The sequence below is a fragment of the Taudactylus pleione genome, unplaced genomic scaffold (genome assembly GCF_031769625.1).
Source record: "Taudactylus pleione unplaced genomic scaffold, aTauple2 ptg000095l, whole genome shotgun sequence".
Taxonomy (NCBI): Eukaryota; Metazoa; Chordata; class Amphibia; order Anura; family Myobatrachidae; genus Taudactylus; species Taudactylus pleione.
Genome location: NW_028284497.1, coordinates 5,892,078 through 6,036,256, shown reverse-complemented (window position 1 = coordinate 6,036,256; position 144,179 = coordinate 5,892,078). Strand labels below are relative to the sequence as shown.

Below are 144,179 nucleotides of genomic sequence, written 5' to 3'. Positions count from 1 at the left end.
CAGTGTCCATAATTCACAGACCTCCCTCTCTGCAGTATCTGCTCCACCTCTTCCAGCCATGTGACTCACCTCCTCTGACATTCCAGGAGCCCATAGCCATCAAAATAGTGCTGCAGTTCAGGAAATGTACCTCTTAGTCATGATGGTCATGTGGCTGGTCAGGCTGTACTAGGGATGATCATTGATGGTTAACCTCAATGGTATAAAACCATCAATGGAGAACGATAAATGGTTTTGTCCACCGATAGACATCCCTGCTCTATTACTCACTGGGCTGTGGGCCAATCAGAGTTAGGGGTGGGGCTCATGGGTGGTGCTAGGCAGCATGTCTCTGTGCCATCAATGGTGGAGCATTCGGTGGTTAAAAATTGATGGTTGCTAATTATCAGTGGTCGATACCCATCCCTAGGCTGCACTGAACAAAAGGCCTCATTCAGAGATGTATGCAAACCCAATGGTTTGCGTACTGCGCATGTGCAGACCTCCATCTGTGAGTTAGCTCCCAGTGTCTTAAAGCCATTAGGGGGTGGGGAGGGTTGGAGCCAGTCTGCTTTTGCAGAAATGGGCATGTGTCACCCCCATTATCTTGGTAAATAATGCGGGACGAGCGCTCTGAGCCTTAGTGTGTGTGATGCGGACTGAAAGAGGTAGGGGCAGCTAGATGTCGTGAGCGGTCCTCAAGCTCACGTGGAATAGATAATTACAGCAAAAATTCACATCTATTTCCAGCGTGCTGGAAATGTGTGCAGTGGACATCAGCGCGCCCTGCCTATTGTAATGTGGTAGTATCTCTCAAAAAGGGTATATTAACAGGTGTGTGTAATGATCTGATAAAGACAGAGAAGACTTTCTGTGGGGAAAATAATGTCTTTTATTAGTAAAAGAAACTTGCGGGTGTTGAATGAATGGATAATATATTCCAGATGGTGCAGATCCTGACAGACACTGCTGATATGCCAGTAGTCTTCCGGATAAATAAATGATCAGAATATCGAACTGTCTAAATATTGTTGTGCAGTCTACGTGATAGTGAAGCAAGGGGGGGGGGGGGGGGGAGGGGGTAAAAAGTTCTGTTGGTGCGGTGGGCCCAGCGACCTCAGAGGCTGGGCTGGGAGTGGATGTAGTCTAAAAATATGTCAATGCGTGCTTACGCGAGGTGTGTGAGTAGTGTTCTGGTGGGGCGGCGTCCCGGCTCCCCCAGGTGCACAGTACTCACCCTCAAGCGTCCTCTGTGACCACCTCCTGGTGGACTCCGGTAGAAGTGTCGACGGTCCTTAACTGCTGGTCCTGGAGCTCTCTGGCGCGGCGCACCATCCGAGTGCTGACGAGCCGAGGAGAGGGAGCTCCACGCTGCTGTGGCCCAAGACTTCCGGGTCCCGCGATCTCGCGAGATCTCGCGGTCTCCGGGCTGTGCCAAGCGGTGCAGCGGCTCAACTCAGAGGGGGGGGGGCTGAGGAGACTTAGGTACAAGGCTGGCAGGGGTGATGAAATGGTGTAGATCCAATGCGTTTCTGCCTTCTAGGAGGCCTTTCTCAAGGATAAATGGCCTAAAATGTCCTCGTGTTATAAAGCTATTGGTGGCCAATCAAACTGGAGGAATGGCATACGAGGGTGTGTGTATAATGATACATGTTGATTGGTCCTTATACAAAAGGTCTCGGTCTCCTAAGGTGTGCGTCCAACACACATTGCATGTTTAGCATGAAAAAGAATAAATATAAATATGATGCGAAAAGAGAGGGGAAGGGAAGGGGTGAAAAGACATACAGGTCTTTTACCAATAATGCTGGGTTGATATTCATAGCCTAAAAGAGGAGAGGAGGGAGGGAGTTAGTGGCATCAACACTCCATGTTTGATTCCCATATATTGTATTATAAGGGTCACTGATAGCCTCTGTCAGCTCATGCCCACATATTGTCATAGTGATTATAATGATGACCTTATTCTGCTGGATGTGTTCATATCAATGCTCCCAGGTTGAAATCAATGTTCAAACCTAATAGGTAAATGACAACACATACAACATTAAAGAAAATTACTTCAGTAACGTCCACCACAACCAATGACACTTACAAGATTAAACAAGATCTTTCCTGTGACTCCAAAGGAGTCATTTACCTATTAAGATGTGGTTGTGGGAAGGAGTACGTAGGTAGGACCACAAGGGCACTGAAGGTCAGAATCTACGAACACATACGCAACATCAAAATAGGCTTTGTTCAGCATAGCGTTTCCAACCACTTTAAAGAGTATCATAATTCTAACCCTGCCTCTCTGGAATTTGTAACTTTGGAACAACCTAAGCTCAACTGGAGAGGTGGTAACCACATTGATGTTATCAATAAAGCAGAAATGAAATGGATTTTTTTACTTAAAACGATGTCTCCCTTAGGTTTGAACATTGATTTCAACCTGGGAGCATTGATATGAACACATCCAGCAGAATAAGGTCATCATTATAATCACTATGACAATATGTGGGCATGAGCTGACAGAGGCTATCAGTGACCCTTATAATACAATATATGGGAATCAAACATGGAGTGTTGATGCCACTAACTCCCTCCCTCCTCTCCTCTTTTAGGCTATGAATATCAACCCAGCATTATTGGTAAAAGACCTGTATGTCTTTTCACCCCTTCCCTTCCCCTCTCTTTTCGCATCATATTTATATTTATTCTTTTTCATGCTAAACATGCAATGTGTGTTGGACGCACACCTTAGGAGACCGAGACCTTTTGTATAAGGACCAATCAACATGTATCATTATACACACACCCTCGTATGCCATTCCTCCAGTTTGATTGGCCACCAATAGCTTTATAACACGAGGACATTTTAGGCCATTTATCCTTGAGAAAGGCCTCCTAGAAGGCAGAAACGCGTTGGATGTACACCATTTCATCACCCCTGCCAGCCTTGTACTTAAGTCTCCTCAGCCCCCACCCCCCCTCTGAGTTGAGCCGCTGCACCGTTTGGCACAGCCCGGAGACCGCGAGATCTCGCGAGATCGCGGGACCCGGAAGTCTTGGGCCACAGCAGCGTGGAGCTCCCTCTCCTCGGCTCGTCAGCACTCGGACGGTGCGCCGCGCCAGAGAGCTCCAGGACCAGAAGTTAAGGACCGTCGACACTTCTACCGGAGTCCACCAGGAGGTGGTCACAGAGGTCGCTTGAGGGTGAGTACTGTGCACCTGGGGGAGCCGGGACGCCGCCCCACCAGAACACTACTCACACACCTCGCGTAAGCACGCATTGACATATTTTTAGACTACATCCACTCCCAGCCCAGCCTCTGAGGTCGCTGGGCCCACCGCACCCACCAGAACTTTTTACCCCCTCCCCCCCCCCCCCTCCCCTTGCTTCACTATCACGTAGACTGCACAACAATATTTAGACAGTTCGATATTCCGATCATTTATTTATCCGGAAGACTACTGGCATATCAGCAGTGTCTGTCAGGATCTGCACCATCTGGAATATATTAACCATTCATTCAACACCCGCAAGTTTCTTTTACTAATAAAAGACATTATTTTCCCCACAGAAAGTCTTCTCTGTCTTTATCAGATCATTACACACACCTGTTAATATACCCTTTTTGAGAGATACTACCACATTACAATAGGCAGGGCGCGCTGATGTCCACTGCACACATTTCCAGCACGCTGGAAATAGATGTGAATTTTTGCTGTAATTATCAACCCCCATTATCTGCAAGTGCCGAGGATAGGGTCTGCATATTTTCGAATCGCAGCAGCGTCCAAACATGCAACAGTGATGTGAACTGTGTCAAACCTCTGAGAATCAGGCCCACAGCCTGGGTCCTGCTGCTGTAGTATAGTGCTTCTTCTGGCTAACTGCTGCTACGGAAGGGAGAGCCTCTAAAGGTAAAAATCTTCTGTGGATGAATAATGTCAGAAAGAACCTGGGGGAATGTGGGACACACAGGGTGACATGAGGAATAATGTGCTGTGATGTGGGCATGTCAGAGAGAAGCTGGGGGCATGTGGGAAATACAGAATGCCATATGAGGAATACGGTACCATACAGGGGGCAGGTCAGGGAGATACTGGGTGATGGGAAGCATACAGGCATGTGAGGGGTAACTGGAATGTTAGGGAGACAGATGCTCATATTTGCAGTCTCCACCAGCTTCCTTGCCTCAGTTGCTGACTGTTCCAGAAACAGCCTTTAATCCAGATGGTCCCTTAAATTTGATTGCCAGGTATTACAATGTACTTGGGCAGTGCAGATTGTTGTGTATGATAATATACTTGAACCATATTGGCTACTATGTATATAATATACAGTACCAGGACTGTTTATTGCTGTGTATTATATTGATTAATGACTGAGTTATCATTTGAGGGGTCTCTGTTCTGGCATAAGAGCACATGATGAGGGGGATCTCTCTGATCTGATGGCATATAAATGGAAATAGAGAGCTCTGACATATATTTGGGCATAAAGGATATCTTATTGCGTATAAGAGGGCATTTGAAGCGATTATAAAGGGCATGTGTCTATTAGATTGGTAAGAAAGTCACCTGCAATCTGACAATTAAAATGGTCATAACCTTACTGAGGTTGTGGCCACACCCCCTACCTAGAAATCTAAAAATAGAAAAGTGTTAACCCTAGCAGGTGGGTGTTGTGCAGGGGCGCAGTTGGTGTGCAGAGTGGAAATATTGCTGTGCTGGGAGAGCATGTTGGTGTGCAGAGGGGGCATCTTCTGCTGGTATGCAGAGGGTTTCTTAGTGTGCTAGGGAGCAGGTTGTTGTGCAGGGGGCATGTAGGTGTGCAATCAGTGGAGGGCTTGGGGCATGTTGGGCTTGGGACATGATGTGCAGGGAAGACACATTGTTGTGCTTGGGACATGTATGTACTAGGTGAGCATGTTGGTGTGCAGAGAGCATGTTGATGTGCAATCAGTGGGGGCATGTTGGTGTGTAAAAATTGTTTGGCTGCGTTGATGTTTGCAATTGCGATCCAAGCTGAATCAGGCCCTAAACACAGAGAAATAAAAAACAAACAACTCTAACACAACTTCTCACAAACTCTACACACACACACAAATAATGACCATAAACATTGTGTTTCAGCAATGACCAGAACAACAAAAAGAAGATTGTTTTTTGGGGGCACACTTTTAGGTAATATGGAATTGCATGATTATTAAAAAAAAATATAACCTTTATTTAATTCCTCTTTTAAAATAAAGGGATATATCCACACTAGAATATATACAGAAAATTTATTCTAGTCACCCTAACATATTTTTTAATATAATAATCATGCAATTTCATATTACCTAAAAGTGTGCACCAAAAAAATAATCTTCTTTTTGTCTTTGTGGCCATTGCTGAAACACAATGTTTATGGATATTATATTATATTTATATGCTGGTTTAAAATCATTTTATCTGAAAGTAGTATTTTTCCTGTGTGGGATATCTCTTTCTGTTCTTGACACACAAATAATGACAAAACAAAATTTAAAATGACACAGGACAAAAATGAGTATGAGCAAGGGGAGAAGGGCAGAGTCATGGAATAGAGAGCTCGACGGAGAAGCTGGCGTTCTACAGTTTTAAAGGATTAAAAGCCGGAGATGATGGTATCATAGAAGTATGGTATGATAGAAGTCAATAGATCGACAGTCAATGGTCAACACCAAATGGTAGACATGCAATAGGTCAACAGGGACAGAAGGTTGACTGACAAATGGTCAACAGTGCAGAAGGTTAAAAGGTCAGCATGATCAAATGTTCGACACAAAAAATTTGGTCTAAATGTTTTTCCATGGCTTTTCAACATTTTTAAGGTAAGGGTTAGGGTTCAGGGTTACGTTTAGGCACCTGGGGGAGGGTTAGGATTACCCTGTCAGAGGTGACAGTGTTAGGCAATAGGGAGAGGGTTAGTCTAGGGTTAGGGTTAGGCACCAGGGGGAGGGTAAAGTTTAGGCACTAGGGGGAGGGTTAGAATTAGGGTTAAATTACAAAAAAAAATTGTCGACTTTTTGTGTGATGACCATTTGTACCTGTCGACCTCTGCACTGTCGACCATTTGTCAGTTGACCTTTTGACCATGTTGACTCATTTGATGTTGACCTATTGACTGTCGATCTATTGACTCAATTATACCACATCCGCATATGATTAAGTGCCATATTATTATATGAGTCTATAGCTAGCACACAAAAAAATCTTTACCAGCCTTACAAATTAAAGTACTTTGTGTTTCTGGTGTTTGAAGTGATAGAGGTTTACCCTTAAATATATCAATAAATAATTTAAATAAAAGAGGAAGCATGATGTATTTAAATGTGTTGTAAAAGATAGTTAGAAAGCCATCTGAGTCATGAGCCATACCCATCTTCTGTATTTATGTTGCATCACCTACTTCCTCTGAAAATGCTCATCGATGGAATGACGCTGCCAAGGTAAACAACTACTCAACAAGAATTAATTCATCACCTTGTTTAATGCTAACGTTTGCTTAGCATTATCTGACAAAATATATAATTTTTGGAGAAATATTTATATAATTTCCGAACAAGTATTTTATCTTCCAAATATATTTAAATTCAGCCCACAGAGATTTCTCTTTGTACAGGCGGATATAAGATAATGTGTCACATATTTTTTAGGTTTATTCTCCGATTACCAAAGTTAATTAGTCAGCTACAGTAAAGAAGTTTATTACCTCATTCACATTTAATACAGGAGGCTGTTTGTATAATCAGACCACGTATTACAGTCTTGTGGGTATACCAAAAATCATATTACTCATGCCGGGTTTATTCTATAATAAGTCTGACAAGTAATGGAAGGGGATAACATGCTAAACCATATTTATTAAAATGAACAATCAAAAAATGGATGCTGCACAAAAAACCATTGGGGTGGTCACACCACACCTAATATACATACAATAAGAAGAAAATAAAGGTATTTATGCGCCCCCTTCTAGGGAACCAGGTGAAGTTCAATAGAATAAACTTATCAACTTGTTCCTCAATAGTTCCAAAGAGACATTCAGTATATAAGAAAAGTACTTGTTTCTTTCCACTTTCAATGGTTCAAAGTCCCAAACTTCCTGGAATATGACTAGTTGTGCAATTTTGTAAAACCGGTGTTCCCTACATTTGGATCATATAGAGGAGAAAACAAAACAGGGAAATAGTATAATATTGCTTTTTAATGGTCCTATAACAGATTAAGAGCCTGATTCAGATCCACTCGTGAGCGCACAACGTTCGCAAGCAGGTTGATGTTTCCCCACTGTGCATGTGCCGCCTCCGGCGTGCGCATGCGCGAGCGATGGCAGCTCCGTCACTTCGGGGCTCACTACAAGACAGGGCGGCTGTCGATGTTGATTGACAGCTCACCCCGTTTTGTAGGCGGGGAGGGGGTGTGCTTGCACAACGCAGGTGTTCCCTTAGGAACACCTGCCATTTGTGGGCGGCCCTACTGACATCACTCATGATGTCAGTAGTGGACTTCCTGCTCTATTAGAGCAAGAAGTCCACTCAGGCTTGGGGGAGCCGAGACCCTCCCGCAGGGTCTTGACGCAAGCCCGATGGTCGTGATAATCGCGACCATCCCCAGGCCGCTCGCACTAGCTGTGGGTGGTCACCCACAGCTTTGCGAGCGGCCTGGAGGCCCAAAAAAAATGCCCTGCTTCAGAGCGAGCGCTCGCAAACAGGGAGCGCCTCTGAATCAGACCCTAAAACCATCACCAGCAAAATCAAACGGGGCCCTATTTCTCCATTAACAACCTAAGATCTCCCAAAACCTAGGTAGGAGTTTATCCAAATCCTATGTGTTTTTATATGTAGAATATGTTGTGTCGGAATTAAAGAGCTGTTTGAACTTTTCTCCTTATTGAGGTACTTCTTGATTGGTGGAGAGAACGAGTATGGGAACTTCACCACAATAAAAAGGAGATAAGGAGGCAGCTAAGGACAACAAAAGAACAAACCAATGTGCTTATTATACTCCAGTGTTTTGTAAATACTGTACGTGATTGTGGGGATGTTCCCCAAGACTAATCTATCATTGGTGAAGGTGGTTTGCACCAATAAAAGCGAGAATGTATATTGATGGGCTTCACTTTTAACACAAATTGTGAGTGCTATGATTGGGGGCTTCCCCAGGAAAGTATAATACTACAAGTAAATAAATATGTGGAGATTCCCCAGGTGCTGAAAATCTTTGAACATCTTTGGAAAAAATTAGCAGTAATACACTAGGATCTGTATGTTTTGTTTTTCTGATGATTTTAGCTGGTGTTATCAATTTTTAAAGATACCCAGTCCAAAACCAAAACACAGGGTCCGCGCATATCTCTAATTTTTAGCTGGAATTATATTTCATTTATCTCCATCTGGTGGCAGCTTTTATAAATGTCACACAGACTCCAAAATAGCAGTTCCGATGATCAGATGATCAAAATAATCCTAATAAGATATTCTGTATGTGATATCTATTAAATTGCTGTGAATAAAGAGCTAAACAATGTACAGTTACGAGTATCTGTTATTTATAACTGGGAAGTGAATGTGTGGGCAAAATGTTCTTTAACGTTTTTAAACTTTAAGCGTTTTTTATTTGGTTAACTTCTTTCTAGGTATCCTTAGCAAATCTGGGTAGATCAGTGACAGCTTTTTTGTATTCGATTACAAATAATTAATGGATAGGGCATGGTATAAAATATCCTGATTTAGCTGAGGGCTCATTATTTAATGATACAATTCTTGAGTCGCATATTGGTCAAATGCTCCAGCAGGTTAGACATGAAGAGCCAGTCAATTTTTTTTTGAGATTATGAAATATAATTTTTGGATATAATATAGCAGACAATTTTAATCACCTTAATTTTTATAAGACATCTCTATAGTTTTTTGATTTTAAATATTTCTCTATACCTTGATGGTTGTTGATATATTATGTTTTTGTATTTTTATTGATTCTAAAGCGCATCAAACAGTATAACAAACAGGTTACATTGTCATATAAAAAGTAACTGACAAAGACTATGGAAATAATAATGTGTGGATTTAGCTTTACAGAAGTTGATATTCCTTTAAAAATTAAGATACATTTTTTAATCATTATCTGAGGGTCTGATTCAGAAATGTATGCTAATCCGATGGTTAAACCAGTACTCTACCTTGAAGAGTCATACAGGCAGCTTCTAAACCTTTCTTTCCACTTGCCACATCAAACTCCTGGACTACTCCTTTGCTCAGGCAATGAAGGGGCATTCTACAATATCTTGGAAGAATGGCTGTGGCATGAACAAACACATAAGTTTTAGTGTCATCTATGTTAATAAAGATATTTCCCCGAGGAGGGTTACACCAGATGACTCGTCCTATGATTGGATTACGGTGCCTCGGCAGTCAGAGACTAACTGAAGTGACTGTCACTTGGGCTGCATTTTGTAACTATGGACTCACAAGCTCTGGTTCCTCAGAGTTTTAAGGCTTTGATTGATGGCATACAAGTTCAACATGAACACTATCATTTGCAATATTGACAGACAGGCCAAACTTATGGGTCAAACCAATCAGAGGGTCTTCTCCCCGAATATTATGGTGGATCTTGCCAATCTCCATATCAAGTCCTACATCATAAATACCATTACTCTGTTTGCCGCTATTGCACTTTCTGAAGGTGTTGTACTTCTTGATATACTTTCTCTAAACCCTGAGTCCAGTTCTGGAATTTGCCTCTGCAAGGTAATCTTTGACATGGTTACAATCATCTTGATGTTTTGAACAACCACTTCTTTGAGCATGCACAGTTTCATATTTTACCTTAGGCTGATCAAGGGCTGGTGTTTCTTACCCAGGCATTCTGGTAATGTCAGAGGAGCTAACCCATGCCTCTTAGGTGATCCTAGCCTTCAGATTACAGGCTCTTTGAACTTGAAAGGACTAGTGGGAGACTCTAGGGAAAGCATATGTAATTGAATCTTTACAGGCTATCCTTTAACTTCTTCAATAAACTTATTCCCCAGGGCATCATCTCCTTGTTGCATGTTTGGCCAAGGTCACAAGCCTGGAAAACCTGTAAAATCTCTTGGAGGCTGAAGGCAAATTCTTGCAGAGACATCTTTAGTTCAGATACTGTCCTGGTACCTAATTTGGCAGTTTTTCCAGTATATTATCTGTACTCTTCCTTTGCTCAGCAGGCCATGACTTGACTTTTGTCAAGGTTGTACTTTTAAAGTGCCCAATCAGGATTTCGATTTCTGCAGGGGCATAAGGGAAACCTGAATTCACCAAAAATTTTATTCGGCAAGAGTGTGCCCAGGGTTTGATCATCTCCCGTAAATGATGATTGGTGAAGCAGCAAAAATGGCCTGACCTTCTCTGTTTTATTACTCCCCTTGGGCTTGTCATATGCTGCCGCAAATTATTTCAGGATTTGCATCCCAATTACTGGAAGCTACAGTATAGGCAAAACAGAACCAAAGTACAAGTTCAAAAGCCATGGTTTTGGTCACAGAAAATCAAGCCCGGTTCAGAGCAATATCCAAATGGTTAAGGAGAGTCAGAGAACATAGCCAGGGGTAAATGACCTCGGCTTGCCTATGACTATGATTCAGGCAGTAAATCATGGAAATCCAATGGAGCAAACAGGAACAGGAGCAGCTAGATTATTGGTAGAATTTAATAATCAGGCAATGTTGAGCCTCACTTCCTGCCTTTTGTCCTCACAGCCTACAGAGGATGAGGCAACATCCGTTGTGGCTCATTTGGCAAAATATTAGTTTATAAGGCAACAGGTCCCATTTTCCAATCCCATAAGGAGCATCACTATTTTTTGTTACCTGTATGTGACAGGGCAGCCAGTACTAATACCGTTGGTTGTTCTGGTTGTGACATCTTGGCTGTGCTGGTATGGCAACTTGATTTGGACACTGTGGAATTCTATTTATTACTCCAATTTATGGTACCTCCAATAATTTAATGACTAGTAAAGGAAGGCAATGTCTATCACACAAGATAGGACCTTTGAGTGTATGAGAATGGATTTAGCTCATTAAATCGATGGATCTGTAGCAGGATGCAGTTCCGCCTTCTATTCTGGCAAATTAGGATGGCTATAAGAAATTAATTGGAACGCTTGAGACTCTTGACCCTGCTGTCCTGTCCTCCTCACTTGATACTCTTCCCCATCAACCATGGCCTGCCCCAACCAGACAGCCTCCTTTTACAACATCACCCTCGCTTCCACACTTCACTCCATTGCCCCATCTCCTCTACGCCATTCCAAACCCCAACCCTGCAATCCAATCTGACCTGTTTTCTCCAAAAATTCTCACACACCGCTGAGTTCCTCTGGAGGAAATTTTGCTCTCTGGCGGACTTCCTCCACTACAAGTTTGTCCTCTCTTCCTACAGCTCAGCCCTCTCCCGCGCCAAGCAAACCTTCTTCCAGTTACTCATCTCTTTAGTAATTTCAACAATCTCCTTCACCTCCCCCCCACTCTTCCAATCCCATCCTCACTCTCTGCAACTTTGCTTCCTTCTTCTCTTCCAAAATTGAGTTAATATGTCACAAAATCTCCTCCGATCTCCCCGCTGTAGCCCCACCTACCCCACCATTCATTCCTCCCAGCCACCCCACCTTGTGCTTTTTCCGTCGCACCACAGGTAATGAGGTCCACTCCCTCATCTTGTACTCTCCCCCCTCCACCTGCCCCCTTGACCCCCTCCCTTCTCTAAATCTCCACTCCCTCTCTGCCGCTACCTGCTCCCACCTTGCTTATCTCTCTCCACCGGCATCTTTCCCTCGCCATTCAAACATGCTCTTGTCACACCTATTTTAAAATAAAAACAACCTCGACACATCCTCACCCACTAACTAACCGCCCCATTTCTCTTCTTCCTTTTGCCTCCAAACTACTTGAGCAGCTTTTCTACAGACGCCTCACCAGCTACCTCTATGACAACTCCATCCTTGATCCTCTCCAATCTGGCTTTCGCCCACTTCACTCCACTGAAACTGCACTCCTCAAAGTCACCAATGACCTACTTGAAGTCAAATCCAGGGGCCTCTCAGCTCATTTTCCTAGACCTCTCTATGGCCTTCAACACCATGGATCTTCCTCTTCTCTTCTGCACCCTTCAGACTATTGGCCTCTCTAACACCATCCATATCACCTCTTACCTCATCAACCACTACTTTTCTGTGTCTGCCTCTGGCTCCACCTCCCCTCTTCCATCCTTCCTATTGGTGCCCAGAATGGTTCTGTCCTGGCCCCCCTGCTCACTGTACACCTCTTCAAACTCATCAGTTCCTTTGGCCTCCAATACCACCTCTATACTGGTAACATGCAACTGAACTCTCCCCTTCTGTCCTCTCTTGGCTATCCAACTGCCTCTCCGCCATCTCCTCCTGAATGTCAGAGCACTCTCTGAAGCTCAGAATGGACAAAACCATACTCATCATCTTCCCCGCTAACAGAGTCTCCACCCCCACCAATCTCTCTATCACTGTTGACAATACCATCATCTCCCCTGTTCCCCTACTTCGCTGCTTGGGTGTCACCTTTGTCTCTACCCTCTCTTTTTTCCCCCACATTCAGGACCTCATTCAGAGTCAGTCGTTGCGGCCGCACGGTCGTAAGGGAAAAGGGGCCAGATATGCAAATTATGCACTCGCAAGTTGCATCGTTAAGATGGGATCGTTAGCTGGACGACTAAGGGGAGGATGCGGCCGTAAGACTAGTGACCCCTCCTAGCGGGATATGGGTTTAGCTGCACCCAGCTGGCAGGTCACGGTCCTTTGGTCTGGTAAATGGTACTCACGGGAATAGAGAGCCTTGCTACCGTGGCCCTAGAGGATACTGCACACAAGGATTAAGCTACACCCTAGTGTAGCTACTAATAAATACACCGTAGGACCCAGGAAGTAACAAGGCACTGAGAATTGGTCCTGTAGTAACAGCGGCACTGAGGTTGGACGCTGTAGTGACAGCGGTACTATAACTGGATGCAGTAGTGACTGCAGAACCGAGGCTGGATGCTGTAGTGACAGCAGTATTATAACTGGATGCAGTAGTGACTGCAGAACCAAGGCTGGATGCTGTAGTGACAGCGGAAAAGTAATTGGATGCAGTAGTGACTGCAAAAATGTGGCTGGTAATTGCTGCAAGCACAGGAGAGATATTATGAACACACTGGAGCACAATTATTAGGTAATTGCTGCAAGCAGAGCTGTAACTAGACTTTTTGGTGCCCTGTGCCAGAAAGAGCATTGGCGCCCCCCTCATTTTTCAAAGGGACATAATGCACCCAAAAAAGGGCCATGGCTTCATGGGGAAGGGCAAGGGAAGAGATAGGAGAGGCCAGGAAATGCTGGGGATGAAATAAGAGGAAGCTACAAGCAAGAATGATAATAAACAGAAATTTGACAGGCCCAAACAGTGCCCCCTCAACTGTGGTGCCCTGTGCGATGGCACCGGCCGCACTACCCTAGCTATGGCCCTGGCTGCAAGCACTGGAAAGATATTCTGAACTCACTGTAGCACAATGCTTTGGTAATTGCTGCAACACAGGAGAGATATTCTGAACACAGTGGAGCACAATGATTAGGTAATTGCTGCAAGTACTGGAGAGATATTCTGAACTGACTGTAGCACAATGCTTTGGTAATTGCTGGAACACAGGAGAAATATTCTGAACACACTGGAGCACAATGATTAGAGTCGGCACTGGTAATCACAGGAGTAACACAAGGACAGACCTGGAACGAAGTAGCATCAGCAGACACTGGAAAATGACAACATTGCTCAGGCAACTTCCTGTGGTCCGCAGTCTGGCTTTATCCCCTGCAGTAGCAGATCATTGGTGGACAGCGTCAGCTGACCACCGTCATGCTACCATTGGGTATGGAGTCGTCAGGTGATGCAAATTTTCATGGCCGCATCCATGATGGCAACCGCAGAAACCAGGCACGGAGCAGTCCATGGCAATTCACATGGCACTAAGTATAATACTCAGCGCGTTACCCTCTGCCGCACCTGATGTCTGACCCCGCGGGAGATCAGGGGAAGTCGGCGCAAAGGGGAGCAACGGCTGATCCTAGGACGCAACCTTACACTCTGGTCGGTCAATGACGGTTGCCTCTCCTCCATCTTGGGTACTTCATCTCATGCTCGAATCCAATATTTTGCCTGTGCGGCCCCACTTCAATGGAATGAGCTCCTTCCCTCGATCAGGTTCTCCCTGATCTTGCATATAGTAGCTTCAAAGGTGCACTCAAAACCCACCTGTTCATCAAAGCATATCCGTCCACCACATAACCTTGTCACCAGGTCGCACACCCCACCCTCCTGCCTCAGTCATCTCTACCTCGCCTACTTCCTGCCCTCAGGTCCCCATCTACATGCTCGCACTTGAAAGACAGCCTTCACCTTCCCACCAGTATTGTGTACTGAGAATTGAGGTGCTAATTGTTACTTGTGCTCTGATTATGTTTTGGTTACTGTATTGTAATGTATTGTAATGTAAGGTTCTGTGTACCCTGTACTGTCCTACTGTTGCCATATGTACAGCGCTGCGGACCATATGTGGTGCCTTATAAGTAAAATTTAATAACAATAAAAAGATCCATTCAGTGACCCCTGCACAAGACAGAGAACTATTTTGTCATCCTGCACAATACATATGTTAATCAACCTTTGCTATAGATGTTTTTCTTGGTCTTATGCTGACTTTTTTATTTGTCTCTAAAAATTCACTTTTCGAATTTGAATTCACTTTGCTACATTCAAGTAAAAAGTCCTTTATTATCACCATGATAAAAAGTGATAATTTTTGGAAGAAATATTTTATAATAATACATCTGCCCCTAAAACAGAAAGGAGAGAGAAGTTGCCAGGCTACAATGTTGTTGTTCGTTACCTGACTCCTACCCCAGATCCATGTCGTCAAGACCCACAATGAGGACATAATTGCAGATACTACCCTGTGAGTAGTTATTGTCCAGAACGGCCTTATCTTGAGGAGTTTGGCAGAACAATAAGACCTCAATTCGTTTATTGTTGATAACCTCCTATTCACACCTTTTACTTAATTCATTTACAAGTTCCCCCCACAAGTCCCACCCCTATTTTTACCAACCCCTCCCCTTACTTCAATTGACTAAGGCCCAAGTCCCTCAAATACCTGGAAAAAAAGACACATACACCATAGCTTGGCTCTAAAAGGTCACAGATTTTATTTAATTAAACAATTCATTTAACATGAGCTAGATTCCTTATTTTGAGGAGTTTGGCGGAACAAAAGCGTGAGCCTTGCTCCAACAACCACGTGACTTACTGCCAGCAATCTCTGCTGGAAGCTGGAAACATAGAGTGGAGACATCTAGACTGATAAGACCCAGAAAAAAAATTGAGAAGGGATTGTATACTGGCTGGAGATTAATTCAAATACATCATTGCTTGTAGTGAAAACCCACACTGAAGCTTCTATAATAAATGCCATGTTGGTGCTGGCTCAGGGCTGCCATAACTAATTGCTGGAAGAGGGGTTAGAATACATTAACTGATAATAAACAGACAAAAATCTGCTTTTTATAAGCTTGTAAATTCTAAAAGCTGCATCTCCAATAGGGAGAATAGCAGGACTATCCTACTTACGCAATGAACAAATATTTTAGATGTTGGTAACTAAGCATACAAGTCAGAACTCAAGCAAACACTTGTTAACTCACCATTGAAAGTAGATTTGGGGATTTCTGCAACTGTCTATCAGAGCAAGAGTTAACTTTTCCTTTTAACCTGCAGTACTATAATAAACCACTGAAAGGCAGCAGCATTCCATTTTGGACAATCTTTTCACAATTAAAAGTTTTTTGTAACATTACATTCAATAATTGAGTATTAAGTGCTTCTTCTCCTAACTAACTGCTGTATTACATCCTTATGAGCTTTTCTTCAACCTGTGCAAATATGGAGAAATTTATTGACAAGCAGCAGTGATCTGTTCTTGGAGGAAGGACTACAAACTTCATAAGTACCATCTAGTCTGGAGGAGCAGCCTACATCTCCATCATTTACAGCAGGAGACAATTGTACAGATATATGGGCCTATTTATTATTTAATTATCAGCAGCTGGACAATCCCCGATAATTAACATTGTTATTATTATTATCATTTATTTATATGGCGCCACAAATGTTCCGCAGCGCCTTATAAAGTACATAAACAAGTTGTAGACAAGCGACTTACAAAACAATACACTACAGGACCAGGACATAGATAATATATATTGCTACATTAGCGACCATAACACCCAGATAAGCAACAGAGCATAAGCAACCAAGTGTTAGGAGCCCTGGTGGTGAGTAAGAAGTAGATGAAACTAAAGTAGGGAGAAGCACAAGAAGGTAAAGGGTCCTGCTCGTAAGAGCTTACATTCTAAAAGACATTCGAACTCGATTCGCTGTCCTCGCGAATCCTTTGCCTGAACCAGCAGTGCTACTGCGCATGTGTGAGCTTGGCTTTACGCATGCGCGACTTCCAGCAGTAGGAGCCGAGCAGTAGTGGAGATAACTCTTCATGACCGGGATGCCTGAACAAACGCCATGTGAAGATAGTGACTGTTCCCGCAGGAAAGCTATAAAAGTTTTGTAATTTTGGAGCTTCATGAATTTATGTCACCATTTCACTCCCGGCCAGATCGGTAGTGAAATGTAAGCAGGATGTATCTGTTATATCTCCTGTGTTACCTTTACAGTGAATAGCCCGGTACTTAATTTCTAAAAAAGTAGGTGAAAATTAAAATTTTCACCTGGAAAATTTAAGTACTGGTAAGTACCCTAACCCTCCCCTCTGCCCCCCTTACCTTCCCTTAGTGGTGCCTAACCCTAACCTTCCCCGGTGATACCTAACCCTAAGCCCTCCTTCCTGCACCCTAATCCTAACCCCCCAGGGGGTTGCCTAACCCTTACCTCCCCCCAGTGGTGCCTAACCCTAACCCCCCCTTCCCCTAGCCTAACCCTCCGCGAGGGGGGGGGGTTCCTAACCCTAAGTCCCCACAGGGATGCCTAAAACTAACCCTCCCCTCCCTGCGACTAACAGTTACCAGTCCCCGCTTCCCTTCGTTCGGAATGCCAGGTGTCAGATCATATATTCAGGCCCCATGCCTCCAGCTTCCCTCTCCTCCAGGGACCTCAGCTTCCATCCCCTCAGTAGGGGATTCCTTTAAGCCAAGCTGTGACAGTATCAGATGCACCGCTGGCACAGGAGAGTAACTAGAAATGACTCGAGAGTAGAATAGCAAGGGAACCTGGAACGAAGTGACGGCAAGCAAACACAAGTAGTAACGACGTTGCACAGGCAACTTTCTGTTGTCCAGAGCCCAGTAAAATACCCTAAGGTAGCAGTCCATTGGAGGGCAGCATCAGCTGACAATGACCAAGCTTCCATTGGACGGAGGGTCAGTCAGGTGATGAAGACTGTCATGGCTGCGCCCATGACGGCAACCTTGGTAATCAATCACGAGCAGCACATGGATGTCAAAGTGCACCTAAGGCATAATCTTCAGCGTGTCACTCGCCGCTGCACCTAACGTCTGACCGCACGGGAAGTCAGGGGAAGTCGGCGCTGTGGTGAGTAACGGCCGATGCTAGGCCGAACCCTGACATAGATAAAGCATTGGGAGGACAATAATTTCAACTACTTTATTAGGCTAATGCAGGCAAGATATATGAGGCAGTTCTGATATTCCAAAGTAGTATTTATTTAATTGAAGATAAACAATACAAGGGATGGTCATGGCAGATTTCTCAATGGTAATTAATATGCAAACATAAACAGCAGTTAAGGCAATATGGAAATACGGTAGAAACTGGAAAACAAACTATGCTGTTAGCTTTAGGCTCTATTCTGATTAACAGAGTATGGTAAAACGTATCTGGCACAGATAATGAATTCACATTATGGTTGGTATTTAGGTGAAGTAAATGGTAATAAAGTTCATAAATTTGAGGCCAAAATCCAACTGCCAAGGTATACGTTTAAGCAAAGGAAAGCAATGGACATAACTTATAGGGCCCATACACCTACGCAACCAGCATCCGATCCGATTCACATCGGATTACCCTGCAGTCCCGTTGTAACCATTCCTTTTTTTTCTTAGCACAGGATCTGTCGCAAGATTGATCCTGTGCCTCACCCGCTCATTAGGGAATAGGGACAAACAGTCATTTAAATTACTGTATTGTCACACGATGGATCGCATGAAAAAAAAAAAAGACCCGTTCTGAACACGATACGATGGAACATATGTGCTGCACATATTATCATAAGATACGATTGAAGGACCCACGGGAGCGCGCATCGGATGAAAAAATGCCCGATTTCAACAAGATAACGTACGTCGAGTCGAAAATCGTGTGATCGTCTACAAATCGCATAGGTGTATGGGGGCCTTAAGACAGACAACAGACCCCTCAGTGTGAATCATGAGGAATCCTGACACCACTGAACAGTTCAGTAAATAGATGCTGTAGGTAAGCCCTTCTGCTCCACGGGAGGTTTCTGTCCTCCCTGAGCTCGCCTTAGGACACCTGCGTTACGGTTTGACAGGTGTACCGCCCCAGTCAAACTCCCCACCTGCCACTGTCCCCGGAGCGGGTCGGAAGTGGAAGAGGAGTGGAAGTGTGAACACTAAAGGCTCTATTTATTATAATTATTTTTACTAAAATAAAGTGAAAAGTGTGTTTTCACATCCTTTTCACATTATTTTAGTATCACCTATAGTTATTACAGGGCAATTGGAGTAGAATTCATAAAATTCTACTCCAACCCCTAAGTATCACTTATTTTTAGTAATCAGATCGCATTTCCCATAACTGTAATGGGAAATGTGATCTGCCTGGTAGTTACTAAAAATAAATAGTGAAAAAAATACCTAGGGAGGCCCTGTGATAATAACGCCAGCTGGAGGTGGCGATATCCAGGGTCTCCCCCAGTTACCGGGCTCCTACTCTACTGTAACGGGCAGAGCAGAGCCTGGAGCCGGTTCCAGTGATCAGCTGTGTGGTCTAAACAGACCGCAAGCTGATTATTGTAAAAAAAAAAAAAACAATTTACTTACCTGACTCCAGGGACCGGTGATTGGGGCTCCGGTGATGTTCTCCCTCCGGTCAGCTGGTCTCCCATAGTGCACTGCGGCCAGTCATCAGGTGAACGTGTCCCAGTGCAGTATGGGATGTCAGCTGACCGGAGGCATGGAAGACATCACCGAAGCACCAATGACTGCAGGTAAGTGCTACTGAGGGAGGGAAAGTCGCGGGGAGGTCCGCGATCGCGGGGGCAAGGCTTAGTGCCGGGGGGTGGGGCTTAGCGCCGGGGGGTAGCAGCGACGGTCGGCGCATGCGTCGGCACTTTGTCACGGTATTTTTTGGTGAAAATACTGTGACTAGTGTGCGGAGGGGATTCGCAGGGACAGAGCTGTATCGCAAGCTCTGTCCCTGCAAGGGATTTGTAGTAAATCCCTGTGATATTGCCTGAATTCGCAATGCGAATTCAGTGAGTCGATAATATCACACTACAATCTGCATTACAAATGCGAAATGTAGTAAATAGAGCCCTAAGCCAGGCAATCAGAAGTCACCGAAATCCAGTAGTGAAGCAGAGCAGAGAATGGCACACACTCTTCTCAGTACCCATGAGAAGATTATTAAAGCTATTAAACACAAGGAGGATTTGGAACATACCAAGTACTTCCATACAACAAATGTCATTGAATCTCTAAATATCTACCTACAGAATTAGGCCTATACATTAGCAGTGGTCCAATCATAGGTGGCGATTCAATTCAGTGCGCTGTGTGGTCGGAGAATGCCGGTTATCGCGGTCATCGCGCCTTAACAAGAGTGTTAAGGCGCGGTAATCGACATTCTCTGACCAAAGTGCCGCGCGCGCGGCTGTTAGCGCCGCGCTATTCAGAAAGACAGCCGAGCACCCGGCACTTTGGTCGGATTTCTCCTCGCATCCCCAGGGGGTGTGAGAAGAAATCCTTAGCACGCCCAAACAACGCGGTGTATTGAATAGCTTCGGGAGTCCCTCCCATCGCTATTCAATAGCGCGTTGAATTGAATCACCCCCATAGAGGGCAAAGAATAGGCCCAGAGAAACAAGTCGGTCAACAGAGACCATCACTAGTTATAGGTTCAACTTTATATTGACAAATTAGCCCCAATATTCCTATCTATTATCACTACATATTACAAATACTGCTGCATATTACAACAATATGAAATTAAATTATAGGGACAATACATACATAACTAAGATGCAGGAACTCAGGGCCTGATTCACACCTGCTCGCGAGCGCCGAGCGCTCGCAAGCAGGTCGATGTTGGCCCAGTGCGCATGCGCACGACGGAGCCAGCTCCATCGTGCACATGCGCGAGACCCGGATAGCGACGGGCAAACTGTCACTCCGGGTCTCGTACCAAAGGGGGCGTGCTGTCGATGTTGAGTGACAGCACGCCCCCTTCGGTGGGCGTGCCGGGGGTGTGGCTGCCCAGACGGAGGCGTTCTCTTTGAGCTGAAAGCACTCTAGGGCTTGTGGCAATGAGACCCTACCACAAGGGTCTCGTCGCAAGCCCGATGGTCGTGATGGTCTTGACCATCGCGACCATCTTCCTGGCCGCTCGATGTAGCTGTGGGTGGCCACTCTAAAAATCAAGAAGGACGGCCCTGATTCAGAGCGAGCGCTCTGTCAGAGCGTCCGGCTCTGAATCAGGGCCTCAGTCTCTGTTTGAAGCTTGTCCCTGCAAAGTGTAAAAATGGAGTAATCTCTTACAAAATGGAAATGGGTAACTATGGAGACCACCCAATGCGATATGGAAACCAACAAAACTTATGTGTGGTTCATTAGATCAACAGTAAATAAGTAGACAATGGGTCTGAGTCAGAAAGAATCGCAACTGTTACATGCATAAAATAGCCATTGCGATGCCATATGCAGCTTGGGCTTTAACTGTGTGCGATGAGGTTAGCAAATTCTTAGTAAGGTCAGAGCTTGTGTAAGTGTGCGTGAGGCTGCAATGGTACTCGATATTATCGATGGTTTTACAGTCTTGCAAAGTATTACGGATGTGTGTAAAGTAAGGTGGGCGTCTTTATGTTGTGCTGCAACGGCATAGTGATCGCAGAGGATTAGCATGTCTTTGCAGAGAGACTGCGTGAATAATCGCTATTGCAATCTCAGTTGCGCTCTGTACTGAATCAGGCCCAATGTCTAGATAGACACCAAATGATAGACAGTCAGCAGGTTGGCAGGGACAAAAGGTTGACATACCAAAGGTTGACATGGATGTTGGTCAACAGGTACAAAAGGTCTACATGGTCAAAAGGTCAACAATGGAAGTGTTGACACTAGAGATGAGCGGGTCACAGAAAACCGGACCCACCTGAACATAGTGGATCTGAGTAGGATCCGAGTCAGGCTTGGGTTTTACCGCCTGACTCGGAATCCAAAACGAGACAAAAAGCCATCTTCCCGCCATCAGATTCTCACAGGATTTGGATTGCATTTGAGTCCCTCCCCGCGGTGATCAGCGCCATTTTGTTGCTGAGTCCCAGGCTGTCGTGCTGTGCTGTGCTCCGTCCACTCCGGTGGGGGGGGGCTGTGTGTCCAGGGGGCAGCTGTGTGTCCTGGAAGCTGTTGTCCAAACCAGGGACTGCTGTCACTGTGCTCTATCCCCATCCAGGGGTGTGCTGTTCGCTGTTCGCCATCCACTCCAGGGGGGCTGTGTGTCCAGGGGGCTGTTGTCCAATCCAGGAGTGTGCACTGCTGTCACTGTGCTCTGTCCCCATCCAGAGGTGTGCTGTGCTCCGTCCACTCCAGGGGGGACTGTGTCTCCAGGGGGCTGTTGTCCAATCCAGGGGTGTGCTGTCACTGTGCTCAGTCCAGTGGGCTGTTGTCCAAAACAGGGGTGTGCAGTGGTCTGTCCAGGGGCTGTGTTCCCCATCCTGGGTTGCACTGTGCTCCGTCCAGGGGGGAAGTGGGGGCTGTGTGGCCAATCCAGGGGTGTGTAGGTTAAAAAAAGTTTTAAATATTTTTTTTTGTAATGTACCCCAGTGTATCCATATAAGCACTGTGACATCCGTACTGCAGTGTAATATTTATAAAAGTATTGTTACGCTGCCATCCATACAACAGTGTAATATTCATAAAAGTATTGTGACGCTGCCATCCATACCACAGTGTAATATTCATACAAGTATTGTGACACTGTAGGTCATTCATACTGCAGTGTAGTATACAAGTATTGTGACACTGCCATCCATACCGCAGTGTAATATTCATAGAAGTATTGTGATGCTGCCATCCATACTGCAGTGCAATATTCATAAAAGTATTGTGTTGCTGCCATTTGTATCGCAGTGTAAAATTCAAAAAAGTATTGTGTAACGCTGCCATCCATACCGCAGTGTAATATTCATACAAGTATTGTGACACTGTAGGTCATTCATACTGCAGTGCAATATACAAGTATTGTGACACTGCCATCCATACCGCAGTGTAATATGCATAGAAATATTGTGATGTTGCCATCCATACCGCAGTGTAATATTCATAAAAGTATTGTGTTGCTGCCATTCATACCGCAGTGTAAAATTCATAAAAGTACTGTGATGTTGCCGTCTGTACCGCAGTGTAATATTCATACGTGTTGTGATGCTGTAGGTCATTCATACCACAATGCAATATTCATGCAAGTATTGTGATGCTGCAATCCATACCGCAGTGTAATATTCACAAAGTATTGTGACACTGCCATCCGTACCGCAATGTAAAATTAATCAAAGTATTGTGATGCTGCTGTCTGTACCACAGTGTATTCATACAAGTATTGTGATGCTGTAGGTCATTCATACCGCAGTGTAATTTTCATACAAGAATTGTGACACTGCCATCCATACTGCAGTGCAATAATCATAAAAGTATTGTGATGCTGTAGGTCATTTTACCACAGTGTAATATTCATACAAGTATTTTATGTTGTAGGCTTTTACCCCAGTGCATTCACCCCAGGAGAGCAAGAACTACATACTAGTGCTGGAGCTGCTGCCACCAGTCATGATGATACTAGTCAGTCAACGTCATCTACTAAAGCTGATGCCCAAGGGCATAAAGTGCTAAAGTCAGGGCATCTAAATCAAAGAACCAATCTTTTACAGTGATAAATAAAAAAACATCAAAGGGAAATTTAGCTGCAGAAAGACATAAAATTGGCAAAATGCCTTTCACCCCACAAAGTGGCAAGGAAAGTCTAAGCCCATGGCCTTTATTTATGACAGGTGGTTCTGCCTCTTATGATGATGTAAGCCCTTCTCCCTGTAGACATTTCAAAAAAATGACAATCGTTAAGGCACAAGAACCAACTGTGTGCTCAGAAATGTGCATTGTGTGAATTTGACCTTTCCAATACTATACTCTAAGAGGAGTCTCCTTCCACCATATGTGCACCCCCTGTAAATGTGAGGATGAGCAGCACAAGTAAACATGCTGACATAGAAATCGGGGATGCTGCTGTGGAAGTGCACCAGGATAAGGAAGATATTTGTGTAGCTGACACTAATAATAATTTTGATGATGTTCATAATGAGGATATTGTTGATGAGGATGTTGATTGTGGAAGAAACAGTTGTTGCCCATGAAAAGGAAAAGCCCATTGTCATGCCTGGCCATAAGACAAAACAATCCACTTCTTATGTGAGGAATTATTTCTACCCAAATCTGGACAATTGTCAAGCCATCTGTTTCCTTTGTAAAGCCAAAGTAAGTAGACGTAGGAACCTTAACCATCTAGGAACCTTCTTCCTGTTACGTCATCTGCAGCGTATGCATCCAAAGTTTTTGCCAAATTCAGAAACTTTGGCTACAAAAGTAACAAGCAGTCCAGCGTCAGCTAACTCCCTTCTCTCTGCTAGATCCAAGCAGTTGCCATCTTCACCACCAACACCTTCATGAACAATATCCTCAATCATGATCGGAAGTAGTCCTGCATACAAATTGATAAGGCTAATTGAGTCTTCCTCTATCCAGGAATCCTTAGAAGAATCCTTGAGCGCTATGCCTGCTGCTGCTGGGAATGGTTCTTCATCCCAGAAGGGGACCAGGAAGACTACTAGTAGTAGTTTAAAAAAACAAATGACTGTTAAACAATCCTTTGCAAGGGGGAGCAATTATGACAGCAGTCACCCAGTTGCACAGCAGATCACTGACGACATAACATCTATGCTGGTATTAGATGTGAATCCAATATCCGCCATTAATGCAGTGGGTTTTAGACAGTTAATTGAGGTCCTGTGTCCCCGTTACCAAATCCTATCTAGATTCTACTTCACTAGAAAAGCAATTCCCAGCCTGTACAGGGATGTTAAAAAAACTTAGGGGGTCATTCAGACCCACTCACGAGCGGCAGTGGGTCGATGTTCCCCACTGCGCATGCGCACGACGGAGGGAGCTCCGTCGTGCGCATGCGCGAGACCCGGGGATCGAAGGACTTTCCATCGCTCCAGGTCTCGCACCAAAGGGGGCGTGCTGTCGATTGACAGCACGCCCCCTTTGGTGGGCGTGCCGGGGGTGTGGCGGCCAGACGGAGGCGTTACCATGGGAACGCCTGCCGTCTGAAGCCGGCCCCACTGACATCACTAGTGATGTCAGTGGGAGTGATTTTTGCCCTGATAAAGCCAAAATCACTCCAGGGCTTGTGGTTGAGAAACCCGACCACAGGGTTTCACTCGCAAGTCCGATGGTCACGATGGTCAGGACCATCGCGACCATCTTGTTGGACGCTCGTATATGCTGTGGTTGGTGACCCACAGCTATATGAGCGTCCAGGAGGACGCTCCATTTTAATGGAGGAGGGCCCTGATTCAGAACGAGCGCTCTAGTCAGAGCATCCGGCTCTGAATCAGGGCCTTAGTGTACTCCAAACTGCCATTGTATGCACTGTCCACTTAACCACAGAAATGTTTTACAATCAGAACAGGGCAAACGCAAGATTACATGACTGTAACAGCCCACTGGGTAGGTGTATTGACTTCAGCGGCAGCAACAGCAGCAGCAGTAGCATCTAAGAAACAGCAGCTCATTCAGAGACAGGCTACTCTGTGTATCACCGGTTTCACTAAGAGACATAGGACCTCATTTAGACCCGGTTGCAAGCACTGAGCACTCGCAACCGGTCGATGTTTAGGCCCTGCGCACGTGCAGTGGCTGCACTGCGCGTGCGCAAGCCCCGGAGCGAGAGAAATTCTCTAGCTCCGGAGCTCACTACAAAATGGGCGGCTATCGATGTTAGTCGACACCTTGACCCGTTTTGTAGGCATGGTGGGGGGGTGGTTTCACAAACATAGGCATTCCTTAAGGAATGCCTGTCGTTTTGTGGGCGGCCGCACTGACATCAGCAGTGATGTCAGTGGGGAGCTTCCTGCTCGATCAGAGCAGGAAGCTCCCTGGGGCTTGCGATTGCAAAGACCCAACCTTAGGGTCTAGTCGCAACCCCTGATGGTCACGATGGTCTTGACCATCGCGACCATCAACCTGGTCAGTCACTAAAGTTGTGGGTGGTAACCCACAGCTTAGCTAGTGACCAGGAGGCCACACTTGAAAAGTCAAGCGGCTGCCCTCATTCAGAGCGAGTGCTCGCTTCTTGTGACTGCCTCTGAATGAGGGCCATAGTGCTTACAACCATTTAGAAAAACTCAGGGGAGTCATTGCAAAATAGCTTACCCCGCTTGGACTCACCTCCGAATTTTTGAGTTCTGACAATGCCACCAATATTGTGAGAGCATTACAGCTGGGTGAATTCCACCAAGTCCCATGTTTTGCTCACACAATCAACTTGGTAGTGCAAAATGACAGGGCCGTGTAGGTGATGCTCTCTGTGGCCCATAAACTTTCTGGACATTTTGGCCATTCAGCAGGTGCATGTAGATGATTGCAGCACCTGCAAGAAATGTTGAATTTGCCCTGCCACCAGCTGAAGCAAGAGGTAGTTACAAGGTGGAACTAAACCTTTTAAATGCTTCAGCGGATGGAGGAAGAGCTAAAAGCCATAGGAAGAGGAGGGGGAATGTACCTTACTCAAGCTCAGTGGAAAATACTTTCCATGTTGTGCAAAGTGCTAACACCCTTCAAACATGGGCGTAACTACCATAGATGCAAGGGGTGCAGTTGCTATGGGGCCCAGAGCTGAGGGGGGACCATCTTCCTTGTCAAAGTTACATGTGTTATACACATTTTTCATCATTGGATGGTACATAGGGGCCCTTACAAACATTTTCCACAGGGCTTTCACATACCTAGTTACTCTCCTGCCTTCGAAGCAGTCACCTTTGAAGTGAGTTTATCTTTAGACACTGCCCTCTTGAGTCAGGTAATTCCCATAATTATACTGTTGGCAAAGCAGCTTGAGAAACTAAAGGATGAGCTTAAACTAAGCAATTCCGCTAAGTATGTCGGACTTGTAGATCAAGTCATTTATTTACTTCGCCAGGATCCAAGGCTTGTCAGGATCTTTCAATCGGATTAATATGTTTTGGTGACCATGCTCGATTCTAGGTTTAAGTTATACATCGTGTCTTTTTTCCCAGCGGACACAGATCTGAAGAGATGCAAAGAGCTGTTGGTAAGCAAATTGTTAGCTCAAGCTGTATGTGTTGCAGCAATGGCTTCTCCTTCAATTTCCCCAGCAAAGGTGGCTTCCAGAAAAAACTAAACTTTCCCAAAAGACACACTGGTGATGCAGATGAGTCAACACAATCAAGTTTTGACATCTGGTCGGGTCCAAAAGAATTGCCTACAATTAATGAGACCTCTACCATGACTCCATCTGATACGGTCACCATTCAAAGAATAGTTGTGGACTATTTTAATGATAGAGTCCAAATAAACATGTCAGACAGTTTGTTTCACTACTGGCAGGAAAAAATGGCAATTTGGAGGGATTCAGTATGATTTACCGCCGGCCCGATCGTCAAAAGGTAAGTATTCAGTAACCTAATTCTACCCCTTAACCCTCCCTTAGGGGTGACTAACCCTAACCACCCCTCCAAGTGTCTAACCCTAATCCCCCCCTAAGTGCTTAAACCTAACCCCCCCTACACCGCAGCCTAAACCTAAGTCCCCCGGACGGTGCCTAACCCTAACCCCCCTTCCCCTAGCCTAAACCTAACCTCCCGGGGGGTTGCCTAACCCTAAGTCCCCCCCGGGATCCCCTAACCTAACCCTCCCCCGCGCGGCTGTCTGCACCCGGCTTACCTTCGATCGGTAAACCCGGGTGTCGGGCTCCCGGCGTAGGTCTAATGACAGGCGTCGGGATTTCAATGACTGTCATTAGTGGTTTGCCGGGATTAGACAGTCGAGAAGCTGGTGGTCAAGATTACGTCCGTCGGCTTCCCGACTGCTTCCCATTTTGAGGCCCTTCCACAAACTGGCTTTGCATTACTTGAGCTGGCCACCCTCCAGTGTGTATTCAGAAAGAGTTTTCAGCACAGCCGGAAACCTTGTCAGTGATCTGCATAGGAGGTACATTCCTCAAAATGTGGAGAAAATGATGTTTATCAAAATGAACTATAAATTCCATAAGGAAGACCTTTACTGCCACTTACATAAAAAAATTACAGAGGCACCTGTAATGGTGAATTCCAGCTGGGACAAATTAATATTGTGTGAAGATGATGATGTACACACTGATGAGGGTGAGGAATCGGATGATGATGGTGACAACATCTTGCCTCTGAAAAGCCAGTTTGTGCACATAGAGATCATTGCCAGCAATGTCATCTGCCCATTGGTAGCTTGTTTTGTGGGGGCCCAAACAAACCAATCGCTTCAGCCACAACTGGCAGTCCCTGTCACTGAAGCGATTGGTTTGTTAAACTGTGCATGTCCTGCTTAATATATACAGCATAAGGGTGGGTGGAAGGGCACAAGGACTATTCCATCTTGCACCTCTTTTCTTTGAATTATGTGCTGTTTGCGGCATTGCAACCTGATATTTTAAATTTTATAATTTATTAAACTGCCATCCTGCCTGCCTCTGTTATGTGGAAAATGTTTCATGCTGTAGATGTCCTGTTTTTTTTGCTTTTGTGCCACTGCTCTGATGCTTACTTTTTTTTGTTTTGTTTTGTTTCATACTGTATTTCAACTAAAATCACAAATAGGTATATTTGCAAAATACTGTTATGCCATTTTTCAAACTTGATCTGTAGATACCAACTTGGTGGGCTTGGCTTTCCTTGATCATAATAGCTATGTTTGGTCAGATGCAACTCAAGCACCAAATGGAGACGCTATTTTGTGATGGTATTTGGAAATGCTCTCCCTCCTCCCCTCCCAGCATTCCAATACATAATCCCAGAAGCACAATGAAATTAAATATTTATTACCAGACTTTAAATCCCTCTGCCCCTTGCTGTTCAGAGCTTCCATTTTGTGTGCTGCCACATTAATAGTTCAGCCTCTCCTCCTCCCTCCTTTCCCTGCCTTCAACTACATACATACTCCATCTCCCTCAGACCTCTTGATTAATGAAAACATTTGTTTCCTGATGTGTCATGCTGGAAGTCGCACTGCCACAGCCACTGAAATCTTCTACATGTGGTTGACGCATCCAAAAAAATTCCAGAAATTGTTATGGCCACAGACAGCATCTCCTGAATGCCCCTGTAATTTAAAAAACAATTCTGAACCATCAAGTTGATGGGGTGTGCAAAGCATGGTAGCTTTTCAAATTTTCCCAGTTTTTATAATTGCTCCCCCCCCCAAACCCCAACCGGTTGCCCCAGGACCCTGATGAATTGATAGGCTGTTATAAATGACGATTCAGCATGTGTAGGAGACTCTAAGCTGAATAATTGGACAATGTGGATGGTGGGTGTCATGCGAGAGACCAGAAATATGAGCAGCAGCAACTTCCTGCCAGGATGTGTGCAATAAATTGCAAATACATTTAATACAAAAATGAGTTGTGTATTTAGGTCACATACATACATATTTACATGTTACATACAGTGCATAAAGCAGACTGAGGTAACCTGAGGCACGCCACCCGTTGTTGAAAAACAACTATCAGTAGGCCCAGCAAACATCACGGATGCTGGGAGTTGTAGTTCAGCTGGAGCGCTACAGGCTGCTTTCCTCTGATGTAAACAGCAAGTTTTGGTCTCATTATCCCCAACAGCCTCAATAAGCACACAGTAAATATCTGTTTACAGTGTGTACTATTTAGCAGCACCTCCACAAGCAAGGCCAATGCATTACGATTAGATGTAAACAAATATACAGCGTATATGGGTTGAATCAATATTCAATCAGGATATGGCACAAATTGGCTGCCCTTACTGTGTGTTAGTGACAGGTGCTCTGCAGATGTCACTCAGGTGATCAGGTTTTAGGTGGTTGGTTTACATAGGTTTGGACACAAGTGAGCTTCAGTGAGCCTGCTCCTATATACGCCCCAAGAATCTTTGTGTGATGGTGCAGACACTGCATAATATCTTCTGACAAACTATCCACACGCGAATACCGAACCTCCTCCAGATCAAAGATGTCTTTCAGGAATTGAAGAACTTAATCCTACCTCATACTGTAAATTTTTGTGGCCAAGTTTGAGAGAATAGCTCTTGACTTGGTTGGACCTCCAATAAAGTCATAAAATAATTATTCTCCCTGATACCCGGAAGTGATACCAAAGCACAATACAGGTTGAGTCTCCCATATCCAAATATTCCAAAATACGGAATATTTCGAAATACGGAATATTTTTAGCATGACTGAGATAATGAAACCTTTGCTTTTTGATGGTTCAATGTACACAAACTTTGTTTAATGCACAAAATTATTACAAATATAGTATAAATGACCTATAGGCTGTGTGTATAAGGTGTATATGAAACATAAATGAATTTCATGTATGTTCACAAACTTTCTTTGAGCCACACAATTATTGAAAATATTGTATAAAATTACCTGCAGGCTGTGTGTATAAGGTGTATATGAATCATAAATGCATTCTGTGTTTAGATTTGGGCCCTATTCCTAAGATATCTCATTATAGTATGCAATTATTCCAAAACACTGAATATTCTGATATCCAAAATACCCCTGGTCCCAAGCATTTTGGATATGGGAGACTCAACCTGTATGTCAGCACAGAAAATTGCTAGGGAACTAGTACATGTCTTTAGCAGAGTGGGAAAACTCTTTTTGGGGGGCACACTTCAACCTAGAAACTAGCCTGACATTTATTTGTTGATGCATATGACAATGAATAAAGTAAAAACAGCTTTTTCTGCACCAGATGGTCTGTTCCAATACAAGATGTTTCCATTTGGGTTATATGGGACACTTTGCTCCTGTCAGAGGATGATGGTTAAAATTCTAAGGCCCCATAGACAGTATAATGCTGCTTATCTCGATAAGGTAGTCATCTACAGTCCTGATTAGCAGTCTCACTTAACCAGTGTTGGACTCCATCCTTGAGGAAGTATTGACAGACAACTCAAAGAGTTGTTGCTGAGGGATAGAAGAGGTGAAGTATATTGGATACACCATAGGCAGAGGTTTGATAAAGTCCCAGGCAATACAAAATTGACAACAATCTCTAAATAAGAAGCAGGTGGGAGCTTTCTTAGGAATCATGTGGTATTACAGAAAGATTATTCCCAATTTTACAACCATTGCTGTCCTTAGGGCCAAGTACACACTAGAACGATATCTTCACAGTTGTAATTTCCAGGCAAATTGTAACAACAAATCGTGAAGATCGTTCAGTGTGTATTGGCAATTGCACGCTTCTGCTGGTCATTTACAATATCTTCTAGATGGCCATGGTGCACGTTCAATCAGAAGATATTGTGTACAAAATACCCGGCCTTTGTCTAACCTTACCAAAAGTAAACAGTCCAATTTTGTAAATTGCGCAGTCGTACCACTGCATCGTGAAGTGTGTATGCATGGTGTGATATATGTCGGCCGGCGGAACGGCCGGGAACAGATCGTTCTTATGTGAAAGTCAGTTATGATTAAGTTGAATCCTAAAGTAGAACAGGCTTCTCAGGCATTAAAGATAGCGGTGTGCGCTCAACCAGTTTTGATGATATCTGATCTTAAAAAAGATAAAGTATATCAACGAAACACATTAGGGCATGGCCTACTGAAGCAGCTCCGACTCTTCCAGCGTCACCTCTGGTCCTGTGTCCCGTGAAGAGTTTCCCGGCAGTGCCTTGTGGACGGTTTGTGATTTGCTTGGACATTTATTTGCTAAAGCCGTGTGGTACCCAGCCCACAGTGCCTTATGGTACTAGCACACTTTATATGATTACCCACTGGATTTTCTCTATGTGTGTATTAAATTAAAAACGTTTTTATGCACTATGGAGTGCCCTCTCCTGTTCTTTTTATATATATATATATATATATATATATATCTATATATATAATTAATTTTTTCTATTTTTGTTCAGCAAGAACTCAGGGCCTGATTCAGACCCGGTCGCAAGCGCTGTGCACTCGCAACTGGGTCGTTGGTGGGCCAGTGCGCATGCACACGACGGAGCCGGCTCCGTTGTGCGCATGCGCGAGACCCGGATAGCGACGGGCACTCCGTCGCTCCGGGTCTCGCAACAAAGGGGGCAAGCTGTCGATGTTGAGTGACAGCTCACCCCCTTTGGTGCGCGGGCTGGGGGAGTGGCTGCCCAAACGGAGGTGTTCCCATGTGAATGCCTCCGTTTGGGGGCGGCCCCAGTGACATCATGAGACCCTACCACAAGGGTCTCATCGCAAGCCCGATGGTCACGATGGTCTTGACCATCGCGACCATCTTCTTGGCCGCTCTAAAAAAAAAATAGCCCGGCCCTGATTCAGACGAGCGCTCTGTCAGAGCATCCGGCTCTGAATCAGGGCCACAGTTCCTGAACCTCTCATGTATTTTTTCATAGGGTAAGTTTTATGTTAAAGGCCATTTTGAGTGCCTTCTTTTGTAAATACTATACTGTATATCTGTTTATATAATACCTATTTGTCCAGAAAAATAGCCCTGTATATATAAGGTGAGTTATGGTAAAACTTACCTTAGTTAACTCTCTTTCTTTGAAGTCCATAGGGCCCACAGGGAGACAATGGGATGTAGGTGATACTTGGAGGGCCGGATACCAACAGCAAAGCTTTTTTCTGTCCCAGGATGCTCAGGTCCTTCCCCCTATAGTCCGTCCACAGCCTGAAGGCAACTCAGTTTTGTTAACAAGCCCAAGGCAGGAGCAGGATAGGAGAGAAGGAAGACTGGTACACTGAAGAATCACACTTTTACACAGAGAAGGAAACAAGTGACCAAGAGAAGAAACCCACAGAAGCCAAGTGTGTCAGGGCGGGTGCCCTGTGGACCCTATGGACTTCGAATAAAGAGAGTTAACTAAGATAAGTATTACCATAACTCTCCTTTTCTTCTTCAGGGTCCATAGGGCTCCACAGGGAGACATTGGGAATGTCCCAAAGCAGTTGTTCAAGGGCGGGGATGCTCCTGAATTGAGAGGAGAACCTGGCGTCCAAAGCTAGCATCCTGAGAGGCAAATGTATCAAAGGCATAGAACATAAGAAAGGTGTGGACAAAAGACCATGTGGCCGCCTTGCATAGTTGTTCGGCAGACGCACCACGGCGAGCTGCCCACGAGGGACCCACAGAGTGAGTCGAATGAGCAGATAATGTAGCTGGCACAGGAAGTCCAGCCTGCGTATAAGCCTGTGACATAGTCATGCAAAGCCATCTGGCCAGAGTCTGTTTGTAAGCTGGCCATCCATTCTTGTGGAATCCATATAGGACAAAGAGGAAATCTGTTTTCCTGATGGAACCAGTACGGTCCACGTAGATCTTCAGAACACGGACAACATCCAAGGAGGCCTCGCCTGCTGAGAGGTCAGGTGAGTGAAAGGCCGAAATTACAATTTCCACATTAAGGTGGAAATGAGAGACCACCTTAGGAAAGAAACCAGGGCACATTCGAAGAACAGCCCTGTCCTGATGAAAGATCAGAAATGTGGAGCGACAGGAGAGCGCCCCTATATCCGATACCCTACGGGCAGACACTATAGCCAGAAGGAAAAGAGTTTTCGCAGTGAGCCATTTGATATCTACTGAGTTCAGGGGTTCAAATGGAGGTTCCTGAAGTGTGTGGAGAACCACTGACAAGTCCTACGGAGCAACAGGAGGGACAAAGGAAGGTGTGAACATCCGGCAGTGGAGCAATTCTGTGCTGGAACCAGATGGACAGAGCAGAGACGTGCACTTTCAGAGAGGCCAGGCAGAGTCCGAGATCCAAACCTGAGGGTCAAGTTTCTGGTAGCACACCACTGAAAATATGTATGCCACACACGGTGATAAATCCGGACAGAGTCCGGCTTACATGCTCTGAGCATGGTCTGGACCACAGAGATAGAAAACCCTTTAGACTATAGGAGGGATGTCTCAAGAGCCATGCTGTCAAAGACAGATGGGCTGGGTTTGGATGTAGACAGGGACCCTGAGACAACAGGTCCAGTCATTGAGGAAGTTGGAGAGGAGCGTCTATGGAGAGACTTTGAAGATCGGAGTACCAATGGCATCTGGGCCAAGCAGGAGCTACCAACAGGACCATTCCCCCTTCTGGCTTGAACTACTGAAGAACCCGAGGAAGAAGGGAGACAGGAGGGAAGATGTACACCAAATGAAAGCTTGTGGTTGTGTCATGAGGCCATGCGGTCCACGTCTGGTAGACCCCATTTGTCCACCAGGAGCTGAAAGACTTCTGGATGTAGAGACCACACCCCTATGTGCATGTTGTGATGGCTGAGGAAATCTGCTTCCTAATTGAGAATCCCCGAGAGGAATATTGCGGAGCTGGCTGGGAGATGGTGATTGGCTCATGTGAGAATGCGTGACACTTTTGCCATTCCTGACCGACTTTGAGTGATTGAGGTAGGCCACTGCCGTGGTGTTGTTGGACAGTACTTTTACTGGCCTGCTGTGAAGAATATCCTGAGCCAGAGTGAGGGCTCTGTAGATGGCTCGGAGTTCCAGGACATTTATTGGTAAGATCACCTCAGCTGGTGTTCAACAACCTTGGTAGGAGTGCTGGCCAGTCACTGTGCCCCACCCATCGAGGCTTTCATCCGTGATGAGGAGTATCCATTCCGGGATCCAAAAGCGGCGACCCTTGTTCAAGTGGGATGTCTGTTGCCACCAGGATAGGGATAGGCGAACCTTCGGAGAGAGGCCCATCATCTGAGATTTGAGCAGATGGGGCAGCCCATTCCATCTAGAGAGGATCAGGTGTTGTAGTGGAACTGAGCGAACTCCACCATATTGAAGGTGGACACCATGGATCCCAAGATCTGCACTGCAGAGTGAATTGACACACAGCGACTGTGGAGTAACCTGCACACTCTGTGCTGTAGTGTAGAGATTTTGTTTGCTGTCAGGAAAATTCTCTGAGCCTGAAAGTCCAGGAAGGCTCCCAGATGCATCATTCTGTGAGAAGGGGTCAGGGAAGACTTCTTCCAGTTGATCAGCCAGGTATGCATTTGTAGAAAGGCAATGTTTACCTGTAGATGGTGGTGAAGAATCTCTGGAGAGCTTGCTAAGAGCAAAAGATCATCCAAGTTTGGGAGCAGTCTGATCCCCTGGTGAAGAATATGGGCCGCCATAACTGCAATGATCTTGTAAAGACCAGTGGAGCTGTAGAAAGCCCAAAAGGCAGTGCTTGAAATTGGTAATTTTGCTGTAGGACAGCAAACCGGAGATATCACTGATGAGAGGGCACTATAGGTACATATAGGTAAGCATCCTGAATGTCCAGAAACACCATAAAGTCCCCAGGCAACATAGACAGGACAATAGAGTGTAGGGTGTCCATACGAAACCTGGGCACCCTGATAAACTTGTTCAGATTGCCAATGAGACCCGTTGGGCTTCTGAACCAAGAAAAGGGTAGAGTAATAACCCGTCCCTTGCTGTGATGAGGGGACCTGAATTATTACCCCTGAGTGCAGCAAGAACTGAATGGCCTTCTGGAGGAGCAGGGCTTTGCTTGGGTCCGTTGGATGGCCTGTGCAAAAGAACTGCTGGGGGGGGCCGCATCAGGAATGAGAAGGCATACCCGTGGGAGACCACTTCTTGTACCCAGGCATCAGTGGTGGTCTGACACCAGAACTGGGTGAACTGTAGAAGTCAGGCTGCAGGCTTGACCTCAGATTTGGTAGCTCTACATCTAGTAGCCCAGACCAGTTTGGTCCTAGGTTTGGAGGTCTTTGTGGATGCCGACTGCCGTGGAAAGGACTGACCTTTAGCCTTTCCCTGGGGACAAAACAACCAAAAGGATGACATCCGAGGCTTCGTAGTAGATGCAGAGGGCAAGAACGCTAACTTAGAAGCTGCCAAGTTAGCAAGAGAGTATATAGACTATATGGACTTTAGGCAAACTTCAATCTTTCTATCTGTAGTCTACTTTAAGGAGGTTGCTGTATGGATAGGTAAGGTAGAGTTGCTTACCAGACGTGTCACGTGGGAATCTACGGCAGGGGGAACTTCCCATTTAGTGCAATCAGTAGCTGGAATAAGGTAAAAAGATATCAAGCGTTAGGCAGCTGAAACTTTTTATTTGGTGTATTCCATACTTCACTCATTAGATCAGATAGCTGATCAGAGGGCCTGATTCAGAGCCGGACGCTCTGAACGAGCGCCCGCTCTGAATCAGGGCGTGTTTTTTTTTCCATCCGGCCTTTTGGACGCTCGCATAGCTGTGGGTTACCACCCACAGCTTATGCGAGCGTCCATGATGATGGTCGCGATGGTCAAGACCATCGCGACCATTGGGCTTGCGACGAGACCCTGCGGTAGGGTCTCGGTGACCGCAAGCCCTGGAGTGATTTTGGCTCTATCAGAGCCAAAATCATTCCCACTGACATCACTAGTGATGTCAGTGGGGCCGGACCCAGACGGTAGGCGTTCCCATAAGAACGCCTCCGTCTGGCAGCCACGCCCCCGACACGCCCACCAAAGGGGGCGTGCTGTCACTCACCATCGACAGCACGCCCCCTTTGGTGCGAGACCCATAACGACGGCTACCCCGTCGTTATTCGGGTCTCGCGCATGCGCATGACGGAGTTCCCTCCGTTGTGCGCATGCGCACTAGGGCACCATTGACCCGCTTGCGAGCGCTCAGCGCTCGCGAGCGGGTCTGAATCAGGCCCAGAGTGAGGTAACTCCGGCAAAACTTCCTTCTGTCATTTAAAGAGTGGCTCTTTTGCCTTAGTAGTGGGTTCTGTATCTTCTATTTGAAGAATTGATTTTACAGCTATTACAAGTGCAGGTATATTCAATTTATATGGGGGATCCTCCTCCCCAGGGGGGGAGTCAGAGTGAGAGAGGTCTGCATCTTCTGCCTTCCCAGATGATAATTCAGAATCTGATAGCTGGGTGGACTGGGAAGATAACACAGCATGCTTAGTAGTTTTACTAGGTAAGGGTCTTTCCTTTTGCAACATTTGTTGAAAGGCTGTAGAGGTAGCCACCAGACTCTGCACTGAGGTAGAAAGTATGTCTACCCATTGAGGAGACAAAGGAGGCACTGGATTTGCATCACTATGGGATGGCCACCTGTTGTGGCCATCCCAAAGGGGGAGCTACCACAGGGACCACTAGGTGGTCTGCAATTTTTGCCAACAGCTGTGAAAAAGAAGCCCAGGGGGGTTCCTGAGGAGAGGCTGCAGGGGCCAATGGGCCAGGTGCCGTATAACAAGATGCACATAGACCATCTTGAATGAGATCTTCTGAAGCTAAATCTGCTAAACAAGACTTACAAGAAACCAGAGTAAGAGTAGTAGCCTGCTTGTTACTCTTGCCTTGCTAGACATAGCTGCAAGGATAGTATAGCAAACAATCTGGCACAGTGCAGTGAGCAACACAGATATATGTACAATAAGGCACAGTGCAGTGTGCAACACAGATATACAGTATGTGACTGCCCTCCCAAATACAAGTAGATGTGAGGTACAGTGAACCCCCTATACCTCAGTATTCCACTCAGCAGCTCTAACACAAGTCACATACAATGCAGAGTATACAATATAACTGCAGTGGGCACTAACTTCAACTACACAGACCAGAGTGGTTTGTAGGAAGTAGCGCTGTATAACCTGGCTCCTAGAAGAGGTATACAGGGAGATCTCCAATATCCTGACATCAAGCACCGGGTCCCTGGCCTCAGCTATCCACTGCGCTAGTGAAAGTTATGCCCTGGTGGTTTAGTGGAGTCCCGGACGTACCTGTGTCTAAATCAGCGCCTCCGGTCTGTCTCCTGAGACTGGAGGTAAGACTGCGCATAGATGCAGGTTCCCACCAGAGGACTGTCTAGCAGTTCTTGCTCTGTTATAGTAAATAAAATAAATAAATCAATCATAAAATAAAGCTTGAGCTGCTTAAAAGCAGCCCACTGTATAACGGTGATCCTGCTCCTGCCGGAGCCCAACAAATCTGAGTTGCCTTCAGGCTGCAGGCGGGGTATAGGGGGAAGGACCGGAGCACCCTGGGACAGAAAAAAGCTTTGCTGTTGGTGTCCGGTCGTCCAAGTACCACCTACATCCATTGTCTTCCTGTGGAGCCAGGGCCGGCTCCAGTGTTCTGAGCACCCTGTGCCGGCTCTTGAGAGAGCGCCCTAACCTCGAAGCCGCATGACCGAATTTGGGGGCGTGGCCTAATTACCATAGGCCACGCCCCTTGTGACGTTATTTGGAGGCGTGCTCCCAGCCCTCTCCCATCAGAGAATGGTTGCCGCGCGCATGCGCGCGGCATCCATTCACTCTCTGGGGGTCCGGCACCGGCGCACAGCTGCGGCGGTGGGGGTCCCCAGCCTCCCAGTTTGAATGTGGAACCCTGAAGAAGAAATATAAATATATATATATATATATATATAGTCAAAGTATGTCCACACTCACGTTTTTGTAGTCCAAAAGTGTTTGGGTAGCTGCCCAAAAGGGACCTTCAGGTCCTATGTATAACCTTTAAAGAAAGGGGTGCACTCACCAGTCTTCTAAAAAAGTCCTTTATTCCAACATTTAAAAGCAAATACAGGATCAACGTTTCGGTCCCAACCATGGACCATTGTCAAGGACTTTTTTAGAAGACTGGTGAGTGCACCCCTTTTTTAAAGGTTTTATATATATATATATATATATATATATATATATATATATGACGATGCTCATGTAAATTACAATGGATTTGATGGAAAATTAAAAAAACTATTTTAAACACAAAATGGCAAAAAAAAAACATATAGCAATAAACAATATACTGTACCAATCAACAGCTCAATAGTGCAAAACAAATTAGTGCAAGTAAAAAACATATACATATAATACTGGCGTAAGGAAGTTTCACATGATATCACTTCAGTTGATATAAGTAAAGTAATCATTCTAAATTCAAGGAAAGCTACACAAGTAGATTAAAGTAAATATATTGTGCTGCTGCGGGGTGAAACAAGTAGACTGAGGTAACCCAGGCCGGGTCCCTTTGCTAGTAAAAAATAAATTAATATAATGGATAATGGGCCTGATTCAGAGATAGAGGTAATGTCGATATTTACGCAGTAGAATGATTATCTTTACAGATGCCGGTATAAAAATATTAAGCCAGTTGCGTAGTCTGGCGCAAATCCTAGAAACCTCCAGACCGCCAGCACCAGAGCACCTCCAGAACGGACACTGCTGCCCACCACCTGCCACTGTTTATACAGCACCTCCAGACCGGCACTGTTCATGGATTATAAAACCTAAGGAGGTACAAAATTAATATTTTTATACTGGTATCTGCAAAGAGGTAACAACCTCATCTGTCATACTGTATATCTCTGAGCGGTGGTGCTGTGTTATGAATGTCACATGGGGCCTCCCGCACTTCAGTGATTACTGAGGAGCAAGGGTCTCTGAAAAACTATACCTGTGTGATCACACGGTTAGTTTCCTCTTTAGTGGATAGTGTAAAGGAAATCCTTAGAAGTGAAATCCACCATTTTTCCTCTGCAACCGGACGCATTTGAGTTGTGATCAATTCAGGAACAAGAGCAACTGTTGTGCAACAAAACTGACATATTGCAACTAAATAATTTTTTTATTATTACATTGTCTGAATTATTGATACATTGTTTTATTCATTTATATGTATATTATTTCTGTTGTGTTGCAGGTCTTCAGATGAGCATGAATAATTATTAAACTAATAGTTTTTTTAGATTTATTCTTTCTATTTTTTATGGCACTAATTTAATTTCACTATCTATTAGATATATCCATAGTTTAGTTATATCCATCTCTTTTATCTGTATGTATATTGGCCAGCAACCATCTTTTAACTGCAGCAAGGTAGTATCGATTTGAGATTATTTTGCTTTAAACATTATTGATTATATTTAAATTGTGATCCTTTCCAAGTGCCTGGGGGCTAAATATTTTTTTTTTTTTTGCTATTGGAAATAGTAGCTCTTATAGGTGTAAATCAGATGAAGTTCTACAGGTTTATCCAGAAAGATACAATACAGTAACACATGCCAGAAAATAAAATGTGAATACAAAAAACTAAATCAGCCTAGCAAGCTTGAAAAAAAAACATAAAATAAAAATAAAACAATAACAAAAAGCATAAGAAAACAGTGTGTACAACAGTGTGGTATAGTAGATATGTGATTGTACCACTGCAGCTGTGCTGCCTACATGATTATTTAGGTGTTTGTGCCAATGGACATGATGTGTGCGCCTCCTGCCAACAACTGGTTCCTTTTTCCTCTTCTTTCCGTCCATGGAAAGTCCAATAACCCCAGATCATGTGCTGGTTACTGAAGGAAATGACAACGACCTCTAGGGAGGAAGAGAGGTGAGAGGCATGGCAGAGGGGTAACTGAACAGCTGTTTACTCTCCCCTGCTTCATAGACTTCAGTTTCCCCTTTCCAACACTTTATGTAATTACTATCAGCTAAAAATTCCCAACAATTAATTAATGTCTTCACATCCTGAGTTTGGGCTCTGAGTGCCCCACCACAGAATGATGGAAAATATGTACCGAGGGCCTGATTCAGCAAGGAACGCAGTTGCTAATACGCATGCAATCGGGCATTTGTTGCGTACTGCGCATGCATGTGCATCACAGATTGCGATTGGGATTGCGATTGGGATTGCGATCGCAGTGACTACACAGACCCATCGCAGAGTGATTGACAGGAAGTGCTGTTTGTGGGTAGTAATGGTTGGGGTTGGTCGGCCGAACGCACGCGTACAAGTGCGTTTGAATGCTGTTGCAGGGGCGTGCATAAATTATCCACTGCGATGCTATACGCAGCCTGAGGCCTGATAGCGTGCGATGAAGTTAGCAATTTCTGAGTAAGGTCGAGGCTTGTTCAAGTGTGCGTGAGGCTGTGATGGTACTAGATTGTACTGATGGTTTCACAGTCTTGCTAAACATTACGGATGTGTGTAAGGTAAAGTGTACGTCCTTACATAGTGCTGTGGCGGCATTGCGACTGCAATTAATTAGCATACTATTGCAGTTGAACTGCGTGCGTAATCGCTATTGCATTCACAGTTGCGTTCCGTTGTGAATCAGGCCCTGAAGCCTTTGATTAGCAGCCTGTCATCTGTAGGACAATATATAGCAAAACAAGCTAGGGGAGACACTGATTCATTTTATAGATAGTTTTGTACTGTATGCAGTGAAGGGGTTAATCCTTGTTGCATACCAATGTCTGAGATTTGTCTCTTTAGACTGTGCCAGTTCCCTAAAAGTACACTCCCTTCCATTAGAGGATTGTCACCTCATCACTCACTGAAGAATGTGCATGGGATTCCCACATCCTTTACTTCATTTCTGTGCCAGTAGGTAGCAGTGCTGTCCAGGCGGCAAACCTGCCAACACCACCACTCTCCTAGGTATAAATTGAAGAGGATAATGTAATAGCCCTGCCCTGTCATGTGTGTGTGTGGGCTGCCCACTGTGGATCAGGACAGGTTCTGTTCAGTGGTCAAATATTCTTATGACAAAACAAACAGATCTAGCAAAATTACTGTGGTTGTCTGTAGTATTTTATAGCACATGAATATCATTTTCTTTTTTTCCTTTTACATATCCTCACTTTTTATTCAACTGTTGTTCTTGGCCTTGTGCTAGGGTGAATGTATAGGACAAGGACAGCAGATGATGGCCTCTGTTTGGAGATTATTTTGGTCTCCAGCAATGGTTAATGACTTATGTGAAGGCCACTTTAGTCCAGACCTAGGGCAGCAAGACTGGAGGGATGCTGCACCTCTGATGTTATTTTTTATTATTATTATTTTTTTTTTTTTTTTTATTCGCTAGCAGTGGTTGCCCTGAAACTCAGATCAGATGTTGCAGTGGTCAATTAAAAGTTTCATGTGTTGTCACTGCTGTGTGCATAAACAAATGCAGCGATATTGGTGATAGCATATGGTTGATCCTTGTGACTGAAAGAGGCAGTGATATAGTTACTGTACCAGGTGGAAGGCAACGGTAATACTTGTTTAATAGGCTTCCCTGATCCTTATCATGCCCTTTGATAATTTTTCCTAAAGACTCTTCAGCAAACAATAATACCTTATGCTCCAAAGATGGCCATAAGGTAACCAAAGACTATAGTTTCAGTTCAATATTACTAACAAGCATCTTGACTTCAGAATACTAAAACATGCACTACAGACAAAAGTATGTGTACACCCCTTCTAATTAGTGTGTTTGGCCATTTCCAGATAATGGGTGCATACAATCAATCAATCATACAGTCATGCAAACTCTATAGGAGAATGGGTCTAGGGGTAAATTTACTAAGATTCGAGTTTGGTCGAGATTGCAATTATGAGTTTAGGCATTTTTTTCAACTCGCAATCTACTAAAGATAAACTTTGGTGAGTTTGGGAGAGATTTCTCTCTTTTCACTGTAAAACTTGGGTGAGATTGCAAACTCGAATAGACTCACCGTCGGCCAAACTCTGAAGTACTTTTCATGAAAAAGATACAACTCTGGAATCTACTAAGAAACGAGATTACAAACTAGGGTGAAACTGTAGCCAACTCGCTGATAAATTGAAGTTTCAAACACTCCACCTCCTGACAATAAATAACACAAAGCAAACCCTGAGCAAAAACCTTAATTGGGGATCACAGTCTTCGAATAGTATAATACCAATGTCCGCTGACACATGGACTAAAAAAGTTCTCAAATGTACTTCATAGGGAGAGAACTTCCCCGTTCCCAAGATACCGGGTATTTCTAAGGGTAGAAACGCATGAAATACAACTAGTGGAGCGCATGAACCCGTCCAAAATACTTCCGTAAACTGGAAGTATATGCGTTCCACAGGACTCGCCAGGTGGAACGCATACAATACCATGGAGATTCTCCGACCATGGGCAGACATGGGGACTGGGTAAATCCATCACCGTTAGGAATGATGACCTCAGTACGTAAAGATCTATGCCCAGCTTTAGAGCGTATAGCACTACAAGGAGGGTATATTATATTTACATCAGGCCCGCCGACAGGAACCGGAAGTTCATGCGTTCCATATGCATGATGCAGTGGAACGCAAACGACATATGTATACATAGTGCTTATGTTTGAACAAAGGAATTCTTATATGACAGTCAGAAAAACGTGATGTATGTTTATTTATTTATTTATCTGATTATTTTTATGAATTTAAGGTATGTTTTAGTATATTTATTGCCCTCCAGTAATGGACCAATGATTGAGAAGGGAGGGTGTATGTGTGTGACCACATACACTGCTAACCGGCTCCTAACTGATCAGTGTGAACTATCAGGAGCCGGCAGCCAATCAGTGGCCACTAACTGTAAAGCGGCCACTGATTGGCTCCGGCTCCTGACAGTTCTCACGTGGGCTGGTCAGTCAGTCAGGAGCCGGAGCCAATCAACGGCTGCTCTACAGTTAGCGGCCACTGATTGGCTGCCGGCTCCTGACAGTTCACACTGAGCTGTCAGGAGCTGATTAGCGGCGTATGTGGTCACACACATACACTGCTAATGTAAGTGTCTGGTAGACAGAGAAGGTGCAGGTGGACAGAGAAGGTGTGGGAGAAGGCACAGGTAAACAAAAAAGGTGCAGGTGTGAGAGAAGATGTAGGTGGGCAGAGAAGGTGCAGGGTGGGAAGATAAGATGCAGGTGGGCAGGAAAGGTGAAGGTGGGAGAGAAGGTGCAGGTGGGAAGAGAAGATGCAGGTGGGCAGGCAGGGGCTGGCTGGCAACTTTTAGCCTGGGGGGCAAATGCATGCAGGCAGCCCTGGCAAAGGAGTAGCATGTAGCCAGGGTGCCCAGAGCACATGCGTGCTACGGCGCTCTCCCCCTCCTCAAGTGTTCCAGGGAGGAGGCGGGTCCATATGGGATTAATGTAAAGTAAAAATATTAGGGGCAGCCCCCTGTAGTGGTGCCCATATGCAGTGCTCCCCTGTGCCCCAGGAGAGGACCCCCTTATGCAGGCCTCCAGTAGTGCCCCCAGTAGTGATCCCCCCTATGCAGTGCCCCTTATACAGTGCCCCAGTAGTGGTCCCCCCTGTGCAGTGCCCCTTGTGCCCCCAGTAGTAAGCCCCTTATACAGTGCCCCCAGTAGTGGGCCCCCCTGTGCAGTGCCCCTTGTGCCCCCAGTAGTAAACCCCTTATACAGTGCTCCCAGTAGTGGTACCCCCTATGCAGTTCCCTAGTAGTGGTACCCCCTACCCCTTATATAGTGCCCCCAATAGCAGTCCACCCCCCATGCAGTGCCCCCAATAGTGGTAACCCTTATGCAGTGCCCCTTAAATAGTGGCCCCAGTTGTAGTCTCCCCCCTATGCAGTACCCCCAGAATTGCCATTTATATAGAGCCCCCAGCAGTGGTCCCCTGATGCAGTGCCCCCAGTGGCAGTCCCCTCCCCCCTAAGCAGTGCCCCTAGTAGTAGTCCCCTCCCCCTATGCAGTGCCCCTAGTAGTAGTCCCCTCCCCTTGTAGTCCCCCTAGTAGTAGTCCCCTCCCCTTGTAGTGCCCCTAGTAGTAGTCCCCCCCTTGTAGTGCTCCTAGTAGTAGTCCCCCCCTTGTAGTGCCCCTAGTAGTAGTCCTCTCCCCCCTATGCAGTGCCCCTAGTAGTAGTCCCCTCCCCTTGTAGTGCCCCTAGTAGTAGTCCCCTCCCCTTGTAGTGCCCCTAGTAGTAGTCCCCCCCTTGTAGTGCCCCCAGTAGTAGTCCCCCCTTGTAGTGCCCCTAGTAGTAGTCCTCCCCTTGTAGTGCCCCTAGTAGTAGTCCCCCCTCCTTGTAGTGCCCCTAGTAGTAGTCCCCCCCTTTTAGTGCCCCCAGTAGTAGTCCACCCCTTGTAGTGCCCCCAGTAGTAGTCCCCTCCCCCCTATGCAGTGCCCCTAGTAGTAGTCCCCTCCCCTTGTAGTGCCCCTAGTAGTAGTCCCCTCCCCTTGTAGTGCCCCTAGTAGTAGTCCCCCCCTTGTAGTGCCCCCAGTAGTAGTCCCCCCTTGTAGTGCCCCTAGTAGTAGTCCTCCCCTTGTAGTGCCCCTAGTAGTAGTCCCCCCTCCTTGTAGTGCCCCTAGTAGTAGTCCCCCCCTTTTAGTGCCCCCAGTAGTAGTCCACCCCTTGTAGTGCCCCCAGTAGTAGTCCCCTCCCCCCTATGCAGTGCCCCTAGTAGTAGTCCCCTCCCCTTGTAGTGCCCCCAGTAGTAGTCCCCCCCTTGTAGTGCCCCAGTAGTAGTTTTCCCTTGTAGTACCACCAGTAGTAGTCCCCCCCTTGTAGTGCCCCCAGTAGTGATCTCCCCCTTGTAACACTTACCTGAATCCCCGCTCCCGACGCCGCCATCCGCTCCTCCATCTGTACTCCCGGGCCGGCCCGCTCTGCATTATGGGAGAGACGTCATGACGTCTCTCCCATTACCCACCGCAGGAGCCGGAAGATGGAGCGGCTCCTGCTGTGGGCACAGCAGCAGCTAATGAGAGTCTGTCAGACTCTCATTGGCTGCTACTTAAAACAAACACACAGCTGCCGGCACCTGTGTGTTTGTCACTATGTAGTGCTGACCGAACTCCGTCCGGTCAGCGCTACACACGCGGTCCAGCTGTGTCGCAGAGACACAGACAGCCCACGGCCCACATGGCGCTGCGGGCCGGGGGGCACATGGCACCCTGCCCCCCAGCCCAGCCTCTGTGGGCAGGGAAGGTGCAGGTGGAAGAGAAGGTGCAGGTGGGCAGATAATGTGCAGGTGGGCAGGGAAGGTGAAGGTGGGAGAGAAGGTGCAGGTGGGCAGGGAAGGTGCAAGTGGGAGAGAACGTGCAGATGTGAGAGAAGGTGCAGGTGAGCAGAAAAGTTGCAAATGGACAGAGAAAGTGTAGGTGGGCAGAGAAGATGCAGGTGAACAGAGAAGATCCAGGTATAAGAGAAGGTGCAGGTGGACAGAGAAGGTGCCGGTGGGCAGAGAAGGTCAGGTGGACAGAGAAGGTGCATGTATGAGGGAAGGTGCAAGTGGAGAGAGAAGGTGCAGGTGAGCAGAAAAGATGCAAATTGACAGAGTAAGCGTAGGTGGAACAGAGAAGGTCCAGGTATGAGAGAAGGTGCAGGTGGACAGAGAAGGTGCATATATGATGGAAGGTGCAGATGGACAGAGAAAGTGCAGGTGGGCAGAGAAGATGCAGGTGAACAGAGAAGGACCAGGTATGAGGGAAGGTGCAGGTGGACAGAGAAGGTGCATGTATGAGGGAAGGTGCAGGTGGACAGAGAAGGTGCAGGCGGACAGAGAAGGTGCATGTATGAGGGAAGGTGCAGGTGGAGAGAGAAGGTGCAGGTGAGCAGAAAAGGTGCAAATGGACAGAGTAAGTGTAGGTGGAACAGAGAAGGTCCAGGTATGACAGAAGGTGCAGGTGGACAGAGAAGGTGCATGTATGAGGGAAGGTGCAGATGGACAGATGGACAGAGAAAGTGCAGGTGGGCAGAGAAGATGCAGGTGAACAGAGAAGGTCCAGGTATGAGAGAAGGTGCAGGTGGACAGAGAAGGTGCAGATGGGCAGAGAAGGTGCATGTATGAGGGAAGGTGCAGGTGGACAGAGAAGGTGCATGTATGAGGGAAGGTGCAGGTGGACAGAGAAGGTGCAGGCGGACAGAGAAGGTGCATGTATGAGGGAAGGTGCAGGTGGAGAGAGAAGGTGCAAGTGAGCAGAAAAGGTGCAAATGGACAGAGTAAGTGTAGGTGGAACAGAGAAGGTCCAGGTATGACAGAAGGTGCAGGTGGACAGAGAAGGTGCATGTATGAGGGAAGGTGCAGATGGACAGATGGACAGAGAAAGTGCAGGTGGGCAGAGAAGGTCCAGGTATGAGAGAAGGTGCAGGTGGACAGAGAAGGTGCAGATGGGCAGAGAAGGTGCATGTATGAGGGAAGGTGCAGGTGGACAGAGAAGGTGCAGGTGGACAGAGAAGGTGCATGTATGAGGCAAGGTGCAGGTGGAGAGAGAAGGTGCAAGTGGGAGAGAAGGTGCAACTGGACAGAGAAAGTGCGGGTGGGCAGAGAAGATGCAGGTGAACAGAGAAGGTGCAGGTTTGAAAGAAGGTGCAGGTGGACAGAGAGGGTGCATGTATGAGGGAAGGTGCAGGTGGACAGAGAAGGTGCAGGTGGACAGGGAAGGTGTAAATGGACAGAGAAAGTGCAGGTGGGCAGAGAAGGTACAGGTATGAGAGAAGGTGCATGTGGACAGAGAAGGTGTAGGTGGGAAAGAAAGGGCAGTGAATTGAAAGTGTCAAAAATGCTTAGATCACATGGTGGTAGATTTACAGACAAGCAGAGGTATTGTCCATAGCAACCAATCTGTTTATGTCTAGCAATTTCTAGAATGCAACAGAGAAATGATAGCTACTGTAGAAGCTGATGGGTTGCTTTTGGGCAACACCACCAATTTACATATCCATGGTGCATATTAGAGAAAGTAAGTATATTTGCTTAGCAAGACAGAATTCATTTATAGAAGTGAGATCTCTGATGCAGGTAGCTGGTTAGTTTGGAAGCCATGGTTGATGGAGGATCTCTAATGTGGTGCTGGACCTGCATTGTCTAGGGCTGAAATTAGTGTGTGTTTGCATGAATAGGCAGTCTGATCAGAACAGTTATGGATAGTTGTAGGAGAATATAGTTGTTCTAGTGAATATGAGAAATGGATTGTGGGCCTGATTCAGAGCCGCTCGTAAGCAGCCGCTCGTTCGCTCCGAGCGATGTTTGCCCAACTGCGCATGCGTACGGATCGTAATACGCATGCGCGAACCAGTCAGTGCGGCCGAAAATCGTTTGTTCGCTAAATAGCGAATGCCTGCTATTTTGAGTGACAGAATGAGGCGTATGTGGGTGGTAACAGGGGAAGGTGCTTGAAAACGGGGAGTGGAGATCCGAACGCAGGCGTGCTTAAAGGTCAAAACGGGCGTTTTAAGGGTGTGCATAATTAATACAGCAGCGTCATTGACCACGTCACTGGGTTATTTTATAGCCAGAACTGCTCGCAAGATTGTGGTAGCAAAAACCAACCACAAGAATAGCGAGCAGTTCATACGCTGGTCGATGTACTCGATTAATCTAATAAATAGCGGACATGACGTTGGATGGGAGCGGCCAGGGGGCGTATTTTTTAAAAAAACGACCGCAAGTTTTGTTCGCTCGTTCAGACATAGAGGCGTGAACAGACCGCAAAGAGCGAACGGTTCATTTGAATAGCCACCCCTATTTTCTGGACGAACGACCGCAAATAGCGTCCGGCTCTGAATCAGGCCCTGTGTCAGGGATATTTAGGTGTTGTTGTATTATTGTAGATTTGGATGCAGGGTGGAAAATAAGATAAGGGCCTGATTCTGAGTTGGGAGTAAACCAAAATAGAGCAATTAACTTTGCACCTGGACAAACTATCCTGCAGTGCATGGGGAGCATACACATTTATTGTTTTGCATGCAGAGTAAATATTAGCTGTATTTGCATCTAGCCCACAAATACTGGTCAGTTTTACTTTTACACTGCAATTTAGCTTTGAGTTTGGACACACCCCTCCCAAATCTAAGGCCCTCATTCAGAGGCAGTCGGAGGATGCAAGCGGTCGCTCAGAAACTGGGCGGCCGCTTGCATCCTGACCGGCCGTCTCTGTTTCAGTCGTTAGGCTGTGGGTTTACACCCACAGCTCTAACGACCACTAGGGTACGACCATCGCGACCATCGTGGCTAACGACGAGACCCTAGGGTAGGGTCTAACTTGTCGTAAGCCCCGGAGAGCTTCTGGCTCTGTCAGAGCCGGAAGCTCTCCACTGACATCACTAGTGATGTCAGTGGGGCCTCCCCCAAACGGCAGGCGTTCCCATGGGAACGCCTCCATTTGGCCTGCCACCCCCCCCGGCCCGCCTTCCAAACGGGGCGAGCTGTCAATCAACATCGACAGCTCGCCCCCTTTGGAAAGAGACCCGCTACGACCGGCGCTGTCGGTCGTAGCGGGTCTCACGCATGCGCACGAAGGAGCCGGCTCCCTCGTGCGCATGCGCACTGGACAAACATCGAGGCAGCTGTGCGGTCGTAGACCGTACGGCCGCCTCTGAATGAAGCCCTAAATCTCTCTGCACATTTTAAATCTGTTCCACATGCAGTGTAACATGGTTTTACCAAGGTGCACAGGGCCTGATTCAGACCCGGACCGATGTGGCCGCTACTGCTATAGCAACCACCTCTGAATCATCCCTATGTTTTTTTTATTATTATTTTGTTTTACTCCCATCTCAGAATTATTAGCAGAGATGTCGGTGTATGGGGATCCAGAGCCTGTTAACTTGAGACTACTGGAACCATAACCTAATAGCAGGATTGTATAATAGTGCCATGCGCAGCAGTGATGCTGGAGGTAGTAGTTTCCCAGTCAATGTACCCACCTGGAGGGATTACACTTGGCCAAAGTATATATAGTATTGAGTGTGTTGTGCAGTTGTTGGTGCCAGTTAGTCAACACATTTTACAGCTTAACCAGGTCTTAGGTTTATTGAACCAGGTAGAGCAACAAGTAGCATAATGGAGCATAAACACGGTCAGATCTGTCAGATGAAAGATTTGAACGATTTGAACGATTTTTGACTGCATTAAAATGAATGGAATCGTCCAAGTCTGACTGCAAACACATCAGATGTCAGATATCGTTATCTGACCATCGGGAACGCGCATCGTTCAAATGTTCATCTGACAGATATGTCAGATTTTCCTTCAGATATGAACGATTGAACGATTTTTTAAATCGTTATCGTTCAGATCTGAAGAAAAATCTGACAGTGTGTATGCACCGTAAGACACAGGGATATAACAAGTATAGCTGTAGATTATAAAAGCAGCCTGGAGCTTTATGGTATCGCTGGGCATTGTAGTGTGCCGGGTGTTTGAGTGGTAATTGCACCGGTGGATATTAGGAAATGCTCCCACACTATAGGTGTGGTGATAGAGTATACTTGCAGAGTTTATATAGGCTCTGATGTCTAGTTGGCATGAATACCAACTAAAGCATCCTCTATCAGCTCCCTGATAAAGTGGTGTTTAGCAGTAATCTTGATAGTCCTCTCTGAACTAGAAATGTTAAAATTACACTTAGGGCTCTATTTAATATAGCAAGAAAAACAATTTAAATTTACAGCTTGTTTTCGCAGCATATCTCCAAACAATTTTCAAGCTATTTTAATAAAAGGTGATGCCGGGACAGACCTTGCGCTAAAGGTCCGTCCTAGCAAAGTTACTGGAAAACAGCATCGCTTTTCCGAAGTGAGGTTAATCTCCTGTGTGCATGCGCCGCCTGCTGTTCCTTGAATGGTTGTTTACATTTGTTATCTCACTTTCTGACACACTTTCAGCTGCAGGCAGATCTAGCAACACATGTCTCTGTGGCTATATTTATTATTACGTTTTATTTATAGGGCACCACACGCGGTCCGCAGCGCCGTACATACAGTACAGGGTGCACAGAAACTCACTTTAGAATAAAGTAACAAAAATATAAACAGAGCACAAGTAACAATTAGCAACACAATTCTCCATACATAATCAGCTGGAAAGGTGAAGGCTGTCATTGAAGTGCTTGAGTAGATGGCTGTGAGACAGTAGGGAGGAGGACCCTGCTCGTAGGAGCTTACAATCAAGGGGAGAGGGGAGACAGACAGATGACATGAGGCATGAGTGTGTAGATGGGGACATGAGTGCAGGAATAGGCAAGTTAGAGATGGCTGAGGCAGGAGGGAGAGGGACCTGGTGACAGGGTTATGTGGTGGAAGGGTGATGTATGATACTTTGGCGGACATTAGCTGAAGAAGTCTCATAAAATAACGTCCCATGATAGTATGAGCTTCAGGTTGTTAAATTCCATTAGACAGTAACCTTCACTCTGTTTACAGTATCCCAACATAATGCACTCGATGGATTTATGCTCAAGCTTGTGTCTTTTCTCTTTAAGTACCTGAGCATAAGCACAACTTCCAAAAAAACATAGTTGACTGATGTTAGGCCTTTTACCAGTCCACACCTACAATGGTGTCTTGTCTTTGACTGCCACTGTAGGTGACCAATTTTTGAGTTATTTGAGAGATTTTGGGCTCAAGCAGTACAGCTGTTTGTACTGCTTTTGTGGGCGGCCCTACTGACATCACTCGTGATGTCAGTAGGTGGACTTCCTGCTTTATTAGAGCAGGAAGTCCATTGGGGCTTGCGGCAATGAGACCCTACCACAAGGGTCTCGTCGCAAACCCGATGGTAGCGATGGTCTTGACCATCGCGACCATAACCTGGCCACTCGCATAAGCTGTGGGTGGAAACCCACAGCTATGCGAGCGACCAGGAGGCCGCAACTAAAGAAACAAGCGGCCGCTCTAATTTAGAATGAGCGACTCTGATTCTGGCCCTAATTCCAATGGGATTTGTGCTCTGGATGCAAACTTTGGAAAGGTGCAACGTGTTTGCTTGCCCTTCACACAGCTCTCAAATGAAGGTCTTACAGGGCTGTCCATTGACATCCCAGTCACCATACCACTTAGAAGCGTCTGTACATTGTCATAGTCTAGGTGTCCTAGCCACAGCTCCATAGATTGGTTGGATTCAGCAGCTACCATTGCATGACATTCCACTATGTCTAAAGTACAGTATGTAGTTGTTGGTACTTGGTTGCTACAGCAATTACAGTCCCTCTTTGGTTGTACACAATGTACCAACAGTTTGCAAATTGGACACTCTATCCTCACCTACAAGAACACTTATGGCAATTAGATTAGTTCCTAGGTTAGGCACAAATAATATGTCTTATACGTCTGTGATCTTTATTCTGACTGGCAATTAGGACCTTGCCTACTATACTTCCTGAGTCCATGTACCAGCAGTCCATACCGTGGTTATCTGCTACATCCAAGGCTGACTCATTCCAACTGTCCCATTTAAGTGATGAGGTGCCACTTGATACATTTGATCTGCATTCTGATGCCTTATGTCCAAACTTGTGACATTTGAAACATCTGTACTTAGGCTTTTTAACATAAAAACAGAATTTCCAGCATTTGTTTCTATAGGTATGCAATAATTTAGCACATACAGTCTCCTTGGTTAGCTTTGAAGTACCTGACTCCAAAGCTACTACCAAGAAGTAATACTCTTGCATAAGATTGTGCACCTTAGCCATTGCAACCTTCTTGTCATCTATTATGACGCCCACTGAAGTCAATTTCTGAGAGATAGATAACATTGTTCATGCTCTTACATGCATTAAGCTTTGTTGCATACACCTCAAGTTAATTTTTCTCATTAGTCCTTTACCTTCATAAGTCATTTGCAGAGGAACCCACATATAACGTGCTGTTGATATACCATGGATAACAGAATAAACGTGTGATTCCACTGCTAGACCAATTGTCTGCGTAGCTCTATAGTACATCTTCACAGTTTGGATTATCACCAGGACTGCTAGTAACCTTCCACAACTTCTCCAACTTTAACTGCATCTCCATGGCAAAATTCCATGTACACTGTAGTATAATTAAATGCACCTACCAGCTTCTCAAAACTCATGCAGAACCCTGCACTTTACATTCTTCTCATACAGGTGAATAAGGGTCTGTCCTTACTCACTCAGATCATTTTATGCTGTGTTGTTTGCAGTTTTGCTGATTTTGGTATCGGCTTGTTCCAGACCAAGGGTACCTTTTGGCAGCTGGTTTAATGCTCGGTGACAGCCTTGGTTCATATTCCACTTGCCTTAGTCTGGTGGTTAGAGAGTTGTTTAATACACTGTCTGAGCAACAGTGGCGTAATTAGGTTATTTGGAGCCCAGGGCAAGATGAAAAATGGAGCCCCCCCATGTGTACGCGCCAAAGGCGTGCATCGAAAAAGTGGGTGTGGCCACATGCCACAGGGGGCATGGCCACTGAAAAATGGGGGCATGTCAACATGACACACCCCCGCTTCTCATCACTCTGGAAACATTCCTTTCCATTACATATGCACCTTAATGCCCTCAGTAGTAGTACCCCTCTTGCAATGTCCACTGTAGTAGTGCCCTTTATGCAGTCCCACATGTAGTAGTGCCCCCAGTAGTGCCCCTTATACAGTGCCCCCAGTAGTGCTCCTTATACAGTGCCCCCAGTAGTGGTCCACTCTATGCAGTGCCCCCACTAGTGCCTCTTATTCAGTGTCCCTTATGCAGTGCTCCCAGTAGTGGTCCCCCCTATGCAGTGCCCCCAGTAGTGCCCCTAATACAATGCTCCCAGTAGTGGTACCCCTATGCAGTGCACCAGTAGTGTTCCTTATACAGTGCCCCCAGTAGTGCCCCTTATTCAGTGCCCCCAGTAGTGGCCCCCCTATGCAGTGCCCCCAGTAATGCCCTGTATACAGTACCCTAGTAGTGGTTCCCTCTATGTAGTGCCACTTATACAGTGCCCCCAGTAGTGCTCCCCCTTATGGAGTGCCCCCAGTGGTCCCCTTATACAGTTCCCCCAGTAGTGCCCCCAAGAGTGCCCCTTATAGAGTGCCCCAATATGCAGTACCCCCAGGAATGCCCCTTACATAGAGCCCCTTATACAGTGCCCCTAGTAGTGGTCCCCCATGCAGGGCCCCCAGTAGTGCCCCTTATACAGTGCCCCCTGTAGTGGTCCCCTCTATGCAGTGCCCCAAGTAGTGCCCCTTTATACAGTGCCTACAGTAGTACCCCCCTATGCAGTGCCCCCAGTAGTCATCACCTCTATATAGTGCCCCCAGTAGTGCCACTTATACAGTGCCCCCAGTAGTGCTCCCCCTTATGCAGTGCCCCCAGTGGGTCCCTTATACAGTTTCCCCAGTAGTGCCCCCCTATGCAGTGCCCCCAAGAGTGCCCCTTATAGAGTGCCCCAATATGCAGTACCCCCAGGAATGCCCCTTACATAGTGCCCCTTATACAGTGCTCCCAGTAGTGACCCTTATACAGTGCCCCTAGTAGTGGTCCCCTATGCAGGGCCCCCAGTAGTGCCCCTTATACAATGCCCCCTGTAGTGGTCCCCTCTATGCAGTGCCCCAAGTAGTGCCCCTTATACAGTGCCTCCAGTAGTGCCCCCAGTAGTCATCACCTCTATATAGTGCCCCCAGTAGTGACCCTTATAAAGTGCCTCCAGTAGTGGCCCCACTATGCAGTGCCCCCAGTAGTGCCCCTAATACAATGCCCCCAGTAGTGCCCCCCTCTGTGCAGTACACCAGTAGTGCCCCTTATAGAGTGCCCCCAGTAGTGGCCCCCCCTATGCAGTGCCCACAGTAGTGCCCCATATACAGTACCCCAGTAGTGGTTCACTCTATGCAGTGCCCCCAGTAGTGCCCCTTATACAGTGTCCCCAGTAGCACCCCTTATACCGTACCCCCAGTAGTGGCCCCCTATGCAGTGCCCCCAATAATGCCCTGTACACAGTACCCCAGTAGTGGTCCCCTCTATACAGTGCCCCCAGTAGTGCTCTCCCTTATGCAGTGGGATGGGCATGGGATGCAGGGACAGATAGATAGATAGATAGATAGATAGATAGATAGATAGATAGATAGATAGATAGATAGATAGATAGATAGATAGATAGATAGATATGCACCATGTTTATTTTCCGCTTTTTTTAGGGGGGGCACCAAATTAGAATTTGCGTCTGGGTGTCTGGGATGAGTTTACGCCACTGCTTTACACACTGCTGTCCTGTAAGCATAATACCAAAGGAGGCTCATAACAGTTCAGGATAGCACAATGTAAATATAACTGGTTAGCACTGCAGAACATCAGGATTGCAAAGTACCAATTAGCAGGATTGCACTACAGAATTTCAGGAATGCACAGTGTAGGTTAGCAGGATTGTCCAGCAGGATATCAGAATTGCACAATACAAGTTAGCACAATAGTCCAGCAGAAGATCAGGATTGCACAATTCAGATGCAGCAGAATAACCCAGCAGGATAATAGGATAGCATGGTATAGATTAGCAGGATTGCACCGTCGGATCCGATATCGGGGTCCTGGGGGCCAATGTGTGACAGACATGAACAAAAGGTCAACATGTCAAATGACACAGACCCTGATTCAAAGTTGTACACTGTTAGCATTTCTGCTTCATCTTTGGACACAGCAGTTATGCTAATATAAGCTAATGCCACAGGAGGCTTCTTGTGTAAATAGATGGCTACTGCCGGCTTCTGTGACACACTACTGCATTGGATCACCAACAGGCAGCCATAGGCCATCTGAGTAAGCCAAAGATGGCTGCCGGAACTCCTCTGCTGGGGTCAGGATATCTGCATCAGAAGGCGCAGACCCTGGCCTCAGCACGCCAGGAAAACAGGACTGACATGCCCCTGTTATCTGGGACACAGGTCAACTCCGCCCCGTACCCTCTCCCAAACGGCTGCATACTGTCAATCAGGCTGCGGCTTAGGGCTCACTGCGTGCATTGACTGAGGACTCATTCTGCACATGCGCAGAACAAATGATGCAAATACCCAGTCAACCCACCATCAAAAATATATGTAAACCATTCAATTTGCATACATTTTTAAATCAGGCCCAGAATGTTGACATTGCCAGAATGTCGACATTCGGCATGTCTACCATGCTATTTCCCATAGGGCGTTAACTAAACCTAACCGCAGCCTAATCCTAACACTAACTCCAGCCTAATCTTAACTCTAACCCTAACTACAGCCTAACCCTAAACACAGCCTAACCTTAATCCATGCCTACCCTTAACTCTAACCATAACTGCAGCCTAACTCTAACCACAGCGTAACTCTAACCCTAACTACAGGCTAGCCCTAACCACAGCCTAACCCATGCCTAACCTTAACTCTAACCCTAACTACAACCTAACCCTAACCACAGCCTAACCCTAACCCATGCCCAACCTTTACTCTCACCCTTTATTATTATTATTATTATCCTTTATTTATATGGCGCCACAAGGGTTCCGCAGCGCCTTACACAGTACATAAACTAATAAGCACACAAGAAAACAGATATTAACAGTACAAACAATGCAGGACAGACACATGATTTATACATTGATGCATAACACTTAGATAAGCAGCATGGTGTCTGTAACCAAGGGTTGGGTGCTGTTGGAAATTAGAGTATAATTAAGTGAAGGAGAAGCACATGAGGGAAGAGGGCCCTGCTTGTGAGAGCTTACATTCTAAAGGGGAGGAGGCAGACAAACATGGGTGACACAGTTTGGCTGGATACAAGGGTTACAGTAGTCTAACATCTATGGAAAGGTTAGTCTAAACATAGGGGAAAAAAAAATACGAGTACAGCAAAATTGCACCAAGCCTCATGATTAGGGGGCCACAGCCAAGGACCATTTGAGAGGTCATCTTGCTGCGTGGTTCGGTAAGGTATAGTTGGAGTGGATAAGCATTTTGCATGCGGAGATCACGAGGGATGCGGGCAGCATTGGAGATCCAGGTGCAGGCACAATCCATAGGCATGTTGGAAGTGTGGTGGTAGATAAAAACAGTCCTTAATAGCAGGATTTGCTGATCTGTTAAATTCTCCCTCTGTTCTCCTCCTGTTTAATTCCTGAATAACTCCAGCTTTAACTTAAATGTTCTATTGACACTTTAAACTATGCACTTCAAACCTAGGCACTGATGCTATGGCAGCCTAGTAGTGACAAATAAGTATGACTCAAGCCAGGTGTCCACAATGATTCCACCCCCACCCACCCACTAATACCCTCCTCACACAACATGTGCCATGGCACATGTGACATGGGAGGTTTTTACACTGACATGATCGTAGAGCTTAAGAGAGGGTATGGTCAACCTTAAGCTCTACGACCAGTTCCGATGGTTCTCGATGGTCTCGATTAATCCTTATATGCCCGGAGATGACGTGTAATGCGTACGAGAAGGGGGCGTATTTTTTGTCTTCCGGCCGCTTCCTCCCCTTGGTCGGCCAGCTACCGATCCGAACTTAGGGACGCAACTTGCGAGGGAATCATTTACATATCCGGCCCCTTTTCCCGTACGACCGTGCGGCCGCTTCGACCGACTCTGAATGAGGTCCTATATACCAACACAGATACAGAGTAATTTCCTGCCTTGATACAGATTTACAAAAAATGTGAAATACAGTCTAATCAATATGCTGGGTGCAGTAGTAGTGAATTACCTAGCAGATGTAAACAGCTGTGCAAATCAAAACCAAAGCAGCTATATGCTGGGTGCAGTAGTAGTGAATTACCTGTGGATGATAAGAGATGAAAAATTACATCACAGTTCCTTCCAGGTTCTAGTATAGTAAGTAATAATTCCTGAATAACTCCAGCTTTAACTTAAATTTTCTATTGACACTTTAAACTAGGCACTGATGTTATAGCAGCCCCGGCTATGGCAGCCTAGTAGTGACAAATAAGTAAGACTCAAGCCAGGTGTCCACAATGATTCCACCCCCACCCCCTAACACCCTCCTCACACAACAAAGGGTCAGCAGTAAAATAAACAAATGGTGAGAGGACTATGGGCCTGATTCAGAGCCGGATGCTATTAGTGGACGCTCGTTCTAAAAAAAGGGGCCGGATATTTAAATTGAGCGCTCGCTCTTTGCGGTGTGTTGACGCCTCTATGTCTGAGCGAGCGTACGAAACTGAACGAAAAAAGTGCTTGTTGTAGGATTTTCTTTTCCCTAACCCTAACTACAGCCTAACCCTAACCACAGCCTAACCCTAACCCATGCCAAACATTAACTCTAACCCTAACTACAGCCTAACCCTAACCGCAGCCTAACTCTAACCCTAACTACATCCTAAACCTAACATCTGGAAAACTCAAGTGTCACCATTCACAATGTCGACCATTATGTCATGTCAACACTGAACCAATGTCAACATATTCAATGTCTATATTCTGACATTATCAGTGTATTCCCTTTTAAACACATCACCTCTCAAGTCATAGAAGTAACATTTATTTTAGACAATGTATATGGTTTTAAAATCAGATGTGGTTTAGTATAATGTAATTAAACAGTTTTATTCCTTCCCAGACACCAATCATTGCTTTACCCCTAGCTTTGCAGAAATAGTGCAACTGAGCAGACGTTTTTTCCTCTTTTTTCTTGTTTACATACATGAGAACCAATCAGATGTGATAGGAACGAGGAGCCAAAGATTCATTACAGTAATGACATCCAGGCTTCTCTGCCTCCAGTGACTGGACACATCAGCATGCAGACTGCAGGCGAGAGACGGAGGCAGTAGCAAGACATGAGGAAAGGCTACACAAAGAACAAAACAGGGGGAACAAGCTATATAGATAAGGCTCCAACATTTGTTTAATAATTAGTGTTACATTATGGAGTTTGAAAATAAGTTAAATATAAACACAAAGGCTCTTATATAGTTGGAGAACTTGTAATTGCAGAATTCTAAAGTTAAACAGCACATATCTGATGTCAGCCCTCCCGACTGTAAAGTAGCTCACACCACTGTTCTTCTGTCTGCAGAACTAATATTCCTTTCATGTTCTTTCTAGAGTTTGGAAATAAGAGGCATGGCCTCTCTCCTCAGCACCCCTCAGCCAATTGACAGTTCATCTATCCAATCATATAGAGAGGTGGGAGTCTTCCTGGCCAACCAAGGAGCATCCTGTCAAAAGCCTGGATCTTTTAAAACAAACATCCCTTCCAGTGACATACTGTATTTTTAGAGAGAGCAGAAGCCAGGAGTAGAAAAAAGAAAAAATTGGAATGATGTCAGTACAAGCTGTAGCCAATTGAAAATGTCAAGGGGAGGCGCTGGAAAAGTTTCTTTCTTCTTTTTGGGTTTTCCCTGCTCTGGAACAAAAAAAATCTATAATACGTTTCCCATTAAAAAAAAAACAGAGGGAAATATCTGGGAGTGAAGGAATGCTACGGATAGAGCAGTGGGGAGGACAAGAGCAGGAGGGGAGCTGGGGATACTGGGATCTGCCGGAGGAATCCCCCCCTCCTCTGTCTGTCTGTATTTATATATACCTCCTGTCTATACAGTAACGTGCTTCATTTCTTTCCTTTTAGTAGCTGTATTGCTTTCACAAATCCCTTGCCTTTCACTGTGAGCTCCCGTGTACATCTCCTACTTTATCCCATACTGCTTTTCCCACTTTTCTCTCCATCTTTCCACTCTCCTATATTTATCACAACTATCATCTTCATTTTACCAGTATTTTGTCTCGATCACCTTTTCTGCAGCTTGTTCTGTCTGACTTATTCTTCCTGAATCTCGCTTTCCCTTCTAACCCTCAAATGGGGACAGCTATTTGTCAAGATGGGGAGCTAGATTTCCGCCTGATTTTTGGGGAGGAAGACTCAGACTCTCTGTCACCTAGGAGTACTTTGCACACGACTGGTGAGTAAGTGGTCAGAGGCTTAGCATACAAATATGTACACGTCATTTTCACTTAATACCTTTATTCACTGGTTTTATGTCAGTTTTACCTGTTCTTTTGATATGTGCTTAAATTATATGAAGTATATAACTCCATGTTTTTATTCACAATTATACTTTATTTGATTGTATTTGTGGTGGGGAGCCTTACGTACATCACTATCACATTTGTGCTGCTTCCATCCTATAAAACGTGCCAGACATGCTTGTTTGGGACAGTAGAACAATAGGGGCATAGAATTAAGCGTCTGCACTGGCTAGAGTGACTTCTGTACTGTACTGGCGGAAGCAAGATTTTCGCTAAGACAAAGTTTATTTATAATCTGAATTTATAATAATGAAATTGTAAAATACTTTTTTAGTGTAATAAACCAGATTTAAGGGTGTCCAGTGAAAGAAAGAAAATCTGTCCGGTGAGAAAGACAAACATGGAAGGATGCCATCAGCACAATGTAATCAAACTGCATTTTAAATCTAGCAGGGAGTCTATTTTTAGGCCTGTGATACAACAAACACAGCTGCTCAATGATGGTAGGTATTATATACTACAAACTAATGGACTTCATTTAACAACAACTGAATTAAGGTCAATTTCATAACAGATAAACCATTGTGAAACAGGACTGACTAAGCATAGGCCAGTTAGTTTTGGTGCCTACAAAATAATTTCCGGCATCTACCTTTAGCTCCTAGAGTAATACAAATAAACCCTGCAGGCTACAACAGAGAATAAAGAATTATGGTAGAAATTTTGGGCCTGGTTCAGAGCCGCTCGCTGCTGGCGAGCGCTCGCTCTGAATCAGGGCAGGGATTTTTGAAAAAATTTTTTACCAGGCCGCTCGCTAAGCTGTGGGTGACCACAGCTTTTGTGAGCGGCCTGGAGATGGTCGCGATTACCTGTGGTAGGGTCTCGGCTCCCGCAAGCCCGAGTGGACTTCCTGCTATAATAGAGCAGGAAGTTCACTACTGACATCACGAGTGATGTCAGTAGGGCCACCCACAAACGCCAGGCGTTCCTTTGGAAACACCTGCGTTTGCTCAACCACCCCCCCTACCCGCCTACAAAACGGGGCGAGCTGTCAATCAACATCGACAGCTGCCCTGTCTTGTAGCGAACCCCGGAGCGACTGAACTTCAGTCGCTCACTGGGGCTCGCACATGCGCACGCTGGGTGCGGCGCATGCGCAGGGGGCAAACATCGACCCGCTTGTGATCGCTGTGCGCTTGCAAGCGGGTCTGAATCAGGTCCTTTGGTCTTTTACCACAAATCCTATTCTCACCTACTTTGTATAATTAAAATTCTACACATCTATTATTCCACTTACAGTAAAAACAGCACATAAGTATACTGTGTACAGAGAAATTGTAAATAAATATGTACTAATCCTGTCTGGCACAAGGATGTAATGCTGGAAAAATAGAACTGGTCTTTTTTATGTGTTAAACAATTATTTCAGTATTTCTGGAGAAAGTGTTGTTCATGTACACCAGTGGTGTCAAACTCGGGCCCTTCAGTTGCAGTGGTACTACACATCCCACCATGCACTGTCAGAGTTTTGATATTAGGGCATACTAAAACTGTGGCAGGGCATGCTGGGATATGTAGTCCCACAGCAACTGTAGGGCCCGAGTTTGACACCACTGATGTACACTTATCCTGCTCATCCTGGACTCATTAGCGCCAAGATTTCTCTAATAACGTTTATATAGTTTTACCAAATCAGGTGAGTTTATACCATAAGCTAGAGACCAAAGGGTGACATGCATTGCAGGTTTGGAGAGTGTGCAGTGTCATTTTATGTGGGGTAAGGTTAGGGATAACAGCACAAACCTTCTTGCTGTTACACATACAATTAGGTAAGAAAACCATACTTACCTACTTTGAAAAAGCATTTCAGGGAGATCATGAAAGCAACACCTATGAGTGCGGCGTTACAGTGGACTGTACTGCTACATCTGAGAGAGTGTCATAAACTTGCCTTACATCCAAAAGTGAACCAGCCCAAAAGCAGTTAGTAAGATCTATTTGTTCATAAAAACACACTAATACTTTTCAGACAATTAATGTAGCCAATACAGGGAAATTATACTAATGATCCTATTTGAATGTATATATCTCTGTTTTTTTGTTTTAATATAGCTTCATAATGGGGGGAAGATGCAATCAGGGAGATTGTTTCCTGACAATGAGGGAGAGTTGGCAAGTATGAAGCAAACATGTCACTCTAATATGCAGCATATAATATGAGTGTTAGTTTTAGTTGTTTGTGGTTTGTCAGACTCTGTGAGGGGGTAACAATATAGGTCACAAGTCTAGGCAACTATCCCTAATTGTCACAGAGACTCTCTGAAATAGAAGCAATCTCCCTGACTCCATGAAGATGAATCTAGCAATCTCCCCCATTATATACCAGCTATATAATAGAAAAAACAAAGATATATACATTCAAATGGGATTATTAGTATCATTTCCCTGCATTGGTTATAAGGCATAATGATCCCTATGGCTACATGCATTTTCTGAAAGTATCAGTTTTCATCAACATGTAGATCTTACTAACTGCTTTGGGGCTCATTTACATTTGGATGTAAATCAGGTTTATGACATGCCTATCAGATGTAGCAGCACACGTCCACTTTACCGCTGCGCTCATAGCTGTTGCTTTCACAATCTCCCTGATAAGCTTTTCTAAAAGTAGGCATGTATAAGTCTAGGTCAAGTGTATTCCTGAGGAAGTTGTATATTCCAAAAATATACTGGTAGGTTAATTGGCCCCCAACAAAAATTAACCCTAGTGTGTATGTGTGTGAGCCTTTGGTAGGGAATATAGATTGTAAGCTCCACTGGGGCAGGGACTGATGTGAACGGCCAAATATTCTCTGTAAAGTGCTGCTGAATATGTGTGTGCTATATAAATTACTGGTAATAAAATAAAATAAAAAGAGCTAACACACAACTCAACTTTCTCCACTCACCAGCAAAGTAAAATCTATTATCTTTCCATTGGTTACTACAGACTGTAGTAAAAGTAATATGCATAAGTAAAATATACTTCTACACACTGACTGTGCATGAACATTAATTTCATAATCCTGTATCAGCCTATCAGAGTGCAGGGTTCATGGAACAGGTGTTTCCATGAGTAAGATAGTAACATAACATGATCTCTGACCCGAGACGGGTCCTGTTTCCTTCTGTTTGTGTAGTCTACTATTTGAGACACATAGCACACAAAAACCCAATGTAAAATATCAGAGAGCACTAACTAACAAATAAAACTACTTGTTGTAATACATATTTCATCAATCTTTGGTGTGAGCAATGAGGAACAGTCAGGTAGAATATTACAGTGAGAAATTATTTTCTGGAATTTTGTTCCATTAAGAACTGTATTCTAGATCTAGACACACATAAAACCTTGCACTTTTTTAGTATTAAAGCTGCCCTGCAGAATAGTGCACTTTCAATGCTGGTTAGACAGTGAGTGTGTAGATAATTAGATATCCATATAATCATCATGTTTTGGGGCCCAAGTGTCAGAGAGTGTTTACTAGGCTTTATTGATGCAAATTAATGCTTTCATCATTTTATTTTAACGCCCATATGTACTAAGTTTTAGTGACCTATTTCTGAAATAATATTAGCCAGATATTCCCGGAAAAAAGCCGTTTTGGAGAATACCAGCAATTATTAAGTATCCCTCGAATATACCATGGAAAGACAGCTTTGCAGCCCTCATAGAAACCTAATGGGGCTGCGGTCCCTACATTTCCAACAGTAGCCACAGCCCCCATAGGTTTCTATGGAGCTGCGAAGCATTCCGGAACTTGGCCTGATAGGAGAACACCATCTTCAGAAGGCGTTACCCTATATTAGCCTATGGCAGTGGTTCCCAAACTGGGTGCCGTGGCACAGTGGGATGCCCCAGAGCACTTGCAGGGGTGCCTCAAGTTGGTAGTCTAGTATCAAATAAAAATAATTTTAGTCAGTGTGATAGGCAAAATCATTGCTAATGGCCGCCAATCAAAAAATATGTGGACAAAAAGAAGCACAACCCTGTCAACCATCACATAATTGAACCTAAGGGTGACATATAAGCACAATTTACTTCAATTAATTCTTGCTGACTTTCTCAATAAAGTTTTGGAACAGGGATGGCCAACGGTCGTGTATGTGAATTAAGCGCCGGGGATCTGAACCAGGAAGCAGTGTGAAAGTGTAGAGCTATCACACTGCTTCCAGCGCTTCGCCAGGGTGGGCTCTTATCAAAACCCATCTCCTGGCAATAGACTAATAGTAAATTTTGGTGAAAATATTAATTTTCACTTTGCAAATTTATGCAAAAAATATTTATCACATCTGCAATAAAAAATGCAAATTGTGCTTAATAGGCCTATTTATCAAATAATATTTGTGGGATGTTTTTGGGGATACCCACAAATATTAATTACCCCCCAGATGTACCATAGAGGGACCGCTCCATTTCCAACAGGAGCCGCAGCCCCCGCAGCCCTCAGGGCTAATAATTTGCAGATTTTTATGGAGAGGGACTCGTCCCCTGGGACGCATCTTACGGCCGTGCATGCGCTGTGTGCGCCAGGGACTTGAATAAGGAAGCAGTGTGATAGCGTTACTCTACCACACTGATTCCAGCTCTTGGCCAGGGTGGGCTCTTCCCGGAGCCCATCTCCTGGCAAGAGAACATTGGTAAATTTGCACAAAAATATTAATTTTCACTTTGCAAATTTACGCCAAACATATTTATCACATCCACATTAAAAATGCAGGTTGTGATAAGTTCACAGAGCACTGTTCTGTAGATCCCTATAGAGAGCAGCATACTGTAGCAATAGGGACGCTTTCATGGGTAACTGGTGTATCTCACATCAGGAAGCATATTTACCAATTATTGGGACTTGGTCCAATAAGTATAATTTCTTATCGTTGCATATCGCAGTAATAAGAAGTTCAATTTTACTTCAGTTTGTAAAAAACACATGCATGGACGGGGGGTCCGAGAGGAGCTCATCCCTGCGATGTGCAAGAAGTAAAATGATTGTTAAATTAATGCGATCACTTTACTTTGGGGTTTGGACCCCAGCAGTGCTAATGCATGTGCTAGTCCCAGGGATCTGTAAATTTTGGCATAAAGTTGGCATTAGCTATCAGGGCCAAGTTCAAGTATGATTTATATTCTACAGCTTGGTAAATTTGACATTTTAGCAGCGACCATAAATGGGGGACTGCAGCAGATATTGGAGCACATTGTTTTTATAGATGTGTTCTCAGATGAGATATTGTCTTAGTGGACATTGAAGTATTTTAATTATGACTCTTTAATAAATATCAACTTCAAATACCATAAAATTAAAAGAAATGATAGGATTTTCAGAAATAAAAGAATTCTTTAGGCGGATTGGAGCGACATATCGAGCACATGTCTAATGTGGCGATATCATTAGCGGGGACCATCCTGTCGAATGCAGCATGGCCCCCGCTGTCCCTCCTGGCATCGGCAAGTGTGTACACACTTGCCGATGCTGGCACCCCGCTGGGTCCCTGTTGCTGACGAGGTCGGTACACACTAGACATCGTCTAGTGTGTACCGGCCTTAAGTTACCTTATCAACCGCCTTCGCTGGTCAGACAAGGTCAGCACTTCAGATATTGCAGGTACCAAAACAGACAAAGGGCTTGTCAAACTCCAGGCAAAGGTCAATATGCTAGACTGAATTGATACAGGACAATGCAGAGGATTGTATACACAGATTACTCACATTACATGTGAGCTCATACAGGTAAAATAATCAAACTAAAGTACACATAAAATATATTACTCCCTACCACTTTCCCTATTAGCATTCGCAGTACTTTGGGGGTCTATGTTACCTATGCAGTTTAAGAGAACTCACCAATGCTAATGGCGCATTGTTTACAGCCCTGGAGAATACAAACAGGGTTGGACTTGCCCACAGGAGTACAGGAAAAATCCCCAGGGGGCCCCACTGCTTAAGAGCCCACCGAACCACTCTAGGTGTCAGATTCAAGACCTCAAATCATAAATTGGTGCTCTATTAGATGGTCAGTTACCTGGTGGGGAAGTACCAGTGATCAACATAGGTGCTTGGTTCCTTTCTATAGAAACTACAAGATTTGCCTATTGGTTAGCCAAGCATCTGTGGTGCCTGGCCACACCCCCTCTGGTGGCTGCGCACACCCCTTAAGCATTGGCCCCTACCGCTGTATTTCCCTGGTGTGCCCTTCATGCCCTAGTCTGACACTGAATAAAAATTGGTATGTTCACAGCCCTGGGGAATACAAATCAGCATGTTAGCTTCTATCAAAGGGCCTGATTCATTACGGATCACATCTGCGATCTCAGCTACGATTATGCACGCAGTCTAACTGCGAAAATATGTTAATGATTACTATCGCAATGCCGTCGCAGCCTAAAATAAGGACTCCCACTTCACCTTACACACATACATAATATTGTCTGTGAAACCATCGCTAACATCGAGTACCATTGGTTCCTCACGCACACTTGCACAAGGTCTGACCTTACTCAGAAATTGCTAACCTCATCGCACGCAGTGGAAGCCATACTTACCGACTTGCAGATATCCTTTTCTGGGAGCAGCCTGGACAGCTGGGGGGGGCAGGGCCGGACTGGTGATTTAATTAAGCCCTGTCCCTTTCCTCGGAAAAGTCCGCAATTCGCGAGCCCGTGAGGAGGAGGCGGGGCTAAATTACGTAAACTGCACCGTTTAACCCCGCCCCCTTCTTGCGGTCCCGTAAATTTCCCATTAAATCTCCCTATCCTGCCTGCTTCACTAGGAAGTGGGCAGGATGCGGGAGATCTGCCTACACTTCTGGGGGTGCGGGGGGCTACCCGAAAAATCGGGAGCCTCCCGCAACTTCCGGGAGTGTAGACAAGTGTGGTGGAAGCCCAAGCTGCATACGGCATCACAGTGGCTAATTTATGCTCGCCCCTGCAATGGCGTTCAAATGCACTGACACACCTGCGTTTCACCAACCACCCCCTCGACACCACCCCAAAACCTGTCAAACACCCTGCAATGGGTCTGCATAGTCACTGCGATCGCAGTCAGATTACAGTGAGACCTTCGCCCACGCGCACTGCGATGCATGCGCAGAACGCAACAATTGGCCGTCTGTGTGCGTAATCGCAGATGTGGTCCGTAATTAATCAGGCCCAAAATTCATAGTTGCCTACGTCCCAGAATTTCCAGAAGACTCTCAAATTTGGTGGAGATCTCCTGGCTCCCAGAATAGTGTGCAAGTGTGCAACCCTTCCATACTGTCCCCACTTCTCTCGTGAAATGGTTGGAGGAGTGGAAGTATTTATGCGATCTCCCATGAAATGCATCATTGTGCAAACACGATTTGTAGCTCTGTGTCCCCACACCACCTCCTGGTCCTCACCTACCTGGATCTCCTGAAGGCTAGATAGGAATAGTGGCTAAATATGTTATGGGCAATAATGAATATAGAAAACATGTAAATGGGACTGATTTTTCTGGTGCCCAATTTATGGTACCTCTTCCTGGCACCTGAGAAGCTACCATAACCATATACTAGTGGAGGGCTTTGTGTCAGACCATCAGCTGGCACTTCCGTCTACATTATCTATAGCCGGTCCCTGGTCATTGGTGTCACTGCTCCTCAGCAGCTTCTCATGCCAGTGAGACATGTCCAACGCCCCCCCTCACCCACAACTCCCCTTCCCACTCCTCCCTGGCAGCAGCCCTGCTGCCGACCCGTGCAGCAGTCTCGGTGCCCACCCTCACCCACAACTCCCCGTCTCACTCTTCCCTGCAGCAGCCCTGTCCACAGACTTGTGCAGCAATCCCGGTGTCCCCCCCTCACCCTCAACTCCCCGTCCCACTCCTCCCTGGCGGAAGCTCTAGCCGCAGATCTGTGCAGCAGGCCCGAGCATAAGCGTGGGATACTGCCAGGATACTGAAGGTAAGTAGCAGGGTTGGGGGAGGGTTAGGGGCTAGGCACTAGGGAGAAGGTTAGGGTTAGGGACTAAGGGGGTTAGGTTTAGGGTGCCTTGAGGGGGAGTTTAGGTTCAGGCATTAGAGGGGGAGGTTAGGGTAAGGCACCAAAGAGGGAGGATTAGGAGTAGGGAGAGGGGGAGAGTTAGCATACCGAGCTACAAGTGTCGGGATGCCGGAGACGGGATTCTGAACACTGGGATCCCAACTGCCGGCATTGCGTACCCAACCCCTTTGCATGTGTTCCAGGCACATTAACTGAAGGGGATCTATACACAACCCTAATGCAAACCCTTCACTTCTCCTTCAGCACTACTGTGCATGAGAGCGTGCCAGGGAGGGATGCTATCATCTGTGATCTGTAGACCATAAGCAACAGTAGCTAACGCCACCTTGAGATAGTGTTAGCTACCGGGGCCAGTCTCCAGAATGCAGATACATTTGGGGGATTCTTTAAATCTGCAGATATCTCCCGAAAAAAGGGTGATCATTTACTTTAGTAAATAGGCCTAATACAAAAATATTCGAGGGGGGGGCACCAAATAATAACTTGGCTCCGGGTGATTGGGATGAACTTACGCTACTGTTAAAGGGATGTGTCTGTTGATCGTCTGGTTAATCCAATCCACACATGGGGAAGAAGGGGGGCATAACCATCAGTGTCCTTTCCCCTTCAGTTTTACACTTACAAGAAGTGCGCTTTAATAGACACGTCACAAAACATTCAGGTGAGGGTCATCGCTTCCTTCACATAAAATAGACGTACTCCCATATTCATAGGGATGCAAATGTTGCCCAAATGGACATTGAAATTATCATAGTGTAAAACCATTTAGTTTGAATCTGAACCTGGAACACTGCTAATTAAACATCCACATGAGAAAACAAATCACAAAAGAGATAAGATAAGATTGGTTTGGATCTGAGGTGAAACTCCCCAACAGCCATGTGCCTATCCGCAATTACATCTCTAACACAGGACATTTTCAAGGCTTTGATTGCTTACAAGCTCTGGAAGGAGGCCAATCTTATCTTGACATGCTACACAATTGTTGGTTTGATTTATTTCTGCATATGTACCTCTGGATGAATTATCTACAAAAGCGATACAACACGTGGCAGAAATGTCTCTACATTTCCATTTATAATTAATCCATAGAGGTCATCATTTTTTTTGTGGTATTTCACTGTGTCGCCAGGATAAATTAGTCTCATTTTCATATTTTATACATTTGTATGAAGTTTGGGGACACTTTGAGGCCTACGAGTTCTGGTTGTTTTGGGCGCAATTTCAAGGTAATACTGAATGGCTCATTGCTTCTCATACTTTGAAGAAGTGCTGCTGCTGCTGCTGCTGCTGCTGCTGCTGTACTAACTGTAAAAGGCAGAAATAGAGGTCAAATTTAATTAGTGAGAACAACAATTGAGTACAACAGTGCCAATGAGAGGGTTGTTTTAAAGACAATTCCAGGCAATTGAGTGTGCATCTGGTACTGATATATTTCTGATGTATGATGGCCATTTACATGTATTGATTTGATATATGTTTGTTTCTGCGTATGTTAATATGTTATTACTAGTAAGTGTTCCTATGTTAGCTAAGTTTTGGATGTACTATTTGGCAGGGCAATTACCCATTTATTTTGAGCAAAAGGAACGTGGGATGGTGCTACCTTAATAAAAAAAAAATTGGTTAATGGAACTGCTCATAAACAAGTAGGTGCATCCCTGGTAAGGTTAGCTAGTGAGAGAAATCATAGTAATAATATAAGTATATATTTGTTATGGACACAGAAAATGCAAATACTGCCCCCTCCGTTCTTAGAGCCTGATTAATTTCATTACAGATCGCAACTGCAACAGCATACACAGTTGGCCGATTGTTGCGTACCGTCCATGCATATGCATTGCAGTGCACGTGCATGAAGGCTAGACTGCGATCGCACTGCGATTACGCAGAGCACGGTAAAGCATTGTAGAGTGAGTGCCAGTGATACCCCTTTTACACCAGAGCTAAAACCCGGGTTATTGCAAGGTTAACCCGGGTAGCTTCTTGGTGTAAAAGGGACAGGGTTGGATTCCTAGGTCAAGTGACTCGGCAATCCAACCCAGGTAACTTGCAGGGTTTAACACGGGAAACCCTGCAGTGTAAACGGGTCAAGATGACCTGGAGCCGATTGGCCGGCTTCAGTGATGCTTGGAGATGACGTCATCTCCAAGTGTCCACTTCCACGCCAGAAGAGCCGGGTCACTGCAGACCCGGCTCCAGTGTGAATGGCACCAACTCGGTAATTTCCTGGGTCGGCGCCGGCTAAACTCTGGGTCTGATCCGGAATTTAGGTATAAAATCGGTAGTAGTCAGCGTTTGGAGGTGGTAACGGGGGAGTGGTCGGAGAAACACAGGTGTGCCTGTCCGTTTGAACGCCGTTGCTTGGGCTTGCATAAAAAGCCACTGCGATGGCATACACAGCTTGAGTACTTACTGCGTGGAATGAGGTTAGCAATTTCTAAGTAAGGTCAGGGCTGCTGTAATTGTGTGAGGGCCGATGGTACTCAATGTTTCCGATGAGTATGCAGGACTGCAAGGTATTACGAATGCTGTCAGTGCGACAGCATTGCGATAGCATTCATTAGCATATTTTCGCAGCAGACCTGCGCGCGATTATGGAGCTGAAATCGCAATAGCGATCCGTAATGAATCAGGCCCTTAAACTGCCCTGTTGGGGCATCAGTGCATTTTTTTCCTTTTATTATTATCGTGTTTGATTGTAAGGTACTTAAAACAAAAACAGGGACATACAAGGTAGACAAATTTAATGCAGACTTAAAAACAAAGAAAAGGGAGGGCCCTATACAGGAAAATTTACAACTTAGTGAAAAGGTCAGACCTGAGACAAGAATGTATATTGAAGTGGAGCTTAGGATGTAGTAGTAGTGGGAGGGTGCCAGTAAGTAGTATAGCTTGTAGTAGAACCGGATTTAGGTTGGTTAGGGATTTCAGACAGCATTTAAAGCATACAGTTCTTGCCAACTCTCCCTCATTGTTAGGGAGACTCCCTGAAATAGCAGTAATCTCCCTGTCTCCCTGAAGAGTCTGCCAATCTCCCTGATTGCACCTTAGAGCCATTCCGTATCAAATCAACACACTTTTTTTTAACATTTTACCTCACCAGCTCAGATTTTGTTAAAATTTGTTATATGGAGAGTATATATGTAGTCTAAGAAAAATACAACATTTTATTTAAATATCTGTTAAATTTGCCGTTTCTAAAATATGTAAAGTTTTCAAAAATCTGTCAAAAATGCACAACCAGCATATTTTCAAATCGTAGTCACGTCAAGTCACCTTCACGCTCCTAACATGACTGGCCATCTGCTGCGCTGATCGAGGCAGTACACTGGGAGGGACTGTAGCAGAACCATGCCAGGGTTGACAGCGCAGTAGGTGGGGGCAGCGGCTGGCAGGGGGGGCAGCGGCAGAGCCCTGGAATGCCCCTAGGGTTAGGCTTATAATGCCTATGCCTAGGGCTGTCTCTGGCCGGAAGGAGGCGTGGCTGTGCTAAGCCTGCTGGGACATCCTCAGACAACGGCCACGCCTCCTCCCAGCATCAGTGAGGAAAAGTGGAATGGTAGTGTCTAGATGCCTTTCATGGAGAGGATCCTGATGTCATCAGTTACAGTCCAAAGTAATTCCCTACCATCCATGTGGACATAGAGGGACAATATAATCCTGTGGCGTGCAAATTGAGCAACCGAGCCCGAAGCGTGGCGTGTGAAGCGAGCCCGCGTGAGGACAAATTTTTTCTTTAGGTGAACTATGGGCATGGAGCTGCACTTCTGCCCTCACCTCATGTCACTTCCAGATCCTTACAATGAAGGGGAAATAAGCTCTACCGAAGCGGAATCTCTCAGGACAGTAGATGTGCTGCAGTGCAAGCAGCATACTGGTAATAAATGAAAAGCCACCCACGTAGCTCAGAAGGGTGAGTACCCATCCCGCTCTGAGTAGTGAGTATGGGGGAAGGAGGAGTTGATAAGTTTTCTATAAGGCCTCAGTAGGTCTAACTAGTTATTGTAATATATTGAAAGTAGAGGCAACAGGTCTGTTAGAGAGACTGTATTTGACTAACTTTGAGGAGTAATGCAATTGGTGGAGGTAAGGGTGACATCAAATTAGCCAGTTTACACTAATTTGTGGCATTATTGATGGTGAAAGAGATTTGAGGGGATGTGATGTCTCTTGGAGGAGGAAAATGAATAGCGCCCCAGTCATTTCAAACCCATCTCCACATTAATACATGGGGGAGAAACAGTATCAGGACACATAATATAGGCTGTTACCACTAACCCCATAACGCCCCTTCATACATCTCCCTCTGAGTTCAGTGCAGTTCATGAAATTATCAAATGAACTTTGTTTTAGCGTACAGTCTATGACATTCTCCAGTGCTGCTGTGGTATTTACCCAGGGACATACAGGGTGTTTCACTCGCTATTGGCCCCAAAGTTTTTCTTATAACTTTTAAAGTAATTGATGGAATTTAGTGAAATGTGACACAGACATACCTTGGTCCATGAGAAACATGTGGACGTTATAGCAAGTGTTTACAGTGTTCACCATTAGCATCCAGGCCAGCTGTTCACGCATGCGCATAGTGAAGGCTAGCTGTTCACCACCCTAGTCAGCAGCGCAGTCCAAAATTCAAATAGGGGAGCCACACGCCAACTGCCAGTGAGGATGGCAGTTGGTGTGGTTCCCCTATTTGAATTTTGGACCGCGCTGCAGCCTTATGGAGCTTACACACGGTCAGATTTGTCAGATCTGTCAGATGAACGATTGAACGATTTTACCAAAGATTTGAACAATTTGAACAATTTCTGACTGCATTAAAATGAATGGAATCGTCCAAGTCTGACTGCAAACACATCAGATGTCAGATATCGTTATCTGACCATTGGGAACGCGCATCGTTCAAATCGTTCATCTGACAGATATGTCAGATTTTCCTTCAGATATGAACTATTGCACAATTTTTTAAATCGTTATCGTTCATATCTGAAGAAAAATCTGACTGTGTGTATGCTCCGTTACTCCTGTAGCCGCCACTGCTAGTCACTAGGTATTCCTGCTTCTGACAGTGGTGTTGTGTACTGGGGCCAAAAGCAAGTGAAACACCCTGTTTAACTATAGTGGGGTCAGGAGGCGCCATTTCTATGGAACTCGGAGACGGGTCGTCTCCCTGCACCCAGCTCAAGGCATCAGTGAAGAGCAGGTGATATTGCACTAAATTCAGAAAGAGGAAGTCTACAAGCTACTCTCTCCAATACAGGTGTATTCAATACAGTGTATTGAAGAGCGCAAGAGGAAGTAGATTAATAGCTGAGGATGCATAATATGAACTAGGGGCATTGGGACCTATTCATGAACACTAAACGGCCTGGTAACCATGTTGAAACGCTAGTTTCCGCATATTTTAGTTACCAGGCTATTCATCATCAGGGGTCCGGTAGGACCACCTGATAAACAGCAGACTCAGAAAACTCAAAGTTTTCAAAATTTGCTTGCGAGAACAAGCGCCATCTTCAGATGGCACTTGTACTCATATCCTTGCTCCTTCCTATGGGAAGGAGTTCCAGGAATGCGAAGAGGGGTCCGAGCAGATCCCTCTGCCACCATTGTGTGGTATAATCTGAACTGGGGGCACTACAATGTGACAAAGGGGCAGATGTATTAAGCTCTGGAAAGTGATAAAGTGGAGACTGATAAATGACCAACCAATCAGCTCCTAACTGTCATTTTTCAAACACAGCCTGTAACATGACAGTTAGGAGCTGAGGGTCTGATTCAGAGCCGGATGCTATTTGCACTCGCTCGTTCAGAAAAAGGGGGTGGCTATTTAAATGAACCGTTCGCTCTTTGCGGTCTGTTCATGCCTCTATGTCTGAACGAGCGAATGAAACATGCGGTCGTAATTTTGTAAAAGACGCCCCCCTGGCCGCTCGCATCATACGTCATGTCCGCTATTTAATAGATTAATCGAGTACATCGAACAGTGTATGAACTGCTCGCTCTTCTTGTGGTTGGTTTTTCCTACCGCAATCTTGCGAGCAGTTCTGACTTTAAAATAACCAAGTGACGTGGTCAATGAAGCTCCTGTATTAATTATGCACACCCATAAAACGCCCGTTTTGACCTTTAAGCACGCCTGTGTTCTTATTTCCAATCCCCGTTTTCAACCCTTTTACAACCCACATACGCCTCCTCCTGTCACTCAAAATAGCAGGCATTCACTATTTAGCGAACAAACGATTTTCGGCCGCACTGACTGGTTCGCGCATGCGTATTACAATCCGTACACATGCGCAGATGTGCGAACATCGGTCATTACGAACGAGCGGCCGCTTACGAGCGGCTCTGAATGAGGGCCCGAGTTACTGGTTGTTTATCACTCCCCATTTTATCACTTTCCAGGGCTCAGTACATCTGCCCCTTTATATGAACTGGAGGTACTGTGTGGCATAATGTGAACTGGCACTACAATGTGGCATAATATGAACTGGGGGCACTGTGTGGTATAATGTAAATTAGGGCACTACTATGGGGCATAGAATTTACTGGGGCACTACTATCTGGAATATAATTAATTATGGCACTACTATGGGGCATAAAATAAACAACTGCTGTGGAGCAAAGATTATCTCTAGAAGCATTGGAGGCTCCTTCAAAATGTTGCTATGGAGCCTACAAAGTTCTAGTTATACCCCTGGATTTACAGCCATTGTTCGCATATTATAAAAGCTTGACATTTACAAAAAAATCTATATTGTTTGGCATAGAGTATCTATCTTTAACGGCTGTCTGAATGCTACACTCCCTATCCCAGACTGCATACCCACATCACCAAAAACAATTGGACGAGTTTATTTTAGTCCATGTTTTAATCGATTACAGGGGTGGAAATTGATTTCTTTTTCTCAATATGAAAATGGCTTGAAGCCTATGTAAACGCTTTGTGTGTAACATTATAACAATTATTGTGCAATAACATCTTTGCTGCCAAGATCCTACAATCTTATGCATTGAGCCCAGGGTCTTGCCTTAGAGCTATACACACTACTCAGCAGTTATGATCCAGAGTAAGTGGTTGGGAAGGATTAGCCAGAGTAGCCAGCAGAGAGGTGTTGTAGCAATACCTCTCATAACTGAAAGCAGCATTTTGGTGCATAGTTGATCCTCACAGTTGGTGAGTGTCTGGTGGCCAAGTGTTGGCTGGTAGCAATAACCATATTATTTCTGGTATCCGCTCCATCCTGTCAGAGACATTCACCACTTGTTTTTAGTGGCAATATTCCCCCTTCATAAAGCGCTTTTTACAGTACTTGATATCCATGAGAGATCATGTGGCAGACTCAGCTGAGATGGTACATTTGTACTAATTACTGCTTTCTTTACTATACCTGTCATATATTCAAGTTCTTGCTATGGTACTGTAGTTCTGCTTTCAACTATTAGAAGCAAGACTTACAGTGCTATTGAGTTTTGCTATATAGTGTATACATCACATTGGGGCCCATTTATCATTAAATATTTGCGGCTTATTCCCCGAAAACACCAATATTTTGTGGGTAACCGCAAATATTTAGCATCAATCCCATGTTTGAAGGAGGGACCGCAGCTGATATCTCCGATACCTGTTGCCATCACTTCATTCCCACAGGCAACCGCATCCCCCATAGGTTTCTATGGGGATGCGATGCTGCCAGATTTACCAACATCTTGGCCCCTGCAGCTAATGCCATCTGAAGATGGTGTTAGCCCATTGTAGCCAATGGGCTACACATTCTAAGAGTTACCAGAAGTGGGAACCCTCCCCCGACAATGGCAGCCGCACATGTGCAGTTAGCTGGACTGCACATACGCAGTAGCCCCGATGGCACTCTGGGCACATCGTAGGGACGGACTCCTTTCAGAGCGCCTGTCCCTGCGGGTGCCCCATGATACTTTCCCATACTATGATCGCAACTTGCAATGCGATCATAGGCGGTAATACCATACCCAGATCGCATTGCAAATGTGATCATTAATAACTGGGCCCCATTGTGTACTCCACAGGTTCTCAAACTCAGTCCTCAGGACCCCAAACAGTGCATGTTTTCCATGTCTCCTCACAGAATCACAAGTGCAATATTCACTCCACCTCATACTTGCCTACTCTCCTGGGACTGTCGGAAGCCACCCGAAAATCGGGTGCCGCTCCCAACACCCCGCAAGACTAGGCAAGTCCCCCGGAATGGCTGCCGGCACCCTGCATACCCCCACACCGAGCAAAAGTGGGCGGTCCTGGGGTGCGATGGCGCGATTCGCGCTAAATTGTGTTATCGTAGCCCCACTCCCTGCTTTATAATGCCAGTAATATTACGCGATAGTGTCGGCACGACCCTGCTCCACCTACTTGAACCGCCCCCACCCTCCCTGCTGGACGGACCTGCCAGCCTCCTCCCGGATCCCCATGCAGAAATGTCGGCAAGTGTGCTCCACCTGTGGATCTTTTAAAATGTGTCAGTGAGTAATGAATACACCTGTGCACCTGCTGCGTGACCTGCAAAACGTGACCTGTGTGGGGTCCAGAGGACCGAGTTGAGAACCACTGGTGTACTCAATTACACACTGATACAAGTTACTATTCTAGCAATAAGTGTAATAGAACTTTTTTCTATACACCGCCCAACTGTCCCTCTTTTCCAGGATAGACAGACCCATATCCCTCTTTCCCCTTAATAGTTTGGCTCCTCTAAAATATAATTAGATCCACCTTGTTTTTATTGCAACTTTTAGTGCCTTGTGGTGCTTGTTTTATGCTAATTTGTTTCCGGATGTCTGCTGGGGTGTGTGCTCGTTTCTATGTAATTATTATTCAAGCAAAATTGGATATGTTTACAATGATCTAAAGCAGACTTAGGAACCTGTGACTCACCAGCTGCTGTAGAAGTCCAGGTAAGCCATGCTGTGACATGTAGTTCCACAACAGCTAATAAGCCACAGACTTCCTATCTGACAGTGATATAAAGTCAAAATGAAATGCTAGCACAAATGTCAGTACTATGACCATTGCTCAGCTCTCCTTCCTTGTGCAGTGAAACAGTTAATCCTGCCTCACGGTTCTTTTTTACTGTAAACAATTCACCATCTCTGTGACTTCTCAGCTACCCACCCCCCTCATCTTCTCTTTATTTTTCTCTCATGTCATATCTTTATTTTCCCCTGTGCCTTGTTTCTTTTCCAGACTTATTCATTTTATATACAGTATGCTCTTTTCTTACACATATTTATCTGTATCTCCAAATATCTCTATCTTCTAATGTCAGCTTCTTCCATCTATTCAGTGTAATTATCTATCTACTGTATGTAATTACTACGGTATATGATATATTATGGTCTCTCCTCCTTCTCCCTTTCTACTTCTCCCTGTTTCCATGGCTATCTCTCTTCCCGCCCTCCCTCTCTTACTTGTTTAGAATATCATTCTTATTTAGATATTCGAACATGTGGTACAAGTTAGTCCCTCAGAGGTTTGGCAGGCGAGCGTTGCCTTGGTGACGGTGATTTCGGCTGGCGTAGTTTGGGTTGGGGGGGGTGTAATTAGGTACACATGTCCCTGAACTTCTGGATAACTTTATGGGGCTATGGGGGAGGGATCCCATGAGCCTTCAGAGTGTCTATGCGGAAACATTTCTGCCTGCCATAAAGGTCAATGAACATTCAGCCCCCCTCAACAGTCCTTTTAACTGCTCACTCATTTATTGTATAGTGTACTACTTCAGAACAACATAATACTCTAATACTGATTCCTACCACTCCAGAGTTTTAATATATTGATGTTATGTGCTCCAATATTTTTTACTCACACACATACTTAAGCTATCAGACTGCGAGGCCTATTTATTAAGCTCCGAACTTTTGGCACATTACCTAACATCAGTTATTCACAGCGATGACTGATTAATAAGGGGGCTATTTATAAAACTAATTATATCCTTAAAACTTGGGGAAACTGCTACTTCCACATGTTTAAGGCAGAATTAAGTTTCACACCAATTTATTAAAGCTATAAAGCACTTGCAGAAGGCATTGGGGGCAGCACAGATGGTGTAATGGTTAGCATTACTGCCTCACAGCACTGAGAGCATGGGTTCGTTTCCCACCACGGCCCTACCTGTGTGGAGATTGTATATTCTCCCTGTGCTTGCGTGGGTTTCCTCCCACACTCCAAAAATATACTGGTAGGTTAATTGGCTCCAAAACAAAAATTAACCCTAGTGAGCATGTGGTAGGGAATATAGGGGGTCATTCAGACCCACTCGCGAGCGGCAGTACGCTCGCAAGTGGGTCAATGGTCCCCACTGCGCATGCGCACAACGGAGGGAGCTCCGTCGTGCGCATGCGCGAGACCCGGCGAGCGAAGGACTTTCCTTCGCTCCGGGTCTCGCACCAAAGGGGGCGTGCTGTCAATGTTGTTTAACAGCACGCCCCCTTTGGTGGGCGTGCCGGGGGCGTGGCTGCCAGACGGAGGCGTTCCCATGGGAACGCCTACCGTCTGAAGCCGGCCCCACTGACATCACTAGTGAATTTAATTCACTAGTGAAACTTAATTCACTAGTGATGTCAGTGGGAGTGATTTTGGCTCTGATAGAGCCAAAATCACTCCTGGCCTTGCGGCTGGGAAACCCGACCGCAGGGTTTCCCTCACAATTCCGATGGTCGCGATGGTCAAGACCATCGCGACAATCTTTTTGCACGCTCGTATATGATGTGGGTGGTGACCCACAGCTATACGAGCATCCAGGAGGACGCTCCATATTAATGGAGGAGGGCCCTGATTCAGAGCGAGCGCTCTGGTCAGAGAGTCCGGCTCTGAATCAGGCCCATAGAGTGTAAGCTCCACTGGGGCAGGGACTGATGTGATTGGCCACATAATCTTTGTAAAGCGCTGCGGAATATGTGTGCGCTATATAAATAACTGGTAATAAATAAATAAAAATATTTAGAAAACTTCAAAAAGCTGTGTTTTTCAGTGCTTGTCTCAGTGAGACAGCCCAGTCGGAGAGGTGGGCTGAAACTGGTAACAAACAATGCCCACTGTAATGTTTCTGGTGTGGAGTTGTACAGATGTGCTGCTGGATCAGACCCCGGAAGTATTCAGAATTAGCTACAGTATCACCTATTGCTACGATATATGAGATAAAGTGGACGGAGATAAAGTACCAACCAATCAGCTCCTAACTGTCATTTTTCAAACACTACCTGTGAAGTTACAGTTACAGTGGTGCTTGAAAGTTTGTGAACACTTCAGAATTTTCTATATTTCTGCTGAAATTTGGCCTAAAACTACCACAGAGTTTCACACAAGTCCTAAAAGTAGATAAAGAGAACCAAATCAAACAAATGCTCAATTTTTTGATTGAGGAAAATTATCCAATATCACATATCTGTGAGTGGCAAAAGTATGTGAACCTTTAGGCTTAGCAGATATTTTGAAGGTGAAATTAGAGTCAGGTATTTTCAATCTATGGGATGACAATCAGGTGTGAGTGGACAACCTGTCTCATTAAAAGAACAGGGATCTATCAAAGTCTGATGTTCACATGTTTGTGGAAGTGTATCATGCCACGAACAAAGGAGATTTCTGAGGACCTCAGAAGAAGAGATGTTGATGCTCATCAGGCTGGAAAAGGTTACAAAACCATCTCCAAGCCAATTACCGAAAACGTTTAGAAGCAGTTATTGGTGCACAAGGGGGTTATACGAGATACTGAGTAAAGGTTCACATACTTTTGCCACTCGCAGATATGTGATATTGGATAATTTTCCTTGATATAAAAATAAGCATGTGTAATGTTTTAGTCTCATTTGTTTGATTTGGTTCGCTATATCTACTTTTAGGACTTGTGTGAAAATCTGAAATAGTTTTAGGCCAAATTTCAGCAGATATATAGAAATTTCTGAAGGGTTCACAAACTTTCAAGCACCATTGTAGGAGCTGATTGGTTGGTACTTTATCTCCTTCCACTTCATCTCTCTCCAAGGCTTAATGCATACTATAGACCTATCCTAAACACAATGCTTACCTTAGGTCAGTTACCTTACAGTAAACTCACACAAGCATGCGCAGATACATGAATGACTGACTAGCAAAATGGACTCTTCTTTACACTGCCAGCCCAAGGGTAGCGTGCATTAACTGAGGGAATCTATAGGTTTTCCCGTGTGTTAAGCCCCACCGGGTTCATTTAAGGCAGATTTTTCCTTGCAGCTCCTGAGGCTGTGAGAAAAAACCTGTGGCGCTTAATTGAATAGTGCAGGGCTGACAATTAACCACGGGGTAAACCGCTAAGCCTCTAAGAGGAATTGAAAAGTACTTCTTATGTCTGCAAGAAAAGGATTTGGTTGTACTTTAAGTAATGGCAGAACTTCTGGCAGCGTATCCTGCCTGACGGGCAGGAAAGACGTACGGCGACATGACCTATGATGTCATGCCGCCACGTCACTCACTGAAAGGTCAGACCCGGCCCAGGCCGCAACTGAGCCACCTGGAAGAGCCCAGTGCTGCCCGGTCCAGGCTACAAGGGACTCGGAGCTGGGGATGGACGGCCGCTATGGGTCCCAGCGGCCACGGTCCGCTGGCTGGAACATAGTCCGCCATCCAGGGCCCTGTTTTGTGCCCACTTGGTCCTCGGGGGCCCCTCTGGACTTCAGGGCCCGCTAAGGGTGTTCCCTTGTCGCCGGGCCTGCATATTTATGCCCTGCGTCCATTTAGTGCCAGTAAAGAAGCTGGGGGCAGCCCAGCAGCTACCAGATTGCTGGGCTTTACACCCAGCATGACAAAAAAAGCCCCTAAAGTGTCACACAATGGGGCATGGCCTAGCAAACATGAGGGCATGTTCCATTTCACGCATTTAGGAGTCCCGCTTCAGGATTTCTAAAAGTTGGGAGGTATGCTCACAGATGATCTGACAATCAAGGCTGCTAATCAGCTTCAGTCTACCAGACAGAAGCTAAGAACCTGGGGCATATATATAACGCTCAGGGCCGGCTCCAGGTCAACTAGCACCCTGTGTGAGAAATTGTGAAGCGCTCCCTGCCCATCCGATCAAAATGTAAATATTGTGCCCCCCCCGTGGTCACTGTTCAGCCCTCCCCTACCCTCAGCAAATGCTCATTGCATAGCAGCCAGTCCCCTCCTCTCACCCTTCAGCAGAGGCCCCCCTCCTCAATCAGCTGTGTGTCAGCACCAGTAGCTCAAATTAATTAAATAAATACAATAATATTCAGTTTCAAACTCACCATCAAATTCAATTTCAGCCCCACTCCAGGAGTTCATGCAGCTTTGCCAGTAACACTGTCCCATCTGTGCCTGCGGCAGCACCGCGGTTCCAAGTCCTCCTCCCACTAACACCCCCGCAGGTACTGTACCAGTCGCCGCCTACCGGACTCTGGGCCTGATTCAGAGCCAGACGCTATTTGCGGACTGTCGTTCTGAAAAAGGGGCCGGATATTTAAATTAAGCGCTCACTGTTTGCAGTCTGTTGACGCCTCTATGTCTGAACGAGCGAACGAAACATGCGCTCACTATTTTGTAAAGACGCCCCTTGGCTGCTCGCATCATACGTCATCTCCGCTATTTATTTGATTAATCGAGTACATCGAAAGGCGTATGAACTGCTCGCTATTCTTGTGGTAGCATTTTCCTACCGCAATCATGCGAGCAGTTCAGGCTAAAAGACAACCAAGTGACGTGGTCGATGACGCTGCTTTGTTAATTATGCACACCCTTAAAACGCCCGTTTTGACCGTTTGGCACGCCTGCGTTCCGATCTCCACTCCCCGTTTTCAAGCACCTTCCCCTGTTACCACCCACAAACGCCTCATCCTGTCACTCAAATTAGCAGGCATTCGCTATTTTGCGAGCACACGATTTCCGACCGCACTGACTGGTTGGCGCATGCGCATTACAACCCATACGCATGCGCAGATGTGCGAACATCGCTCGGAACGGACGAGCGGCTGCTTACGAGCAGCTCTGAATCAGGCCCTCTGAGCCATTCACTGCAGTGCACTGTGGCTGTCAATGCTAGTCCAGATTTCTCACCGCCACCTGGCCCCTGCCGGCTGCTGCTTTATTGTGGTCCGCAAGCAGGGCCAGACTAGGACAAAAATAGGCCCTGGCATTTGAAGCACACAGGCCCACCTCACGTCAGCATCTGGCTCCTGGTATAGACTCCTCCCCTTACTATTCATGACTCCTCCCACTTCTTAGTCTATGCTTTTACAAAAGTAATTAATATTAGAACAACATACAAGTATACATCATTCTCTGCATTAAAATACACACAAAAGAGCTCACACTGTAGGGGATTCATACATGTGTCATAGTCAGACATTTGTTTGGTTTCTGTTAGGTAAAGCTGGCACTACATTGGTGTACATCACACACAAGAAAAGGGAAGGCATTTTCCCAATTGACCAAGTCCTAGATTAGCAATTGCAGAGGATTAGATAGTGATCACTGTAGGAACTTTATAGTACAGGGGTGCTAAACGCAGAGGATGATACATTTGTGCCACCAAAGCAGCGCCCTATTTACACAGTTTGGTGCCCTTTGTACATAAAAAAGCATTGCTGCCAGCATCTAAAACTGAATGGAGAGAGTGCGTCAAAGGCGCGTGCCGAAAAAACAGGTGCATTCTCGTTGGGAGGGGCGTGACCACTCAATAGTACCCCCAATTCAAATTATGTCACACTGTAGTGTCCCTTAGTCCCATTGTACAGACCAGTAGTGCCCCTTGGTCACGTTACATCACACATTAGTGCCCCTTAATCACGTTTCATCACACAGTAGAGCCCATTCACTTTGTGGCATAACGTGAATGGTCTCTTTGTGGCACACAGTACAGTAATACTCTTTATAAACATTATGACACACATTATGCCACAGAGCTCTCACCCTGACAACATATACCTCACATAGCTCTCTCCCCTGACACAACTCACTTCCTCAAACCATCTCTTTCAAACAGCTCTTCCCCTAACACCACGCCCCCGCTCGGTGAAGGGCATCTAGATGCTGCCCTGACACCATATACCTTCCGCAGCTCTCCCCCTCACACCATATCCCTCACACAGCTCTTCCCCTGACACTGCTTATCCCTCACACCATATCCCTCACAGAGCTTTTCCCCTGACACTGCTTATCCCTCACACCATATCCCTCACAGAGCTTTTCCCCTGACAATGCTTATCCCTCAGAGCTTTTCCCGACACTGCTTATCCCTCACATCATATCCCTCACACAGCTCTTCCCCTGACACTGCTTATCCCTCACATCATATCCCTCACACAGCTCTCCCCCTGACACTGCTTATCCCTCACACCATATCCCTCACACAGCTCTTCCCCTGACACTGCTTATCCCTCACACCATATCCCTCACACAGCTCTCCCCCTGACACTGCTTATCCCTCACACCATATGCCTCGCACAGCTCTCCCCCTGACACTGCTTATCCCTCACACCATATCCCTCACACAGCTCTCCCCCTGACACTGCTTATCCCTCACAAAGCTCACCCCCTGACACTGCTTATCCCTCACACAGCTCTCCCCCTGATACTGCTTATCCATCCCGTGGCTTCCCCCCTCATGCAGCTCTTTCCAACTTACCTCTCTCTTGCACTCCAGGCTCAGGCCCCTGAAACACAACATCAATTTAGATCGATTTCGATCATTTTAAAATCAATCAAAATCTATTAAAATCGACCTGTAGTAAATTTACCCCTAGGCCTTTTAACTTGAATTTCTGATCTAACAAATGCTTGATACTGTCTATATGTTTCTCCTGACCTGCTAGCAACTGATCAGCCACATAAACAGATGGTGTAATAGTTAGCCTTTCTGCCTCACAGCACTGAGGTTGTGGGTTCGTTTCCCACTATGGCCCTAACTATGTGGAGTTTGTATATTCTCCCTGTGCTTGCATGGGTTTCCTCCGGGTGCTCTGATTTTCTCCCACATTCCAAAAATATACTGGTAGGTTAATTGGCTCCCAACTAGTGTGTATGTATGTGAGCATGTGTTAGGGAATATAGGGGGAGATGCATCATCGGAAAAAATGCGGTAAAACCCCCGAAAATGCAGTTTTTGGGGGTTTTACCGCATTCCCCGTATGTATTAAGCAGCAGAATGCGCTGCATTCTGCTGCTTCGCGTTGCTAGGTAACGCCACCTTCAGGTGGCATTACCCAATAGAAACCTATAGGCTTCTTAGCGCGACGCTCGGGGCTGGGAGGGATCCGAACGGATCCCTCCCATGAGCCCCCTCGGCCCGCGTCCTTCTGCGCATGCACAGAAGGACTTCTGGGTGTTAAACCCGGAAGTCTCTCTGCCCGGCAGCATCGCAAAGGACAGCTCTCATCGAGAGAGCTGTTCATTGCGATATTCTTGGTACATACCGCGGTAATTAACTGCGGTATGTACGCGAAGTCGGGGGGATGTACCGCATTGGCGATGTCGCTGATGATACTTCTCCCCCATAGATTGTAAGCTCCACTGGGGCAGGGACTGATGTGAATGGCCTAGTATTGTCTGTAAAGCGCTGCAGAATATGTGTGCGTTATATAAATAACTAGTAATAAATAAATAGACTATGATGAACAACGTCTGCTCTATTGTCTTGTGGTATAGACTGTAATGAGTCTCTGAACGCAGAGAGTCCATCTCTAATAGTGCAGTATCTAGCTTAATGTACTAACAATGACCACTGTTCAGACCATACAATGCTTTGTACAACAAACAGACTTTTTATTCTTGGGACAAGTCGTAATGCTCAGGTGGTTCCATATACATTTCTTCAATTAACTCTCCATTTAAGAAAGTTGAGTCAAAGTCTTATTGGTACAGCATTATTGATCCCGTCAGCCTGGGGGGCAGGGCGACGAGGCGCGGGCAGGGCATTCTCTGCGTGCTCCTTCGGTGCGCATTCCTGAAATGGGGCGTGGTCAACTTGGTCACCCCAATTCGTCACACTTGAGGGCATGCCCAACCCTTATGGAAGTGCGCGTGGCATTTATTCACCCAGCAGAGAACGGGGATGGTACAGGGCAGGCTGTTTTAGTGGGGCACCACTAATGGGCAGGGCGCATTGTGCCCCTTTAAAATTGGGCAGGGCACAGTGCCCCGCTAAAACTAAGAAATAAATCATGTACTATACCTTGCAACAGGATCTCCCCGTAGTCAATCCTGGATCTCTGTGTATATACTTTAGCGACAAGACAGGCTTTGTAACGGGTAGTAGTTCCATCTGTATTTGGCTTTTTTACAGAAGACCCACTTGTTTTTGACTGTCTTGCAGTTACTCGGCCTGTTAACAGTCCATGTATCGTTGTCATCCAATGATGCCATTTCTTTATCTATTACAGACTTGCATTCCTCCCAGTCGCTGCTTGACTTTCCTTCTTGGATATTTATGAACATAATTTCTCATAGGAGGTTTTCCTTTATTATTTCTCACAGAACTCCTGCTCTGATATTGGATATAGACACTGGCAGTCGCTATATCAGACAAACTTCCAGTTGCTGGCATATCCAGTGTAACAAACTTGTGCTACCACTCTTGTTCCTGTTTCACATTAGGTGGCACTGTTTCTTAGAACACCACATCCCTGAATTTACAAGCTTTTTGTTTGTAATGTCCCATAGTCTGTATCCTTCACTCTCTTAGTAGTATCCAAAGACGATACACTCCACTGACTTGGGATCCAGATTACATCTCTTTTCCTTAGGCACAGTATGTGTGCATATATCCTCTGCACCCAAAGGCTCAAAGATGATTGACATTTAGTTTACTTCCAGACCATGCTTCTACCATTGTTTCATCTTTCATAGCTACTGTGGGTGCACGGTTCTTCAGATATATTGCAGTAGACACTGCTTTTGCCCACAAACTATTTTCTAGGCCTGCGTCACTCAACATAGTCTGTGCTCTCTCCACAATTGTGTGGTTGCCCCGCTTGCTGACACCATTCTGTTCTGGCATTTATGCTATGGTTAGCTGGTGCTCAAGGCCATATTTCTTCAGCTACGGCTACATCTCTATTTTAATATTCCTGGCCATTGTCAGATCTCAAGGTCTTCAATTTCTGATCCATTTGAGTCACTTCCAAACTCTTGTAGTCTAGTATTTATGGCTATATGTGGGATCTGTGTGGACATTTTTTTCTCCTTGGTTTAAGCAAAACTCTTGTAGTCTGCAATCTGTGTCATTCTTATGTATAAATGAATGTCAGGAAATAGCGATAACCACTCAATGATTTCACTTTCATTGGACCACACACATCTGTATACACCAATACTAGCTGTGCATCAGCTCTGGTTGCTGAATTTGGGAAGGGACTATGGGTTTGCTTACCCTATATATTGCTCTCACATGCTGGTCTCTCTGGATTGTACACTGCTATTCCTGTCATCATCCCTTGAAGGAGTTTCATACCCGAGGTGGCCCAATCACTTATGCCACAACTCCATAGATTGGCTTCAATCAGAGGCTGTTATTGCACAACACTCCTTTGTGTCTAGGAGGTATAATCATTGATATCGGGTTGTTGCTATTACAGTCCCTCTTTTATTCTGGACTACACTTGCCATTTATCAACTTGACCTTTTTTCTACTAGGATACTTATGGCAATAAGATTGGTCCCTAAATCTGGTATGAATAACACCTCCTGGATGTCTGTGACTATGATTCACAGGTGCACCCTGATTGTCTTGACTTTCATGACAGTAATGACTTTGTCTCCAATCTATCTCATCTTATATAGGGTCAGACGTGCTTAATGATGTAAACCATTCTTGATTGCAACTGAAATGCCTTGTGGCTCCTGAGTCTATGTACCAGCAATCTTCCTGTTACTGTCTGTGACATTTAAAGCTGACACGTTTCTTTTATCACGCTTCTTCTGCATGTCACTTAAGTCTCTCAGTTGGCATTCAGAGGCTTTATGTCCCACTTTGGGACATATAAAACTCATGTACTTAGACCTCAGGCTTCGCTGCGTGCATTACAATTCTATACACACAGGGTGACGCCGCAGGGAGTGACGCCACTGCAGCTAGGCCAATGATCCCCATGGCTCTATCCACTTCATCATGGATTGGATTGTCACCTGGATCATTTGTGATCTTCCACAGCTTCTCTCGCATTAGCTGCATTTCCATAGCAAGTTTTCTCATGGCGTATTGCTCTGAAACTCTCAATTTTGCAAAGCTCATACTGGCTGCTGCAGTGTGCATTTCCGCCTTCTTTGCACTACTTTTCTGTATTTTTCACACTTGGGGTCTTGGGCCCATAACCTATTGATGTCACCTTTTGGTAAAACCTGGGTAGTTTCAATAGGGTAACAGCGGAATGTGAAATGGAGGTTAGTCCACACGAAGAGTCCTGAACCAGGTTTGCAGGTTTATTGGTAATAGCAGTAACACAGAGGGTTAACAGGGGGAGCAGACAGCGCAGGAGCACACTCCCCTCTAGAGTTATAATCATGTCTATCAAGGCACCATATTGTATAATAAGGGAATCATCAAAATCTGGCTATGGAAAGGATTTTCTATTACTGCTTATTGCAGCAACAGATACTTTTCTATGGCTGTAATTTATCAATAGTTCGGCGATACTGGCAGACAGCAGTAAGAATGCTTGGGATTCTATTTGAATTTTCAAAATATAAAAAATCAGAAAAACTAAAATTGTTTAAAAACAAATAAGTTAATAAAATAATTAAAAAAAATCTTCCTGTCCTCTATCTCAATCCTAATATGGTAATAGTGACTTGCACTGCCACTATCCTGTTAAATGGTTAAATCCTGCTATACTGTATCACTGACCGGTGTATCTAGGGTTGATCTTCCTATGATAACTACACTAAATCCCACAGGTCTAAAGCTGGCCATGCACACAACAATTTGTTTAGCTTCCTAGTGAAATATTATTTTTTTTAAACAATCACATACAAATTAATAGAGGCACATGGTATGAAATCCAATCATTGTTTATATAATTATAAATCAAAACACAATGGATTGCTTCCAACACATTATTTGTGATCTGACAGAACAGAGAGACATTTCTAATGCAATTCACTCTTTTGGATTAATATGTATCACCTATTTCAATCAGATTATCAATTGATTTGACCATCTACATTTCCAGTTGTTATGGGATCTTTTGTCAAACAAATGTGTTTAGAATTTGGATGAAATTGTGGCGTGTATGTCCATCTTAACACATAACTGAACATCCAAACAATTCTTAATGCTTATTAAACAGTTCTCAATCGTCTGAATTTCCCCAAACTCAGTATACTGTATGTATCTTCTGTCCCCTCCTATCTCTCGCGGAAGCTGTTTATACATTCTCCTTCCTGCCTCTTATGATTGTATCTCCTTTTCTTGTCTCTCAGGAATGGAAGTAAAAGACTGTTTATTTGATGTCTATTACAGGGACACAATATAGGGATGAGACATTATCTCTGTAAATGGGTGAGAGTTCTTCCCGTATTCGTGTAGTGAGGAGCATCGTATGCTCCCAGGAAATAGAGCTCAGTAATCTATATTTGGTTTCTTGTGATATCATGTGAAAATAAACTGTCAATCATACTTTTTACATCTCAGAACACAGAACTCTTTGTCCTAATACATGCACAGCTGTGGGTTTTATTTTAGCCTCTGAACATCAAAAGAGATAGGCCAATTCTGTTATTACAGTATATGCAAGTAAAGTAAGAAGAATCTCCAGCAATTAGTATTTCATTTCAGAAGTCTATATTTCTACAGACTGTAAAATGTATATGACACAGGCAGTCACAAATATTCTGCTATGTACAGCAATTTATAAAATGTTCCCGGTCAGGCAAGGCTAATTGGAAACTACTATAGGGGGTAAATTTACCAAAGTGAGAGTTTTTAGAAGTGGAGATGTTGCAGATAGCAATCATTCAGATTCTAGCTATTATCTTCTAGAAGGTGATAGTTAAATGTTAAGTGGAATCTGATTGGTTGCTATGGGCAACATCTCAACTTCTAAAAACTCTCACTTTAGTATATTTACCCCTAGGACTGCAAGTGTCAAGCTGAGCTCAGATTTCAAGTTTGAAATGTTTTTATTTTTAACTTTGATGTTTTTATCATGTCATTGCAGATCTGGAATCTGATGACCATTTGCTAGACAATGATGTGACCGCAAACACCCTGACCCTTAATCCACCCAATAGCTGTGTCACTGGTGAAGTAGGTGGTGGAATGGGATGTATTACTAGGGCAGGCATGCACTCACCACCTCCCAGACGTGCCTCAGATCATGATCTAAATGGAACATTCATCAGCCAGCCATCCCGTTTCATTCCACTAGGGGGATCACGTTTCCTTGAATGTCCTAGTATACGTATCACAAGTGATTCACCTACAAATAGTGATGGAGAACAGGAAGAGCAAGGTAGGAGTGATATTTGGGATGACAGACCACAACGTGATCAACTATTTCTCCCTCCAGATCCATTTTGTTACAGGGATTCTTTCCTTAGCCCTAGCCCAGCAAGTAGCCATTCCTCGTGGAGTTTTCTTTCCTCTGAGGCTTCTTCTTGTGATTCTCTGGGACAAATGTGTGAAGAAGTTGAAAGAGAGCTAAATGAAGCTGCATCGCGATTCACACTTGCTTCTCCACTTGGTTCTCCAAGGGGCTCCCCAAAACCTTGGGGTGGTCACAATGATGAATTTTGGCCAACTGGCCCAATTTCAGGTCCTCCACATTCATCCCGTGAAGAGTTATTGTCACCATATCCGTCAGGTCACATTTCAAGGCCTACCTCACCTTGCGGTAAGAGGAGGTACTCAAATTCAAATGAAGATGGTATCCACCAAACCAGCTCACCTTCCCCTTCTCCCTCACGCAGGGGAAGCTTGGGGGATGAAAACCTGACTTCAGAAGCAGAGGTTTCCCCCAAACCCTCTGAGCATAGCCAACAAACCATATCAACTTCACTGGAAAGAGGAGATAACATTCCACAAAAGGCCAGAAGAACCTCAGCAGAACAAAGTGTAGCACCTGTTAGGTCTGAGGAAGCCACAAGCCCTGTGAAAACCTTTTCATCAGCAGCACCTGTGTGCACAAGTGATGAGAATACCGCAATGTTCTCACAGAACAGAAAAGAAAATGTAGGAATGGATTATTTAGCTGTGCCTTCAGCTTTGGCCTGGTCCAAAGCAAGAGTTGGAGGGCAAAGCCCAGTTTTCAGGTAATGACAAAGAGTCAGACTGTATATATCTATACATATATATATCAAATTAGCTGCTGAAATTAATGAATGAATTATGCCATGCTGTTTCCTTACATGTCACACCTAATGAGCACACATGCTGCCAAGCTTTAACAATATTTAATCATGATCTGCACTGCTGTATCACTGCTGCTGAATATTTTACAAAGTAGGGAATTAAAGCGGAGTAAGACATGCCCCCACCTGACACGCCCCCACTAACGCACTAATCAGTTATGTGATTCTTTTATCCACAAATACTATTTACAACACACACCATATAATGATTCTAACCAGTACTATATAAACATTAGCAAAACATACTGTGTCTGTCACTTCTTTCCTCTCTGCATACAGCATGTCATTGCAACAGAAACATGCTCTAGGACACCCTGTTCATCCATGAACACATCCCCTCACCCAGGAACATGCTCATGAACACTGTCCCATCAACCATGCCCACGTCCACCTTTTATACATGATGGCAGAGGGGGAGACTGAGAAAGAAGGAGAAGGATGAGAAAAGTGAGGGGAGGGAAGCAGAGAGAGAAGGCAAGAGATGTGAAAAAATGAGGAGAGGGTTGGACAGAGAGAGAAGGAGAGAGTTAAGGCCCCCATACATCTACAAGAGATTGGGGCTGCCGACGGCTGGCTCGGGAGAACTGGTTGGTTTTCCCCTACCTGCTTATCCTGACCACAAAATAGTCGGTATCAGCAAGTCAGATTTTTAACAAGCATTTTTTCTCTGATCTACCGATGAATTGCTGGTCATCGGTGGACGCCATTCCGCAGATCAGATTGCGGATCACATAGGCAGAACAGGGAATCCCTTTAGGAGAAAGTGAGGGGAGGGCAGAGCCAGAAGAAGATTGGAGAAAGTAATGGGAGGGGGGACAGAGAGAGAAGTAGAGAGGTGGGAGAAAGTCAGGGGAGGGGGAGTCAGAGAGAGGCAGAGGGAGGTGGGAGAAAGTGATGGAAGGGGGTACAGTGAGAGAAGGAGTGAGGTGGGAGAAAGTGATGGAAGGAGGGACAGAGAGAGAAGGTGGGAGAAAGTGATGGAAGGGGGTACAGTGAGAGAAGGAGTGAGGTGGGAGAAAGTGATGGGAGGGAGGACAGAGAGAAGAGAGATGGGAGAAAGTGTTGGGAGGGGGGACAGAGAGAGAAGGAAAGAGGTAAGAGAGAGTGATGGACAGGGAGCACTGAGAGAGAAAGAGGTGGGAAAAAGTGATGGGAGGAGGGAGGCAGAGAGAGAAGGAAAGAGGTGGGAGAAAGTGATCGAGGGGGGGACAGAGAGAAGGAAGAGAGGTGGGAGAAAGTGATGGAGGGGGGGACAGAGAGAAGGAAGAGAGGTGGGAGAAAGTGATGGAGGGGGGGACAGAGAGAAGGAAGAGAGGTGGGAGAAAGTGATGGAAGGGGGAGAGGGAGAGAGAAGGAGAGAAGTAAGAGAAAGTGATGTGAGGGGAGACAGAGAGAGCAAGAGAAGTGGGAGAAAGTGATGCGAGGGAGAGAGAGAGCGAGAAGGAAAGAGGTGGGAGAAAGCGAGGGGAGGGGGGACAAAGAGAGAAGGAGAGAGATAAAAGAAAGTGATGGGAGGGGGGACAGATTAAGAAGGAGACAGGGGGAGAAAGTGATGGAAGGGAGGACATAAAGAGAAGGAGAGAGGTGGGAGAAAGTGATGGGAGGGGGGGCAGAGAAAGCAGTAGAGAGGTGGGAGAAAGTGATGAGGAGCATAAAGAGAAGGAGAGACGTGGGAGAAAGTGATGGGAGGGGGGACTTAGAGAGAAGGAGAGAGGTGGGAGAAATTGATAGGAGGGGGGACATAGAGAGAAGGAGAGAGGTGGGAGAAAGTGATGGGAGGAGGGGATATAAAAAGAAGAAAAGAGGTGGGAGAAAGTGATGGAAGGGGGTACATACAGAGAAGGAGAGAGGTGGAAGAAAGTGATGGGAAGGTGGACAGAGGGAGAAGGAGAGAGGTGGGAGAAAGTGATGGGAGGGAGAAGGAGAGAGGAGTATGAAAGTGATGGGGGGGCACAGAGAGAAGGAGAGAGGTGGGAGAAAGTCATAGGAGGGGAGACAGAGATAAGGAGAGAGGTGGGATAAAGTGATGAGAAGAGGGACAGAGAAAAAACAAAAACACAACAAAAAAAGCCAGGGCACAACTGCTAGTGTACATTATATATAATATTCTACACTAGCATAAACACAGCGGCTGCAAAATATATTACAAACATGAACACACTAAGAGTGCACTGATAGCAGTGCCGTAGCAGGGCTTTATGCTACCCTGTGCTGGACCCGCCCCTTAAACCTGTGTTGTCACAACATCATGCCATCTCCTGGAAGGAGAGCACAGTCCGAAGCATCCTAAGAACACTCTGGACAGCTCCACAGGCTACAGGGTCCTTACCCGGAGCTTCCTTTGGAAGCTCCACTTGGCTCTGCATTAGCTCTACTTGCTGCAGGCATCCTGCAAGCCACATGCAGGTGCTGTGGGGCATTGACGGAGCCACCACCATGGCCCTGCTCCCTGTGCGACGGTATTGTTTGTACACAACTAGTTCTGGGATATGTTTAACACAATAAATGGTATCCATAATTCTGACTGGATAATTACACAGTTTAGTCGGTCCGTCTAACTGTTAGTATGTGTTGTGTATCAGGGAGGATTAGTCCCCTCCACTCTGCTAAGGTAAATTGGTAGTATCTCTGTGTTTTGTTTACTTTCCTATGCATTAACACAAAAAGAGCTCTAAAAATGTTGAATTTGTTAACCTTGGGTCTTTTTTTATATATATAAAATAAGTAGCAATTAGGTTAATACAAATGCATGTACCTGTGAGAGAATTCAATATATTTACTCTATTTAGATCCAAAACAAACAAGGGAGAGAGTGCAATGCAGCCTGGTAAGATTCATAGCAAATAATTCCTATAATGCAGTGTGCACAGTGGTTAGCATTGGTACCTCAGAGAACTGGGATCTCTATGGTGGCCAATGTTTCTAGTACAAGACCTAGTACTAAACCTAAGAATAAGATTGGTACCACCTCATACAGTAATATTTTGCATAAATTTTAATAATAGGATTAAACTCAAACATTAATCAAATAATTAAAAAGCTTATCTGACTAAATGTTGCATTAGTACAACATAGCATTAAAGTCCTTCCATAGTCACTTGGCCTCTGTGTTTTCCTAAGTTTGGTCCTGGAAACATTGGCCGCCATAGAGAGTCAAGTGATTATATGGACTATTGTTGTAGTAGGTTTTAATTTAAAAGGAATATTATTTTTTTTCAATGATATTTATACCAAAGCAAAATTGTTTTGTTGTTGTTATTCAGGTCATCGTCTCTACCGCCTCTCGACTGGCCTTTGCCCTGCCAGTATGAGGGTCTAGAACTAAGAATAGAGGTACAACCAAGAACCCATCATCGAGCTCATTATGAAACAGAAGGTAGTCGAGGGGCAGTGAAGGCTTCACCTGGGGGACATCCTGTGGTCAAGGTAACAGTCACATTTTAGTGCCTAATAACGCTGTCATTGCTGAGGGTTTTCTCATCCTTGTGCTGAGGTCATTTTTTCACATTTGCACTCGTCACATTCCAACAAAAATATTAATTATTTTTTTATGCACTACCCACAAAATGTATACCTTGTGTTTTTCAGAAAATGCCATTAGTGTATTTATACTCAATCATTAAATAAAAACAAATGGAATCCAAATGGCCAATACACTTTTTTTATTCAAATGTCAAGAAAGGAACCCAAAGCCAATGTGATTTTCTTTCATTTTATAACCACCATTAAAAAATACTTTGTGGTTCTAGTTTCATCAATAATGCACCTTTCCAAAATAGTAAAAAGCAGGATTCTATTGTGTATATTCGGAATTTTTTTTATTTATTTTTAAAACTTTCGCTGTTTTGATTTAAATGTTTCCTATGTGTTGGAAGAATATGATAGTACAGCAATGTCTATCATTTTATAAACTAGACAACCTACAGCATTAGGGGCGACAGAAGATGGGAGAAATTTGGGCTTTAGATTCCTCTCATCTATTGAAGAAAATTTTTTTTGTATACTGTTTCAGTTATTGTGTGGAGATCACTAGACAATAACTACTGTACTAAGAGGAGACTCCCCTCATTCAAAACAGGGTGTGCTATGTGTGTGCAGGTTAGTATGGGGGAGATAGGGCACAATGTGCCCATTTCCCATTTATGGAAAACTATTTTTTTCCGTAGCCATGGGCAATATTGTCTGGTGATCACGGTTGATCACCAGATAGTAGCTGCTAAGGGTGCAAAAAAATATTGCCCTCCCACCCATATACGGGAATCGTCTATGTGATCACCAGACAATAGCTACTAGTGGACCACATGCTTTGAAGTGGGGACTCCCCACTGTCAAATATGGGTGTCCACTCGGTTGCAGCTGTCAGTATGAGGGGGTTAATACTAGGGCACGTAGTGCCCTCACCCACATATACAGAAAACTTACATTTCCGTAGCATGGGATAGCATTGCCTGACAATAAGTACTAAGGGGCCCCAACATTTGACAGAGGGAACCCCTCCTCTTTCTAAAATGGGTGCCCCTTAATTATATGTGGTCAGGTTGGGGGAGATTATCCCCCATGACTGGACTACATTATCGTCAGGTTGGGGGAGATTATCCCCCATGACTGGACTACATTATCTGTAGTGCATTGGGCTAATATATGGTTATCATTGTGATCAGTAGATATCGGGCTAAATGTAATAGCTTGCGATCTTCAGCTGCTGCGGGGATATATGCGAATCTCCTCGTATTTTTAAAGTGGCAATCATTTTACAGGCTTTATGTATTTATTTCCTTATTAAGTAACATAAATTTCCGGTCAGGCCTAGCAACAGAGGTAGGACCAGTGGGGGATATGGAAATTTATTTTTTTTTCTTTTGCCCCTCGCTGCAGAGGACGAGTGGGGCTCTCACAGGGGCCTATTCATCATCGATAAATGGCCCGGTAACCATGCGCAAACACTAGTTTCCGCATATTATAGTTACCGGGCCATTTATCATCAGGGGTCCGATAGGACCCCCTGATGTTCAGCAAACTCCGAAAACTGAAAGTTTGCTCAGGAGAACATGCACCATTTTCAGGCAGCGCTTGCTCTCGGACCTTCCTATGGGAAGGAGTTCCAGGGATGCAAAGAGGGATCTGAGCGAATCCCTCCACCGCTATCTCATGGACACCCCAGCGGCAGTGCACAGGTCACGCATGCGTAGCCGTGCCGACGGGGAGGAGGTAAGTCACGCAGCTACTTCTGTAGCTGCGATACTAACCAAGGGGGCAGCAGCTTTTCGGAGCAGCTGTCCCCGCACCATAAGGCCTCCGATGATGAATAGGCCCCATAGTCTTGTTGTATATCCACGGTCTTGTTGTAGATCCATAGGACAGGCATCATTTGTTCTCTGCAGTCAATGGGTTAAAATAGTCTATTTTTATTACTTACTTAGTGAAACTGTCTTGATAAACATATATGCACAAAATTATTTTGTGTGATTTCAGACTATAATATATTCTATATAAACCTGCATGTTTGTATCTGTGTGTATACATGAATGTGTGTACCAAGTTATGCAACTTTTAGAAGTTAGTCTCTGTAGGTATGTGTTTACTACTGTATATATTGTGCAATAATGCAGTGTCACGCTTGATAGCTCATGAAATATTGTAACTATTTCCTCCCATCCTCTCTACTGGGAGCTGATACAGTACAGCATAAAGTGAAAAGAGACAGACAAGCTTCCTTTTGAGGCGGAAAAAAAATTCAAGGAAGGACAGATAAACTAGCAAGTGTTTAATAAAATCCAGCGACTAAATGTAAAATAACAAGAGAATATCATGGAGAAACAGGAGGAAAACTATCATAAGATTTCAGATAATGGTTCTCTGCCATTGATGGATAAGAGGGAGCCAATGTTTTTTTTTCCCCTTCTCAGGACAGAGCTTAACCCCCCCTCCCGGTGCCCAATAAGCCCCACCCCCGATTTTGATTGGCTAGCTGCCCGCCGTGCCACCAGCAGCGGTGTCCATCGAGGGGGTGCAAACCAAATATGGTTTTTGTGCTATCGATGGTAATCACCGATGGCCCAATGATGGTGACCATCAATGGACACCTCACCAATGGCCATCCCTAGACAGATGTAGCTTAAACCTACTCAGTGGGTGTGTACTTGTATGTGTTCCACCATAAAAGTAGGTGAACATACACTGATATGCTGTAGTTGTTGTCCTAATAACAATGTGTAACGTCTGAAACTATTTACTGCCCAATATTGTGACACTTCTCCTGCTACCACTCTGTGTTGTTCAGTCCCACAATTTACACCAATATGTTGAGTTACAAGATGCATCTAGTTGTGCACCACCAGCTTATGGTCCAGACTTAAATTAGGGAAAGCTACACCGAGATATTTTTACACAAACCAGCTCATAAGCACAAGAAACGTTTATTTTGGATTGATGGGAAAAATCGCATTCACTATTATTGTAGGTTTTATTTAAATAAAAATCCCCTATAGTACATCAGGTATAATGTTCGTACTCGCTTATGTATTAAATTAGTTAGAAAATAATTTAAAAATACACTCACAAAATCGTATAATATATACACAAATAATGAAGAACCCAACCACCAGCCTAAGAGCTGAATTCACAATGACCTAATGACCTAATCAGATGTGCTAGTGCTAGCAATCATTATCATCATCAACTTGAACTTACATCAGCTCTCAGGCTCACGTAATTGATGCATCTACTACCAGGCCCATATGAATCTCCATGCTGGTATGGATCATAGCAAATAATGTACTCACTTTTACACTTACAGTGTTTCCCTAACCCACCTCTCCAAGCATATTGAGGAGCGATCACCAAATCTGCAGACATAAGAGCGTGCACTTTTTTGGTGAGCGTGTGCAGTCCAAATTTGCATAATGTAAGGTAAACATACCAACTAAGGGCGGTATTCAATTAGTTTTGCACCCTCCGATAAAGTTTTGCATGCCGTACTTTTCGCCACCATCGTGTATTTTAGCCACAGAAACTTATCGTGCGCGCCCCGCTATTCGCCCTATTCAATTCCAAAAGACGTGAAATCGGGGAAATCAGCCTGCACCTCCCAAAAAGATGCAGAAACATTGGGGATCAATGTAGTAGTGCCCGATTAGCCCTAATAAAACTATTTGGGGTACTTAAGTCGGTACAATAGCCTCTAATTAGCGTCTTTGCACAAGTGGTGAAGAATGGCATAAAGCAGTATTTCTTGGAGAAAATAAGTAGTCCAGGCAAATTTGGGGTACCTGAAAATGGGTGCAAGCATCTTTTAATGCCTCTAAAGTGAAGTTTAAATGCACCTGCAATCCCCAAACCACTTGACCCCTTCTTAGAGCACCCCCAGAACCTTATTTCGCTAGTTTGCGAACTTGTCCCCTCACTTTGTGCTTTTTCGCCCCCAAATTCAAAGTACTTTTTTGAGGTGTTCTTAAGTTTTTTCCAGGAATTTTTTGACGCAGTTGCCCATTGGTGGCTGAGTGGTTTCTCCACCTTTACACCCCAAACAAAAATGTTGCACTTCTTTACTCCTGCTATTCAGAGGCGAATCTTTTTTACCTATTACATTACATTGACTTTCCACGTACGTGAAACGCGGATGGAATTGAATACAGAGATATTTTTCTGACAGGTGAAAAGTTGCAATCGCCAATACTTTTTCGTGGATCTCAGCTTTTTGCTTCTAATTGAATACGGCCCTAAGTATGAGCCCCCATGTCTCCATTGTCCTGCACTGCATGTAACATGAGAACATTTTATGGATACATGAACAGAGAGAGTAATGCACATCTGTAAAAGTACTGTATATGTACTGTAAATGTTCATGTACCACTGAGAAACAGTGGAGGAAATCATGCTCTAAGGCAGATTTCCTCCATTTCAAATTTATGCTCTCATCCTTCAGTGCTGCCTTTTCCATCTCTAAGGAGTCATATTTCAATAACCTCATCTCCTTCTATTCCCCAAACCCCCAGTATCTCTCCGCCACCTTCAACTCCCTTCTCTGCTCACCCCCTCCTTGTCTTGTCTCCTCAATCTCTGCCCCTGACTGCCACCTATTTAGCTTCTAAAACTGACTCCATACTTCAAGACATCATATCCCACCAGACCCTCAGCACCCGCCCCCTCCTTTACCAGCCTACCCCTCTCCATCCATTTTACCAACTCTGAAATATTTTCCCCTGTATCTAGAGATGAAGTCATGGCCCTCATCTGGTCTTCCCCCTCCACCTCCCTCATTGATCCTATACCCTCTGACCTCCTCCACTACCTCTCTCCTTCTGCCTGTTCCCATCTTGCCAACCTCCTCAATCTCTCCCTCTCATCATGCACTGTCCCCTCTGCAATCATGCATGCCTTTGTCTCCCCCATTCTTAAAAACCTACCCTTCCTAACACTCTCTGCAACTACAGACCCATCTTCTCCAATGACCTTCTTGCTGCAAAGTCCAAGGCCTATTCTTCTCATCCTCTCTGGTGCTTTTGACACACTGGACCACCCTTTCCTCCTGTAAAACCTTCACTCCCTTGGTCTACGTGATACTGCCCTCTCCTGGCTGTCCTCCTACCACTTCTTCTCTATCTCCTCTCATGACTCCACTTCCTCCCCACTTCCACTTACAGTAGGTGTCCCCCAATGCTCTGTTCTTGGACCTCTCCTATTCTCCCTCTATAAGTTCTCTTTAGGTGAGCTCATCAGCTCTTTTGGCCTCCAATATCATCTCTATACTGATGACACTCAGATATACCTTTCCATCACGAGCAGGTCTCTCTTTCCCCATGTGCTTTTCCTTCCCATACTTATACTATCTACTCCATACTCCTTACAACCCAACCTAACCCTTGACTTCCGCCACCTTGCTACTTATTTGAGTGGTATGACCACTGCGCAGCAATGTTTATATATCGTGTACTTGTCCTGCAATACCTTGTACTGTAAGTTCCTGTTTTCTTGTTCTGCTGAGCTGTGTATGTACTTTGTTAGCCGCTGCGGAACCCTTATGATACCATCTAAGTGAAGGATGATAATGATAAGAGTACTGTATACTTTCACCTATGAACCATTCCATTAATTACAACAAATTAATTACAACTTTTCTTTTTTTCTTTCTATTAAATTGTTCATATGACACTCATTTATGTATATAGGGAAATATTTACCATTATTTGTCTCAATAATTATCATTTCTTATCGCTGCAATATCTCTGAAAACTGCTGGTTACAACTTCATACTTTCCTAGTATACTTCATTAGTTCAGCAGTAATTTTGAGGATTTTTGGCAAATTATTAAATATGGCCCTAAAAACCTTAAGAAAACAAGTGGATTTTGAAGTATGCTCTATTTTAAATGTATTAACTTGTATTTCCATTTCTGTTTTAAAATCGTCTGAGCAAGTTCAATCACTTCAATTATCATTTGTGTCTAAATATACATATTTGAAGTCACAAAGTAGTTACATGGCTCCGTAATGTGGAGCTGGCTTCACTTTTCTAACACTGAGGTCTTCTGATGTTACTCCTTATAATAATATATTTTTTTATAGTGTTTTTCTTCAAAAAGATTCAAAGGGGTCAATTCAATTAGCTGTGATGTGCTGCATACCACAAGACCAGTGATGAATATGTGTGTACTATTGGTTAAGGTAATAGTAGAGTAATAGTATACAACAGCAGATCCCTCAAAGTCATCAAACAGCCCAGTGCTTAACCAGTGGAATGGTTTATTGAGATATAATGTCATTGTACAGCCACACTCACAGTTTTGCACAGACAGCTTCTTACATGGAGCAGAGCTTGTGTGGAGCATGCAGATCACCAGTCGGTGATTGTATATTGGTAGTGGTGCTGTATAAGCCAACAGTTGTGCTATTTATCCGGTTTTGGAGACATATATCATATTTTCCACTGTAGCGCTCTTTCACAGTGCCATGCATGTGCAGAAGACCAAACGATTACTGTGTGTTCACTTCAGGCCACCTTTCTGTTACTGCCAGGAACTATTACTTTGCCTGTCTGTTTATGATAACTTCTCTCACATACCCAACATCACCTTTGTGCGCATACTCAGTGTAATGCAGGCACTGTGGGGACTTTCAGAATATTTCGCGCACATAGGACCTGATTCAGAGCCACTCGCAAAAAGCGAACGCTCACTCTGAATCAGGGCAGCCGCTTTTTTTTTTAAAACCGGCCTCCTGGCCGCTCGCTAAGCTGTGGGTGACCATTGCGAGCGGCCAGGTGATGGTCGCGATGGTTACGACCATCGCGACCATCGGGCTTGCAACAAGACCCTTGTGGTAGGGTCTCGTCTGCCACAAGCCCCAGTGAGCTTCTGGCTCTAATAGAGCCGGAAGCTCACTACTGACATCACTGGTGATGTCAGTAGGGCCGCCCACAACGGCAGGTGTTCCTTCAGGAATGCCGCCGTTTGTCCAGCCATCCCCCCTCCCTGCCTACAAAACGGGGCGAGCTGTCGATCAACATCGACAGCCGCCCCGTTTGTAGCCAGCCCCGGAGCAAGTGAATTTCTCAATCGCTCCGGGGCTTGCGCATGCGCACTGGCCGGCCATTGACCTCCTTGCGAGCCCATAGCGCTTGCGAGCGGGTCTGAATCAGGCCCATAATCGCTTGACTACATGAGCATCGGTATTGCGTGTGATTTGAATGCACCTCTGAATCAGGCCCAGAATCATTACTTCCACAGATTGTTCAACTTACTCATAAAGTAACCAGGAGAGGCATCCATCTTGGGTATACTACATAGTTACAAAGGGCAGAATAAGCTACGCATGATGCATCGACTCATCACTGATACAAATTGGGAAAAATACTAAATACATTTTGCATCAAAAAGGAAAAACAAAGGTAGCGCTGTAGACAAAAATAGAAACAATTTAATGAACCTAAATGTAGCAAACAATAATAAAAAACAATGTATCAATGTGCAATATGCTGTCAATAAATGGAGCTGGGGTTTAAACCAGGAGATGCAGCTGTCTAGGGTGCATTACACAGACTACAATCGGCGGGATATGCAATACTTGGAGATCTAATGCATTGAATCAACATTGATATAGGTATATTTACTAAAGTGAGAGTTTTTGGAAGTGGAGATGCAACCAATGTTGCATAGCAACCAATCACATTCTACTTAACATTTAACTAGCACCTACTAGAAGATAATAGCTAGAATCTGATTGGTTGCTACGGGCAACATCTCCACTTCTAAAAACTCTCACTTTAGTAAATTTACCTGTTAGAATCATATGTTATTTGATTTTTTATCACCAGAAAGAGCACATTTTAACACTATAATTCACATATAAATACCATTGCAATCATCTCAATTGAATGTGTAAACAAAAAATCCAGAGCAAACGCACATGTGGGCTAATCAACCCAGCACATATGTCTTTAGTACTTTCTAACATTATTTATTTATTACCAGTTATTTATATAGCGCACACATATTCCGCAGCGCTTTACAGAGAATATCTTACCATTCACATCAGTCCCTGCCCCAATGGAGCTTACAGTCTATATTCCCTACCACATGCTCACAAACATACACACTATGGTCAATTTTGTTGGGAGCCAATTAACCTACCAGTATATTTTTGGAGTGTGGGAGGAAACCAGAGTACCCGGAAGAAACCCACTCAAGCATAGGGAGAATATACAAACTCCACACAGTTAGAGCTGTAGTGGGAATTGAACCCATGACCTCAGTGCGGTGAGGCAGTAATGCTAACCATTACACCGTCTGTGCTGCCCTAACACAATAGTTCACATATACATACCTCCCAACTGTCCCGTATTCTGCGACTGTCCCGCTGTCCCACCTGCGGGCCTCAGTGTCCCGTGGCGGGGGGGTAGTTGGAGGGAGCACAAATCGCTGCTCTGCTATGCAAAACAGCAGGTGTGCAGGAGGAGAATATTGCATCTGTTCACCAGTATACTGAGTGCCTGGTGGCTGCCCAGCATCTCAGAGAATGCTGGGCACGCCCCCATAGTTACGTTTACAGGGGAGGCCATGTGGCTCCGCGTACAGCGCTCGCGAGCGGGTCTGAATGAGACCCTGTGCGCAATAAAGGTTACACTTGTACCCACAAATTTATTTGAGCTGGAACGATTCTTTCTTGTGCTGTGATATAAATGGGTTAACGAAATACCTTAATACTTCTATATGCAACAAATATAATGACTCTACTCTCATACTAGGTTTAACTATTATGTAAGCCCCAAAATGTCCCTCAAGCCACTTAGTCTCTGGCCAGTAACCTTTCGTTGGTGCACGTTAGAAGGGATGGGTACCTCAGTAATATTTATATTACTCAGATCCTGTTGCTTAATAGCTGTACTGACACTGGGAAGTTGCAAGCCCAGCCTGTGCTGATACTGAGGAGACCTGACTCTGCCTAACTTCTGTGAAATGTTCTGACAGAAATCAAGGTTTCCTATATACCAAAATAAGCAGCATAGGACAGTCTATTAGTGTGCTGTCACTTATCATGTATAATCCCTTGCTGGCCTATCCATAAGTCCTGAAAAAAAAATTTTTTTTCTTCTGGGAGGTCCAGATGACACTGCTTCCTCCTTCAGTGTCCCCGGCAGCCTCCTTACATCAGCCAGCACACTCCGGCCTGGTCCTGCCCTCCGGCTAACACGGATCGGATGTCGTTCCCTCAATGTCCCTGAGTCAAGGCAACCTTAACACAGGAGGTTGGCTCCACCTAACTACCTCAGGCGTTCTACACCAACGGTCCGTCGCTGGACCTTATATAAACTCATGCCCTACTGTGCGCGAGCTGGCTCTTGTTCCCGTCGGACCCATACACTGGTCACAGTGTCTCACAATGCCCAGGATACATCCCTTGTGTCGACAGGGATGGCTCCCCTCTTTTTGTCAGTAGCAGAGTTCTTGTCTCCAAGACTCCCTGCAGCATTGCTGAGCTGTGGCAGTTGAGAAGAGCCCATTAGCTCACTTTGGGGGGGGGGACAGTTAACAATCTGGGGGCACAGGGGCTAATGGTGCCCAAAACAGCACAACAAACCCTTTTATTAATTAATTTAATATAGTGTAAATACATAAATTGCTGTTCAACTAGATTAGCTATATATATATATATATATATATATATATATTGCTTACTGTGTACTGTGTAAGGGCTCTTTCTCCCTATTTAAATACACTGGGGTGCCACATACTTCGCTGCTAGAATGATGCCTGTCCCCAGGCATCTGCTTTTACCAACAATTTTATGCAAACAATGGCCCTCATTCAGAGCCGTACGCTCTGAGCAGAGCGCACGCTCTGAATGAGGGCCGGGCTCCATTTTCATGGAGCGCCCTCCTGGACGCTCGAATAGCTGTGGGTCACCACCCACAGGCTATACGAGCGTGTATTTTGATGGCCGCGATGGTCGTGTCCATCGTGACCATCGAAATTGCGAGCCGGAGCCTGCGGTTGAGGTTTTCAACCGCAAGCTCCGGAGTGATTTTGGCTCTATCAGAGCCAAAATCACTCCCACTGACATCACTAGTGATGTGAGTGGGCCGGCTTCTGACGGGAGGCGTTCCCGTGGGAACGCCCCCATCAGGGAGGCACGCCCCCGGCACGCCCACCAAAGGGGGCGTGCTGTCAATCAACATTGACAGCACGCCCCCTTTGATCGGACACAACGAGCGAAGGAAAGTCCTTCGCTCGTCGTGTCTGGCGCATGCGCACGACGGAGCTCCCTCCGTCGTGCGCATGCTCAGTGCAGACCATCGACCCATTTGCGAGTGGACAGCCGCTCGCGAGTGGGTCTGAATCAGGCCCAATGTTTCTAAACATCACCAGTTAGATATGCTGTAACAATTATAGGAAGAACACATGTTGATTAAAAAATTTTTTTCAAAACTACCTTTCTAGCATTAATAAGACAGTTGGATACTTTCAAACAATAAACAGGTTCTGACAGCTGACAAGAGATTACACTCTATGGGCCAAAATGTAATAGGGTGAGAGTTTAGAAAATGTGAGAGTTTTGCAGTAAACTCTCACATTGGTTGAGTTTTATCTTCAAAATGGGAAAACATCTGAATGAGATTTTAAATCGTGAGTTTTTTAAGTCTAAAAAAACATGCAAGTTCACTCTGTTACTTTGTTTTTGGACTTTATTACATTGGCAAAGTTTAAAAAGTGTCAGAAACTCTCACCTTTCTAAACTCTCACCCTATTACATTTGGCCCTTTATCTTAGTGGTAAAACACCTTTGTTGCATCGCCCTGGTCTACTTGGCATCAACTCTGTCGTATTCACTTCTGAGAGGTTAGTGGCGGGAACATTGGTCCCTTTTCCTTCACCAATCAGGGGTAGTGAATATTCTTCGGCAATCTCACTCACTGTTCCTGTGGTCACAGGCCCGCACATGAATAGCAACAGATCTATAGGGTCATTCCATGGGTGATCTTTGCCTCCCTACTACAGGCAAGCCCCTTTTCAGTGGTGGAGGAACTTCAGCAGTACATAATTTCAAATGGTCATGTGGTACTGTGCTAAATTGTCCATCACTCTCTCTCTGGCTTTGATAGGCGTAGAGGTTATCAACGGGAACTCTGACAACTTTGTAAGGTATATGCCATCCAACTTACTGGACCGATGATTCTTTCTCTTCCAGACTTTATCCCCTATTTGCAAGGGGGTAGCTCTGGCATCAGAATTATAATTTCCCTCCTGGCGTTGATGCGCAGTCCCCATTTTCTTTGTCACTATTTCTCTGGCGGTCTTTGTCCGGTGCTTGTGTTCACAAACCCAATCAGTTTTGGTAGCCGCAGGTTTGGCCGCTTCAGGAGTCAGCTCTAAGTCCTTGGATAGCTTGTCCTGCTGTACAAACATCAGATAGAAAGGTGTGAAACCTGTGGAGCAGTGTTCGGTGTTATTATACAAGTATGCAAGCTCTGGCAAGAGGGTAGGCCACTGTGATCGTTTTTCCGAAGAGATTCTTCTTAGCATTCCAATGACAGTCTGGTATGCCTTTTCACACAGGCCATTACACTGAGGATGGTAGGCAGTCATCCGCATCTTCTTACATCCATACAAAGGTACAGAGCTCTTGAAACAACTGTGATTCAAATGATGGGTCTTGGTCTGTCAGGATCCGATCGGAGTACCCATATGGCTGGGCAAAGTGTTTGAGGAGTTCAGCGGTAGTCTTTGTGGGCAGATCACCTGCTGGGACAACTACCAGGAACTTGCTGTAGTGGTCAGTGATGGTCAATGCATATAGAAACCCGCTTGGACTGGGCTCAAGTTTAACGTGGTCAAGGGTGATGATTTCCAGTGGACGATGGATTTTTAGTGGATGTAGTGGGTCTTTCTGACTAGCCTCAGGAGTCCTTTAGAGGCTATAGGCTACACAGCTTCGACACCACTTTTTGATGTCCTCTCTCATTCCTACCTAGAAGAATTTCTGTCTTCAGGGTTCAGAAATGTCCAGATTGGTCGTGATAGGACTTGAGCAGGAACTCGGCTTGTTGTCTTGGCACAACTATTTGAACAATGTTTTGGTGCGTTCCAGGGTCAAGGTCGGCTCGGACGATTAGCCCCTGTTTGGGCTTGATGCGATCTTGGTGTTTAAGCAGTTTCATCAACTCTGGGTCAGCATCAGCTCTCTGTAGCTTGGTTTTTCCAACAGATGATATCCATTAATTCTCGTAGCACAGGGCTCTTTTTCTGAATCTTTTCCCAGTCGAATCCAAGGGTGTCTGTGTGAGGATTATCTGGCCTCGGATATGTTGTTGAACACACAGGGTCGGAGGTTACAACTTGTCGCTTGCTTTCCAGAGGCTTTCTTAGAGGGGTTTCTACATCTTCTTCCAGTCTCTTTCTTCCCCCGCTACATTTGCAGTAGGCAGGTGGGACAGAGCATCGGCATTTCCATTATACCGCTTCAGTAGGTCACGGTATAATGGAAGTTGGCCAGGCGTGACATCCACCTTTGCTATAGGGCTCCCAGGCGGGCAATAGACAGGTGTGCCAGTGGGTTGCTGTCGGTCATAATGACAAAAGGTGTGGCAGCCAGGTAATTTTTGAAGTTCTATTTTAAATGTACTATTATCGTCATGTTTCTCTCTGTCTTTTGCAAGCCTCAGCTGGCATAAGCGATGACTCTTTCACGTCCACCCTGCATCTGGGACAACATGGCTCCCAACCTTCGGTGACTATCATCCGTGTAGACTCGGAAGGGCTTCTCATAGTCTGGGTATGCCAGTAGATGGGCCTCAATCAGGGGCAACTTCAGTTGCTCAAAGGAGTTTTGTTGGTCTTCTGTCCATACAACCAGGGAAGTACTTCACCTCTCTTGACCAGACTTGCCTCACAGAAGCTTATGTAATGGTGTGGCCACCCTTGCAAAGTTCTCAATAAATCGCCTGTAGTAGCCGACAAAGCCTAGGAAGCTACAAACATCCTTCACCGTTCTGAGTATAGGTCAGTCTTGCACCACTCGAAACTTCTCAGGATCTGGCTTCACCCCTACAGCACTGACAATGTATCAAAGGTATTGTACTTTCAGTTTCAGCAAGTGACACTTTGATGGCTTTAGCTTCAAACAAACCTTGATCAGCAGTTTAAATACCTCATCCAGGTGTTTCAGGTGCTCTTCATGTCTTGGAGAAGATGATAACGTCATCTAAATACAAAAGGACCATCTCGAAATTGCGATGTCCAAGGCAATGCTCCATGAAGGTGGCTGAGGCATTGCAGAGTCCAAACGGCATCCGTTCGGTCTCAAAGAGCCCCATTGGCGTGGTGAAGGCAGTCTTCTCCTGATTCTCTGGGGCCATTGGGATCTGCCAATACCCGCTCGTTAAGTCCAGAGTGGAGAAATATGTTGCGGTCTTCAGTGCCGTTGGATTCCTCGATTCTAGGCAGTGGATAGGCGTCCTTGTGCGTCACTGCATTCAGCTTCTGGTAATCTATGCAGAATCATAGACTGCCATCTTTCTTCCTCACTATAACACTATAACAAGCGGCGCCACCCATGAGCTGTGGCTCTCTCAGATTACACCAGCTTCCTTCATCTCGCTGAGCATCCTCTACACTGGTTGGTACATGGCCGGTGGTAGGGACCTATGCCTTTCCTTGATTGGTGGATTAGTCCCAGTGGGGATGTGATGATGGACAACTTCTGCTTTCCCAAAGTCAGAGGGATGTTGACTAAGGGCCTGATTCAGAGCCGCTCGTAAGTGGCCGCTCGTTCGTTCCGAGCAATGTTTGCCCAACTGCACACGCGTACGGATCGTAATACGCATGCGCGAACCAGTCAGTGCGGCCGAAAATCGTTTGTTCGCTAAATAGCGAATGCCTGCTATTTTGCGTGACAAGAGGAGGCGTATGTGGATGGTAACGGGGGAAGGTACGTGAAAACGGGGAGTGGAGATCAGAACGCAGGCATGCTTAAAGGTCAAAATGGGCGTTTTAAGGGTGTGCATAATTAAAACAGCAGCGTCATTGACCACGTCACTGGGTTATTTTATAGTCAGAACTGCTCGCAAGATTGCGGTAGGAAAAACCAACCACAAGAATAGCGAGCAGTTCATACGCTGGTCGATGTACTCTATTAATCTAATAAATAGCGGACATGACGTAGGATGCGAGCGGCCAGGGGGCGTAGTTTTCCAAAAAACGACCGCATGTTTTGTTCGATCGTTCAGACCTAGAGGCGTGAACAGACCGCAAAGAGCGAATGGTTCATTTGAATAGCCACCCCATTTTTCTGAACGAGCGAGCGCAAATAGCGTCACGCTCTGAATCAGGCCCTAAATTCCTTCGCATTTTCCCATATACAATTTTTGAGGACATTCATCTCGAGAATGACACCCTTGCCTCGTGGGCTTAGCCTTGCCAATATTCAAGTCAGTTTCCCAATAGCTGCGATACTTGATTTGTTGCCCATTACTAGCGAGTAGCTGTAACCAAGTAGTCGGTGGGGTCACTAATTCTTGTTCATCCTAATACCGTAGGAACTCTGTGAATCTGATAGTGGTCACTTGTGAGCTGGTGTCCAGGAGAGCCGGCACCTCTATGCCGTTAACCCGGATCTTCAAGTGGGAGCACTCTCCAACATACCGAGGCCACCACTCCTGCGACGATGGACTTACTGACGTCACTCCTCCCGAGGGCAGGTTCCTCGCCTCGAGATCTCATTGTTTAAAGCTTCACTGGTGCAATTTCTTTCGATGTGGCCGCTCTGTTCACAACGCCTACATACAGGTCTTCCCTGGGAATCAAACTGATCTGTTGAGCATCGACCGGAATCTCGTGGGATGTCCCAGTTTGATCAGTTTCTCCCACCATGGTCTAGGCGCCATTCTCTGTGCCTGGCTCCAGCTTGTTCCTGTCGGATCTCTTTCACCTCTCAACCCAGCTCTGACATATTTTGTATTAACTCTGTGATTTTACTTGTAAGGACTCCGATCGGATTGTGACCAGACTGTACTTGTTATGTGGCTGTCCCCTTAGGAGTTAGGGGCTCAGGTCTCAGGATTTGACTGACCTCACCCAAGTTCTCATCTTCTAAATGTTCTGAAGATTTGTGATCTTCAGGGCCGGCATTCTAGTTCAGACCAAGGATTTGCAACATCTCCTTAAATTCAGAGAATGAGCATTCCAATTCTGACGTCTCCATATTCTCAATTGGGAGCGTGTCGTTTCTCCTTGCGCCCCTTCAATAAATAAGTTGATGAGGGTTTCATCCTCTTCTTGGATTGTACACATGGCTTCCTGTAGGCCCAGAGCAAACTCCCTTAAGCACTCCTGAGGTTTTTGTTTTCTAGCATAAAGACGACCCTTAAGTTCTGACAAGGTTCATGAGTCAAAGATGCCGGGTAATTTTTTAAAGCTGGCTTCCACCGTTTCGCGTTGCGCATCAGATCACGTTTTTACCTCACATCATGCAGGCCCTTTCAGTTGTCCAAGCAAGATCTGTGCTCTATGCGCGTCGCTCAGTGGATATAGCCAAAACATAGACTGCATTTTGTCTTTAAATTCTTTGAAAGTACTCATACCTGGTGTACGTGCATCTCCTCAGTACATCGGTAGCCATGGGTCCCAAAATAGTATGGCATGGTAATGGGTGAAGTCTCGGTGTCGTTGGTAGCCTACTTCTGTTGGGTGAGGCGTTTATCGCAGGTAGAAATCTTCGGTCTGATGTTGATGTAGGAGATTAGGGTTCTGATATGTTGTTGATCATAATTTGCCTCGATCCTGTTTGCGGACGCCAAATTGTAATACCCCTTAATGCACAGGTAATTTTAGGTGTGGTGTAATAGATTGCTTACCAAACAACTCTGCGTTCAGAGTTCTCTTTAACCCTTTTGAAGTGTTGCAATATAGGTACAGGCAATAAGGTTGAGCTAAAAGTAAGATTTATTCACAGATAACAATTCAGCAGAATAACAATTGCCACACCGGACATATGATTCAACAATTTCAGAAGACAACTCATCACACACACTGTGAGCAATAAAGATTACACTTGTATCTACAAATTTTTTTCAGCTGGAAGTTCTGAAAATAGTTTTTTTAGGATATCTCCAGCAGTGTAGACTAGATGTCCCTTTATTATAGCTGTAAGAGGTTCAGCCTCACATGACTGAGGTATTCCCTTTCCTCACTAGTCTTACCTCAGAAAATGGTTAACTAGTCCCTTTTTACCTCAGAAAATGGTTAATTAGTCCCTTTTTACCTCAGCTGATACAGAGGAAGCGACTTTAATGAGAAAATTGACCATTACTTGTAGCTAGGACTGATGATTTCAGTAATGGATACTGGCCCTGTTTCAGAGCCGGACGCTCTGAATCAGGGCGGCATTATTTTTTTTGTGTGTCGGCCTCCTGGCCGCTTGCTAAGCTGTGGGTGACCACCCACAGCTTTTGCGAGCGGCCAGGTGATGGTCGCAATGGTCGCGACCATCGGGCTTGCGACGAGACCCTTGTGGTAGGGTCTCATCCATCGCAAGCCCCAGCTCACTACTGAGGCCACCCCCCGTGCCCACCCCCAAAACGGGGCGAGCTGTCAATCACAATCGACAGCCGTCCCGTTTTGGTACGAGACCCGTAGCGACGGAGTGCCCGTTGCTGGCCGGGTCTCACGCATGCGCACGCCGGAGCCAGCTCAGACGTGCGCATGCGCAGTGTGGGACCATCGACCCACTTGCGAGCGCTATGTGCTCGCGAACGGTCTGAATCAGGCCCACTGTTAGTAGCAACTGCAAGGCTTGTACTGAAGTGTGGTGTTTTATAATAGCTGACAATTCCAGCACCTCAGAGGAAGACAGCAATCTCTCCGGCAGTCAGGTCCCTGGCTGTCAGTCACCAGCCCCGGGGGAGGATCTGGGCGGTCCCGATGACACTGCTTCCGCCTTTAGTGTTCCTGCCAGCTTCCTTACATCAGCCAGCACACTCCAGCCTGGTCCTGCCGTCCGGCTAACACAGATCGGATGTCGCTCCCTTGATGTCCCTGAGGCAAGGCACCCTTAACACAGGAGCTTAGCTCCACCTTAACGCCTCAGGCGTACTTCACCAACGGTCCGTCACTGGACCTTATATAAACTTCTGCCCTACTGTCTGTCGGACCCATACACTGGTCACAGTGTCTCACAATGCCCAGCATACGTCCCTTGTGCTGGCAGGCTCCCCTCTTTTAAGGTGCCCAGCCACTAGATGATTAAGTTGAGCGATTGAACGATAACTATATCGTTGTCGTTCAATCAATCATAAATCGTTTGCAAATCATTTGCATATCATTTGCAAAAATGTCTAAAATGACCAGCGATGTGCGCTCCCGCTGGTCGTTTAGACATCTGTCATCGGGCAAACATGCTGGTCAACCTGACGATTCAGCATGTTTGCAGATGATTGATGTGCCTACACTGAACGACTGCTCGTTCAGTGTAGGCACATCACAGACTGACAAACGACTGCACGATTGCAATGTCATAATCGTGCAGTCGTTTTGAGGTCTGCTAGTGGATGGGCAGCATTAGTCAGTAGCAGAGTTCTTGTCTCCAGGTCTGTCCCTTTAAGGGATTTTTAATAAATCCCTGTGATATTGCCGGAATTCGTAATACAAATTCAGCCGGTAATATCACACTACAATCTGCATTTTAATGCAGATAGTAGTAAATAGAGCCCTAAGGATTTGTGAAATATTTGTACCTGTGAGCTGCTATCTATCATGAGTAGGCCTGAAAGAAGGATCTATCGCTATCAGTTTGTATATCTGGAAGGTGGGGCTAGTATTGTGAGTCAGGAACAGGCAATAACACTGGACAGCTCATTGGGTGACTAGATGATTCCCAGCTGTATTCCTCTCGTCTCAGCTTTCCCACGCTAGCCCTCTCCAATATGCTGGAGAATCTGTAAGAACTCTGATGGTCAGCTATGCATTCCTGTATCTTTATTTTGCAGCTTGTGTGTGCATCGTTCTATCTCCAAGATACCTATCATCCACTCAAACCGAAAAAATCACAGCTAGAGGGAAGAAGAAATGCAGATTTAAATAGTTAAGAAAGTGGATTAATAAAACATGAAATATATGTGCTGATCCCCTCTCCATGTAAATATTATTTAAAACCCTGTAACAATGTGAGCATATTTGTGTATTAGAGTAGCCATTGTGACTGGTTTTTTTTTTTTACAGCTTTGCTCATATGTAGCGATGTTGTGTGCAGATGTTTGCGTGAGCACTTCTACTGTACCTGCTGTTTGTTATAGATTGCACTGTGCAAGTTAATGCCTATAGGGGCCTATCCATTTGCCGACTTTCTGCACAATGCCGACCCCGACTATCTATCGAACATGCCGGTCAACCTGACGATGGTCGTCAGGTTCGGCATGTTAATAGATAGAGAGGTTGGGCTTCTGCACTGAATACGTTCAGTGAACGTCTTTCAGTGTGGTACCCGCACCTCAGCGACATGAAAGTCTGAACCCTGGACATTCAGACTTTCATGTCGTTAAATGGATAGGCCCCTTATGTTTAGTAAATTAGTTCTATAATCGTAATAATTAAGTTGTGTTCTGATCTATTTAATAACATAGCCGTGACCTATAAATAATATGACAAAATAAAATGATATGCTAAAAGGTTTAAAGAAAATATGAAAACTGAGCATTTTTCTAGACAAGACAGTTCAGTGGCACAGTGGTTAGCATTTTAGCCTAACAACACTGGGGTCATGGGTTCAATTCCCAACCAGGGCCTTATCTGTGTGTAGTTGTATGTTATCCTGCATCTGATAATTTAATGCACTGTAGACAAATCTAGGAAATTAGTATTATAATTAAAGAAATACAAAAAGTATCTATCCACCAGAAAATGCCACGTATGCAAGTACTTTATATGTGAAAACCTAGATAGTGTACTTTTATATATAATTGTTGTGCATTATATTAGGCGGGGTGCACTGCAGTCACATGATTAGATGTAAGGGGGAGGGGCGGCCCGGATAGTTACTTGCAGTCAGTGTGTATATATGTATGTATGCCAGTTCAGCATGCCTCCAGTCATCCAAACCGCCCTCATCCAGGCCACCTCTTCACCTGTTCTGGCTCGCCCCCTTTCCTCATCCTTTCCACGTACTCCGCGGTGCATACTGCATAGCAGGCAGGGATACGCTGCAACTGCAGGCTGCAGAGGGTCCCCTGATAGAGGGGGCACATGCCCGCCTCTCCCCTAATCTGGCTCTGCTGTAGTGCTACCTAACCTGCAGGGATGTCCATGCCACCTCCCAATGGAAGCAGACATGGACATCCAAGCAGAGCAGGCAGCATGAGTGTGTTGCAGTGCAGTGTGACTGGGTGCAGGAGGAGCAGCAGGCCCTAGAGCCAGCTCTGGCCCCATAGTAGCTCACCCCTTGCCCCAATGGCAGTTACGCCTATGCATGGGCAGTTAAAAAATATCGACCATTTGCGCGAATATCGACATTGCGTGCAGCTCAGAATCAGCCCCTATTCTATTGCTGTTTTAAAGCTATCAATGATCGCAGGCTTTGATAAACCACATCTTAGTAAATCTACCCCTAAGTGTTAATATGCCTCAAAAGGAGGCATTTCCCCATAAAAAACCTGTGCATGTGAATTAAAAATAATTTCGGGGTCCAAAACCACAGGTTGTTCTATACTGCAGTCTCCTTCATCAGGTGTTACAATTCTGCCTAATTTTGTCTTCCTTAGCTTTTAGGATACAATGAGAAGCCACTCACCCTTCAGATGTTTATCGGCACAGCAGATGAACGCAACCTGAGACCTCATGCCTTTTACCAAATTCATCGGATCACAGGGAAAATGGTGGCTACACCCAGTTATGAAGCTCTAGTGGGAAGCACCAAAGTTCTGGAAATGTCTCTTCTCCCCGAAAACAACATGTGTGCCAAGTAAGATGCATTGAACAAACACAGAGAATTACCCCACATTGAACACAAAATGTCCAACTCCTTATTAAGAATACTAATTAAAGTATGCTTTAGTGATGTGCTAGGTGATTGATGAATATTGTACATGTCCATGTTCCAGTATAGACTGCGCTGGAATTCTGAAGCTCCGGAATTCAGACATCGAACTCAGGAAGGGTGAGACAGACATTGGTCGCAAGAACACACGTGTCCGCCTTGTGTTCCGGGTGCATATTCCACAGGGAGGCGGAAAAGGCATCTCTCTACAAGTGGCTTCTATACCTATAGAGTGCTGTAAGTAAAGCCTATTGAGGTCACTGCAACACAATTATATGTGAATAACGTATCATGACCAAAAAGCAGCAATACAATAGCACTGGTTAACAAGGGATCAGTATGTAATACCGCCTAACCCTAACCTCCCCCCTAGTGCCTAACCCTAACCCCCCTCTAAGTGCCTAAACCTAGCCCCCCTTCCCCACAGCCTAAACCTAAGTCTCCGGGGGGGTGCCTAACCCTAACCTCCCCCTGGGGGTGCCTAACCCTAACCCCACCTTCCCATGGTCAAAACCTAACCTTCCCGGGGGGTGCCTAACCCTAAGTCCCCCCGCGGCTGTACACGCCTGGCTCCCGGCTTATCTTCGTTCGGTAAAAGCTAAGTTAGCTGCGGAGAAACAAAAAATTGGCAATATGCTATTTACTACACGAAGTAGCAAGGAAAGGATAAGGCCTTGGCCTTTATTTATGACTGCTGGTTCTGCATCTTATGATGATGTAAGCCCTTCTTCCTGTAGAAGTGTAAAAAAATTTTTAAATCGCTAAGGCACATGAACCAACTGTGTGTTCAGAAAAGTCACAGATCCCCGAGGAGAGTCCAAGTGTGTCCGCAGTCGCCATGTGTGAGCCTGACCTTTCTAATACTGTACTTCAAGAGGATCCTCCTTCCACCATTTGTGTGCCCTCTGCAAATGTGAGGATGAGCAGCACAAGTCAACATGCTGATGTAGAAATTGAGGATGCTTCTGTGGAATTGCACCAGGAGGATGAGGAGGATATTTCTGTAGTTGGTGCTAACAAAGATGATAAAGATGTTGATGCCGAGGATGTTGTTTGTGTAAATCAGGCAACAATTGTTGCCCATGGTAGGAAAAGTCAAAGCCCATTGCTCTCATGCCGGGGCAAAAGACAAAAAAATTCACTTCTCATATGTGGAGTTATTTCCACCCAAATCCAGACAACAGTTGTCAAGCCATCTGTAACCTTTGCCAAGCAAGAGTGGGGTAGAGGTAAGGACCTTAACCATCTAGGAACCTCCTCCCTGTTACGTCATTTTCAGCGCATTCATCAAATTGAAAAGTGTTTTTCAAATTCAGAAACTTTGGCTAAAGAAAACATAACAGTCAGTCCAGTGTCACCTAGCTGCTCCCTTCTCTCTGTTAGATCTAAGTGCCTGCAATCTCCACCACCAACACCTGCATCATAATCAACATCCTCAATCATGAGCGGAAGTAGTCCTGCATCCAATTTCATAAGAATGACTGACTCCTCTCCTATCCGTAATTCCTCAGAAGGATCATTGAGTGCTGCACCTGTTGCTGCTGCTGCTGCTGCTGTGAATGGATCTTCATCCCAGAAGGGGACCAGGAAGAAGACTACTTTTAGTAGTTTAACAAAACAATGGACTGTAAAACAATCCTTTGCAATGGGGAACAAGTATGACAGCAGACACCCAGTTGCACAGCGGATTACTGATCCCATAACAGCTATGCTGGTATTAGATGTGTGTCTAGTATCTGCCATTAATACAGTGGCTTTTAGACAGTTAATCGAGGTCCTATGTCCCCACTACTATGTCCCTTCTAAATTCCACTTCATTAGAATAGCAATTCCCAGTCTGTATAAGGACATTAAAAAAAACCTTATTAGTGTCCTCCGAAATGCTGTTGTGATGACTGTCCACTTAACCACAGATATGTGGACAAGTGGGACAGGGCAAACTAAAGATTACATGACTGTGACAGCCCACTGGGTAGGTGTATTGCCTCCAACAGTGCAAACAGCAGCTGCATCTAACAAATGCCAGCTCATCCAGAGGCAGAATACTCTATGTATCACCGGTTTCACTAAGAGGCATACCACTGAGAGCCCCTTAGAAAAACTCAGGGAAATCATTGCAAAATGGCTTACCCACTTGGACTCTCCTCAGGATTTGTGATTTCTGACAATGCCACCAATATTGTGCGAGCATTACATCTGGGCAAATTCAAACATGTCCCATGTTTTGCTCACACAATTAATTTGGTGGTGCAATTTTTTTTTTTAAATGACAGGGGTGTGCAGGAGATGCTCTCGGTGGCCCAAAAGATTTCAAGACATTTTCGACATTCAGTAACTGCGTATCGAAGATTGCAACAACAGCAAGTTGAATTTGCCCTGCCATCAGCTGAAGCAAGAGGTAGTAGCTAGGTGTAATTCTACCAACTATATGCTTTAGCGGATGGACGAGCAGCAAAAGGCCATCCAAGGCTACACAACGGCCTATGACATAGGGAAAGGAGCAGGAATGCACCTTAGTCAAGCACAGTGGAGAATAATTTCCGTGTTGCTGAAGGTTCTCAAACCCTTTGAACTTGCCTCATGTGAAGTTATTTCAGACACTGGTCCTTCCCCTAATCAGACTTTTGCGAACGCAGCTGGAGAAACTGAAGGAGGAGATGAATAGGAGTGATTCTGATAAGTATGTCAGACTTGTAAATCAAGCCCTTAATTCGCTTTACCAGGATCCAAGGGTCATCAATCTCTTGAAATCAGATCACTATATTTTGGCGACCATACTTGATCCTAGGTTTTAGTCATACCTTCTGTCTTTCTTTCCAATGGACATAAATCTGAAAAGATGCAAAGAGCTGTTGGTGAAAAAATTGTCAGCTTAAGCGGAACGTGACATGGCAGCATCTCTTCCTTCAGTTTCTGCGTCTGCCAGGAAAAAACTAAATTTTTCCTAAGAGACCCACTGCTGGTGGTGATGCAGATCAGTCAGCAAAACCTAATTACATCTGGTTGGATCTGAAAGAACTGCCTACAATTAAGCCCTTGCGGCGACAGACATAGCCTGAGGTCTAGTTGCACACAGGAAGCGGCACAAATCCTGAGTGAGGTCAGGTCAACCACTATTATGCTAATGTGTTTGATGGTTCTCGATGTTACCGATGTTACTGTCTTGCCAGGTATTAGAGGACGTACGTTAAGGGAAGTGGGTGGTATTATGTAGTGCTAGGTGTCTGCTTATTCTGCTTGCGTATGCATTAATTAGCATATTCTTGCAGCGACAGGTGCGTGCATCTGCACCTGTGCGTTCCTTGCTGAATCAGGCCCAAAGTGCTACAGACTTTTGGCAGCCAGTCAGGGTTACGCAATAAAAAACAGGTTTGGAAGGGGACATAGGAATAAGAAGCATAGACTGGCACAGTCAGACTAAAGCAGAGTTGCAGGTTTGTGGAGGTATCTTGCATGTTTTCACGCTGCGCTTGCTGCAGAGCCTAGTGTATGTAAGTATGGGAGATGTGATGTCCTACATCACTCAGTCACATAACCTCTTGCAACTGAAGGCACGTAATTGGGTGGCAACAAGGCATTTACATGTAGGAAAAGTATGTTGAGTATGTTGGGAATGAGGACTATGCAGACTTCTGTGTATGCATAAATACACCTGTTTTCAGACGTATCTTTTGTACCAAGCATAGAGTTTCTGCAAGTGTGCATTGATAATGGTGACGGGTATGAAACACAGTGTAGGGATAGGACGGACTGGCCTCAGCATACAGGCGGATATCTGCATTTCTGTTTCATCACTTTGTGACACATTGTAGAGAAGCAGTGAGCAGTGCTTTCAACAGCTGCATTAAGTCTCGATACAATACAAGAGCTATTCATACTTCTAAGAGGAATTTTTGGAAATTCCCTAAGGTTTGTGCCATTTCATGTTCCAGTCCTATGCTAATACATTGCAAAGGTCATTTATGAATCCCAAAACTCTTGGTAATAGAGTGCACTCCTTTGCTATCTGCTCCTTTACTGGGGCATCAGGTCCTTTAACAAGATGGACACCAACAGTGCTACTGCATATGCGCGGCGCCATCCTACCACTGTGTTAGAGCACATGGACGTGTAGTACTCTGCTTCGGGGAGACCCTGTGTTATCCTGCATACATACTGCTATATATACATGGCCGGTCAGTCCGCTGTATCTTCCGCTTCACCTCTGCTACCTGTTATTGTTACTGTGACTACGGCTGTACAAACCTGACACCCTGGTAAAGTCTCATGACCCACTTCATATGCAGATTCCAATGGTGTACAGTATGCTATTATCCAACTTGTGTATGCCACAAATAGTACACACATATCAACAAAAAACGACCTTTCCGGGGTGAAAATAAAGCTTTAGAACCACTGTGTGCCTCGATTTGCGCAGACGTGGTATGATTCCCGCTGGGCGACATTTGCAGCAGTTTACAGGTGTAGGGAGGCATGGGTTGAAATTGATAGAGCAAAGACATTCCTAGTGCAGTACAGATCAGAAGCACGGCGTGCCTTATTTTGCAGAACATCACAGAAAGGAGATTTAAATTTGCTGACTGAGATGTTATAGAGATAAAGGGGTGGCGAGGGCATTTTTTTGCTGCACATAGCCATTTACCTCTACAGAAAGACTTGAATTCTTAACCAATTGGCCCATCCTTAAAAGCGTTTTTCTGGCAGAGAAAAGTAAGGTCATGCATCAAAGGGCAAAAAGCCTTTTTGTTAGAGAAATTGGGTGATTTCGTATCGCTTCTATATTAATAGGTTCTGCAAACACACAGGTAGTGCTGCGTGCAGTACTGTTATAGTAGGTGCATGCAGTTCTACCTTTACCAGAAGAGCAGGATATCTTATAATTCCCTACGTGGCTGCCTCTTTGGTGGTCACACGTCTACAACACTTAAATACTGTGATGTATCTATAGATGCAACCATTGGCTGCACCATCCAAACTCGAACCAGCCCCATGCTAGATGCATATTCTCCATCATAGTTTGGTCTCCAATGTGAGCAATTATGCATCTGAGATTGCTGCCACTTATGCGACACGTCTATGACACTCCCGTAACATGACCATAAGACAAACTCCATGCATTTGGGAATACCCAATAAAATTTCAAGACATTTCTGAGATCGTATGATCCAATGCATCACAACTGCGTCTCTGGACGCATGTGCAGTTTGGATCAGATTTATGCTGTGTCCAACAGAATCTGCCCCTAGGTGAGACAGTTAACCAAAATTCAGACTGGCCCACCAGAATTAGAACAGTCTGCAGAGGGTTCCGATTTCTCCTACCAGTTTTTGAAGTTTTCACTGTTAGAATTGATGTGTATGCAGGGGATGTAGTCAGGAAGCCGACGGTCTAAATGCAAACCGCTGGCTTCCCGACTGTCAAATCTCGGCAAGGTACTAATGACAGGCGTCCACCAAACCTGATCATTTGCAACTTGCATTACTAGATTATTATTAGACTCTAAATTGTTGTTTATGGATATCATCAGTGTGGGACTATTGTCAATCCTCAGCAGGACTTGGCGGAGCGTGGCAGTTGGGTCCATTCTCCTGTAGCCTCCAATCTGCTCTTCTTAGCATGTCCAGAACCTCATTCAATCTTCAATTAATTCTGGGGCACCACCATTTAAAAAGAGGTGAGACGCCTCTCTATAATGTAGCCCATTCACATTTATTTGTCTGGTGATTACATCATCAGACACTATTGCCTTATCTATGGAAAAATGTGGAGTTTTTTAGCAGTTATTGTTAATCAAGATGACGAATACTAGTCTTTATATTAATAACATTATAGATAGTCTAGAAAGTATCTATCTGTTGATAACAGTATGCTATGTAAAGTTATTAACACTGAACATGATAGTAATTTGCTACAGAAAGATTTAGGCAAACTGACAGATTGTACAGTGAAATCATAAATAAAAGTAAATTATGTATCTAGGTCATAGTAATAACTACTACTTAGATCAGGGTCAGGGTGCCATCTATTGGGGTAAATCATTGCACTTGTCATGCAGCAGCCAATTAGTAGTAGTAACCGCAGCTAGTTTTATTGTCAGCATAGAAATACATAGAACATACAAGTAAATGCTGGCCTGTCCAGCTCTAACTAAACAAAATGATTTTCTCTCTCAGAGTGGAGGGACCTAACAACCTCTCACAAAACAGAAGTCTTTAGCACAGCACTTACATTCAGTAATCATGGTGTCTCTCAACAGGTCTCTGACTTTTTCTACCTGACAGAAGCTAAAAACCTGGGGCATATATATCTCCCCTTGGCATTCTATTTATTGTGTCACACTACTCAAACAATTAAATAGAATGCAATTAGTAAAAAAAAATCAGATGGGAAAGATTTTAAGCATGCTAATTGAAAAAGGAGTAGCACTGCACAGTGCCAGGCAGCAGCTATAAAGACAGATACAATTATGGGATGCATAACAAGAGGAATTAATGTATGTGTATTATACAAGTATGGTATTATTATTTATAAAGTAAACAGACCACACATTGAATATTGGGTACAGTTTTGGGAATCTCACTGTAGAAGACATAGGACAACTGCAAAAGAATGGTTCACAGGTAAGCTACTTAATTACAGCAAAAGAAGGGTTGAAATATAATGAGAGTTTAGAAAAACTAGCTTTATTTACCCTAAGAAAAAAAACATATTGGAGGGAACCCGAATAATATGTGTAGATATACAGTATATGAGGTCAGTACAAAGATTTGTCTTAAGATTTTTTTATATAAAGGACCAAGGGATCATCAATTGAGAATGGAAGAAATAAAGTTGCACCATCAGCACTGGAAGAGATCCTTTACGCTATGGACATCCTTGCCTTATGAGGTGGCAAATTTACTAACATAATAGAACTGGATTAAATATCTTTCTTCTATAAAATTATGTCTGTAGCTACTATATACAGGTTGAGTCTCCCATATCCAAAATGCTTGGGACCAGGGGTATTTTGGATATCGGAATATTCCGTATTTTGAAATATTTGCATGAAATAATGAAATATCTTGGGAATGGGACCCGCATCTAAACACAGAATGCATTTATGTTTGATATACACCTTATACACATAGCCTGAAGGTCATTTTATACTATATTATATATAATTTTGTGTATCAAAAAAGTATGTGTACATACATGAAATTCATTTATTTTTCATATACACCTTATACACACAACCTGAAGGTTATTTTATACTATATTATTAATAATTTGTGCTGTAAACAAAGTTTGTGTACATTGAACCATCAGAAAGCAAAGTTTTCACTTTCTCAGTCAAGCTAAAAAATATTCCTTATTTTGGAATATTCCGTATTTGGATATGGGAGACTCAACCTGTATTTATTGAGACTTTATGGGGGTGATTGACCCAGAGACATTATCCCCCATAAGGATACACTGGAAATTGTTTCTTTGAAAATTTAGTTTTGTCTTCTTCTGGATGGATACATATATAACTTACTAATGATTGAATTTGATTGACCTATGTCATAAATAAATGTAATAAACCTAACAATGTTATCCTGGTACTTGCTCACAAATACAAAGAATTACCTTAAAAAGAACAATATTACATTTTCTGCACAGCTATTAAAAATAATACCTACATGGTCATATATTTGTTTTTATAATAATTTCAGAATGTAACGCCATCTTACTCTCATTCGTCAGCTCAACGTTCTGCTCAGGAGCTCCCTCAAGTGGAGAATTACACTCTGAGTGCATGCTCAGTTAGCGGTCGGGAAGAGCTGCTGCTGTGCGGTTCCAACTTCCTTTCTGACTCGAAAGTGATCTTCCTAGAGAAGGGTCCAGGTGAGATATAACTAGAGTGCTAGTGGCATTTATCCAACAACATAATGACAACAGATATGATAATGAACTTCAAATAAATGTGTCAGCACAGTATTAAAGTGAATTAAGGGCCTGATTCAGCACCGATCGTAAGTCTACAATCCCACGCACCTGCGCGTATAGAAGAAATGCAAATGAATGCGATGGCGGCACTATACAAAGACGCCCTCAGCTCATAAAGCCGCCCACTTCCCATTACAACCTCTGCAAGTCAGCAAAAACATTGGTAACCTCAAGTAACATCGGACCCATATGCAGAGCTGTGGGTGAGCTTGACATGCCTCATAACCTGCGAAGCTTCCTGACGCCATGCCGAGCTCTGGTTGCGTACGCCATTGCTGGGGCTTAACTATGCACGCCCCTGTAACGGCGTTCAAAAGAATGCGTTTCTGTGACCACCCCCCCCTCCACCCCCAAACGGCACTCCCTGTCAATCATTTGTTTGTGCCGCTGTGTGTCCGCTGCGTTCGCATACCCGATCACAGTGGCCGGTTTGCGCGCGCACACTGCGATGCATATGCATGCGCAGAGCGCAAACATCGACCGATTACATGCGAATCCAACCTGGATCAGGCCCTAAAACCACAAATAATCGTATCAAAAAAAGAATTAATTAAAGCCGATTGCCCAGTGTTTACTTGTTGTGGAAGAATCCAGCAACTCGCCAATAAGTACATGGCACAATGGAGAAAAGCTTGAGAAAAGTTGCTACAAAGTAGTCATATAGGGCCCTATTTACTACAATCTGCATATAAAAAGCGGTTGTAGTGTGATAATTCTGACTAAATTCGCATTGCGAATTTAGTCACAATTGCGAATTTAGGAAATATAACATGGATGTACTAACATCTGCATGCAGGAACAGAGCTTGCAGGGAGTGGTTACGGTATCCGGCAGCGGCGCATGCACAGACACATTCTCCCTGTATTCTTTCTAAAAAATACAGGGAGAAGTGTACGGACAGTGGCCCTGATTCAGAGCCGGACGCTCTGACAGAGCGCTCGCTCTGAATCAGGGCCGTTCCTGCTCCTTTTTGGAGCTGCCTCCTGGCCGCTCGCATAGCTGTGGGTGACCACCCACAGCTATAGCGAGCGGCCAAAATGATGGTCGCAATGGTCTTGACCATTGCGACCATCGGGCTTGCGACGAGACCCTGCGGTAGGGTCTCGCTGCCACAAGCCCAGGAGTGCTTTTGGCTCTATCAGAGCCAAAAGCACTCCCCATGGGAACGCCTCCGCCTGGGCAGCCACGCCCCCGGCACGCCCACCAAAGGGGGCGTGCTGTCAATCACCATCGACAGCACGCCCCCTTTGGTGCGAGACCCTTAACAACGGCTTGGCCGTCGTTATTCGGGTCTCGCGCATGCGCACGACGGAGGTGCGTCCGTCGTGCGCATGCGCACTTGGGCACCATTGGCCTGCTTGCCCGCTTGCGAGCGCTCAGCGCTCACTAGTGGGTCAGAATCAGGCCCAGTATTTGCAGGACCTAAGGGGCCTATTTCTCAATATTATTTTTACAAAAAAATGTAATAAAGGATGTTTTCACACCCTTTTCACATTATTTTAGTATCACAACTGGAGGCAACTGGAGTAGAATTCGCAAAATGTTACTCCAGACCCTAATTATCACATATTTTTAGCAAGCAGATCACATTTCACATACTTGTAATGGGAAATGTGCTCTGCAAAGATTTACTAAAAATATATTGTGACAAAATAAAGGGGAAAACCCTGTGATAATAACGCTACTTCGAAATGGCGTTATCCAGGGCTTCCCCCTGTTCCCCAACTCCTGCTCTGCTCTAACAGGCTAAGCCGAACTGGGAGCTGGGCACCAGTGATCAGTGATCGGCTAGAGACTTCCTGTATATAAAAAGGAGGATACTTGTACATCTACAAACTATTACAAGTTGTGTGTGGACATAGTAAATATCTGCTGTTTATACACTGAAATTAGTGGAAAATATAAGATTCACCTCCTTCAACTACCTAATCAAGTGGAACCATAGTAAAAGCTTTTCAAGTAATAGTTTTGCAATTTTCACGTATTATTATTCCATGGAGAATTTTATGTGATGTTTTAAGATTATCTTGTGACCGGTCAATGAATTGTATGTGATAATATATATGTTTATAATTTTCATTTGTGACCTCCTCTATACCAACCTTCACCTATAGTGGTACATTTACTAAAGTGAGAGTTTTTAGAAGTGAGTTTTAGAAGAGATGTTGCCCATAGCAACCAATCAGATTCTACTTAACATTTAACTAGCACCTTCTAGAAGATAATAGCTAGAATCTGACTGGTTTCTATGGGCAACATCTCTTCTAAAACTCACTTCTAAAAACTTTCACTTTAGTAAATTTACCCCATAGTATCAAAGGTGTTTTAGTGTTGTTTTGTGTTACACCTGGTATTGTGTGTGTCTATATATGCAACTACAAGCACATTGTTTCTTTGCTGCTTTATTGATAATATTCAACATTATTTTAATTGTGATTCATAACATAATCAGTGCCAGGTCTTTCTGTACGTTTGTTACAATGTTACAATTGTGTTGGGCTGTGTCAACCGGGGACCTACAACCTCCCAGACTTCCTACCGTATTTGTGATCTTATATACAGCCAGTGCATCTAAATATGTTAATGCTTTGATTACAGTATATACAGCAGGATTGGCAATTTGTCACTCAGGCCAGAGATGCAGATTTTATGGGGCATGCCTAGTGTGGTCAGACAGTGGCTACCCATGATGCAATAGCGGCCATCATCTATTCAATCTCAGTCTGACATCAGAACATTTTCAAAGTAATGTTGATCGAGATTGGCTGCTGTTTTGTCGTATTCAGTCGATTAATTCAATGACTGCCTTATAGGCTATGAAAATGTGTAGAAACCTCTGGAAAAGTGGCTGTAGTAGTGGGCAGCCGCAGAAGCATCATTTACTACTGTATGCTAACGCGAGTATCTGTTGTGGGAGATCGTATGTGTGCAAGTGGAAACCCATGTCGTCCACTGATTTTACGCCGGCTACCACAACCGTCATCATTGGTACCTACACTTGCCTCAACCCCATGCTAGGGGCAGGAGATCCATCAGACACAGGTTTCCCTTCCACTATACGTATGACTTAGAATAGCACGGAGCTTTTGATACATGCCCATGACGCTAACATGACACTCCCACATGTCAGGGTGGTTATGTGCGATCACATTGCTACCACCCAGTTCACGCCCCAAAATGCCCTATTTCACAGAAATACAGATCCGGTTAAGTTCCATACGACTCAGAATAGGACGGACATGTGCTAAGATGTGTAAACAAAAACTCACTATTTGCATCTGTGAACAAAGACCTCTGTGACTCAGAGACAGGCCCTAGTCTGTAGTGGTCTTTACTGTACTTTATCTAATTGCCATTATTGTATTGTAGCTTGTGCTTTGTTTTTTCTTTGCTACAAATAGATGGAAAACTGCAATGGGAGGAGGAAGCAAAAGTAAACAGACTGAAGAGTAATGAGGTAATATTCTACTATATATTTAGTTGTGATAAGTCCCCTCTACACCAAGTATCTCCTGCATCTCTTTGCAGGTTCTGGCATATAAGCACATGAGACTTTTTTACAGATGTGTCCTCATACATCTAGCCTCAATAGACCACGCCTCGCGACTTGTCCGGCACAAGTGAGCCGCCAGGTGCCGTGCTACTCTGCTAGCTTTGGGCGTCTTATTTGACGATAATGGGTCTAATGCGACTAGGATGCACCAGCAGACTGTGCTGAGTAATTTGCTATGTGACACTTGTATATCTGTGTGCACCTGAGTCTGTATATGAAGCACAACAGAACTTGGAATGAAAAAAGGTGCAGCCTCTACATTGTAGCACTACATATACAGATTCAGGGACTCAGTCGCACTCAGATATACAAGTGTTGCATATCAGATTTTACATCGCATTGCGGCTTAGATGCATATTCGGCAAGAAAAGACGCCCGGCGCTAGCAGAGTCTCATGGTGCATGGCGCGCCGAAAGGGGCTTTGCAGCGCGACTGCGGCAAAGATATGAAAGAACAAACCTGTATGACATTCTGGGGTCTAAGCAGTGTTAGGACAAGTGAAAAGTGAAGAGTGAAAAGTTATAAGGTGCCAGCCAATCAGCTCCCAACTGTCATTTTTCAAACACAGCCTGTGAGATGGCAGTTAGGAGCTGATTGGCTGGCACCTTATCACTTTTCACTGTGTCTCCTAACACTGCTTAGTAAATAGACCCCATAGGGTATGTTTCTATTATCTCACAGAGTTAAGGTGCCCATACATGGTACGATTTTTTACCCGATATGGACAGTTTCAATAGGTTGTACAGACCAATCTTATGAAAATAGGTGTTTTTTGTATGTTCTGCGACCCCGATGCGTGTCCCCGCCGTCCTCTAGTTGGATCGTAGATCAGATGGTTTTGCAGAGAGATCTATAATCTTTTGAGTACAATGTGATACACTTCTATGCACCTTATCAATCGTACATCATTTGACCACATCTTATGAAAAATTTCAAGGGAAGAATTTCAAGGGCAATCGTACAACACATCTTACCAACTTTGAATTGGACCATGTACGGGGGCCTTTAGTAAATCCTTTTTGATATGTATAGACAGATAGACAGGCACTAGTAAGACATCAATGGGGTTGATGCAGAGTTGAATGTTTGTTGAGTATACACTGTAGGTTTTCATACTGTGCATGCTTCAGAACCAAGCATATACAAGTATAGGCAATACAGAGTCATATGCAGCTCTAGGCAATACAGAGTCATACGCAGCTCTAGGCAATACAGAGTCATACGCAGCTCTAGGCAATACAGAGCCATACGCAGCTCTAGGCAATACAGAGTCATACAATGCTCTAGGCAATACAGAGCCATACGCAGCTCTAGGCAATACAGAGACATACGCAGCTCTAGGCAATACAGAGTCTTACGCAGCTCTAGGCAATACAGAGCCATACGCAGGTCTAGGCAATACAGAGTCATACGCAGCTCTAGGCAATACAGAGCCATACGCATCTCTAGGCAATACAGAACCATACGCAGGTCTAGGCAATACAGAGCCATACGCCGCTCTAGGCAATACAGAGTCATACGTAGCTCTAGGCAATACAGAGCCACACGCAGGTCTAAGCAATACAGAGTCATACGCTGCTCTAGGCAATACAGAGTCATACATAGCTCTAGGCAATACAGAGTCATACGCAGCTCTAGGCAATACAGAGCCATACGCAGCTCTAGGCAATACAGAGTCATACTCAGCTCTAGGCAATACAGAGTCATACGCAGCTCTAGGCAAAACAGTCATACGCAGCTCTAGGCAATACAGAGTCATACTCAGCTCTATGCAATACAGAGTTATATGCAACTCTAGGCAATACAGAGTCATATGCAACTCTAGGCAAAACAGTCATATGCAGCTCTAGGCAATACAGAGCCATACGCAGCTCTAGGCAATACAGAGCCATACGCAGCTCTAGGCAATTACAGAGCCATACGCAGCTCTAGGCAATGCAGAGTCATACGCAGCTCTAGTCAATAAAGAGTCATACGCAGCTCTAGGCAATACAGAGTCAAACGCAGCTCTAGGCAATACAGAGTCAAACGCAGCTCTAGGAAATACAGAGTCATACGCAGCTCTAGGCAATACAGAGCCATACGCAGCTCTAGGCAATACAAAGCCATACGCAGCTCTAGGCAATTACAGAGCCATACGCAGCACTAGGCACTAAAGAGTCATACGCAGCTCTAGGCAATACAGAGTCATACGCAGCTCTAGGCAATACAGAGTCGTACGCAGCTCTAGGCAATAAAGAGTCATACGCAGCTCTAGGCAATACAGAGTCATACGCAGCTCTAGGCAATACAGAGTCATACACAGCTGTAGGCAATACAGAGTCATACGCAGCTCTAGGCAATACAGAGTCATACACAGCTCTAGGCAATACAGAGTCATATGCAGTTCTAGGCAATACAGAGCCATACGCAGCTCTAGGAAATACAGAGCCATACGCAGCTCTAGGCAATACAGAGTCATACGCAGCTCTAGGCAATACAGAGTCATACGCAGCTCAGCCGCATCTCCACGAGACTGAAGGGATGTAACTGGGCTGTAATGGGGTGTTTTCTTGTAGGCAATGTTCACACAAGGCGAGTTGATGTAATTTGACATAATATACACAGTATAGGCTGGTTCAAGTGCGCCCTGATGATGACGACTATCAAATCAAGCATATGGATAAGGGCGAGTGCACCACAAAGAGATAAGGGCAAGTGCACCACAAAGAGATAAGGGCGGATGCACCACATAGAGATAGGGACGAGTGCACCACATAGATGTGTAAAACTCTGCATGTGGGTGAATATTGCATTTAGTTCCATGCTTGCAATTGGGGAGCATTTATGGCTGACTTGCATCCAACACTGCATCATACTAAGGGCCTGATTCATTGCGGATCGCTATTGTGATCGCAGCTGCGATTGCGCACACAAGCCCACTGCATAATTATGGTAATGTTTGCAATAGCAATGCCGTCGCAGGCCAACATAAAGACGCTCACTTCCCCTTTCTCACATCCTTAATACTCTGCAAGTCTGCGAAAACATCGGTACCATCAAGTGACATCGGAGCCTCACGCACAATTACACAAGGTCAGACCTTACTCAGAGATTGCTAACCTTCCTGTACGCAGTGAGAGCTTAAGCTGCGTATGCCATCACAGTGGATAATTTATGCACACCCCTGCAACGGCGTTCAAAGCACTGACACGCCTGCATTTCGCCGCCTCCCCCGTCACCACCCCCAAAACGCTCATTTCCTGTCAATCACTCTGCAATCACTCTGCGTGGTCCCTGCAATCACAGTGATGCCTTTGCGCACGCACACTGTGATGCATACGCATGCGCAGTACACAACAATCAGCCGTCTGCGTGCGTAATCACAATAGCTATCCATAATGAATCAGGCCTTAAAATGCCTAGTGATACACATATGGAAGTTGCAATGTTGCCTACTTCCTGAAGGGATCTGAAAACAGCATGAACTATACTATTAGTTACGTATATTGGTATAGAATAGATATTACAATTACAAATAGATATTTCATCTACTGAAGAAGATCTTATATAGACAGAGTGAAAAGAGAAATGCTAAGAAAGAGATACTTCCAATTAGCAATGATGGGGAGCTAGTACTACTGTTATATGATCTTCTGCTGCCACCTACTGGTGAATTCATGAAGATACTTGAATTATCATTTCATTTTTACTATTACTCATCTTCTTTCTGTTAAAAGTATGAAAAACTAAATCATTTATTTACTTTACATGTCTCTAGTCCTTGCTGTCTGTGCAAGTCCCAGAATACTGTAATAAGGAGATCACACGCCCCCTACAGGTCTATTTCTACATCTCTAATGGGCGTAGGAAGAGAAGCCCCATGCAGAGCTTTCGGTACTTACCAAGTAAGTACTTACATTTATACGTGTAAATTGGGCTATAAAAAGCTTCTATACTTAATCTGAGAACAAAGGAAACAACCATACTAGATGCAGGAGTTCTTAAGTTGCTGTGTTTGTTGTTATTGGTGTTAATGAACTATGGAGATTGAAAAAAAAGTATAATTCAAATGAGTATTTTTTATAATATCTTAGCATGGAAATATAATTTCCAGTGAATATAAGAAAACAGAAATGTACAAAATACAGCACAATATAAATATAATGTCCATCAAAATATACAGGAAATATACAGAGCTCAGGGTACTATAAAACTTAAGGAACAGTGCGGCTTGACAATAACATAGGATTTTAGTAATAGCTTTAAAACATCAACACACGATACATATAGCAGCATAATATGCATCAATATACAGTAGAAATGGATATCAGCAACTAGACAGTCATATTAATATTCAGGGAAAGCCATCAATAAAATAAATGTCAGTGTTTCTATTGCTGGAAAGACCTCTCTCTTGGGTATATGAATATATTGTTTTTAAATCCAGATAATTAAATTTTTATATATAATTATTATATATTACTAGTTTGTAGGTGAATGTTCAAACAGTCCTTTTAGAAAGATATCCTCGCCATATAGATGTCTGTTGGAATCCCTTGAACTGGCATGTAAAGATGAACTCCTGCACTGGACTGAATTATAGTAGTTTAAATAGTGTAAGGCGCACTGGATGCACTGTAACTTGACGCGTTTTACTGAGGTACAGACCCCCCCAAAATGACCCGTTCCATTAGGTACAAAATGCTCTGCTCCTGGAGTTCCCTCTTAATTTATGATTGCAGCCACCTGTGGTGAAACACCTGTCTCATCTATTACCTACTGTAGTTCAACACAGGTGACTGCAATCATTTACTAGGTGGGAAGTACAGGAGCAGAGCATGTTGTACCTGATGGAAGGGGTCATGTTGGATGGTAGCCCCTCAGCTTCCTCAGAAGCAAATGTGTGGATACCCATAAAAATGGCTGGTTTATATACCCAGTTAATAATACACAATCTATCATGCCGCACATATAAATTAAATAAAAGTAACTTTATGGAAACAATCCTATCCTTAAAAGCAGGTACATAACAAAACAATCAGAAATTGTTATTATTTCAATTCACAAACCCGGTGGTCAGTGTTCATATACTTCATCATGTGATCGGGACCCTGGAACAAGGTATTCTGGGAGATAATCTCTCTGTTTGTCAGAAAGCTCGTACACACCTGCCGATGGACAGATACGTCTGCACACATATCTGTCCATCGGCTGTGCAGCACACCCAATGCGATATGTCGGTGAACGACGACCTTCACCGACATATCGCGGGTACACGCTGGCCGACGTGCAGCAGATATATTGGCCGATCAAGTTATCAGCCAATGTATCTGTCAGTGTGTACCCAGCTTAAGAAACCATAGATTGTTTGTTTTTATTTGTTTATTTCTTTTTCTAGATTCTGCACTTTATTACAGTAGCTCTGAATTTAATAATCAGATCCATCAGTGCAAATGAGCCTTGGTCCAATAAATCATCCCATTCCTTTCTGAAGTCAGGATCAGAAATATAGATGGTTTAAACAGTCTCAATCCCCTAGGGATCATTTTCTTGTCCAAATATTGTTGTAAATTAGTGCTATCCAATCAATTTCTAGACTATGCTGTGAGTAAGTCCGGTAGTTTAAAAAAGTTTTTTCTTAAAAAAGAATCCTCATTAATGATAATAGTATCACTTTAATAGTGCTAGATAGTATTGCCTCCTATTCAAACTATTAGAATAATTACTAAAACAACTCATAGCTGCTGCCTTGGATCAATGAGACAATTATGGAAACCACAAAAAAAAGAATCTATGTTACATGACCCAAAGATGGCGCTGCACAATCAGTTGAGAGCTGTAAAGTGAGGGTGTCAAACTCCAAACCTTTGCTTACCCTGAACAGAATATACAGAACAATAGATTGTGTATTCAATGACAAAGCTGAGATATATCTCTGATTATTAACTGGGTATATAAGCCAGCTATTTTTCTGGGTATCCACACATTTGCTTCTGAGGAAGCTGATGGACTACACCACAGTGAAACATGTCATGGTACAGCGCATCCAGTACGCCATACGGTATTCAAACTACTATCATCCAGACCAGTGCGGGAGTTCAGTTTTACATGCCAGTTCAAAGGATCCCAACAGACATGGCGAGGACATCTTTCTAAAATGACTGTTTGTACATTCTTCTCCTACAAACTGGTAATATACCATTATTTTTAAAAACTGGATTATCCGAATTGATTTAAAAGCAATATATATATATATCCCACATATGCCCCCTGAGAGTGGTCTCTCCAGCAATAGAGACACTGACATTTACTTTTATTATTAGCTTTCCCTGTATATTAATATGGCTGTCTAATTGCTGATACCCATTTCTACATGAATTGATGCATATTATCCTTCTATATGTATTGCATGCATTGTGTGTTGATGTTTTTAAGACTTATTATTAAATTCCCATGTTATTTTTATCAAGCCACACTATTGCAATATTTTTGTAGTACCATGAGCGCTGTCCTTTTTCTGAATATTCTGTTTAGTGTAGCATAAGCTTGGAGTATACCTTTACAGCTGGTCTCAACTCATTGTGCAGCGCCACCTGCAGGCCATATAACATATTTTCTTTTTGGAAATCTGCTGTCCATGTTTGTCATATGGTGACCATGCATACAGTATATTCTATTTATTTGGTTATGCAGTGTGAGTCTCTAAACTATACTAAATATTTATTTGCATGTATTGTAAATGTATTTTTCTAGTTTTTGTTTGTTTATCAAATAATTATTTATCTCATCTACCTCTAAATTCTTTTTACCTTTCTCATCATGTGCCATCTTTCTCTCAACATCTACATCTCTCCTCTGCAGTCATATTTAAGGAGGAGCCCCTTCCCGAAATGGCTTTACACAGGCCCTACACTTCTGTTTCTCTTACTCCTCCGTGTCACTTACCCTTAGACCCTGGTCAGATGGAACTGTCTACATCTTTTGTGTCCTCTCTAACACCAAATTTGTCTGAAACCCCCATGGAGGTAACTCCTTACTACACTTCTCCACATCACGAAAGAATGTATCAGGGTGCTTCTGATTGCAGTGTGGCTAGTACTTCCTATTTGGGATGTTACTTTAATCCACCTGAATTTAAATGTCCCCCATCCTACCCTGAAAATGGTAGTGATGTGTCTCTGACGTTGCCCTTTCAATCAAACACTAGCTCTGCACTCCCACCCAGTCCAGTTCCATGGTCCCCACAGCCTTGCTCATCACATCTCCCCTGTTCAAATACATTTGGTGGATCTATGCTTTCCCATTTAAATTCACCTAACAAGCCGGAGGAAAGAGCAGCAGGATCTCATCAAAGCTACCCATCTTCTCCAATTTTGCCAAGTTTAGAATTTGATAGTTCTGCACATCATTTTGTCAACAGCTATCAGCAATACCAAAACTGTGCTCCTCCCACATACACCACATTAGGTGAGGTTGAGGGCCTGGATACAATGCAATCTGAGCATTCTTCCACATCTCCTCAAGTTAGCAGAACAGAGCAAAGTGTTACCAATCAGCAATTTGCTACAAGCCCACTCTCTAATCACCCTTCCAATACCCCACAATCATTAAACTCCAAAATAGAAGATGCTGGATCAGTCAGTCATTCCATGTTTTCTAATCCAACTTCCAGTTTGCCTCTATCTAAGGAGAATAATGTGCCCCAAGCATTTTCTACCAACTACCAAAACCTGTCCTCCTGTAGTACTACCCAACTCACAAACCTCTGTCCATCTACACAACCTTCTCCTTTTTCCTCACCTCCTTCTCCAGTTATTCCTAGTGCTCCAGTTTCTAGTGAGGAGGTACCCTCAGGTACTGCAATGGCTGTGCCATCAAACCCAAATGAGAAAGATGCCTGTTACCAGGAACCTTCAGAAGAGTATGACAAATCTGCCAACAGCAATGGAGGTGATGTGGGAAAGGAGCATAGGCAAGATTTTGAAAGTCCTTTCCATTCAGTACCAATCCAGGGGATAACACTGGAAGAAGGTGGGCATACATTTGAATTAGGGGTGTGCACCGGACACTTTTCGTGTTTTGTGTTTTGGTTTTGGATCTGGATCTTTCTTCGTGTTTTGGATCTGGATTGGTTTTGCCAAAACCACCCTTCCGTGTTTTGGGTTCTGGGTTTTGTGTTTTGGATCTGGATTTTTTCTTAAAAAATAAAAAAAAAACGCTAAAATCACATAAATGGGCCTTTTTTTGTTCCTACGCTATTAATAACCCCAATAACATTAATTTCCACTCATTTCCACTCTATTCTGAACACCTCACACCTCACAATATTGTTTTTAGGCCAAAAGGTTGTACCGAGGAAGCTGGATGACTATGCTAAGCGACACAAGGGGGCGGCACAAACACGTGGCCCATCTAGGAGTGGCACTGCAGTGGCAGACAGGAAGCCAATCAGCGTTATGGTGCCCATTTGCATGTAGCACGAACCCGGGAGATCCGTGCTACATGCATCTGTGTGATTGGCACAGAGCAATGACAGGTCCGTGAGACCCGTCTGTGCTGCTGTGGTAAAAAAAAAAAAAAAAAACCTGTGTAAAAAAAGAAAAAAATGGCGTGCACCCCCCCAAAAAAGAGCAACCAGCCCCGGGCATTAGTAACCCAGTGCTGGGTGTGCTTAAATACAGGGGACAAATGACGTAGGGGTCCCCTGTACTTAAGCACAACCAGCACCGGGCTAGTCAGAACCAGCGCTGGTTGCCAAAATACGGGGGACAAATGACGTAGGGGTCCCCTGTATTCTGCGCAACCAGCTCTGGGCTCTGATCCGGTCCTGGTTCTGGAAATATAGGGGACAAAAAATGAGTAGGGTTCCCCTGTATGTTCCAGAACCAGCACTGGACTTTTTCTAGCGGGGGGCTGATGCCACAGCCAGGGGAGCCCTTTCACCGGGCCCCCCAGCCGCAGCATCAACCCTGACCGCTAGTCAGCCCAGGCCGGGGATCCCTGGAGAGCTGGGGACCCCCCCAATAAAGGGGTCACCCTCTCCAGGGCACCCCAGGCCCAGGCTGATAGCCCGGGGCTATCCCCGCCACCCCTGGTGGCGGTGGGTGGCGGGTTGATTGTGTGGTGTGGTGTAAATAAAGAATATCAAACATTGTCTTTACAAGTAGAACTGCAAGTCCCAGCTAGCCTGCCCCGCATGCTGGTACTTGGAGAACCACAAGTACCAGCATGCAGGGCATTAAGGGCCCACTAGTACCTGTAGTTCACCTGTAAAAAAAATGTTTAAAAAAACACAGGACACACACACCGTGACAGTATAAGTTTATTAAACATACATACACACACACACATGTACACATACTCACCTATGTAACCTGTAGCATCGGTCCACTTGTCCGGTAAAGTATCCCTAGGGGACCTGTGAAAAAAAACATACTCACCATCTCCTATGCGAGGTTCTGTCCTCTTCGTTCCAAAGTAGGCATCCCCGGACTTGGCAAAAAAAAAAAACGAAAACGCGATCCACGAACTTAGTACCGTTCTATAGAACGGTACTTCCCGAATGAGAGCTTAGCGGCGGGGTATCACCATGGAAACCCCGCTGCTAAGCGTTCATTGGCTGAGAGAGGTCATCTCCCGTCTCTCAGCCAATGAACGGCTCCCTCCATTGTAGTCAATGGTGGGAACCGCAGGGTAAACTTTAATAACCTTGCGGCTCCCAGCATTGACTACAATGGAGGGAGCCGTTCATTGGCTGAGAGAGACGGGAGATGGCCTCTCTCAGCCAATGAACGCTTAGCAGCGGGGTTTCCATGGTGATACCCCGCCGCTAAGCTCTCATTCGGGAAGTACCGTTCTATAGAACGGTACTAAGTTCGTGGATCGCGTTTTCGTTTTTTTTTTTTGCCAAGTCCGGGGATGCCTACTTTGGAACGAAGAGGACAGAACCTCGCATAGGAGATGGTGAGTATGTTTTTTTTCACAGGTCCCCTATGGATACTTTACCGGACAAGTGGACCGATGCTACAGGTTACATAGGTGAGTATGTGTACATGTGTGTGTGTGTATGTATGTTTAATAAACTTATACTGTCACGGTGTGTGTGTCCTGTGTTTTTTTTAAACATTTTTTTACAGGTGAACTACAGGTACTAGTGGGCCCTTAATGCCCTGCATGCTGGTACTTGTGGTTCTCCAAGTACCAGCATGCGGGGCAGGCTTGCTGGGACTTGCAGTTCTACTTGTAAAGACAATGTTTGATATTCTTTATTTACACCACACCACACAATCAACCCGCCACCCACCGCCACCAGGGGTGGCGGGGATAGCCCCGGGCTATCAGCCTGGGCCTGGGGTGCCCTGGAGAGGGTGACCCCTTTATTGGGGGGGTCCCCAGCTCTCCAGGGATCCCCGGCCTGGGCTGACTAGCGGTCAGGGCTGATGCTGCGGCTGGGGGGCCCGGTGAAAGGGCTCCCCTGGCTGTGGCATCAGCCCCCCGCTAGAAAAAGTCCAGTGCTGGTTCTGGAACATACAGGGGAACCCTACTCATTTTTTTCCCCTGTATTTCCAGAACCAGGACCGGATCAGAGCCCAGAGCTGGTTGCGCAGAATACGGGGGACCCCTACGTCGTTTGTCCCCCGTATTTTGGCAACCAGCTCTGGTTCTGACTAGCCCGGTGCTGGTTGTGTTTAAGTACAGGGGACCCCTATGTCGTTTGTCCCCTGTATTTAAGCACACCCAGCACTGGGTCACTAATGCCCGGGGCTGGTTGCTCTTTTTTGGGGGGGGGGGGCACGCCATTTTCTTCTCTTTTTACACAGGTTTTTTTTTTTTTATTTACCACAGCAGCACAGACGGGTCTCACGGACCCGTTAGTGCTCTGTGTCAATGACACAGATGCAAGTAGCACGGATCTCCTGGTCCGTGCGTGCATCTGTGTCATTGAAATACACAGCAGCACAGACGGGTCTCACTGACCCATCTGTGCTCTGTGTCACTGTCAATCACACAGATGCATGTAGCACGGATCTCACGAGTCCGTGCTACATGCAAATGAGCACCATAATGCTGATTGGCTGAGAGCCGTGACAGACGGCTCTGTCAGCCAATCAGCACTTTGCCCATTAAAGGCAAAGGCATTTTTTTTTAAATGGCCGCTCGAGGCAAAACCTCGAGATCCGACAGCAGATCTCGAGGTTTTGCCTCGGGAGAGGGATCCGGGGCAGACAGGGAGATCCGAGCTTGGGCTCGGATCGCCCCGGATCCCCGAAGTTCGGGTGGGTTCGGTTCTCAGGGAACCGAACCCGCTCATCCCTAATTTGAATGTTTATGGCATTCATAGTATACAAATTACAACTGAACGTGTGTTTAAAAATCAGTTCTCATCAGTTCTCACTATTCTCTTTAATAAACTAAAATGTCAACTTAATAGTATACTGTTCATTTACTCTTGCAAAATAGCTGCACAATTTGCACAATTTGATTATATTGTTATTTTAACATTTTGTGCAATAGTCCAATTTTTCAAATGGAACATTATGTAAACTCACAGACTTACATGGCTATTAGCAATATTTCCAGCGTCAAATAGGAATAATTGTCAATGATGAAAAAAATCCCGTATGAAAACCTTACTCAGCTGCTGTAATGGTACTAGCCCAGAGTGGTAAGATTTAACTTGCCACTTCACCAAGCCTTATTCCTTAGTTGTAAGCTGTGCTGCATACAAAAATCCACCAGCCTGGGGCGAGAGTTGACTGCAAGGGGGCGTTTCTACGCCTTGGCAATGACAACTCCCCCCTCGCTTCTTATTGAATTGAGCCCATAGGGTGGTATTCAATTAGTTTTGCGTCCGCGATAAAATTTTGCCTGCTCGACTTTCCGCCTACATCGTGTGTTTTGGACGTGGAAACTTATTGTGCATGCCCCCACTATTCGCCCTATTCAATTCCAAACCACGCGAAAACGGCATGCTATGAAGTCGGAACGGGCCTAAAGTGCTGTCAGAAATGGGGAAATCAACCTGAACCTCCCAAAACTATGCACTAACATTGGGGATCAATGTAGATGTGCCCGAATAGCCCTAATAAAGCTATTTGGGGTACTTAAGTTGTTTCAATAGCTTCTTATTAGCGTCTTTGCACAAGTGGTGAAGAATGGCATTAACCAATATTTTTTGGTGAAAATAAGTAGTCCTGTTAAATTTGGGGTACTTGAAAATGGGTGCTAGCATATTTTAAAGTCTCTAAAGTGAAGTTAAAAAAATCATGAAAAATGCACCTGTTGCATGCACGCGCAATCAAAACAACACCTGACTATCCTTGCAGACCCCCAAAAAGTCTATTTCGCTAGTTTTTATGCTTGTCCCCGCAATTTTTACTTTTTCACCCCCAAAATGAAAGTACTTTTTTGGGGTGTTCTTAAAGTTTCTTTCTGAATTTTTGACACAGTTGTCCTTTGGGGGGCTGTCCCAAGGGTTCTGAGTGGTTTCCCCAACTTTGCATCTAGTTGGTGTTATAGTCAGTTTTAAAAGACTTTTCAGCTCGCACTTAATATATGCAAGAAATTTTAGCACCTATCTTTAAAGTAATGTATCTGAAAACTGTTTCTCTATTTTTTCTTTTCAGTGAGCGAATTCATAGGTCAAGACCTGCACAGTTTTACAGGACAGCATCAGAATTAAATGACATGTAATTAAGAAAAACATTGATCAATAACCATCCCATTCTGCAACATATGTATAACCATGGACCAGCAGAAGACCGATATCTCACATATTATTCAAAAGGATACATGTCAAACTGGTTATTATGTTACTGAAAGGAGATATCGACAAAAATCTGTTCTGATTTTTTTTTTTTGTCCTATAATGAAGATAAATTATTTAAATGCCAGTTCCTATGCAACATTAATATTTATCTGTGTACCAGGGTGTAAAATTTGTTGGTGAACTCTTTAGACCAAGGTCTGTTACGCTGAAACAAAAATTATACTCACTATGAAATTCCCTTGTGTCGAATTCAAAAATGTCCCAGTATTAGCAAGGATTCCACTGAAATGGGGGGCCCATCCTGAGACTGAAATGGGGGGCACACGATGAGACTGAAATGGCGGGCCCATCCTGAGACTGAAATGGGGGGCGCACCATGAGGCTGAAATGGAGGGCCCATCCTGCGGCTGAAATGGATGGCCCATCCTGAGGCTGAAATGGATGGCCCATCCTGAGGCTGAAATGGAGGGCCCATCCTGAGGCTGAAATGGAGGGCCCATCCTGAGGCTGAAATGGAGGGCCCAACCTGAGGCTGAAATGGAGGGCCCAACCTGAGAAATTCCTCCCACTCACTTCTTGGTAAAAGTGCGGTGAAGGATCTTCTGGGCTAGAGCCAACAGTTAAATTCAAATAGTTATTATCTGAGCATGTAAATTGAAAATGGGCCCCTGCAGGTGCAATGGACATCTAATGAGGTTTAGCAGGTGGATCTCATTCTTACTGAAAGCTGATTGAGGAATAGCACTGCCATGTATCCAAGCACATGTGGGCTCAGTAAATGGTGTCAGTGGCATTTGTGAGGTAATGTGTCCATTCATAAGGAATAGATGGCAACACACACTTCTATTCGAACATAGGGCCCGATTTAGACCCGGACACTAAGCCGCGGATGCACGCTATGGGCGATAGTCACCCGTCTGCGCATGCGTATGCATCGCAGTGTGCGTACGTGAAGCAGTCATTGCGATCGGGAATCGTACTCTCTTAACACAAAGACTGAGCGCTACTTTGAGTGACATATAGTGCGGTTTGTGGGTGGTAACAGGGGAAGGTGCTTGTGAACGGGGGAGTGATGCTGCGAACGCAGGCGTGTCTTGGCGTCTAAACGGTGTTTTATGGGTGTGCATAATTAGCATGGCGGAGTCACTGTACACGTCACTTGGTTGGATTTCAGCCTGTAGTGATCGCAGTGCTTGTGGTGGGGTAAGGTCTACCTTAAGCGCTGCATGCAGCTCCGATGGCTCTCGATGGTTCTGATTAATCACACACTTCGGAGATGACGTGTGCTAAGAAAGAAAAGTGGGCGTCATTACACCGGCATGCGACCACTCTGCCATCTCTCTCTAAGAAATGTACAACAACCTATATCTGGCGCTGGTACCTAATATATTAGAGTATAAGTGAGGTACTGAAGTGATGCAGCAGAGTAAGCAAAATCTGTGTTCGTTTGCAAATTGAAATGGTATAAAAAAGACACAATACTCTGCGCTTTCACTAAAGTACAATCAATATAATCAATTATTAATAAGTACCAATGAGATGTGTGTATATACAAATACAATTATTTAGTAGCCACTAATGGCATATACAGACAAATGACTAGACAATAACATATAATGACTAGACAATAACATATAATAACAACATATATATTTATCACAGACAATATATCAAATGTAAGTTTGATTAATTGCTATATAGCTAACAATAAAAACTTTCACTGAACACTGCGCTCTTCTTGCAGGTAATGCAGAGACTGATCTGTCTTGTACAGCTGTAGAATGATCATTCAAATTAAGCTACTTCCCGCTCCTGTCAACGAGTAATGTAGCAAAAGGATTTGGCTAAATTAAACAGGGATATCCTGAAATCAGTGATGGTTTGCCGGCAAACAAATAACAATTGATCTATCTCAAATATACATTGTTATAGCCTTCCGTGTGACAGTCTCCGTATTTTGAAACACAGTAATGTACTGGCTCCTGATAACAGTAACAGTCTCTGTATAATGAAACAATGTATTGGCTCCTGGTAGTAGAATCACATATCATATGTTATCGGCCATCCCAGCTGAATATCAAGCCCTTGCAGGCAACATTAAAGATGCAATATGGGCAAAGTCGTGGATCAGATGAATACCATGCAGCTAGGCAAAGTGAGTGTCCACCGGCAGCTTGTATGCAGTATCATGAGCAAAATACCGCTTATAAAGGGAGAAATTGTGAGTACTCACGACATGTGGATAAAGAGCGGGGGCCCCCCTTTCTTTCCTCCTTATAATGCTCTGAGTTCCGGAGCATTGTTTCTCCCACCACGCTGGACGTGGAAGCCGGTCCGCACACCACAATGGTGCTTTCTGTATCACACGCGTCAGAGCGTGGATCTGGATGGAGCGCCAGATGGTACAAGTGGCAACAATGTAACAGTGAATAGTTAATGAATAGAGCATCCTGACTAACGCGTTTCGTCACTTAGCATGTGACTTTATCAAAGTGTTCAGTGAAAGTTTTTATTGTTAGCTATATAGCAATTAATCAAACTTACATTTGATATATTGTCTGTGTTATATATATATATATATATATATATATATATATATGTTGTTATTATATGTTATTGTCTAGTCATTTGTCTCATAGAGGGTGTCCTTACACCAGACAGTGCGATCGCGGAATTTGCATACCCGGCCCCTTTTGGCAGCGAGAGAGCGCAGCTTAGCGTCCAGGTCTGAATCGACCCCATAGTCTTTCATAGCAAAAAGCTTCATTTTGAGTGTGGCTCTCTTTTGCAAAAAGTATGCAGTTTATTTTTAGTCTTTCTACGGCATTTAAATAAGTCAAATGGAAGCACATTGCTACTGTAGATAACACATAGGATGAGCCACTCTGGCTTAAGCTGTTTATACTGTACAGAGCCATTTGGCCTATTTGCTGGACATTTGGATGCATGGCAGATTTGGTCACATACCATGGCCAAGTTGATCACATGTCTGGTTGTTAAATGGGTATAAAGAAATGTATTTTTCTCATCGGCAGATGTTGCTATACTGTACATGCACAATTGTAGCAGCTGACTGGATTTTCCATCCTGTTCAATCTATTCCAGTTCACTAAAATCAAATTTTGATTGGACAGGGTGGTTATGCATTTAGCCTCACACCTACGTATCTCCTGTATGCTGCAGGACAAGTAAGTGGCCCACATGACACCTGAAAATGGCCATGCTGTATTCCTGCCTGTACAAACCACTCTGACAATTTAGGATATATTTGTGTATTTCTCAGGAAATAGGTGCCAAAGTGTCAGTGTGACCAGTCATTTCAACAGTGTTGTTAAATGAGATTTTAGAAACACTGTGATTTTTATAATGATTCATGTTATGGTGGACTGGAGTTAGCAATAGGAGTTAGCAATACAAAATAAGATCAGTGCTTGTTACTTGCAATTGGCATCAACTTTGGGAGATCACTCCAACTAAGACACTAAGTGGAATATTTATTGATTTTCGGGTTCTGGACCTGATGATTATAATTTATCGCTGCCTATTGCAGCATTAAGATATGCAACATTGCCCGGATGTATTGAAAAACACATGTAGGGACAAGTGGTCCAATAGGAGCTAGTCCCCGTGATGTGCTAGAATGTGAGGTGATCACTATTGTGATCACTTCACTTCTCCTGTGGGAGCCAGGGAAAAATTACTGCTCATGTATGGTCAGCTGACTACGCATGTTTGAGTGTACAGTGCCAGGTAGAAATCCTGCAGATCCCTCTCCCGGCACATTTAGCGGACTCTAGGTTGTAGGTTAAGGATGGCGTTAGCCTAGTATTCTGAAGATTGCTAAATCTGTCATTAAGCAGCCCTCATAGAGTTCTTATTGGGCTCCTTTTGCGATGGAAAATGGGGGATATCTGCTGTGGCCCCCCACTGATACATACAGGGGATACTTAATATTTGTGGGTACCCCATGAAAACAGATGTTTTTGGGGGATATCCCACAAATATTCCTTGATAAATAGGCCCCTAAAGGGCCTATTCATCATCACTGAATTTTCACAAAAGCAGGTGACAATGCATATTGTCACCTGCAATTGTAATAATTAAGTTATCGGGCCATTCATCAAGGAGGTAAAGCAGGAGATATTACAGATATCTCCTACTTACCTTGCTTTTGCGGCATGGCCCGCTGTCCCCATACACTAGTATAAGGACAGTATTCATCAAGCTCCGAAAATATATTTGGAGCTTGACTGCGGGAGCATTCGCCATCTTCAGATGGCGAAAGCTCCTGCTCCGGTATCGCAACCCACTCCTTCCCTATGGGAAGGAGGTCCGGGTTGCGATGAGGGATCCGTTAGATCTCTCCGCCCCTGTCTGGCTCCTTCCGCCGAACGTCGGGGCACTTGTGCACATGCGTGACCTGTAGGTCACGCATGCGCTGTCCTGTCACTGATCCGATAGGAGTAGTGAAAAGATTCACTGCTCCGAAAAGGAGCAGTGAAGCGGCTCACGGGCACAGCTGATATCGCATCAGCTGTCACTGCACTGGAGCAATGATGAATTGCTCCGGTAGCCGCGGCGAGTCAGAATGTTAATTATCGGGGACCCAGATAATTAACATCATGAATAGGCCCCTCTGTCTTAACCACACTTTCATTTTCACATTTTGTTTCACTTCTACATGCACTTTATATAGCATCTGAGGGGATTCCATGACTACAATATGACTTCTCATACAGTATCACATCAGACGTACAATAGTTGAGACAAAATCAAGACTATATTATGTACATTTCTAATTGTACATGTACTTAATGCTCTTTTATATAAAGGGTGTTATTTAGTGTAAGTGACAAAAAATCTGTCACAGTGAGCAAAAAATCTGACATAAGTATACACTTCCATTATGAAAAAATAATAATCTAAGGAAGCATGAAAATGAGAGCAAATTATGTATATGCATAATCTGATATTGCCTCTGCTGAAACAGAATGTTAGATTATATAGACACAAGATGAAGCATCAGACGTGCTGGGACGTGCACAGAGGTCTTATAAGAGTTTCACAGCACTGTTCATCACCCTCTGTGTAAAGCATAAATCAACCATAAATGTGCTTGTCTTATCCAATGTAGCACTAACTTATGCAGATATACCTGTATCTCTGCTATCATACATGATTTATGTATATTTATATATCAATTATTTTTATATATGCCAGTTTGGCAATTTGTAATTTGCAATCAATTGATTAAAAACATGTTGAAAGCTCGGCATTCTAATGTCTCACTATTTACTAGAACATATATAAGTCAAGTAATTCTGCATGAACACTTCCAAAAGACTAGAATGTGGGTGTGTAAATTTTTATGTGAGGTGGGCAAATAAAAGATTTGGGTGTGCAACTATGCTTGTGTAAAGCTGGGTACACACCTGAAAGGGAATCAGTATGTATTATCGCCGGCCGCACGGTTCAAATCCCGACGCTTGAAGCTCGACAGGGGTGAAGATCCCGACAGCGGATTTAGGTAAGTAATGCTAACCCTACCCCCTAACCCTAACCCTCCCTTAGGGGTGCCTAACCCTAACCTCCCCCCCTAGTGCCTAACCCTAACCCCCGCTAAGTGCCTAAACCTAACCCCCTGTCCCCGCAGCCTAAACCTAAGTCTCCCAGGGGGGGTGCCTAACCCTAACCCCCCCTTCCCCTAGCCTAACCCTCCCAGGGGGGGTGCCTCAACCTAAGTCCTCCCGGGAGCCCTGAAACCTAAACCTCCCCCCCGCGACTGTCTGCGCCTAGCTTAACTTCGTTCGGTATGCCGGGCGTCGGGCTCCCGGCATAGGTCTAATGACAGGTGTTGGGATTTCGACGCCTATCGTTAGTACCCTGCCGATATTTGACAGTCGGGAAGCCGGCAGTCGGCATTTCGACCGTCGGCTTCCTGACTGCATCCCCCTGAAAGATTGATCTGCAGATCGACTGATCTCCAGGTGAATCTGCATATGGTGCAAAAGCGAAGCTGTTCATACACACTAACCAACCATCGTTGCAATCAAAAGAAATACTGTATGTGTTCTGAGGATATTGTCCACAATCTTTTAAGCTGTGTACATACAGTACTGCGCCGATTGATCCGCCGACAAAGTGTCCAATCAGTTAAGCAATATAGACTTACTGGTGGGCCGCTCGATGTGTGTACCCTGACATCACAACTGGGCGGGCATTTGAATTTTCCCACCCAGTTGAGCTGTCAGTCACCGGCGGCCCCTGCAGCAAGTGTACGAGTGGTCAGCTGACCGCCCGTACACACACCAGATACTCCGATATATCTGTAGATATACCGGCCATCAGCTGTACTGCAGAGTAGATGTGATAATGTCTGTGAACGACGCCGTTCACACCCGCCGACGCACTTACTATATATATCCGCCGTCTGATCGCCCAGTGTGTACCCAGCTGCTTTAATCTGTAGTGCTGGGTACACACTGATTCGACCTATCTGACGGGCCGACCTGTTGGTAAATGCATGTACACTTATACACTTACCATTTGTCCACCTGATGTGTTGGGCCAAACGTTGCAACTGGATAGGCATTTAAATTTGCCTGTACAGTTCAGCTTTCACTCACTGCCGGGTCCCTGGACACCAGTAGAAGCACCAATATATCTGCAGATATATCAGCCATCTGCTGTGCTGCACAGTCGATGCAATATGTCTGTGAACGCCACCAATCAGGCCACACCCCCTGAGCTCAGGGCGCCAAATGAAGCACTAAAAACAGAGTGACCATCCATCTTTAATTTCTCGACAGTACCCATCTGTACATAACGCATCTCACTTGGGGAAAATAATGGGTTAGCTCAGGGCCGTAACTAGGGTAGTGCGGCCTGTGCCATGGCGGGCGCTGTTCGG

The 144,179-nt window shown here is 44.8% G+C and overlaps 1 protein-coding gene across 1 annotated transcript; it reads left to right on the top strand.

Moving 5' to 3' along the window:
* The first annotated feature begins 58,657 nt into the window (after positions 1 to 58,657).
* NFATC4 (nuclear factor of activated T cells 4) lies at positions 58,658 to 138,928 on the top strand. Its single transcript, XM_088470210.1, has 10 exons — positions 58,658 to 58,981; positions 88,286 to 89,378; positions 92,741 to 92,903; positions 112,720 to 112,919; positions 113,059 to 113,231; positions 120,723 to 120,863; positions 124,367 to 124,422; positions 128,279 to 128,405; positions 131,362 to 132,531; positions 137,127 to 138,928. The coding sequence occupies exons 1-10, from the start codon at positions 58,879 to 58,881 to the stop codon at positions 137,180 to 137,182; spliced, it is 3,282 nt and encodes a 1,093-aa protein (XP_088326336.1). The 5' UTR covers positions 58,658 to 58,878; the 3' UTR covers positions 137,183 to 138,928.
* Positions 138,929 to 144,179: the final 5,251 nt, after the last annotated feature.

Excerpts from the sequence above, each read along its gene's own strand:
- NFATC4 (XM_088470210.1), top strand. The coding sequence starts at position 58,879 with ATGGGGACAGCTATTTGTCAAGATGGGGAGCTAGATTTCCGCCTGATT. Across the intron at positions 113,232-120,722 it reads TTCTATACCTATAGAGTGCT|CTCAACGTTCTGCTCAGGAG; the intron begins GTAAGTAAAGCC and ends CTCATTCGTCAG. Across the intron at positions 124,423-128,278 it reads ACAGACTGAAGAGTAATGAG|TCCTTGCTGTCTGTGCAAGT; the intron begins GTAATATTCTAC and ends ACATGTCTCTAG.